At 50.0% G+C, this 141,867-nt stretch overlaps 3 protein-coding genes, 2 long non-coding RNA genes and 1 pseudogene across 5 annotated transcripts in view; 3 read left to right on the top strand and 3 right to left on the bottom strand.

The window, feature by feature from the left end:
* LOC137467609 (uncharacterized) overlaps positions 1-1,923 on the top strand; it is a 13,429-nt gene extending 11,506 nt beyond the window's left edge. The window contains exon 2 of the long non-coding RNA XR_010995562.1: positions 1,865-1,923. This is a non-coding gene — a long non-coding RNA (uncharacterized lncRNA). The remainder of the gene's footprint in view (positions 1-1,864) is intronic.
* A 19,727-nt stretch (positions 1,924-21,650) lies between these two features.
* Positions 21,651-25,070, top strand: LOC137467611 (zinc finger protein 551-like; annotated as a pseudogene).
* Positions 25,071-27,830: 2,760 nt separating this feature from the next.
* On the bottom strand, positions 27,831-70,225 carry LOC137467612 (inositol 1,4,5-trisphosphate receptor-interacting protein-like 1). The gene is made up of 2 exons (XM_068179086.1): positions 70,156-70,225; positions 27,831-29,959 (listed from the first exon to the last, which is right to left on the bottom strand). The coding sequence occupies exons 1-2, from the start codon at positions 70,223-70,225 to the stop codon at positions 28,083-28,085; spliced, it is 1,947 nt and encodes a 648-aa protein (XP_068035187.1). The 3' UTR covers positions 27,831-28,082.
* LOC137467613 (TOG array regulator of axonemal microtubules protein 2-like) lies at positions 69,369-86,379 on the bottom strand. The gene is made up of 12 exons (XM_068179088.1): positions 86,367-86,379; positions 85,999-86,229; positions 83,731-83,863; positions 81,967-82,072; positions 80,988-81,223; positions 79,316-79,468; positions 77,962-78,079; positions 76,916-77,019; positions 75,340-75,544; positions 73,947-74,163; positions 72,775-72,861; positions 69,369-70,605 (listed from the first exon to the last, which is right to left on the bottom strand). The coding sequence occupies exons 1-12, from the start codon at positions 86,377-86,379 to the stop codon at positions 70,304-70,306; spliced, it is 1,905 nt and encodes a 634-aa protein (XP_068035189.1). The 3' UTR covers positions 69,369-70,303.
* Positions 86,380-92,983: 6,604 nt separating this feature from the next.
* On the bottom strand, positions 92,984-95,272 carry LOC137467610 (uncharacterized). The gene is made up of 3 exons (XR_010995563.1): positions 95,093-95,272; positions 93,745-93,791; positions 92,984-93,542 (listed from the first exon to the last, which is right to left on the bottom strand). It is a non-coding gene; the product is annotated as an uncharacterized lncRNA (long non-coding RNA).
* Positions 95,273-107,598: 12,326 nt separating this feature from the next.
* On the top strand, positions 107,599-117,887 carry LOC137467614 (inositol 1,4,5-trisphosphate receptor-interacting protein-like 1). Its single transcript, XM_068179089.1, has 2 exons — positions 107,599-107,620; positions 116,011-117,887. Exons 1-2 carry the CDS (start codon positions 107,599-107,601, stop codon positions 117,885-117,887), a joined length of 1,899 nt encoding a protein of 632 aa, XP_068035190.1.
* Positions 117,888-141,867: the final 23,980 nt, after the last annotated feature.

The following is a 141,867-nucleotide window of genomic DNA, read 5'->3' on the forward strand; positions in this document are numbered from 1 at the left end:
GCAGCTGCTGAGGAGGTGGCACATGTCCTGCTCTCCTGCTCTCCTCCAAAACAGGGAATTGATGGGGACGTTTAGGCCCAGCTGTGAGCACATCCAGCATGGCCTGGGCACGGGAATAGTGGGGCAAAGCCAACAGGAGCCTTCTCCAACTGACCGGCGGTTTCTGGTTTCTCTGCCCAGAGTGCCAAGATCTGATCAGGCGGTGTTTATCCATGCTGGACTTGGACAGGCCCTCTTTAGAAGAGCTGTTCTGTGATCCCTGGCTGCAGGATATTGATCTGCCCTAGAAGAAGGGAGAGAGCCACAGGCACGCTTTGATGCAAGGCCCTGGTAAGTTACAGCTCCACACATGCCTTGGCAATGAGAAGCAAAGGAACCCAGACATTTTGTCCTGCCTGTGTCACTGCCCAGGGGTCATCAGATGGGAACACGCAGCCCTTGTGCTGGAGCTCAGCTGCTCTGCCTAGCACTGGTGGCCACCATCCGAGCTGGTTTTGCTTGTCCTGGTTCCCTGACAGCTGGGGCCCTGGGCAGAACCCTGACAGCCTGGGCTCACCCCAGGGAAGGAGAAGGAGCCCCTGGAGAAGCTGTACCAGGTGGGGCTGCTGCTGCTGGGGACACGGAGGATGACATCAAGGATGACAACCTCTTCCTCCACCTGGTCACCGGCAGCTGAGGATGATGGACTTTGATTCTGGCACCTTCTCCAAAGCCAGGCTGCACAGGGAATGTGCAGATGAGTCCACACGCAGGGGGATGCTCCCAGATTTGGGCATTGCACAGCCTGGCCGGGAACCAAAGGTTCCCCCCTTTGCTGGGGCGGATGCAGCTGATCCTTCAGTCGGCTGCCAGGCTGCTTTTGGCAGGGCTGGGGGGATGGGCTGGGGTGCTGATGAAATGGGAGTGGGCTCCTGGCCCTGCCAACAGCCCCAGCACCCACCCTGCCCCGGGCTGGGGCTGGGGCAGCCAGCCCGACACAAACAAACCCCCATGGTGGGAGCAGAGGTGGGACTCCAAAACCTGTGCAGGGGCTGCTTTGCTTTGCAGGTAAGGAAGGGCTTGGGCTGCTCCACTGCCCCTGTTTGCTTGGGATCACGGTTATTTTGGGGGGCAGTGCAGGGGGGAAGGGAGAAAAGCCTGGGCTTCCCTCACCTGTGGGTGGGTTTTTCCCTGGCATGCAGGGGTTGGGCCTTCCTCAAGCCCCTGACAGAGATAGGATTTTTGACCTTTTTTCTTGTTCCCCTTTTTGTCTGTAATCTATTTTCAATCATTTGTTGTGTGTTTTTCTAGAGGAAGCTTTCCAGGTGGGGTCCAGTCTGGATGGGGAAGTGCTTGGGAGCAGCTGTGGCGTGGATGGGCCGTGCCCTTGGAGAAGGCTGAGGACATCGTTTGGGACCAGCTTTTCTTCCAGCGTGATGTGGGTCTTGTCTGCTTGGCATGGTGGGATCAGAGCTTTGGGGAGATGGCAGCGAGCACAGGAGCATCCTGCTCTGGGCAGCTGCTGAGGGCTGGATGTGCCGTGGCTGGCTGCAGGCTGGGCACATGTCCTGCCCTCCTGCTCTGCTCCCAAAGGCAGCAGGGATGGGCAGCTCTGGGCACAGCTCTGGGCACGGCCAGCATGGCCTGGGCACCGCGGGCGGCTGGGACAAGGGGACAGGAGCCTTCAGCTGACGGGCGCTTTCTGGTTTCTCTCCTTGCAGCCGGGCTCTGCGGGTGCTGAGGCTGCTCTGGGCTCTGCCAGGGCTCTGCTGGAGCTCAGCACCGGGCCGCAATCGGCCAAAGAAGAAATGGGGTGACCTGCAGCACAGACCTGCTGGAGCATTTCAGCAACACAGCTCAAGTGTGCAGAGTGTACACCTCCAAGGGCAAACATGACACCACCCAAAAATTAAACTTGTTCAATAACTTCTGAAATGAAATCAATCTGGGATGACCCCAAATGACATTTTGCAGCTTGCTCAAGCTGTAGCTCAGCCCTTCTCTGAACTGTTCTCTCCCCCACCTGCCTTTTACTTCCCAACTGCTCCCTCTTGTCCCCCAGTGAGTTCCCAGCCCATGGCAGTCTCCATCACACTGTCGCCTTCCTTGGTGCCCCTCACCATGAGGAAGGCCGAGCCCCAGGCTTAGGGACTCATCCTGTCACTGGCTGAGGAGCAGCAATGTCTCAGAGCTCCAGTGGGATTTTAGTGTCATTCAGAGCTGCTCTCCAGCCCTCAGCTCTCCTCACTGCTGAGTTCCCACTCCCTTTTCCTCGTCCTTGCAGGAGGATGAGCTCAGTGAATCCCCTTGAGCCTCCCCACTCTTCCCAGCCCACGCACCCACCTCAGTTATGCTGAAGCTGCAGCTTCTCTGTCTCCTGTGGCACACCAGTCCAGTCCCCTGTGCGGGGAGCCCCAGCCCCAGAGCACAGCACTCAGCAGTGCACTCCGGGCTGGAGCAGCTCCCTGCCAGCCCCAGCCCAGGGACCCCTCCAGCCCCGGGGCTTGGGGCACCGTCAGCACCCGCTGCTCCAGCCACCGCTTCTGCTGGCCCTGACAGCAACACCCAAAGTGGGGCTGATCCCGAGGGAGCAGCAGCAGGGCCTGGATCTGATCCCTGGATCTTCGGCTCGGCTTTGGAGCCCTGCCAGCTCCAAACATCCCCCCCAAAAAAATCCCAAACTCAGGCACCCCCCAGGATATTTGGGCCGAGCTCCCCCTCCCCGGGCACCTGCGGGATGGGGGCGATGCTCCCGGGGTGCTGCGAGCTCAGGCAGCGCCAGGGCCACGCGATTCCTTCCCTCCTCTCCTCCGGCTGCTCCCTGCTGCCGCTGCGCCTCTTCCTCCCTCCCTCCTCCTCCTCCCCCGCTCCCAGATCCTGAACCGTGAGGGGAAAGGAGCGAGGAAAGGGCGGAACCGTGAGGGGAAATGAGCGAGGAAAGGGCGGAACCGTGAAGGGAAAGGGCCGGGGCCAAGGGGACGCGCTGTCCTAAAAAAGCCCGGTTTGACCCAAAATCACCCAAAAGGGCATCAAATGCAGCCTACATCCACATGGTTCGGCCTGACATCAACCAAATGGGATTAAAAGTATCCAAAGGGCTCTAAAATCCAACCAAAGGGGCTTAAAACTGCCCCAGGTGTTTTATAACCCTCAAGAAATGGCTTAACATCACCCGTAAATCTTTCAAATGTGACTAAAATCCAGCCTGAAAGTATCTGGTCCAGCCTAAAATCATCCAAAGGTATCTAAAATCACCAAAATGTCCTTGACACCAACACAAGAAGACCTAAAATCACCCTAAAAAGGCTTGGTTCAAACTAAAATTGCCCAAAGAAGCAAAAAACCCTACTTAAACGGGCCCAAAACACCCAAAAAAGGGACCTAAAATCACCCACACAGGATTAGGATTCACCCATATGGGCCCAGTTTTTCCTAAACTCACCCAAATGGGCCCCAGCCCCACCCCCATGGGCCTAAAATCATCCAAAGGGGTCTGAAATCCCCCCTAAACCCCACCAGATTCGGCCTCAAATCAGCCACAGGGGCTGAAAATCCACCCGAAAAGGCTCGGGATCCCCGCAAGGGATCTGAAGCCCACCCTAAACCTGCCCGGTTCGGCCCAAAATCCCCCAAAGGGGCCGAGCCCGAGGCCGAGCCCGGGATCGGCTCTGGGGTCGCTCCGGGACCTCCGCTCTCGCTCCGGGCAGTTTTGGCCGCGGCCCCGGACGGGCCTGGGCGGGACCGGGAGGGACCAGGGAGGGCTCGGGAGGGGTTTGGGCATCTGGGGCTTTTTTGGGCTTTGGGGAATTGTGTTGGGAGTTTACAGGGAATTGTTGGGGTTTTTGGGGAGAGTTATTGGGTTTGGAGGCAGTTGGGGGATTTTGGGGAGTTTGGATTTTGAGGGGTTTTATTGGTGCTTTGAGTGAGAAGTTGTTTTCCTGGGGGTATTTGGGGGTTAATTGAAATTTTTTGTGTTTTCTTTTGAAGTTCGGAAGGTTTTACTGGGATTTTGTGGGGATTTTGTGGGATCCTCTGGAATTATTTCTGGGGTTTATTGGGATTTTTAGGGGATTTGGAGGCATTTTATTGGAATTGTGGGGGCATTTAGTGGGATTCTTTGGGGATTTGTGTTTTTTAGGAATTTTAGTGGGGATTTGGGGGGGGTTTGTGGGTTTTTTTGGGTGTTGCCAAGATTTCTTTGGGTCTCGTGAGGATTTTGTGGGGCTTCTTGTGGTTTTGGAGACATTTTTGGGGGGGGATTTGTGGGGTTTAATTGGGATTTTGTGAGCTTTTATTGGGATTCGAGGGTGTTCTAATGGGAATTTGTAAAATTTAATTGCGATTTCATGGGGTTTATTGGGACTTTCAGGGGTTTAAAGCAGATTTTGGTGCCTCTCGGCCCTTCCCCAAACCCTGGGACAACTCCAAAGCCCCCCAGAATTCCTCTGAAACCCCCCCAAAATCCCCCAAAAATCCCAATAAAAAACTCCTAAACACCAAAGAATCCCACAAAATCCCAGTGGAACACACCAAAATTAAAAAAAAAAAAAAAAAAAAAACCTCCCGAAAATTTCAATAAACCCCCCAAGAAATAACCACCCCAAAACCCTAAAAAAATCCCCAAAATCCAAAATCATCAAATCCCACAAAACCCCCATAACCCCACAAACCCAGTAATTCTCTCCAAAATCCAATAATTCCCCCTAATCTCCCAACAAAATCCCCCAAAGCCCATAAATGCCGCCAAAATCCCCCCAAAATCCCCCCTGAGCCCCCCAGACTCACCGGGGGCCGTCCTGGATCAGGGGCCACCAGCCGGTGGAACAGGAGCCACTTCAGGGGGCCCGCAGAGCTTTTTTGGGAGGGGGCACCATGGGAGACCCCCCAAAAACGGGGGAGGGGAACCCCTGTGGTACCCCCTCCCCAGAAAGCCCCCTCCCCCGGTTCAGGAATAGCCAAACTCAAGAAAATGTAAACCAGGCTTGACTTTCCAGAAATTATTTTTGGCCGGGTTTAGCTGCATCCTCCAGGCTCAGGATCACCGGTGTATTTGCAGGTTTTGCTCTGCATCATCAGCCTGCCCAGACTCTGCTCGGTGTTTCACAAATGGAGAAGACAATGGACATTGTGCCAAGCTTCCTTGCAAACAGCAACACCTGCATCAGCATGACAGAAAAGAAGGAAAAAAAAAAAAAAAGAAAATATTCAGCGGTTAGAACAGAGCCAGTGTCCCACCATCTTCCCCTCCACTGTTATTATAGAGGCAAACCTGGGCCTAAAGCTTCCACCTCTCAGTTCCTGATGCTGTTTGACTTCAGCCTTGACTCCCCCTGATCTACCTGACTGCCGTCCAAGTGGGGCTGGGGATGCTCAGCCTGGAAAGAGGAGACACTGGGGAGGCCTCACTGCAGCTCTGCAGGACTGGAAGGGTCCCACAGGAAAGATGGGGACAGTGTTCAGCCGGGCCCGTGGCAACAGGACAAGGGGGGATGGCTTTCAACTGCAGGAGGCTGACTGAAGTTGGATCTGAGGAAGCTGCTCTTTTACACTGAGGCTGCTGAGGCACTGGCCCAGGCTGTGGATGCTCCATCCTTGGCAACAGGGCTGTGAGCAGCATGGGCTGGGGAAGATTGCTCAGCTCGGAACAAGATGCTCTTGAGATCCACTGTGATGTCACAGATGTGATGTTCCAGATGGAACCTCCAGCGTCCAGCAAAGAGCACAACACAACCACTGGCCCTTGTGTCAGCCCACCCTGTGCCAGCCCTCGTGCCAGCTCACCCTTCACCATGCTCCCTGTCACCCTTCTCGTCACCTGCGCCCTGATGCTCCCATCAGTCCTGAAAGCTCTCTGTTGCCTGGATTTTGTCATCCGTCCCTGCAGGATGCTCACATTTGTCCTGAGGAAGGTACGGTGCCATTCCATGGAGGTGGACACCCCCCAGCTGCCCGGCTGGGCTGGAGTTCTGTGGGGATGGGGTGGGACAGGGACCCCACTCTGAGGTGTTGCTATCTCTGCAGGCTGTCACAGACAGAGAGGACGAGATGGAGGTGGACATGCAGGCTGATAGAGAGGAGGACATGGAAGTGGATGGGGAAGAGAGTGGAGACGAAGAGATGGAGGTGGACATGGAGATTGATACCGAGGAGGAGATGGAAGTGGATGGGGAAGAGAGTGGAGACAAAGAGATGGAGGTGGATATGGAGATTGATACCGAGGAGGAGATGGAAGTGGATGGAGAAGAGAGTGGAGAGGAAGAGATGGAGGTGGACATGCAGATGGATACAGAGGAGGAGATGGAAGTGGATGGAGAAGAGAGTGGTGAAGAAGAGATGGAGGTAGATGTGGAAGAGGAGATGGACGTGGAAATGGAAGAGTACCTTGAGGACATGGACATTGATGAGAAAGATGAGGAAGAGGCCATGATCTTGGGATGAAGACCAATACCAGCAGCAGGACAGGCATGTGGTCCCCACAGGCAGAGCGGGTCCCCTGCTGCCAGGCTGGGACTGGGCTGGGTGGTCCCTGCTCAGGGATGTGGGACCCGGTGCATTGGGTTCTGGTGGCCATCCCCAGCCTGTGCTGCGCTTGCTGGGCCAGCCTGGGGGCACATGGAAGAGCCCTCTCTGCCTGATTGGAGTGACTGTGCCTCTTGCTTTTCCTCAAGGATGATGGAGATCTTGGACAGAGATGCCACCCTTTTGTACATACGTTGTGGAGTTTGTTGTTGTCTTTAGGCTATAGGTTTTAGGGCTTCTTTTTGGCTTCTGTAAATATGTTTCATAGACTTTTGTTAGATATGTTCTTGGGTATATATACGTTCCATAGATAGTTGTTGTTTCAAATATTCTTACAATGTAAATGTGTTCTGTGTTTTCTTTGCTGTTTTTCTGAAAATAAACAAGCTTTATTTTTCACACCCCAGTTCTCTTTCCATTTGCTAAAGGCACAGGTAGCATTTGCAAAGTTGTGGTTTCCGCTTGCTCCAGGTTCCCAGGGCTGGAGGTCGGTGGGGGCGCTGGCACAGCCACAACCATGTGCTGCTACCCAAACCAGGGTAAGCTGGACCACATGGTGTCGCTTAACGAGGTTTCTATAGCAGCACACAAAAATTAGGTTCCTCAAGAACTGTTATTCCCTTTTCCTCTCGATGCCCTCGGGCTGCAGGTTGGGCACCAAAATCTGTCTTGGTTTGAAAAGACAGGTGTCTGCTAAGGAAGGCAGGAGCCTTCCTGGAAATGGAAAATGTAAACCCCCTCCCTCCAAATTATTATAATTTTGAAAGTAAAAGGCTCTCAGGCAAAGATATGGGAATAGGAATAACAGTTCTTTACTAGAAAAACTTAAAAGATAACTGCAATAATACAAACAAACAAAAAAACCAAACTGCTGACAGAGTCAGAACACGACCTGACACGCTGTGGGTCAGGGTGTTGGTAGCAGCACCCCAAACCCAGCTGGGGGAGCGGAGGTTTGGGGGGAACAATTGGAAGGGGGTGGGAGAGGGGGCACAGGGGGAGGTGGGACCCACTGAGGCTCCCCCAGGTCACCCCAGGACCCCCAGGCCCTGTCCCAGGCCCCCCAGTTCCCTCCGCAGCCCCGGCTGAGGGGGGCTCAGCCCAGGAGCCGCCGTCGTTCGGGGCTCCCCCAAGGGCAGCCAACGGGAGAGCTCCCGGCTCAGAGAGGCCCCAGCAGAGGAGGGGATCTTGTCCCTCCTCGAGGGCCCTGAAGGGTCTTCAGGCCCCTCTGAAGAGGAGTTTTTCTCTTTTTAAGGATTTTTGGGGGGACCTCACCATTTCAAGGGTGTTTTTTCCTCCCCATTTTCAGGTGTTTGTGGGGCCACAGCCCCACAAGCCCCTTTTCAGGGGTGATCATGACGGCTTTAAGTGACATTTTTCTGGGGGACTCACTCCAAGCCGCTGTAGGGGATGTTTTGCCCCCCAGGGTGGATTTTTGGGGTTTAAGGGCCCCCGCTCTGGTCGGGTCCCACTCTAACTCCCCTGAAGAGGCGAACACCACTCCTGCTGATTCCGGCAGCGGAGCCCGGGGAGGGTTGGGAGTCCTGGGAGGATTTAGGGGTACCTGGGAGGGTTTGGGGGTCCCAGGAGGGTTTGGGAGTCCCGAGAGGATCTGGGGGTACCCGGGTGATGCCAATGATGGTGATGGGGACCCCGTGCTGAGTATAAACTTCCCTGAAGAATTCCTGGGGGGGTTTTGTCTATCTCCAGGGTTTTTCGGGTCCTGGTGGATTTTGGGGGGATTCCCAGGGGGGTTTTAGGGATTCCCAAAGGGGGGGATTGGGCAATCCCAGGGCGAACCCAAGGCTGGTTTGGGGTACCTGCTGGTGACAGAGATGGGGAACCCCTGCCAGGACCAAACCTTCTCAGGGGGGTCTGGGGCGTGCTGGGAGGTCTTGTGGGAATTTTGATGTCCTGGGAGGGTTTGGGGGGTGTCTGTGTGGGGTTTTTGCGGTCGTGGGGAGTTTTTGGACGGCCCAGGGATGGTTTTGGGGTCCCGGGGAGGTCGAGGTGTCCCGGGGGGTTTGGGGGTCCCAGGAGGGTTTGGGGGTTCCTGGGCGATGCCGGTGACTGAGCTGGGACCCCGTGCCGGGTATTAACCTTCTCACTGCGCATGGGCAGTGTCAGCGTGTTCAGGGAGATCCTGGGGGGCCCGGGGGTCACCCCAAAACCCAGGGGACCCCAAATGCTCAGGGATCCCCCCAAACTCCCCTCACCGTTGGATCTGCTGCAGGCAGGGGGGCACCAGCACTCGGCCCCCACCCCCACCATCACAGGGGGCTGTGGAAGAAATCTGGGGGTGCACGGACAGGTCAGGGGGACCCCCAAAGTCCTGGGGGGCCCCTGAACAACTGAAGTGTTTAAGGCTGAGAGGTCCAGCTTGTTCTGGTGCTTTCCATGAACTGACTGAACTCTTGATTTATGAACCAATGCACTAGATGTGGAATCCTCTACACTGAACTCAGAAACAAATGCCCTCTGTCAGAGCATTTTCATCTTCTAGATCACTTTCAAGATGCCCATGGGGATGTTGCAATGATTATCACACAGCTCTCCATTTCTGGCTGCAGGCTCTGCAGATTCTTTCTCTGCATTCAGTCCGGCTTGCATTCCCTGACAATTCCTGGTACCCCCTCATGGTTTCTTAGGGTAAAACAGTAACAATGAAAACCTTACCAATGGCACAACTGCCCAGCCCACAAGGAAAAGAAAGAACAAGCTGTCAAATCCTTCAAACATTTGCCCTGCTATGCTGCAAGAGTTGAGCTGCACACACGTTGTGGAAAGCCAAGAGAAAGTGCAGCTGGTGGCACATCTTGTGACAGAAGCTGCACCTCGTTCTCCAGGAAAGGTTCTTGGAAAGAGCAAACAGGAGTGTGGAGAAGATTCTGGGAAAACTGAAACAGCTTTTAAGGAATGAAATGAAAATGGCAAGAAACAACTGAAGATGTTTTTCTCTGTTTTTTTTATGCTCCTCTTTTCCATCTTGAACTACTGCTCCATCCCCTTAATCCAAATAGATCTCACCTCTAAGATTCATTACTTGGCGAATTTTAGACCCTGTAAAATACCATGAGCTACACACAGTTTCACAGTTTGCCTTCCCCATTTTCGTTTTGGTTTTTTTGGGGTTTTTTTCGGGGTTTTTTTTGGTTTTTTTTTTGTTTTCTTTTCTTTTGGTTTTTTTTTTTTTTTTCATTGCTGGAGAGGTAAGTGCAGTGCTTGGGTAAGGTACAAATTCTGCATTCAGGGAATGTGCTCCGATAGGGTTTGATCCTCAGCGGGGACAAGGCACAGCAGCGCTCAAGGGGATACCTATGCCCCTGTGCAGGAGTCCAGACTCTGGGTCTGGGCTGAACAGGGCAAAGTTCCCGTGTTTGGACAGGCTCAGGGGCTGCCCCTGGGGAGCGGGGGGCTGGGCGCGGGGGCGAGCGGGCAACGGAAAACGGACACGGGGACAAACGGCCCCGGAGCTTCAGTTGCAGCGGCAGCAGCAGTGGCAGCAGCAGCGGCAGCAGCGGCAGCAGCGAAAGCAGATAGTCTATCGACCCCCTCGCACTCCTCTCCCTCTCCCGCTGTCCCGCACCCTCTCCTGCTCTCCCTTTCACGGTGTCCCCTCCTCTCCCAGTCTCCCTCTCCCCTGCTGGCCTGGGCCATGTCCCCAGCCCGTCACCGGCCCCGTCCCCGCCCCGGTTCCCGTCCCCGTCCCTGGCCGTCCCGCCGGGGTCTCGCCTCTGCCCAGCTCTGGGCGTGCTGGCGGTGGCGCTGCTGGGCGGGCATCAGTGCCTGGGGCTGGGGCGGCATCGCCGCCCTCTGGCTCCGCCTGGCCCGAGCCCGGCCCCGGCCCCGACGTGGGCTCCTCCCGGGCCCCGCGGAGGACACACGCGGCGCGGCCGCTCCCGCCGCCCCCGCTGCGGCTTCCCCGGCCCGAGCTCCGCCGCTCGGCACCGCGGCCGCCGGCCCCGAGCCGCAGCTGTCCCGTTCCAGGGACAGAACGCCTGGGGAGGGCCGGCCCGGGGCGCTCGGGGGGTGCTCGGGGGCCGCTCCTGGCCCCGGGCCGAGCGCTGACAGCCGCGTCCCGCCCGCAGGGAAGGCGCAGCAGGGCCTGAAGGAGCGGTACCGGCTGGGTTCGCTGCTGGGCAGAGGCGGCTTCGGCAGCGTCTTCGCAGCCACGCGGCTCTCGGACGGCGCCCCGGTGAGCGGCGGGGCCGGCGGCGGGCACAGGAGGAGGGGGCGGAGGAGGAGGAGGAGAAGGTGGAGGAGGAAGGGAAGGAGGGGGAGGAGGAGGAGAAGGAGGAAGGAAAGGAGGAGGAGGAGGAGGGGTAGGAGGGGAAGAAGGAGGAGGAGGAGGAGGAGGTGGAGGAGGAGGGAAGGAGGGGGAGGATGGGGCTGGGCAGGGCAGGTGGCGAGCTCAGCCCGCTGCTGCTCTTGGCTTGCAGGTGGCCATCAAAAGGGTGCCAAGGAACCGCGTCCGGCACTGGGGCGAGCTGGTGAGTGAGCGGGGCCAGCGGCAGAAGCTGGGCGGGGATGAGCCGAGGCCCGGCAGGGTGGAAGCCACCAGGACACCTCGAGGGAGAGCAGGCGTGGGGCCAGCGCAAGGCGCAGAGCATCCCGGGCCGGGTGAGGGGTTCCCGACCCCCGGCACGGCATCAGCCCCACTGACAGCATCGCGCTCCTCCTGCAGCCCGACGGCACCAGCGCACCCCTGGAGGTCGTGCTGCTGGCCAAGGTGTCCACTGGCTTCCCCGGTTTCGTCCAGCTGCTGGAGTGGAAGGAGCTCCCCAGTGACGTCTTGATGGTGCTGGAACGCCCAGAGAGCTGCCAGGACCTGCATCATTTCATTCAGGAACGGGGGTTCCTGTCTGAGGAGTTGGCGCGGGAGCTGTTCCGCCAGGTGCTGGAGGCCGTGCGGCACTGCACCAGCTGCGGGGTCCTGCACAGAGACATCAAACCAGAGAACATCCTGGTTGACCTGGCCACCGGGCAGGCCAAACTGATTGACTTTGGCTGCGGCACCTACCTGCAAGACACAGCCTACACTCGTTTTGCAGGTGAGCCCACGCAGGGGTGTGCTCTCAGTCCCGTCATCTCATGGCCCAACACCTCACAGCCCAAGCTGGGTGTGGCAGCGGGGATTCTCCCTTTTGCTGCCCTTCATGGCACTGAGATTTCAGCTGAGTTGCTTTTGAGCAGGGCTGGGTGGGGAGCCAGCTTCCAGCCCTGCTGGCAGCCTTTGCCCACCACTCTGCCCAGGACTGGGGCTGGGGCTGGGGCAGCCAGCCTGACAAAACACCCGTGGGTGGGGGTAGCAGAGAGGGGGGCCGGAACCTGTGTCCCAGCCGGTTTGGTGTGCAGGTGACAAAGGGCTTGGACTGCTCCACTCACCTGGTTTGGTTTGGATTCATAATGTTTTTGGGGAAGTGCAGGGCAGGGAGGATGAGGGCATGGTTTTCCCAAGCAATGAGTGGGTTTTTTCCCGTCATGGTCGGGCCTTGACAGGACTTCTGCTGCCCTCTTCCAGCACCAGTGGCTTCTTTTCCATCCCCGAGTCTGTACACAAGTCCCAGGTGCTGGCGAGAGGGCAGCGGTCACCCCGTGTGCCACTGGGGCAGCCCCCACACACCCAGGGATGCTGGGGCCAGGCTCAGGGAGCAGCAGCGTCCCCCTGATGAACCCCATCTGTATTCCATAGGAACACGGTCATACAGCCCACCAGAATGGACCCAATTTGGCTGGTACTACGGCAAGCCAGCTACCATCTGGTCCCTGGGCATCCTGCTGCACCAGATGGTCTGCGGGGAGCACCCTTTCAGGAGGAGCCAGAACATCAGCTAGGACCATCAACTCTCGCTGCCACAACGGCTCTCTCAAGGTGGATCCTCATCTCTGGCCACGGGGGCAATACCAGTGCTGGGAGACAGCAGCAGCTCGTGAGCATCCCGCTCTGGCAGCTGCTGAGGAGGTGGCACATGTCCTGCTCTCCTGCTCTCCTCCAAAACAGGGAATTGATGGGGACGTTTCGGCCCAGCTGTGAGCACATCCAACATGGCCTGGGCACGGGAATAGTGGGGCAAAGCCAACAGGAGCCTTCTCCAGCTGACCGGCGGTTTCTGGTTTCTCTGCCCAGAGTGCCAAGATCTGATCAGGCGGTGCTTATCCATGCTGGACTTGGACAGGCCCTCTTTAGAAGAGCTGTTCTGTGATCCCTGGCTGCAGGATATTGATCTGCCCTAGAAGAAGGGAGAGAGCCACAGGCACGCTTTGATGCAAGGCCCTGGTAAGTTACAGCTCCACACATGCCTTGGCAATGAGAAGCAAAGGAACCCAGACATTTTGTCCTGCCTGTGTCACTGCCCAGGGGTCATCAGATGGGAACACGCAGCCCTTGTGCTGGAGCTCAGCTGCTCTGCCTAGCACTGGTGGCCACCATCCGAGCTGGTTTTGCTTGTCCTGGTTCCCTGACAGCTGGGGCCCTGGGCAGAACCCTGACAGCCTGGGCTCACCCCAGGGAAGGAGAAGGAGCCCCTGGAGAAGCTGTACCAGGTGGGGCTGCTGCTGCTGGGGACACGGAGGATGACATCAAGGATGACAACCTCTTCCTCCACCTGGTCACCGGCAGCTGAGGATGATGGACTTTGATTCTGGCACCTTCTCCAAAGCCAGGCTGCACAGGGAATGTGCAGATGAGTCCACACGCAGGGGGATGCTCCCAGATTTGGGCATTGCACAGCCTGGCCAGGAACCAAAGGTTCCCCCCTTTGCTGGGGCGGATGCAGCTGATCCTTCAGTCGGCTGCCAGGCTGCTTTTGGCAGGGCTGGGGGGATGGGCTGGGGTGCTGATGAAATGGGAGTGGGCTCCTGGCCCTGCCAACAGCCCCAGCACCCACCGTGCCCCGGGCTGGGGCTGGGGCAGCCAGCCCGACACAAACAAACCCCCATGGTGGGAGCAGAGGTGGGACTCCAGAACCTGTGCAGGGGCTGCTTTGCTTTGCAGGCAAGGAAGGGCTTGGGCTGCTCCACTGCCCCTGTTTGCTTGGGATCACCGTTATTTTGGGGGGCAGTGCAGGGGGGAAGGGAGAAAGGCCTGGGCTTCCCTCACCTGTGGGTGGGTTTTTCCCTGGCATGCAGGGGTTGGGCCTTCCTCAAGCCCCTGACAGAGATAGGATTTTTGACCTTTTTTCTTGTTCCTCTTTTTGTCTGTAATCTATTTTCAATAATTTGTTGTGTGTTTTTCTAGAGGAAGCTTTCCAGGTGGGGTCCAGTCTGGATGGGGAAGTGCTTGGGAGCAGCTGTGGCGTGGATGGGCCGTGCCCTTGGAGAAGGCTGAGGACATCGTTTGGGACCAGCTTTTCTTCCAGCGTGATGTGGGTCTTGTCTGCTTGGCATGGTGGGATCAGAGCTTTGGGGAGATGGCAGCGAGCACAGGAGCATCCTGCTCTGGGCAGCTGCTGAGGGCTGGATGTGCCGTGGCTGGCTGCAGGCTGGGCACATGTCCTGCCCTCCTGCTCTGCTCCCAAAGGCAGCAGGGATGGGCAGCTCTGGGCACAGCTCTGGGCACGGCCAGCATGGCCTGGGCACCGCGGGCGGCTGGGACAAGGGGACAGGAGCCTTCAGCTGACGGGCGCTTTCTGGTTTCTCTCCTTGCAGCCGGGCTCTGCGGGTGCTGAGGCTGCTCTGGGCTCTGCCAGGGCTCTGCTGGAGCTCAGCACCGGGCCGCAATCGGCCAAAGAAGAAATGGGGTGACCTGCAGCACAGACCTGCTGGAGCATTTCAGCAACACAGCTCAAGTGTGCAGAGTGTACACCTCCAAGGGCAAACATGACACCACCCAAAAATTAAACTTGTTCAATAACTTCTGAAATGAAATCAATCTGGGATGACCCCAAATGACATTTTGCAGCTTGCTCAAGCTGTAGCTCAGCCCTTCTCTGAACTGTTCTCTCCCCCACCTGCCTTTTACTTCCCAACTGCTCCCTCTTGTCCCCCAGTGAGTTCCCAGCCCATGGCAGTCTCCATCACACTGTCGCCTTCCTTGGTGCCCCTCACCATGAGGAAGGCCGAGCCCCAGGCTTAGGGACTCATCCTGTCACTGGCTGAGGAGCAGCAATGTCTCAGAGCTCCAGTGGGATTTTAGTGTCATTCAGAGCTGCTCTCCAGCCCTCAGCTCTCCTCACTGCTGAGTTCCCACTCCCTTTTCCTCGTCCTTGCAGGAGGATGAGCTCAGTGAATCCCCTTGAGCCTCCCCACTCTTCCCAGCCCACGCACCCACCTCAGTTATGCTGAAGCTGCAGCTTCTCTGTCTCCTGTGGCACACCAGTCCAGTCCCCTGTGCGGGGAGCCCCAGCCCCAGAGCACAGCACTCAGCAGTGCACTCCGGGCTGGAGCAGCTCCCTGCCAGCCCCAGCCCAGGGACCCCTCCAGCCCCGGGGCTTGGGGCACCGTCAGCACCCGCTGCTCCAGCCACCGCTTCTGCTGGCCCTGACAGCAACACCCAAAGTGGGGCTGATCCCGAGGGAGCAGCAGCAGGGCCTGGATCTGATCCCTGGATCTTCGGCTCGGCTTTGGAGCCCTGCCAGCTCCAAACATCCCCCCCAAAAAAATCCCAAACTCAGGCACCCCCCAGGATATTTGGGCCGAGCTCCCCCTCCCCGGGCACCTGCGGGATGGGGGCGATGCTCCCGGGGTGCTGCGAGCTCAGGCAGCGCCAGGGCCACGCGATTCCTTCCCTCCTCTCCTCCGGCTGCTCCCTGCTGCCGCTGCGCCTCTTCCTCCCTCCCTCCTCCTCCTCCCCCGCTCCCAGATCCTGAACCGTGAGGGGAAAGGAGCGAGGAAAGGGCGGAACCGTGAGGGGAAATGAGCGAGGAAAGGGCGGAACCGTGAAGGGAAAGGGCCGGGGCCAAGGGGACGCACTGTCCTAAAAAAGCCCGGTTTGACCCAAAATCACCCAAAAGGGCATCAAATGCAGCCTACATCCACATGGTTCGGCCTGACATCAGCCAAATGGGATTAAAAGTATCCAAAGGGCTCTAAAATCCAACCAAAGGGGCTTAAAACTGCCCCAGGTTTTTTATAGCCCTCAAGAAATGGCTTAACATCACCCGTAAATCTTTCAAATGTGACTAAAATCCACCCTGAAAGTATCTGGTCCAGCCTAAAATCATCCAAAGGTATCTAAAATCACCAAAATGTCCCTGACACCAACACAAGAAGACCTAAAATCACCCTAAAAAGGCTTGGTTCAAACTAAAATTGCCCAAAGAAGCAAAAAACCCTACTTAAACGGGCCCAAAACACCCAAAAAAGGGACCTAAAATCACCCACACAGGATTAGGATTCACCCATATGGGCCCAGTTTTTCCTAAACTCACCCAAATGGGCCCCAGCCCCACCCCCATGGGCCTAAAATCACCCAAAGGGGTCTGAAATCCCCCCTAAACCCCACCAGATTCGGCCTCAAATCAGCCACAGGGGCTGAAAATCCACCCGAAAAGGCTCGGGATCCCCGCAAGGGATCTGAAGCCCACCCTAAACCTGCCCGGTTCGGCCCAAAATCCCCCAAAGGGGCCGAGCCCGAGGCCGAGCCCGGGATCGGCTCCGGGGTCGCTCCGGGACCTCCGCTCTCGCTCCGGGCAGTTTTGGCCGCGGCCCCGGACGGGCCTGGGCGGGACCGGGAGGGACCAGGGAGGGCTCGGGAGGGGTTTGGGCATTTGGGGCTTTTTTGGGCTTTGGGGAATCGTGTTGGGGGTTTACGGAGAATTGTTGGGGTTTTTGGGGAGAGTTATTGGGTTTGGAGGCAGTTGGGGGATTTTGGGGAGTTTGGATTTTGAGGGGCTTTATTGGTGCTTTGAGTGGGAAGTTGTTTTCCTGGGGGTATTTGGGGGTTAATTGAAATTTTTTGTGTTTTCTTTTGAAGTTCGGAAGGTTTTACTGGGATTTTGTGGGGATTTTGTGGGATCCTCTGGAATTATTTCTGGGGTTTATTGGGATTTTTAGGGGATTTGGAGGCATTTTATTGGAATTGTGGGGGCATTTAGTGGGATTCTTTGGGGATTTGGGTTTTTTAGGAATTTTAGTGGGGATTTGGGGGGGGTTTGTGGGTTTTTTTGGGTGTTGCCAAGATTTCTTTGGGTCTCGTGAGGATTTTGTGGGGCTTCTTGTGGTTTTGGAGACATTTTTGGGGGGGGATTTGTGGGGTTTAATTGGGATTTTGTGAGCTTTTATTGGGATTCGAGGGTGTTCTAATGGGAATTTGTGAAATTTAATTGCGATTTCATGGGGTTTATTGGGACTTTCAGGGGTTTAAAGCAGATTTTGGTGCCTCTCGGCCCTTCCCCACACCCTGGGACAACTCCAAAGCCCCCCAGAATTCCTCTGAAACCCCCCCAAAATCCCCCAAAAATCCCAATAAAAAACTCCTAAACACCAAAGAATCCCACAAAATCCCAGTGGAACACACCAAAATTAAAAAAAAAAAAAAAAAAATACAACCTCCCAAAAATTTCAATAAACCCCCCAAGAAATAACCACCCCAAAACCCTAAAAAAATCCCCAAAATCCAAAATCATCAAATCCCACAAAACCCCCATAACCCCACAAACCCAGTAATTCTCTCCAAAATCCAATAATTCCCCCTAATCTCCCAACAAAATCCCCCAAAGCCCATAAATGCCGCCAAAATCCCCCCAAAATCCCCCCAGAGCCCCCCAGACTCACCGGGGGCCGTCCTGGATCAGGGGCCACCAGCCGGTGGAACAGGAGCCACTTCAGGGGGCCCGCGGAGCTTTTTGGGGAGGGGGCACCATGGGAGACCCCCCAAAAACGGGGGAGGGGAACCCCGGTGGTACCCCCTCCCCAGAAAGCCCCCTCCCCCGGTTCAGGAATAGCCAAACTCAAGAAAATGTAAACCAGGCTTGACTTTCCAGAAATTATTTTTGGCCGGGTTTAGCTGCATCCTCCAGGCTCAGGATCACCGGTGTATTTGCAGGTTTTGCTCTGCATCATCAGCCTGCCCAGACTCTGCTCGGTGTTTCACAAATGGAGAAGACAATGGACATTGTGCCAAGCTTCCTTGCAAACAGCAACACCTGCATCAGCATGACAGAAAAGAAGGAAAAAAAAAAAAAAGAAAATATTCACCGGTTAGCACAGAGCCAGTGTCCCACCATCTTCCCCTCCACTGTTATTATAGAGGCAAACCTGGGCCTAAAGCTTCCACCTCTCAGTTCCTGATGCTGTTTGACTTCAGCCTTGACTCCCCCTGATCTACCTGACTGCTGTCCAAGTGGGGCTGGGGATGCTCAGCCTGGAAAGAGGAGACACTGGGGAGGCCTCACTGCAGCTCTGCAGGACTGGAAGGGTCCCACAGGAAAGACGGGGACAGTGTTCAGCCGGGCCCGTGGCAACAGGACAAGGGGGGATGGCTTTCAACTGCAGGAGGCTGACTGAAGTTGGATCTGAGGAAGCTGCTCTTTTACACTGAGGCTGCTGAGGCACTGGCCCAGGCTGTGGATGCCCCATCCTTGGCAACAGGGCTGTGAGCAGCATGGGCTGGGGAAGATTGCTCAGCTCGGAACAAGATGCTCTTTAGATCCACTGTGATGTCACAGATGTGATGTTCCAGCAGGAACCTCCAGCGTCCAGCAAAGAGCACAACACAACCACTGGCCCTTGTGTCAGCCCACCCTGTGCCAGCCCTCGTGCCAGCTCACCCTTCACCATGCTCCCTGTCACCCTTCTCGTCACCTGCGCCCTGATGCTCCCATCAGTCCTGAAAGCTCTCTGTTGCCTGGATTTTGTCATCCGTCCCTGCAGGATGCTCACATTTGTCCTGAGGAAGGTACGGTGCCATTCCATGGAGGTGGACACCCCCCAGCTGCCCGGCTGGGCTGGAGTTCTGTGGGGATGGGGTGGGACAGGGACCCCACTCTGAGGTGTTGCTACCTCTGCAGGCTGTCACAGACAGAGAGGACGAGATGGAGGTGGACATGCAGGCTGATAGAGAGGAGGAGATGGAAGTGGATGGGGAAGAGAGTGGAGACGAAGAGATGGAGGTGGACATGGAGATTGATACCGAGGAGGAGATGGAAGTGGATGGGGAAGAGACTGGAGACGAAGAGATGGAGGTGGACATGGAGATTGATACTGAGGAGGAGATGGAAGTGGATGGAGAAGAGAGTGGAGAGGAAGAGATGGAGGTGGACATGCAGATGGATACAGAGGAGGAGATGGAAGTGGATGGAGAAGAGAGTGGAGAGGAAGAGATGGAGGTGGACATGGAGATGGATACAGAGGAGGAGATGGAAGTGGATGGAGAAGAGACTGGAGAGGAAGAGATGGAGGTAGATGTGGAAGAGGAGATGGACGTGGAAATGGAAGAGTACCTTGAGGACATGGACATTGATGAGAAAGATGAGGAAGAGGCCATGATCTTGGGATGAAGACCAATCCCAGCAGCAGGACAGGCATGTGGTCCCCACAGGCAGAGCGGGTCCCCTGCTGCCAGGCTGGGACTGGGCTGGGTGGTCCCTGCTCAGGGATGTGGGACCCGGTGCCTTGGGTTCTGGTGGCCATCCCCAGCCTGTGCTGCGCTTGCTGGGCCAGCCTGGGGGCACATGGAAGAGCCCTCTCTGCCTGATTGGAGTGACTGTGCCTCTTGCTTTTCCTCAAGGACCGATGGAGATCCCGGACAGAGATGCCACCCTTTTGTACATACGTTGTAGAGTTTGTTGTTGTCTTTAGGCTATATGTTTTAGGGCTTCTTTTTGGCTTCTGTAAATACGTTTCATAGACTTTTGTTAGATATGTTCTTGGGTATATACGATCCATAGATAGTTGTTGTTACAAATATTCTTACAATGTAAATGTGTTCTGTGTTTTCTTTGCTGTTTTTCTGAAAATAAACAAGCTTTATTTTTCACACCCCAGTTCTCTTTCCATTTGTTTCAGGCACAGGTAGCATTTGCAAAGTTGTGGTTTCCGCTTGCTCCAGGTTCCCAGGGCTGGAGGTCGGTGGGGGCGCTGGCACAGCCACAACCATGTGCTGCTACCCAAACCAGGGTAAGCTGGACCACATGGTGTCGCTTAACGAGGTTTCTATAGCAGCACACAAAAATTAGGTTCCTCAAGAACTGTTATTCCCTTTTCCTCTCGATGCCCTCGGGCTGCAGGTTGGGCACCAAAATCTGTCTTGGTTTGAAAAGACAGGTGTCTGCTAAGGAAGGCAGGAGCCTTCCTGGAAATGGAAAATGTAAACCCCCTCCCTCCAAATTATTATAATTTTGAAAGTAAAAGGCTCTCAGGCAAAGATATGGGAATAGGAATAACAGTTCTTTACTAGAAAAACTTAAAAGATAACTGCAATAATACAAACAAACAAAACAACCAAACTGCTGACAGAGTCAGAACACGACCTGACATGCTGTGGGTCAGGGTGTTGGTAGCAGCACCCCAAACCCAGCTGGGGGAGCGGAGGTTTGGGGGGAACAATTGGAAGGGGGTGGGAGAGGGGGCACAGGGGGAGGTGGGACCCACTGAGGCTCCCCCAGGTCACCCCAGGACCCCCAGGCCCTGTCCCAGGCCCCCCAGTTCCCTCCGCAGCCCCGGCTGAGGGGGGCTCAGCCCAGGAGCCGCCGTCGTTCGGGGCTCCCCCAAGGGCAGCCAACGGGAGAGCTCCCGGCTCAGAGAGGCCCCAGCAGAGGAGGGGATCTTGTCCCTCCTCGAGGGCCCTGAAGGGTCTTCAGGCCCCTCTGAAGAGGAGTTTTTCTCTTTTTAAGGATTTTTGGGGGGACCTCACCATTTCAAGGGTGTTTTTTCCTCCCCATTTTCAGGTGTTTGTGGGGCCACAGCCCCACAAGCCCCTTTTCAGGGGTGATCATGACGGCTTTAAGTGACATTTTTCTGGGGGACTCACTCCAAGCCGCTGTAGGGGATGTTTTGCCCCCCAGGGTGGATTTTTGGGGTTTAAGGGCCCCCGCTCTGGTCGGGTCCCACTCCCACTCTAACTCCCCTGAAGAGGCGAACACCACTCCTGCTGATTCCGGCAGCGGAGCCCGGGGAGGGTTGGGAGTCCTGGGAGGATTTAGGGGTACCTGGGAGGGTTTGGGTGTCCCAGGAGGGTTTGGGAGACCCGAGAGGATCTGGGGGTACCCGGGTGATGCCGATGATGGTGATGGGGACCCCGTGCTGAGTATAAACTTCCCTGAAGAATTCCTGGGGGGGTTTTGTCTATCTCCAGGGTTTTTCGGGTCCTGGTGGATTTTTGTGGGTTCCCAGGGGGTTTTTCAGGATTCCCAAATGGGGGGATTGGGCAATCCCAGGGGGAACCCAAGGCTGGTTTGGGGTACCGGCCGGTGACAGAGATGGGGACCCCCTGCCAGGTATGAACCTTCTCAGGGGGGTTTGGGGCGTGCTGGGAGGTCTTGTGGGAATTTTGATGTCCTGGGAGGGTTTGGGGGGTGTCTGGGTGGGGTTTTTGCGGTCTTGGGGAGTTTTTGGAGGGCCCAGGGATGGTTTTGGGGTCCCGGGGAGGTCGGGGTTTCCCGGGGGGTTTGGGGTTCCCAGGAGGGTTTGGGGGTTCCTGGGGGATGCCAGTGACAGAGCTGGGACCCCGTGCCGGGTATGAACCTTCTCACTGCGCACGGGCAGTGTCAGCGTGTTCAGGGAGATCCTGGGGGGCCCGGGGGTCACCCCAAAACCTAGGGGACCCCAAATGCTCAGGGACCCCCCCAAACTCCCCTCACCGTTGGATCTGCTGCAGGCAAGGGGGCACCAGCACTCGGCCCCCACCCCCACCATCACAGGGGGCTGTGGAAGAAATCTGGGGGTGCACGGACAGGTCGGGGGGACCCCCAAAGTCCTGGGAAAGGGGGAACACAGGGGAACTCCCAGGAATCCCCACTGGGGGCTTAGGGGAGATCCAGGAGGAGTTTGGCGAGCTTAATTGTGTCACTATCGTCAGGAAACGGGACTCCAAGGGTCCCCGGTGACCCCATTCCCTGCAAAAGGTGGGAAAACCCGGGCTGGCTGGGAATAGGGGTCCCGGGTGTCCTCGGTGTTGAGGAAAGGAGGGTCTGGGCACTGGGAAAGGCAGAAATAGGGGTCCAGGGGGTCTCTGGGTGAAGGAAAAGGGGGCTCTGGGTGCTGGGTGAGGCGGCATGGCCGGGAAAGGGGTGCGGGGGTTGCCAGTGCCAGATAAAGGGGGTGCGGGGTGGAACTCAGGCTGGGAATGGGGGTGTGTGGGGGGATGGTGGTGCCCGGGAATGGGGGTTCAGGGGCCCCTTGGTGCTCCGGAATGGGCGACCAAAGAGTCCCGGTGCCGGGGGTCCCCCTCACCTCTCGCTGCCCCCCCCCGGGGCCCCAGGAGCGCCCCCAGCCCCAGCGCTGGAGCCATTGCGCTGCTCCTCCTCACTCCCAGTACGATCCCAGTATGATCCCAGTAGAAGTTGGTCACCCAGGAGCCGCTCCCAGTATGATTCCAGTACAGCCCAGGCACTGCCACTCCTGGCATCCGCCCCAGCCCTCTCTGCGTTCCGACCTGTCCCGGCTCCATCCCCGCCCCTCCCGCGGCTGCGGGGGCTTCGGGAGCGGAGGAGGAGGAGGAGGGAGGGAGGAAGAGGCGCATCGGCAGCAGGGAGCAGCCGGAGGAGAGGAGAGAAGGAATCGCGTGGCCCTGGCGCTGCCTGAGCTCGCAGCACCCCGGGAGCATCGCCCCCCTCCCGCAGGTGCCCGGGGAGGGGGAGCTCGGCCCAAATATCCCGGGGCTCCCTGGGTTTGGGGTTTTCGGGGGGATGTTTGGAGCTGATAGGGCTCCAAAGCCGAGCCGCAGCTGGTCCTCGGGGGAACATCGGGGGGTTCCCGGGAGATGTTTTTCGGGGGTCCCGGTGGGCGGTGAGGGCAGCAGAGCCCCGGCAGGGGGGACACCGGTTTTGGGGAGCCCCGGGAGAGCCGCGGCTGCCCTGAGCGGGAGCCCAGAGAGAGAAGAGCCCCAGAAGCCCCAGCGGGGACCCCGAGAGGGGGGGACCCCTGGCAGTGCCGGCACCCCGGCAATGGGGGGTGCTGGGGCTGGAGGGGCGGCATGGCCGGGAAAGGGGTGCGGGGCTCCCGGGGCCGCCAGGGGCTGCTCCCAGCAGGAGCCCAGTTGCTCCCAGTCATTCCCCGTTATGATACAATTTGCACGAGCACAGTCCCTGTTGCTCCCACTTTCATCCAGTGTGTTCCCAGTTGCTCCCAGTCACACCCAGTATGGGGGATGATGTGCCTGGTGTGTTCCCAGTCAGTCTCAGACACTCCCAGTATTAGTCCAGTCCTTCTCAGTATGGGCTAGAGATGAGACCAGTGTGCTCCCAGTCACTGCCAGTATGAACCAGTTGTGCCCCACATGGTTCCACTTGCTCCCTTTCACCCTCACTTTTGTTCCAGTCACTCCCAGTCTCTCCCAGTGTACCCCAGTTCCTTCCAGCATACTCCCAGTCACTCCCAGTTCCTTCCAGCATTATCCCATTTGTTCACAACCACTCCCAGCCAGCCTCAGTGTCGTTGCACTCACTGCCAATATGATCCCAGTCACCTCCAGCATGATCCCAGTTGATCCCAGTAGAAGCCCAGTTGTTTCCAGTCACCCCCAGCATGCACCCAGTGACTCCCAGTTCCTCCCACTTGCTCATAGCATGATCCCGGTTTCTCACAGTTGCTCCCAGTCAAACTCAGAATGATCCCAGTCACTCCCAGTGTATCCTATTTGTGCCAGCATGGTCTCAATGGCCCGCTGCAGGCTCCTACTCTGTCCCAGTGTGATCCCAGTATGATCCCAATATGATCCCAGTCTCCCTCGGTGTGACCGCAGTCTGCCCCCGCATGGGCCCAGCTGCTCCCAGTATGATCCCAGTACGATCCCAGTATAAAAAAGTCACTCCCAGTGCTGCCATTCCTGGGATCCCCCAGCCCTCTCTGCGTTCCCCCCTCCCGGATCTCCCGAGAGGAGCCCCAATGGCTGGCAGTCCCCTGGCAGGGTCCCCAGCAAGGCCCAGTTTGGATGTGCAGCCCCCAGTTCTCCCAGTTTGCCTCTCCTTTTGCCCGGGCCGGGTTCCCCCCGCCCCCAGCGGGTGGGAGCAGCCGAGAGCCCGGCGCTGCCCATCCCGACCTGTCCTGGCTCCATCCCCGCTCCTGCCGCGGGCTGCCAGGGCTGCGGGAACGGGGCACCGAGGGTGTTGCTGCTCCTGGGGGAGGAGGAGGAGGGAGGGAAGAGGAGGCATGGGAGGAAGAGGAAGAGAAGGGACAAAGGAGGATCAGGGAAAGAAAAAGGAATCATGAGGTCGAGCCCTCCCTGAATTCGCAGCCCCCCTGGGACCATCACCCCCCATCCCATGGGTGACCAGGGATGGGGAGCTCGGCCCAGATATCCTGGGGGGGTCCCTGGGTTGGGTTTTTGGGGGGGATGTTTGGAGAATGAAGAACTGCAAAGCTGAGCGGAAAAGGCCCCTTGGGGGGACACTGGGGGGTCCCGGTGGCAGCTGACAGCAGAGGCAGCCTGGAGGAGCAGAGCCCTGTGTCCCCCAGGAGCCCAAAGTGGGGAGCCCAGAGAGGGGGGAGCGCCGTCATTGGCGGGACCCTCAACAGCCTGGAGAGGGGCAGGGGGGACTCCTTGGAGCCCCTGCAGCCCAAAGCAGAGAAGGAGGGGAGAAGGGACCCTGGGAGCCCAAAAAGCCCTGGCATCCTGTGCCAGGAAGGTGGACAGAGCTTCAGCCAGAGCTCGGAGCTGGTGGGCCATGAGCAGGTTCACCATGGGGAGAAGCCCTACAAGTGCTTGGAGTGTGGGAAGAGCTTCAGGCAGAGCTCCCACCTGATCCAGCACCAGATGATCCACACCGGGGAATGGCCCTACGAGTGTGGGAAGTGTGGGAAGGGCTTCAGCTGCAGCTCCCACCTCGTCACCCACGAAGGCATGCACACTGGGGAGAGGCCCTACGAGTGTCCCCAGTGTCAGAAGAGGTTTCAGACCAGCTCCAGTCTCCTCAGGCACCAGCGGATTCACATGGAGGAGAGGCCTTTCCGCTGCCCTAACTGTGGGAAGGGCTTCAAACAAAAGTCCCACCTTGTCACCCACCGGCGCATCCACACCTGGGAGAGGCCCTACGAGTGTGGGGAATGTGGGATGAGCTTCAGCTGCAGATCCCACTTGATCTGCCACCAGAGGATCCACACTGGGGAACAGCCCTATGAGTGTGGGGAATGTGGGAAGAGCTTCAGCCAGAGGTCCCCCTTGATCAGCCACCAGAGGATCCACACTGGGGAAGACAATACAAGTGTGGGGAATGTGGGATGACCTTCAGCCAAAAGTCCCAGCTGATCATCCACCAAATGATCCACACTGGGGAGCGGCCCTATGAGTGTGCCCAGTGTCAGAAGAGGTTTCAGACCAGCTCCCATCTCCTTGTACATCTGCGGATTCACACGAGGAGAGGCCCTTCCGCTGCCCCAGCTGTGGGAAGGGCTTCAAATAAAAGTCCCACCTCGTCACCCACCGGCGCGTCCACACTGGGGAGAGGCCCTACGAGTGTCCCCAGTGTGGGAAGAGCTTCTCCAGGAGCTCTACCTTGACCCAACACCAACGGAGGCACCGGTAAGGGAAGCCCTGCAAATGCCTCAGCTGTGGGAAGAGCTTCGTGCCCTGCTCCAACTCCATCCCCCATGGGAGGACCCACTTTGGTCAGAGCCCTGGTGACCCACATTCCCAGTGATCCCTGCTGAGAAGACACCCGGAAGGTGGTCTCCACGTCCTCCTGGGTCCCCATAGGCACCTGTATGAACACAGGGGCAGGAACATCCATCAGGACTCTGATCTAAACTGGAAATTCACTGGCAGAAAGTGATTTCTTGACTTTACACCCCAAATAAATCTCACCCGCTCTGTCCAGTTATTTCTTCTGATGGCATCAAGCAGTGCTGCATGATCTTGGAGGTCTTTTCCATTTCAATAATTTCTTTCTTCACCCTGTCTAAACAACCAGAACTGGGGTGAAAATAAAGAAATTGAGCAAAGAGATCTAAAGCTGCACCATCTACCTGGATTTGGGAGTGAATTTGGGGTTGGTTCAATAGAATATTTGGGAGGATTTGGGTGTTCTGAAGCTATCAAAGGCAGGGGAAATGTCCACAATCTCATAGGTGTGCCGGCAAAAGGTGTCCACCTGAGCCCGCCTGTTCTCCAAGAATTCTAATTGTCTGTCCCAGTGCCTGGCCTGGGTCTCCCTATCCGGGATGTTCCCCCAAAGTGCCCAAATCACGGCTGAAGTGTCCGAGCTGATCCTGGCTGTAAATGTTCCTGTCCACCAAGCTCTCCTGGTCAGTGCCATGGGAGGTGGGAGTTTAGGGGCTCCTGGGGGGACTGGGAAGGGCTTCTGTCAATCCTGTGGGCATTTGTGGTGCTGGGAGGGGGCTTGGCAGGGTCTATGAGGGAGATTTGGGTCCCTGACAGGGCTGTGTGGCTTGCAGAGAATTTGGGTGGGTCCTGGGGAAGATGGAAACGGGTTTTGGTGGTTCTTGGGGTCATTTATCTTGCAGAGAGTAGTTGGGGGGGGGGGGTCCTGGCTGGGAGCTGTGGGGTGGTTTGAAGAGTCTGGGAGTGGCTGTGGGGCTGGGAGGGCATTTTTGGGTGGTTGTGACTCCCCCAGACTCCCAAAGCTTCCACCAGACCCCACCCTCAAGATACTGCCAGAGGTCAGTGGCTCCATGTTGGGGTTCATCGTCCTGGCTCTGCAGAAGATATGGGGGGGTCCCCGGTGCCGTGTGTGTCCCCCCAGAGCGTGTGTGACACCCCCCCATCCCATCGTTTCCTTGGTGTGCCTGAAGTGTCCAGTCAGGAGCAGAGTGACTCTTGCCAAGGAACTTTGTGGTGCTGTTGCTCAATATTAAATCGGGTTTTTGCTGCTCCCTTGCCGGGGATTTTTTCAGCGCTCTCAAGCCCTCGTTGGTAACAGGGTGAAGGAGCCCTGGGCCAGGCTCTGGCCCTGGAGGACACGGGGACGCTGCCGGGGATCCCTGTCCCCTGTCCCACCCACCATGGTCCTGTGTCAGGCTCTGGGCTCGATCTCGTGGAACATCCTCTGGGGGAGGCTGCGGCGCCGGGGGCGGGGGGACCCGGGGGGACAGGGGACCCCGCTGTGCACGAGCAGCGTTGGACTTCTCTGGGGGAACTGGGAGGGGGGTCTGGGGCAGAGTCACCTCCCCAGTGACCTCACACAGCCCCTGTGATGTCACACAGACCCTGTGATGTCATACAACCTCCTGTGATATCACACAGCCCCTGCGATGTCACAGAGACAACTCTGAGATGTCGCCCTGTGATGTCAGACAGCTGCTCGGTGATGTCACAGAAGACTCTGAGATGTCACCCTGCAATGTCACTGTTTGTTCTTTGATGTGTTGGTACAAAGGCAAAGAGAATAAATGCTTCCAAACTACCATGAATCTCTACTATGTATGGCAAGAAGTAAATCATATTTTGTTTAGCTGCATCTCACCATGGATAAAGCTGTGCATGGAAAGTGTCTCTCACTGCTAGACAATATTATATAGGCCTGGTGGAAAAGGTTATATTAATAGACCAGCAGGGCCTCTCCGAAAGGACACAAATAACCAGGAATAGAGAAAAAAGAAAAACAGAAAAATTACTTTCTACTGTCACAATTTTGTGCCAAAACCTTGGTTATGAGAAGACAAAAAAAGATGTATTGAACCACATGTTTTGCAGTTAGGAACTTCTCTGACTTCAACTCTTCAGACTGAATTGTTCCCCAGGAGCGTATAGAAGTGACTGTGTGAAGAAAACTTTTCCAAATATTCCTAAAAATTCAGGAGTACTCTGCTGCAAAATTTCAGGCACTTCAGGGCATTTTCACTTCAAGCTTCAAGCATTTCTATGGAAATTCTTGAGAGACAGCATACTTCATATATCCAACATCTCTGTTTGCAAAAAGTTTTTATTTCACATAGGGGTATAGGAAGGACATTCTCTAAATACAGAGGGTTAAATGCAAAGAATGACACATTTCAGGCAATTTGAGAAACTTATTTTCTTTTATTAATTTCTCAAACATAGATATTCAAATATTATTTAAAAGCAGACAAGCAACTACAGTAGGGTATTTCTCTACACTAAGGGTAACTTTGCAGAATAGTTATACACTCACGAGACTAAAGGGCATCTGGAAGGAATGCTAAGAAACAAGTCTAATTAAAGCTACAGCTCATTAAATGACTACACTAAGTCCCTTACAGACTAGGTTGCTGTCTTCGAGATATTTCAAGCAACCTCCATCAACTGCACTGTCCTTCTGTGAGGATGTGCAGGTGGAGCCAGTTTCTGCCTCATAGACTTAGGCAACAGCACCGTTGTAACTGGAAGGTGAAGGGCAAGGCCACTCAGAGATGTGTCTGCACAATGAATCCATGTGCTGCAGCATCTTCCTTCCGCAGGAGCAGGAAAGCAGCTTCAGGATTGCCAGTGACAAATGCAACAATTATGCAGCGTTCACGTGGCTGCCATCGGGTGTGACCCCCCCAGCACAGCTCTGTGCAGGGAACTCCTCTCAGTGGCTGGAGAGCAGCGTCCGGAGGCGAAATCGCAGCCGACCATAAGCTTTCAGCGCCTCTAGGTGGGCAGCAGGATCTCGGGCCAGGTGCTCAAAGAGGTTGAGTGGCTGAAGCCTTCGCATTGCTGGCGGCAAGCTGATCTCTGCAGGAAGCCTCCCGTTGCCGAGCACAAAGTGCTCCAGGTGTTTCAAGTGCAGGCAGCGGCGCAGGTACGCCATGATGTCCCACAGCCGCTGTGCAAATTCCCTCCTGCGCCACCAGGACAGCGGTACAGTGGTCAGCACGTGCATGACCACAGTCTTCCAGGTAGAGCTGGAAAAACCTGTGCCCCTCAGGATGCAGGTGAAGACCTGCAGGCATTTCAGGTGCAAGCTCTGGCACGGCATCTGCCTGGCGATGTGCTGCAAGAATTTTGCCTCTGCCACAGCATATGTCTCAGGCCACGCTGTGCTTGCGATGATGTTGGCCTCGGCGGGCTGACTGCTCACAAAGATGCTGGAGTTGCCTTTCTGGGCCTCTGTGGGATGGCTGACCACAAAGATGTCAGAGTCCCCTTGGCGCACCCCAAAGAGCATCTCCACCGTCAGGCTCTTCTTGCCTTTGCTCAGCTGGAATTGGCAGGACCGGCTGCAGGGCTGAAACACCAAGTGCCATGAGTATGACTGAGGCACGTGCAGCCACGAGCATCTCACCAACTGGTAGAACCAGCGGGAGGTTTTCTCCACATCCAGGTAGGAGCCGGTGCAGAGTGTCTCTAGGAGGCTGCGCTTCTGCTCCCGCCACAGCTCCTCCTGCGAGTGGTGCAGGAAGCACAACAGCTTCTCGCCCAGCCGCTCCCTCTCGCACAAGCACGCAAGCTCCACACGGACGCTGAAGGTCCTTGTTGCCATCTGCCCTGCACTGTTCAGCTCTAGGTGGAAGACGTGCCCTGGCGGGGGATTCAGTGGGACCAGCACGTGGTACACACCATCCCACCCACGGGGACTCCAGCCCTCAAAGGCACTGCCCACCCCGATGGCTTCTTGAGGCACCGGGTAGAAGCTATTGCTCACGCTGTCCACAAAGACACGCGTGAAGCTCTCCATCAGCTCAGCTACCACTGAGCAACCTCTCTCCAGGTCCTCCGCAGGCCACTGTATGCCATCCACTAAAAGGATGCCTTGCTCATTCCCAGCATCCTGAGTGTCTTCTCTGTCTTCGGGTCCACCATTGCCGCTCTCTTCCTTGCCACCATCACTGCCAACTTTTTCACTGGCAGCCACGTTACCTTGTTTGTCTTCTTTTCTATCCTTGTTCTTGTTTCCCTCCACGTTCACATCACCCTGTTCTTCAACCTTGCTTCTATCATTGCCATCTTCTTCTGTAACATCCTTGTTTTCTTTCTCAGGTCCAGTAAAACCATTATGGGCACTTTCATTCCCGCATTTATTACTATCTTCCTGCTCAGTCACATCTCTGCTTCTCTGTTCACTGGTATCACAGCTTTCCTGCACCTTCACATCCATGTATTTTTCCTGTCCATCTATGTTGTCTTCACCTTCATTTACGTCATTGTTGTCCCCCACCTTTATAGCCACACTATTGTTTTTTTCTTCATTTCCATCTCCTTCTTCTTCCTTTCCAGTGTCCTTGTCTTGCTCCACCCGCACATCCTTGTGTTCTCCTTCATTTGCTTCATCTAGGTCTTCTTTATTTCCAACAACATGGCCAGGTTCTTCTTCATTTTTGTCACCACGACTGTCTCCTGGCACATCCCCATTACTCCGTCCCTCATCTTTCTTTAAATCATGTCCATTGTCTCTGTGAACATCGCTGTCTTCCTTCACCTTCACATTGTCATTGCCTTCAATGGCATCATCACTGTCTCCTTCATCTACAGCCACAGGACTGCCTCCTCTGTCATTTTCAGTGCTGCTGTCATCTGCCTCCACAGTCACATCAGTGTTTTCTCCACCTTCCTCTGGATCAGTGCTGTTTTCTTTCTGTTCTGTTCCTTTCTCATCTCCCAGGTTCTTGCAGGAGCTCTGGTCCTTGCTGCTGCTGCTGCTGGTGTCACAGCTCCTTCTCCTGCAGCTAAACCACAGGCCCAAGAAGAGCAGGACGCCAGCAAGAACCCAGACCGGCCACTGCTGCAGGGCACCAAAGAGCACGGCTCCCCAGCCCTCGTCCTGCTGCTCCAGGGGCCCCCGCTCCAGCTCCTGCAGCAGCTGAGCCATCTCACGGTCCAGCAGCTCCTGACGCTCCTTCATTCGCTGGTGCGTGGCCTCATCCAGCCCATCCCCAGCCGGCTGGGGGTACTGGATCAGGCTTTGCACGAGCACGAAGAGCAGTGACAGTAAAGCCATGGTCTGCAGGAGGACACACAGAAGGGGTTCAGTGGGGCCGGAATGGAGACGGACAATGAGGGGCAGGAGCAGCAGGGATGTGGCGGCAGGAAGGAGAGGGCCCCCGGCAGCTGGCAAGGCCTGCACCGCTGCCCCAGTAAGCAGCGCGCCCTCAGCGAGGCGCTCCCGCCGGGGCTGGGCCCTGGATGCGGGGGCAGCCCCAGGTACCGGCGCTTCTCCCCCAGCCCTCCTCCAGCCCCCAGCCCCGTCTCCTCACTGCTGTGCACTCACCGCTTGCCCAGGCTCTACTGGGGCAGCGGCACCCACTGGGGCCTTTTCTAGCTGCCCCCATTGTTACACGGCGCCTGCGATGTCACAGAACCCAGAGCGCGGCACAGGCCAGCCCCGCCCGCCGTCCCCAGCCCGGTCAGGGAACTCATCGTGGCCCTGGGCACCCCGAGCCCCAACAGACACCAAGTGCAGATCCATCCCTCGGGAACCTGGGAACACCAGAGCTTCCCTTGACAGAGCAGGCACAAGCACCCTCACACACAACCCTTGTCAAATTCAAATCTGGGTGACATGACCCAGGGATGTTCTCAGTGTACAAGTGTAGGCTTTTATTTAATACTGGTGGGGGACATTTTTTATTAGTAGTATTTATACTTATTACTTTGGCGTAGGATGTCATATAAGCTAATGCTCTGTTACAGATTTAGTGAGATTTCTTTCTTTCTGGAAGAAATCCAGGCTGCTTGGATGATGCACAGGAAGAGTTAATACCATCCTAAAAAGGCCAAATAATTTAATTACAAAATTTTGATGCCTTCAATAACCTCTTAGCTCTCAAACTCTGTGGTTCAACACTGTGCAAAATTCTGGTATAGCCAGGATTTTGTTCTGAAAGTAGAATGTCTGTGTTTGCAAATTGGTGCAAAGATGTTCCTCTGTCACTCCCACCATCTTCAAAATTGTCTCCCTTAAACAGTCTTAGCCAATCTCTTTGACTGATAAAGGAACTTCTGTCTCTTTCTGCTATCTCTTTGTGTATTTTTCTCCAAAGGACTGTGAGTACAGGAGAGATTATACTCCTCGACCTTTCTTTGGAGAACTCATCTCTAAATGGAACTGCAGAAATGGGGAGGGAGGAAAGGGAAGCAGGATGTGACTTGAGTACCTGCATCGTGACCACAGATGGCCACTGCTAGACAGACACTGACCTCAGGCTGATCACGCTCTCCCCTTGGTGTGTAGCAGAATAATGTTGGGATTGCTAAAACTGCTCTGAATTGGATTTGATTAACAGATGTCATTAGTAAAAGTATACCAATAAAGAGTTTTAAACTCTCTTCCGAGCTGATGCCACTTATCATGTATCTTCCCCGCATTCTTCTAGGGAAGCTGTTTTTGATGTTGTCCCTTCCTTCTTTTTACAAGGGAGCAAAAATTATTTGCCAAGTATCACTCTTCCAGATTTGTTTCCTCTCATTTTCCAAGATTTAATAAAGTGAACACTCAGCAGAATAGTTCCGTATTTTTTGAACACAATTCTTCTATTACCCAACTGAGGCCCTTCTGTGACCATGAAAACACAAAAACTGTTGTGAGCTACAGTTTACACTTAAGAGGTTGATATGGGTCAGTTCTCCCAGGTTATTCATAGTTCATCTGCTATGTAAACTGTTGATGTCAGTGACTGGAAGCTGCTCTCCAGGACATTATATATATGATAATTATATGACAGAAAATGCAACATATAGTTGGATCTGACCTTCAAGTTCACTAGCTTAAAAAAGGAAAAAAAAAAAAGTCTGTAAGAAATTTACTGGTTTTTCTATTTATAAATGCCTTCACATTTATATTTAGTTTATGCACATACAAGAGCCTTTCCTTGCATGGACAGCAGTGCCCATCCATCATCAATCTCGGGTATATTATAAGTCTCAATGATAACTGCCTCCAGAAAGCATTTTTGAGACAAAACAGGCAAATTCTTTTGCGCAACTATACAATCTTCCAGTAGTAGGATCTTCACTCTCACATAAACACTTCATGTTTTTCCGCAAAGGAATCTGAGATAGATTTTTCTGAGAGATAACAAACCACCAAAAATTAATTAAATAACAAACAAGAGGAAAACACTATTTCTTCACTCAACACACTTTCCTTGTTTTTCATAAGCATTCAGATTTACAGCTGCTGATGCTACCACAGGAGCAGGGCTTTGTCTGGTTTTGCTTCCTTCTTCCAGCAGATCAAGCACAGCTGCAAAATGCAAATGTTTTTTTTTTCCTGAGACGGCAATCAATCTTCTGGTTTGGCTATAGTCTACTTTTCCCTATAAAGTAGAACCTAGAGATACACTCAGAAAATATGTATGAAAGTACCTCTCAATTAATTAAAAAATATTATTACCCAGAAGATAGAGACACGACTGTCTACACTGTATGAATTAAACATATATGAATTAGGACACAGACTCTTCCATTCTTTAGTACCAAAACTGATGCTGTCCTGAAAATGACATTAATGAATGAGACTGGTATATGAAAACCTTCTGCATCTGCTCTAGACATTGGAATGAGCATGCTAAATGATGCAGCAGACAAGGAGGATGCACTTCTTAGGGAAGCTGAATGTCACTTCTGTGCTTAAGGAGTTCTGCAGTTTGGATGAAGGTCACAGGCTATGTCCAGGTGCACGAAAATGAATGATAAATACACACAGTTCTCTTAGAATGAAAGCAGAGCTAGACAAAGAGTATGAAAATAAGGAATAATTCATCCCCTGGTTTTCTAAAGATGTCAGTCTTCTATTAGAAGACAGTTTGTTAGCTCCTCCATGTATTAAAGCTATAACATAATAATAGAAGCACCTCAAACTTGTAGAAGTATCTAAGATGCATAGATTAAGTAAGGTCTATGCAGAGCGAGCACCCTAAAAACATCACAAGAGCAAGCAGTGACAATTTCTGGGATAGTAATGACATGAATCAGTATCTAAAAGTTAAGTATAAGTGAAGAAGAGAATTTTTCAACTAATGGATCAGGGAAAATGTGGGAACAAAGGATATGTGATTAAAGATCATAGTGTATTATATTAGCAGAGGTGGAGAATATATGACTTTGATTCTGTATTACAACATATTTCAATTGAGTTGTGTGTAGCTTTAGTTTTATACATGCACAATTTTTTAGAACACATTTTTAGAGTAGGGCATGCAATAAAGGAAATGCATTGTATTGCATTGATCCCCACATGACTCCCTGGAATATCTTAACATTTCCAGCGCAGATTCCCACTTCTGAAGATGAAAACCCAGAGAAGATGAAAACCTGTAACTGCCATTAAGAGAAGGTCTAAAATTTTAATTGCTGTCTGAACACAAAGGAGCTGTGACATGCTGTGGTTTCTTGAAGCACTCCTGCAGTCACAGACACATCTTTAACTACCCCACCCTCTCCCTCTTCCCCATCCACCATTGACTGATGCAGCTGGGAGATTCAGTAACTGTGGAGCAAAATCTTGCTTACTTTCAGCTCTCCTGCCCCAGCAAATGCTCAGCTCCTCTGGGAAGATGGACCTATGCCATAAACACACTGCACCTGGAAGAGAATGAAAACTTCCCTTCAAACACACACATGTGACCAGGTTTCTGGAACTGCCTGATGTTGCCAGTTTTCGTCTGTTTTCCACAAAGAAGGGAAAGAACCTTGTATTCTCCTCCTCATGATATTTCAAGTCTTAATTCCAAAGAACAGAGATGCCAGGACTTGTCAGTGACATGACTAACAATCTTATGAGAACTGGCAAGACAGCTCATTTCTCCTACATCTTACAGAAACCTTGGAATTATTTTGTCTGAAACACTTGGGGGAAGGAAGATGGACTTAATTCTGACAACTTTATTGAATATTCAGTACATCTGACATCCTGATATCAACAACAAAAATATGGTTTAATTATGATAAGCCATACTGGTATCATTTACAATACCTAAGTGTGAAAAAACTGCAATGAATTTTTTCTTGATCCATGTGGAAAAATACACACCTTCCACCCCCCCAAAAGGGTAAGACAAGGCACAATAAATTCTCGTAATTCTCTTTCTTCTGGTTTTTGAGTTCCATCACAGCTCTCCAAATTAAGATTTATGTGCAATTTTGCATCTGTATCTGTTGTTGCTTTCCCCCCTACAGGGATATAGGTGGATAAGTTTGGACAGGAAACGGTATCCCTCAAGCCAAACTGAAAGGTTTATAAAGTTGCTAATAAAAGTTTGGGTCAGGGCCTAAATATCAATCATCTGCTCATTGTCTTTTTAAACGAGCTCAGGCATTTTCCCAACCACTCCCAGCAGGTCTCTGCCACTATTCTAAACTAAGATTTCAGACATTTCTTTTTTTCCTGTGTTGACCTCAATATTTTTTTTCTCCCCCTCTCTACCTGCCAGATGCATCCATCAGGATTTTGCCAAAGGCTATCTGCTTTTGAAGTTGAGAGGAATTCACTAATCGTGAGTGTCAAATCCACAATAAATGCCACTGCCATATGGTATGTGCTGCTTTTGGGAATTATCTCAAAAGGCCTAGCTGTGAGAAGGCTGGCTGTATGTTAGGAGGGTTTTACTGCTAACTTTCATAACTCATGTCAGGTTTTCAGTTTCGGTATTCATTGGCTTCAGTGAGTGCAACTGTTTCCTGAATTTATGAAAATGTTGTCAAGATCCCTTCATCTTGCTTCCTCCGTCTCTCTCACACAAACACATCCAAACACATCTCTACACAGTGGAATAGCATGCACAGTGGCATGCAAATCTAGCAAAAGAGAAGCTTGTAAATAAATAGCATGTCATTCTGCTTACTCATTAAATTCATCTGGGTGTTAAACTCATGACAAACGTATCATAAGCCCCGATGAAGGGTTTACAGCCTGTCCCATCACACCATCCTGAGTGCAATTCTGCCATGCATAGGAAGACATAAGTTTGAAAAACAGAGCAGAAACAGCTCCCGTAAGGGCAGGGTGCTGACATAGATGAAACGTAACTAACTGGAGAGCATTTGTTGTAGCTGAAGAAGACAGCATCAGTGTCACATCTCTGTGCCTGTGGAGGTGTAATCTACATTCAAAGCAGAAAGAAATCTATCTCCTTTAAAAAGTTGTCCATTAATACATAAATGTGTCTGTGTTGAAACTCCTCAGATACCATTCCCAACAAGAACTACACACAAGACTAAGAAATTCCACAGAGAAACACGATTTGGAGATCCAAAGAGGCAAGGGGAAAGAAAACCACATATGTGGAGTTTAACATACCAATGTAGTGATAGGAAAAAAATTACAAAAATAAATGTCAGTCCCCTTGAAACACTTGAGGCAGCGCTCTCAACCTTCTCTGATGCTCTGGGAAGATGTGAATGTCCTCCATGTCTCACATCATCCCCACCAGCCACATGGAAATATCTCCAATGCTGCTCGGAGTGTTTCAAGTATAACTCCCCTCGAATTTATGTAGTCTGTTAACATCCTCTTGGAGCAAACAGAAATAATAGTTTAAAAAGACAGCTCTATTTCAGAAACATGTGCCTCTACACGACAAAAAAAACCCAGAATTTAATACCGTCCCTCAGCACCGATACCCCGTGACCCCCCAGACCCCCACCGAGGGCCGAAGACCTGTGCGGGCCGTCAAAGAACCCGCCCAAAAGCGGCCGGCCGCTTGCCGCCGGCGTTGCGGCGGGGCAGGGCGGGCCGAGTCGCATCGGGGGCCGGCGGCTGCTGCTGATTTCTGCCGCTGCACGTACGTGCTTCTCTTCCCCGCTGGCCCCGCTGAGATGCTGTTTTGCAGGGGAGGGTTTGTAGGGTTCTGGGCGAGGGGCGGTGGGGAGGCCGTTTCGACAGTTCGGCGTGCCAGCAGGCCAAGCACAGGGCACGGGCTGCCCGTCAGCTCGGTCTGGGAGTGCTCTGGATACTAAAGGAAACGAAATAAAATTTGCCAAGAAAATTTCTTTTCCGGACAAGTTTCTTGTTCCAAGCAAATAGAAGAGCCATTCCTTCAAGAGAACAGAAAAGAAAAAGGGGGGGGAATAAAACCCAAAAACCCAAAACCAAACCAAATCAAACCAAAGCACAAAATCAAAACAAAATGAAAAAAAAAACCCAAAGCAAAAACAAAAAAGCCGAACCAAAACCTGTCGGGATCTGTGATATGTAGATGCTCCCAAGATTGTAGAAAGTCTCTGTCTTTCAGCCCCGCTGCCAAAGAAGGAGTCGTAATTCATCTCTGCTGGTTTTCAAGGTTGTTTATTTCTTCTTCTCTAAAATATTTTCTTTCTGACCTGCAGCAGGTCTGTCTTGCAGGACAGTGTGCAGGGCTCTGCCCCTCAGTGGGATGTTACAAACATTATATACCAAAAACTACGTGTGCTATATTTACAATAATGAGCCAATACCTATCACCCATGTTGAACAGTGTGTCCCCAGCCTAAACCCATAGAAAAATGCCAACACCACAGTGAAACATGGAGGGCATGAAGAAGAAAAAGGACAAGGCACGCCCAGTTTCCTCCATCTTGCCCCCTTGCCCCCTTTGAACCCCTTATCTAGAATGCTAAAATTCTACTTTTGCACCCGTGCCACACTAATTACTACTTAAATCAAACTGTCAGAGCTTGTAATTCATCCTGAAAGATTGAAAAATTGTTTGCATGGACAGAGAACAGAGCCTGTCTCTTGGGGCTCTGTACAGGGGGGTTCCTGACCCCCTGCCAGGGTCCCAGACCTTCCAGGGCAGCCAGAGGGATGCCCTGGATTCCCACATCTCCCCCTCCTTCTTGAACCAAGAACACTGCTTTGACAGCTCTGTCCGTGGTCTGCCGCATGCGCTAAAGCATGCACGGCACAAGCATCAGAAGAATTACAATACCCTGTAAAGATATACAACTGTTTTCAAAATTTCCTTCTACAACTGTGAAAGGTTAAACAAATTGAACACAGCATCCATCTAAGATTTAGTTTCCCTCCAGGTGTGTTTTCTCTCATGATACCTCTTCACATTTATCACTCTTGTGTCCATGTGCCCACAAGAGATGTTCAATTGCTGCTTTGTTCTCATTTCACACTCCTAGCTAACAAATCATTCAATGCAAAAGAAACGGCATGGGCATCTTTACTCTGCCCACAACCTCTTTTGATCCAGCTGTGCCAAGGCTCTTTTTGATGCCACCTGCTGTGAAAGCAGAACCATCCCAGTTTTCTGAGCCTTTTTTCCATGTGTTAACATTATCATTGTCACAATCTGGATCACTTCACTCATTCGATTTTTTCCTTCTTGCTCTTTTATCAAAGTCATGCTGCGTGTTAACAAAAGATTTGCCAATGCTGCATGGACTGTCCCTGATATCTGTAGGGATAGCAAATCAAACTGTCTTCTTACAAATGAAAAAGATCTCTCGTGGCAATTATTTTGAAACCTGGTTGGATGGTTTGTTCGACATCTTAGTGTAGATACACCAAGATGATGCTTCTTTGCAAATTCTGTGGTTTGGAGTGACTTCTATTATTTTATCTTTGTTTTGTGCCACTCCAAAAAGCCAAAATGTTATATAAAAATTCATTTTTGCCACAACTTTCCAGTTCTCAAGGCTCATAAGGAGCTGCAGAAAGAAACCCCATCCAAACACCACCTCCATTCTCCAAATTGCAAAATTGTTGGAGGGATATCTTTTGGAATCAGCCATTTGTTCCCTGTTTCAAACATGTTGAAAAGGGCTTTTCTGGCCTTGAGTGTTTCAGACTGATAGTGTCAACCCTGATGTGTTGCCCCGAGTTTTCCAAACATTTCCCTTGGTTGAAACATGAACAAAACCACCCCATTGCCCAAGGCAATCAGTGAGAAGATGAGGCACAAGTATAACACTTGATTAAACTGCAGGCCTCATTCCCCATGGGAATCTGGAATGCAACACCATCATCTCCCTTTCCTAAAATGGAAAGACGACAACTCAAGTCCCAAAAGAAACCCAAGTCCCAGAGTCCTCTTTCTGCATGTAGAATGAAGAGATGTCCGCTGTCTTGACACCTGCTTACGTCTGCATGCTGACTTCTCTGCTTCTGGAGTCAGGATCTGCTCTCCTCTGAACTCAACAAGATCTCACGCGTACTTTCAACCCCTGTGAAAACACAAACACAATTCTTTCCCAAAGTTATTAATTTGAGTGGTTTTTTCAATTTGATCTGTCCAGTGTCTGGAACTCTCCTCACGTTTCACTCGATGATCAGTGAAGTGCACTTTACAAAAGAATTATTTCAAAAGATTAAAATACACAACGTCTCCAACCTCATTCCAGCCTTATTTCAGGCACTTCTTCACCTTTCTCTCCTTCTTTTTTTTTTTTTTTTTAACAGGAAGGTTGAAAAATATAAAACATAATATAAAATAAGACAAAATACCTCAATGATAAAATGCATAAAACTTATCAAAACTGACAAAAAATCAAGAAGATTCAAAAGAAAGAGATTCTAAATAACATATATAAAATTGAACAAAGCATAATCATTAGAAACATTGTGCCAGCACTTCAGAGTCTGCAAACAGCTGCAACATTTGTTTCCAGTGAAAATCCTCGGCATCCTTTCCCTGGCAAGGCTGACAAGTTTCACCTCAAAGCTGCCTCAGCTGTTCCATCTGTAGGATCGAACTGGTAGGTCAAAATGACCTGCATATTATTCATTTTTTGTGCAGAAACCTCTGGATTTTGCTGGCAAACTCATCTGTCCAAGTTAAAATCAGAGCCTGGCCAGGGCCCAAACTTTAAACTGGAGTGATGTCCCCTAACATATTATCTAAAACCAAGCTTGCACCAACAACACATATATGATACTTAAAACATAACAACCTATCATAACATTGTCACATAAAATAAACACTTGAAGTTCAAGAGGGTAAATCGATCAGATGACACAAGGATTCATTTTCCTTAAAACTTCTTTGAGGGAAAAAGGATGTCAATTGGACAAAATCATAAGATCAACAGTTGACAAAAGGCTGACAAAATGTTTCAGACATCTCCCTTTGAGATCTTCTGAAAAACATTTGAGAATGATAAAAAATAGAAATGCAATGATTCCACTCACAAGAGATATAAAAACAAACCAGAAGGTCCACCTAGAAAAATGCACAATACAGTTAGAAACTAAAATGAGACTTCAAAATGGCATGCGACCTGGATAAGATTGCATACAGGACATTAAAACATATGAAAATTTGCTATGAAAGAACAAAGCACAAGGCTTCAGCTAGTAATAAGATAAAATTTCTTAACACTAATATTTATAAAACACTTAAATAGTTAAAAAATAAAAGAAAGGATTTGAAAACAACAAACACCCTTTGTATCATTATATAAAGAAATAACAGACTATAAAAACTGACTATTAAATGATGAAATCAATCTCAGAAAACCCAAAACAAATTCCTTTAAGACTCTTATATATTGATAAACTTATAATAAAACACAGAAGACTGAAACAAAACCAAGGATTCAACAAACTGTGTCTCCTCCTTAAATACATGTTCATCAATGTCTCATGACTTCCTTTTCAGTTGAAATCCTCCCATCATTAAAGAAAAACAACTAAACTTTGTTAGCTAAATAAACTTGATCTTTGAAAAACTTAAAATAATTTTTGAATCAAACAGTACTGAAACTCAATATAAAAAATATCTTGGTAAAAAATTCCTAAATTATATTAACTTTATAAAATCCATATATATCAAATTAATAATATATAAATTCATTATCAATTAAACTTTTATAAAACTTAACTTCTTCAGGGCCCAAACCTAAAATAAAACTTCAAGTGATATACTCTAATTAAACAATACCTAAACTCAAACCAAACTATATAAAAAACAAGCCCATCATCAATAAAATATTAAAATACGACCTAACTTAAACCTTAATATAATAAATTACTAAAAATTTATGCTATTTAATTTTCTATTTCAATTTTCATTATGATAAGATGTCCCTTTCTCACAGTGTGTATCCCACACAATGATAACCTGTCCCACAACAAAGAAACAAGTAATTGTGATTCTTTCTTCTGGTCCTCTTCCACAATCTTCATGTGTCATCTGTAAAGTTGTTTCATTGAAACAGTAATTGAAGTGCTCTGAGAAATCTTCCATCCCGAACTTGGAGGATCCTTTCAAGTTGCTCTCCCCAGATGTTTGCCTGAATGGATGCAGTGTGTTGAGGTGTATCATTCCTGCTGCAGGCCCTCACCATTTCTTCCAACGAGGATTGACCAGGCAGCGTGTTGATGATTTGTCTGCATTTTGTGTTGGCATTTGCAAATGCAAGACCCCAAATCAGGAGTGGTTTTGCTGTTTCTTCATTCACTTGCCTGTTCACTGCTTGTGTGAGGCACTCAAGGAATGAAGTAAAAGGTTCTGAAGGTCCTCGCCTGATCCCTGTGTAGATGTTTTCAGGTGTTCCTGCTGATGGAGTTTGTAAAATTACATTGCATGCTGCATTCTTGATGTCAATCAACACATCCCGTGGTAGCTCTTTAATCTGTTGTCCTGTATTATCATTTGGTCCCAGGGGTTCCACAGTGGTTTGAGTGTCATTACTCCGGCCGGCTCTCCGTGGGACCCTCTTCATACTGATGCCATGAACAGGGACACCTTTGCTTAAATGCAGATTGCTTAAATGCAGAAGACTCTGAAGCATCAGGCAAGCACCTGATTTGGGAGCCAGAGAGCTGGAGGCAGGAGAGGCCTGGTGAAGAAGGAGACCAGAGTCCAGAGCTTAAGCGGCTGATCAAGTCCCTGCTGAGGTAAGACCACGATGGAATTAGACACGGCAATTAAATTACTGACAACTATCCTCTCTAAGAGAGGTGAGGACACCAAAGAAGCAGATGTCATAGCCCTAATAAAATGGGCACATAAAAAAGGAAAGTTTCTGACCCTGCTGTGCTGTTTAGTGAATCTGAGTGGCAAGAGGTAGGAAACTACCTCAGGGGCATTATGATAGAAGGTGGAAAAAATGGAAAAGAAGCCAGAGAGTTAGGAGTTACTTGGAAATCCATCATCAAAACTTTAGAGACTATGAAAGCTGAGAAAAAGGTGGCTGCCACAGCCATTGAGGCTTTGGGAGGCGATGTAAAACCAGTTCCTTCCAAACTGTCACGTCTTGCTAACTTTTTTGGAGTTGGAAATGTCCCCATGAAAGGAATCTCTGCCCCTGTTTGCTCTAATTTGCAAGAGTTGCTAAATAATCCATCACAAAAAGAGGAGGCTGCCCCATCAGAGTCTGCTGCAGCTGATCCAAAATTAGAAAAAGTAACCAATCCCCCTTCAGGAGAAGCAATAGATATGGAAGCAGTGCCTGAAGCAAAAGAAATAGAAGAATTTCCTCAGGTGGAGGGCGATTCAAGGCTGAAAAAGGGAGTTTCGGCTTGTGGGCAGAAAGGAAAAAGAAAAGAATGCCGCCCTTCCCTGTACCCTCCTTTGCCTCACACAGCGTCAGATGAATCTATGCCGTCGGCTGAGTCCGAGGGAGAGGAAAAAGATACAGTTAGAAGGTCAAAACGCTCTGAATCTAAGAACAAAGTTAAAAAATCAAATTCTAATGACTCCATTCAAGAAGTCTTAAAGAAATTAGCAGAATTATCCATACCGCAGGAACAGTTAGAAAAACAGAGACTGTGCCAGTGCTAAAAACTATTCCTACACCCCTTTCTGTCCCAGTCCCAGTGACACCCCCTGTGGAGCCTACTGCTCCACCGATGCCCAGATGCCTTGCAACACCCCTGCAGGCACCAAGGCCAGAAAAAATCCAATTCAACAATGATGGTCGGGTGTGATTCGAGATGCTGTCATAGAAAGTGAGTGGCAGGCTGCCAGTTCTCTTGCTTGCCCTGTAATAATCAGTAATAATCAAGCAAATTGGGAACCTCATGATTGGAAAATACTGCAACAAGCAAAACAAACAGTTACTACCCATGGTATTCGATCAGAAGCTGCCCGACAAATTACTCAGTTGATTTTTACAGCAGATGTCCTTGCCCCTGCTGACTGTGCAAGAGTTGCTTCCCTTCTCCTCACTCCGTCTCAGTATTTGTTGTTTGAAAGAGAATGGAAAAGATTAGCAGTTGAAGAAGCAAATAAACATTTAATAGTAGGAGACCCTCTGTATGGTATACAAGCAGATATGCTAACTGGGCAAGGACCCTATTCTAACACACAAGTTCAGCTACAATATCCTATTCAAATGCACCAAATTGTACAGACTTTAGCCCACCGAGCTCTTTTGTCTGTACCTGATAAGAAGAAAACTGCACCCTATACCACTGTCCTCAGGGAAGCACAGAGCCCTGTGGACAATTCCCAGACCGTTTCTCAGCAGCAATAAAAGACAATGCAGATTTGCCACCTGAACTCCAGGAACATATGTTCCGCACTCTGGCTTTTGAAGGAGCAAATCCTAAAACAAGAGCAATCCTGGCAACATTACCACAAGGGAGCCCAGTTGACTAAATGCTTATGAGAGCCACTCGGGCAGAACAGAATAATCAGACAGCCGCCTCCACGGCAGCGATGAAAGAAACATTAAAGGAACAAGGTCATGTAATTGCAGCTGCTCTGTCTGGAAGCGGAGGCAAGCAAACTAAAATAAAAGGTCAAAGTAACAAAAAGATTGAAACTGGTACCCGCTTCTGATGCGCTGAATTTGGTCACAGGCGGCGAACCTGTTCCAAAACTGTTTGGTGTCGTGTGTGTAACTCTGATGCTCGTGCTACTGCTGCCTGTACTCGCAGACCATGGGGAAACACGCAGAGCAGCACGAGGGGTCTCTGTGTGAAGACACAAGTACAGACCCCTTTGACCCAGCACACCCCTTTGACACAGATGAAAAATACGGTTTCCTATACCAGCACATCCCAGCCACCCGAGGGAGTCTCGGAGTGGACGTGGCAACCACAGTAGAGGCAACCCTGAGCAACAAAGAGGTAACATTGATTCCAGCTGAAGTAAAAGGCCCTGTGCTCAGTGCTGAGTCTCGAGTCGGAGGACTTTTACGTGGCAGGTCATCAACAAGTAAAAAGGAGTAATTGTATTACCCGGTGTGACAGATGCAGAGTTCATAGGGCAAGTACAAATCACAGCCTATGCTTTACAACCACCTGTAACAATTCCCAGAGGCAGCAAGATTGCACAAATACTTCCCTATGAAAACTTTCTTACACATCGAGAGTATTATGAAAAACTCAAAAAACAAGGCCAATTTGCTAAAATAAGGGGAAATGAGGTTCAGCTTTGCACAGGATGTGCAGAAAAACATCACCTGCCTCATGGGAATTGTGTAGCTAACGCTCCACCCAAAAACACTTATAATTTGAACACAACATGACAACTTGCTTTTCATCACTTCCCACGAGCCTTCTGGCTGATGAGACTCTCCAGGATTTGCAGCAGAGACTGATGGCAATAGCTGGCCATGGCTTAAGGTTGGCATTGGAGAGACACGTTGTAGTTTAACTTCTGTTTTAGAAAGAACATCCAAAGCTGGACTAGAGCTACTAGAACCTAACTTCTTAAACCAAAGCAGGACAAAGCTCTACTCATGGTGCTCACACTCTGTCTGTGTTTCCACAGCAGGGACATTAATTTCAGCAGTTGGTTCTGGTGAATGTTGGGTATAAGGTCACAATTCAAGATTCAGCCCATAGGTTGCTGTTCTCCTTCCCCTTCATCCTCACCAAAACTAGTTCATCCAGGTCTTAGACATGGTCTCCCAGTTCAGAGAAAAATTTAGGAAAGAAACTGTCAGGAAAAAAATTTCCTCCTATCCCAACAAACTGGTACTAACACCTGAGGGATATAAAACCCATGACCACACATTAGTGATAACCGGCACATCTACAAATTCAAGATTGCAAATATTTACTATCTCATTTCAAAATAAGGAGAGCACCCAAACAATGCCAAGGGAAAAGGGAAAGAAAACCCTTCCACAAGCTCCTGAGAGCAGTTGGTGTCACAAGGACTAAAATGTTGGGAAAACAACATCAGAGGTCAGAGATGCTCTGTATGCATGTCACTACCTGCAGCACCATTTCACTGCAGCTGACATGTCTACAGAAAGGATTTCCAGCTGCCGATGTTTACTGAGCTGAAAAAGGTCAAAGAAATAGAAGTGACCTTTTCATGTGGGCCTGCTGGGTAAACTATGAGGCATTGCTAGGCTTGAAAATGGATTAAAGGGGGCAGAAGGGGAGAAAAGCTCTTGAAAGAGCCTCCATGGATAACATCCAGCAGTGCTTCCCTGCTCCATCTAGTGAGATCTCAGCAGTCATATGGGCTTCAGTTTGTTGCATTTTCAGAGTAGGGGCTTTTGGCCAAATGTCACATCTGACAGCATATAAAGACTGGAAAGCTCTCCTGCTCAGTCACCTAGGAAGGCAGACCCAAATGAGGCTGCAGGTGCACCCTGTGCTTTACTGCTATCACCACTTGAGAGACACAGAAACAATTGCATGAAACCTTGATTGCCCCATGGTCCTTCATCTAGGGAAAAGGCAGCACTTTGTCTCTTTAGGCCAGGGAAAGAAGCTGCCTTAGCTTTGCACAGCCAGGTTTTCAGCAGTGGTCTCCTCTCACACCCCAGCTCCTCAGCAGTAAGAGCTAGCCAGGCCCTCGCTCTCACTTCAACACACAGCACCACCTTATCTCTTCTGCCACTGCTACTAAGACCTCTTTAAAAAGTGTCAGTAGAACAGGATTGCAAAGAGCTCTATTTACCAGACACACTGAACATGCATGATCCAACATCAGCATGCTGCTTCAGCAGCATGCACAGGAAACACTGAGCAACTCCAAAAAGCTCAAATTACATGAAGGCAAGCTTAGTCCAACCCTCAGTATTTTTTAAAAAAATCTCAGACCAAGAGCTGACATCCAGTTTTCAAGAAACAAGTATTCACAATGTTAAAGACTGCATGCAGGATGAGAGCAACTGCAGGGCTTTGTCCTCCTTTGGAGATCCTGACAGCAGTGAGATACTGGGGAAAAGCACAGCACCAGGACAGCCTGGCTTTTGGATACAAGACAGTGTTCCTCTGTGGTGTCAGATCTTGTCTCACTGCTTCCAGACTGTGGAGGACATGCACAGAGTAGAACTAAGGTCCTTATAGAAACCCAGAAACAGCAATAACTCCTGTGAAGGGGCAGGTTCAGCGCTGAGCAAACACAAACCCTGCACTTTTGAAACCATAGTGAAATTTGTAGAAGTACAACTACTCAACTTGCTCTGGTCATATCAGCACGAAGCTGCTCTTGTGAAGTCATGAATAAAAATGGACAGCAGCCAACAATATGAAAGCTTCATAATTCCTTGGTTTTTAATATAGCAAAGCATTATCTCAAAAAGTATATTTGTCCTAACTGTACCATTCTTCCATATCATGTTGAAATTCAACATTTTGGTGACTTAAAACCCTGCTGAGGCAAGTGACTATCACCATGTGAAATGGACATGAAAAGAAACAAGCCGGAAAAGAAATACAGTCTGACCAGTAACACATTTAGAACAGTCCTGCCATTTGAAGAGAACGTGTCATTTCACAATCCAGAGCAGTATTTCCCTTTGTGTGCATTCTTTTTTTTGTATTTTACTTTTGTCCTAGAACATTCAAGTGCCTCTTGAATGTATTATTCAAACAGAAGCCATGATTAATTAATCAAAACTCCGTTGTATAGGGAGAAGAAAACTGGGCTCTTGTGCAACACTCGGCCAGATGCTCCACCTTAAAGGGAATCATAAGGGAGGATGTGTCAGCAAAAGTGCTTAATTATGCAGTAAAAAACGATGGAATTTCAGAGACAGCTTTTAGGGTTTTCGCAGCATCTCTTTTCAGTGCTTCTCTTCACCATATATAAACCATGTGGCCCTGTGCATATCCCATCTACCAGAGACACTGCAAAGAGTCTTGATCCAATCTCACGGAAACCGGCTCACACGGAATCACGAGCAGCTGGATTCAAAACTGACCAATGTCTCTAAATTATGCTGCTTTAAATGACAAGTGTCCCTGGTGAGAAGCTCAGTACTTCTTAGGTAAGGAAGATGGTCTGTGTAACAAACCAGGAATCAAATCTGGAGTTAAGAAGGCTCTTCTGTGCTTTTGGCTTTGTTGAGCTGTATAAGCCTGCTCAGTTCTTGGTGCTTCTCTTTCCTTTCCCACACTGCATCTTCTTAAAGCTGAGTATTCAGCCTGCAAAGAAAAAAGGAATTTAGAATTGTTTCAAATGCTTTAAATCATCCTAATATATTATCCTAATCCCATCTTGGACGGGTTTGAGCAGGGCTGTTTCAAAAAGGGAACAAATTTCTTTTCAGGTTTGTCATGGGCAGGAGAGGAATCAAAACCTGCAGTCCCTACAAAGAAAATGCAAACTGAGTATTAAGAGAAAAGTTCCTGACAGCAATAGCAATGATGTGTGAGAACAGGTTCCTGAAATTTTCTATTCTCAGTAGTCCAGACCTTCTAAAGCATAGGCTGGATACATTTCTGTCCCAAATAGTTCAGGTTGAGTTGCTCTTGCCACAGGGAAGAAATCAGCAGTATAAGCTCTCATGATGTCTTCCAGCTCTACTTTTCTATAATTCCACATTTTTTTTAATATCGGAAATTTAAAAGTTTCAAATCAGCATATCTTTTCCAAAGAACTGAGCTCTTCACTGTTTCCGTTCATCAAAATATTTCTATTTGTCCTAATTCAACTATACAGAAGAAATAGCTTCATCTTTTTTGTTTTTTTAGTGTTTTGCACAACATAACATTTTTGCCTCTGGTTAATACACCAAATCAGAAGCTACAGGAAAACATCAGCCCAAATAACTGATTTTTTCCCCTGTCATTTAAAGCACAAAGTAAGGTTTTAAGAGATTAAAAATAATGTAACAAAAACATGGAATGAAACAACTATTCACTACTCATCAGTCCTGGAGCTCAAAGACCACCAATTTTGTTTCCAACTGTGTTATTTCTCTTGAGAATCACTATCTGAAGCCCATAAGACAGAAAAAAAAACCAAAACAAAACAAAAAAAAAAAACCCCACCCAAAAAACCATAAAACAACACCAAAAAAATGCACCCAAAAAAACCAAAACCAAAACAAGACCAGCTAGATGTACATGGACGGTGCACATGCATACATAATCTCAAGGCAGAAAATGTGTCGTTTTGAAGATTCATATTTACTCACAATTCTTTATTGTCCCCTCAACTCCGTATTTCTTTCCCTATCCTACTGCATCCTTCTCAAGGTCACACTTGTCCACTTTCACAATCACATGCATTATCAAACTGCAATGTCATGACATGGTAAGGATGCAGACAGCAATGGCAGCAGACTCAAGAAGAGTTATCCACGAGGAAGAGTCCACCACAGCAATTCTTCCTCAGCCACACAGTTAAACTTTCTGATTTAACTACCTAAACAGGCAATATGGGTTTTGCTTTTCCCAAGAAAACACATACCAGTATGCAGAACACAACCACCAAAAATTTAATGCAAAATTAATTATTCAAAAATATGCAATATGAGCAAAGACAAGTGCTTGCTGGATACTTCTCCTAGGTGAGAAGTAACTGGCAGATGCACCTGTCCATCCTGAATTTAAAGAAACCGCTCTGCTTAGGCCCCTTAGAACAATCAGTCTGTAAAAAAGTGAAGCCAATTACTCGTTGTTTGTTCTTTTTCTGAAAGCTGACAATTGCTAGGGGCAAAGCTCCATGATACACATGTATCTGAATCCACTCTGCTTCAATTAGCCATTATGTCCAAATGGCCTCAGGTGAAACCAAGGGGCCTGAGGAGGCCCCTGGAAGGCAGGTAGCCCTTCTGCACAACTCTTGAGCTAATTAGCCCTTTCAAGAAACAGGAATAATTAGTGTAATTTGAGTCCCTTGCTACAAAGGGCACATTCCCTGCAGGTCCCTCTGCCTGGTGCTGCAGCAGGCAGACCTTGAAAGCTGGACAGCTGTGCTTCTGCCAGAGCTGTGTCTATAACATATTGATGCTAGCAAATCCTTCTCAAAAAATTCATTTCCATGCTTACTTCTACTCCTTCTCCATTTTGTTGTTAAAGATTAATTTTTTTCAGACCTATGTCCCTGGGGCTGTGGCTAGTTTCATTTTTAGCACTTACATTCACATGGATGATAAAAAATGGGTTGTTAATGGGTATACTATGGTGCAAAATGGGTTTCTTACATCATCTTTCTTTTGATCAGTAATAGTCAATACTAGTTATGACAAAAGCTAACCTACAGGTTTCCCTATCACCTGATTTTTTTTCATCTCACTGAATCAGAAATAACTGGGGAGCAGGTGCCAGCAAGACTGGTCCTTTCATTGGTTGGGAACACTAATGTATCTTAATCCAGCTGGCCTAAACGCTTCCCAAAACATTGTGCACCATTAGCATCAGAGTCCAGACAACCCTCAAACTAATAAGGACAGTCCCAAGAAGCAGCTTGAGCTGATTTTCTTTGCCCTAGTCAGTATGTACAGCTCTTTTTACATTTGCTCAACCATTCTGTGAGGTGTATGACCAGAAGGTATCTGTCTCACTCCACTTTGTGAGCAGCTCAGGAAGGAAAAAAAAGCAACTCACACACTTGTTTTCCCTTTTCCAATAGAGCAGAGCAGTTAAAAAGAATCAGCAATTAGCCATTATAAACCCAAGCCTTGCTTTCCACATTTGCACATCAAATGTGGTGATGAAGATGGTCACAGTAACAAGAAGACAGAGTGGCAGTGCTACAGATGCCCTGAGGAATTCAGTCCATGTTTGGCATCCTTTAAGGGAGATGAAAAAAATGAACTCTTGCTTTTTTCTTCACTGGCAATGGAACAAAGCTATTTAATTTTAGAACAAGAATCATCTCTTGTCTTTCTTCTAAGGACAAGCAAAGGAAGGTTGGAAAGCCACAAATCCACAGGCAAAGCCATGGCTGTGTCACTGCTCATCACCAAGGAGTGGGGACAGGTGACAGGTCTGGAGTTGAATCCACCTCCACCATGCCAGATATATCCCCAGCGTGATGGCACCCTCAGGCTTGCTCCCTTGGCCAACATGATCCTAAAACTGCCAGAACAGGCAGCCAGGGGGGAGCTTTGCTCTGGTGCACCCTTGACTTACTGCACACACATCAATCAGTGAGGAATGACTTTGCACTTGAGTTCAGATTCCTGTTGAAACTCCTGCTTTGGACACAAACCCATGTAACTGTCTCCAGATGCAAGGGTCACAGCTGTACAGTCATGCTGCCAGATGTCTACCATGGCCAGTTACCAACCACTGATTGATTCTCTTCATTCAAGTGCCAGATCCCTCCTATTACAGCTCCTCTTCCCCTTGATGCCTTGCATCACAGCCAGCAGACTATCCTTCATCCTGAGGATCTAGGGTGCTCTTTGCCAGCTGCATCCAATCTTGCATCTATTCTTCATCTCCATTGCCACTACCAAATTACTGTGAGATAGCTCTTCATGCAGATGAAGGCTGAATGTTAATTAACAGTGTTAATATCTGCCAATGTGTTTCCTTATCATCTCCACCAAGCTCTTTTACCACGACATAATCAGGCTGTTTTACTTCTATCCTGGCTCTGATCCTCTGTCTGCATCTCTTGTTACCAGCCAGTGCTTCTACATCAGGTAAGTCCAAAATCCCCAATAGAACAAAACCAACACTCTTTCTCAAAAAGATCATGTTTCTCTCTTTGCATGAAATCAATCCAGCTATTTGCATCTAAAAGAGTGAAATGTTCTTTTTCTTCTAGAGTGACTTTTTAGCCAGTCCTGGATCTTAAACCACTATTAAAACCTATTATTTGGATTGTACTGCCCCAATGCACAAACCTCACCTTCTCCCACATTTCCCCCTGCCTGCTCTTTCATTTCTCTAGGCCATGTCCCAAAAACTTAGCTTTCTAACACAATCATATTATTCTTCTCCAACAGCAACTTCCATTTGCTGCCCCATCCCTGTATTTTCCAATCAACATCTCAGCACACAGTTTTCCAGCCTTATCCTCCCCCAGTTTTACTAGGTCTTCTCTCATTCTCCACTTCACATTGCCCCACAAAGAGAAAAGCTTCCTACCTGGTTAGAACACATTTCTACCCCAGTACTGGTTCTTCAGTGGTAGAAAACATTGCAGACCACAGCAGATTTTCTTTCAATTGAGATAGCTCAACATCAGCTTCTCAAAGCTTACCAACAACCAAGGCTCAGCTTCTCTGCTGCAAGAAACTCAGCAGACTACTTAAAGCTTCACAAACTTCTGCAAAAGACCCTCAGCTCTCTACACATCCCTCATATCCCTTCCTGGTCATTAATCACTCCTTCCACCAGAGAGGGCAGGAAATTGCAGAGAGATGGGTCCCTTTCAAGGGCCTCTTGACACCCTGAGAGCTTCCCTCATCTTCCTTCAAACTGCCTTCTTCTGCTTCTCCCCATACCCTAAAATCAATGCTCATCTCCTGTGTTTGTGCCCATCTGTATCTTCTTCATCCTTTTTTCCTTCCTTTCAAAAGTTAATTGTCTAAATCACAAAAACCTTTACTTGGCTGAATGGAGTGATCCCATAATAAATGGATCTGTAAACCCCTGCTGTTTCTGCTGCTCCTTATCGCCTGTTCACACATTTAAAACAGCAGCAAACATCCACCCTACCTCCTCCCTGGGCGGGGCCACTGCAATCCCGTTATCTGACTCCTACATAAAGCACTCCAGAGCATTCCTTGAGGCACCTTCTGCCTCCCAGGTCATGGCTGAAACAGTTCTTTAAACCAGGAATCAAACACTTCTCTTTAAAGCATTTCAGTGCTTGACAGAGAAACATGGTACATCGATTGCAATTAACAGGGAGGAGACATCTCCTTGCTCCACACGAAAACGTTGTCAGCCATTAACACCTTCGGGAGGCTCTGCTTGAGTGGAAATAGTGCACCTTGGGATCTGGGCTATCAATCTGCTCAGCAGGGGAAGGGGTCAGAGTGGTGAAAAAACAGCTATTTGGGCCTTCAAAACAGTTTCTCTTGCAATTCATTCTCCCCTTGACTTTCTGTTCTAGTTAACAAATGGTGAAGCTGCCACACTTCTGATTTTCCACAGAGCTATCCTCAGTAAAAGCTGTCATGTCAATGTTTCCACGACATAGCCCTGGGGGCGGCGGGAGCGGGCTCGCCCGCTCCGACCCCGGGCTCGTCCTGCGGGGCAGCGGCGTCTCCCGTTCCCGAGCCTGCGCAGCCTGCTGGGCGTGCGGCGGCAGTGGGAGCCGCCGGAGCCGGGGCGCTGGCCGCTGTTCCGTCGGGCCCCGGCCCAGCAGGCGGGCAGCCCGCCCCGCTCCGCCCGGCGGGGGCGGTGCCCGCTGCGCGGCTCCGCGGCACGGCTCCGCCGCTCCTTGGGCCGTGCCGGGCTCCCTCGTGTCGGCCCGCGGTGCCGCGGCTCCGCACACCGCGTCTCTCTCTGCGCCCCATCCCTGCCCCGCGCCGGGGGCGGGGGGCGCCGCGCCGGGTCTGCGTTCCGCGCCGGCGCCTGTGTCCGCCGCGGTGCCCTCTGCCAGCGCTGCGGCGGGCGGCACCGCCGAGCTGCCGGCTGCTTCGGCCCCGCTCCCCCGCCTGCCGCGGGGGCTGAGGCTGCGGCGGGGCGCGGGGCTGTTCACCTTGAGCGCGGCTGCTGACGCCGCCGGCGGGAGACCGGTGGGTTCCCGTGGCCGCGGACCCTCCCCGTCGGCTTTGTGGACCCTCCCCGCCTGCCAGGTGACCGTGCGTCCCAGGGACCGCGGGCGGTTTTGGCAGGAGGTCCTGGGTAAGGCTGAGGAGATGCGCGACTCTGCCTCCTCGCAGCGCCTGCAGGATCGCGGAGGAGGCTCCTCTGGCTCTGCTGATGCTGCGGGGAGCGTGGTGTCAAGTGATGCTGCGCTGCCTCGCAGTCAGGCGGCTGCTGCTGTCCCTGTGGAGCCCACGGGACTGGACACGGCAGGTGATGCGACCTTGCCAGGGGGTCCCCAGGCTTTCCCTGTGCTTAGGGGCGTTACTCGCAGCACCCATCAGCCTTTATCGTTAAAGATGGTGAAAGAAATCCGTGACACCGTTGCCCAGCATGGTGTCGGGTCTGCTGAAGTTATGCGGACGATCGGAATGCTCGTTGCTGAGATGCTGACACCTTCCGGCATCCGTTCTGTGGCACATGCTCTTTTTGACTCTGTGCAGTTTGAGGTTTTTGAGGCCAAGTGGGCTCGTTTGGCGGCCAGCGCAGTGCAAAGGAATGCTATGCTCGGGCCGCAGGATCCCCTCGTGAGGATGACCTCATGCAACAAACTCTGTGATGTCACAGCCCAATCTGTGACCTCACACAACCCATGCTGTGCTGTCACACAGCCCCTCTCTGACGTCACAGCTGCTCTGTGCCTCCATGACACAGCCACAGAGGTGCTGCTGTCACAGATTGGGCTATGGCATCACAGTTTGTTGTGTGAGGTCATCAAGCAGCTAAGGCGTGATAGAGGGGACAGTGTGACATCACAGAGCAGGCTGTGACATCATGGCATGGCTGTATGACATCATAGAGCGGGCAGTGAGGTCAAAGTGTGTGCTGTGACATCACAGAGTGGCAGTATGACATCACAGGGAGAGTTTTGTGACATCAGAGAGTGGACTGTGACATCATAGAGTCGGGTATGAGGCCATAGAGCAGATTCTGCTGTCATGGAGGGTGGCTCTGTGACATCAGAGTGTGGGTTGTGACATCACCGGGTGGCTGTGTAACTTCATAGAGCAGGCTGTGACATCAAAGAACAAACAGTGAGATTGCAGGGTGACATGTCAGAGTCTTCTGTGAGATCACAGAGCAGCTGTCTGACATCACAGGGTGACATCTCAGAGTTGTCTCTGTGACATCACAAGGGCTGTGTGACATCACAGGAGGTTGTATGACATCACAGGGGCTGTGTGACATCACAGGGGCTGTGTGAGGTCACTGGGGAGGTGACTCTGCCCCAGCCCCCCCTCCCAGTTCCCCCAGAGAAGTCCAACGCTGCTCGTGCACAGCGGGGTCCCCTGTCCCCCCGGGTCCCCCCGCCCCCGGCGCCGCAGCCTCCCCCAGAGGATGTTCCACGAGATCGAGCCCAGAGCCTGACACAGGACCATGGGGGGCGGGACAGGGGACAGGGACCCCCGGCAGCGTGCTCATATTCCCCAGGGCCACAGCCTGGCCCAGGGCTCCTTCACCCTGTTGCCAACGAGGGCTTGAGAGCGCTGAAAAAATCCCCGGCAAGGGAGCAGCAAAAACCCGATTTAATATTGAGCAACAGCACCACAAAGTTCCTTGGCAAGAGTCACTCTGCTCCTGACTGGACACTTCAGGCACACCAAGGAAACAAAGCAACAACAAAACCAAACAGAATCCAGGCAATCAAACCAGAAATGAACCAAGAACTGTCCCTGTGTGAGTGTGAGACACAAGGAAATGAGGGCAAGGATAAAAGGAATACAGGCCCAAGAGCTTACAGAGCTCAAACTTAACAGAACTTGACTTATACCTTAACCTTAACTTCCACCTTCAACTTCACAATTTAGCAAAAGAGCAGAACTCTACAGTATTTAACCGAACTTATAACCTATGACTTTGCAATTTAACTGAGAAATAACATTTAACAATATTCACCTTGACTTATATATTAAATGTAAAAACTTAGCAAAGAACAACTCTTAGCACAAATTAACTTAGCTTAGACCTTGTATTTAACCCTACTGACAGGCCTGACTGGCTCAGCTATCCAAGGCACTCAGACCCCTCAGAGAGCAGCATTTCTGCCACATTTCCCGAGCACAGGCACTCCTGTGTGCACATAGACATAAAGAGTCAGTGCAAGGCACCTGTGAGAAATTCCCCTGAGGGCAGGGAAATGCTCCCTGCCGATGCTTTGGCATCTCCCTAGCGGGGGAAGGGTTGAGCCCGGAGGAGTGGGGGGATCAGCCCAGGCTCCCTCGTTGTTGGGGATCCCCGAGTGCAGCAAACGGGAGAGTTCCCGGCTTGGAGAGGCTCCACTCCGAGGGAGTCGCTGGCCCAGGAGAGCTCCAAGGGGCTCCTTTTGGAGCGCTGTCTGTAGGGCCCCAAGAGAGGGGCTTCAGTGCCAGCAATGTTTCATCCTGGCCGCACTTGGCATCCACAGCTTTCTTTGGCAGGGTGAGAACAGGGCTGTTGTGCCACCGAGGGAACAAAAACACTTCCCAGGGCTGCTCCTAAAGCAGCCAGGAGCTGGTTGGGCAGCAGCAGTGCCTGGAGCAGACAGTGTTTGTGATGAGCTCCAAGGAGCTGAGCCCAGGGGCTGTTGGCCAAGGCCGAGGCCCAGCGAGCATTTCTCAGCTGGCAGGGCGGCCGGAGAAGGTGGAGGCGGGGGAATAATTCACGCCCTCAGTGTGCTCCCAGTCACTCCCAGTATTCCATGTCCGTGCCCCAAGTGCTGCTCCCAGCCCTGATCCCTGGGGATGGGAATGTCCCGCTCCCTTGCCGGGGCAGGGTCACTCCTGAGCCAGGTGTGCAGGGCAGGCCCTTGCCCTGACCCCCAGCACTGTCCCAGCTGCAGGATCTGCTTCCCACCGGCCTCTTCCTCCTGCGGCCCCGAGCCCAGCTTGGTGCTGAACAAAGGGGCTGTGCCGGGGCCATCCCCCGGCGGGGGCTGCACACCCCCCTGCCCCCTCCCCAAATTCCCTCTGGGGGAGCAGGAGCTGGGGCTGGAGCCCTGTGGGGAGGGACAAGGGGGTGACAATGGGATGGGGGGTGTCACACACGCTCTGGGGGGACACACACGGCCCCGGGGACCCCCCCATATCTTCTGCAGAGCCAGGACGATGAACCCCAACATGGAGCCACTGAGCTCTGGCAGTATCTTGAGGGTGGGGTCTGGTGGCAGCTTTGGGAGTCTGGGGGAGTCACAACCACCCAAAAACGCCCTCCCAGCCCCACAGCCACTCCCAGACTCCTCAAACCACCCCACAGCTCCCAGCCAGGACCCCCCCCCAACTACTCCCTGTAAGATAAATGACCCCAAGAACCACCAAAACCCGTTTCCATCTTCCCCAGGACCCACCCAAATTCTCTGCAAGCCACACAGCCCTGTCAGGGACCCAAATCTCCCTCATAGACCCTTCCAAGCCCCCTCCCAGCACCACAAATGCCCACAGGATTGACAGAAGCCCTTCCGAGTCCGCCCAGGAGCCCCTAAACTCCCACCTCCCATGGCACTGACCAGGAGAGCTTGGTGGACAGGAACATTTACAGCCAGGATCAGCTCGGGCACTTCAGCAGTGATTTGGGCACTTTGGGGGAACATCCTGGGTAGGGAGACCCAGGCCAGGGACTGGGACAGACAATTAGAATTCTTGGAGAACAGGCGGGCTCAGGTGGACACCTTTTGCCGGCACACCTATGAGATTGTGGACATGTCCCCTGCCTTTGATAGCTTCAGAACACCCAAATCCTCCCAAATATTCTATTGAACCAACCCCAAATTCACCCCCAAATCCTGGTAAATGGTGCAGCTTTAGATCTCTTTGCTCAATTTTTTATTTTCACCCCAGTTTTGGTTGTTTAGACAGGGTGAAGAAAAAAAATATTGAAATGGAAAAGACCTCCAAGATCATGCAGCACTGCTTGATGCCACCAGAAGAAATAAGTGGACAGAGCAGGTGAGATTTTTTTGGGGTGTAAAGTCAACAAATCACTTTCTGCCAGTGAATTTCCAGTTTAGATCAGAGTCCTGATGGATGTTCCTGCCCCTGTGTTCATCCAGGTGCCTATGGGGATCCAAGAGGACATGGAGACCACCTTCCAGGTGTCTTCTCAGCAGGGATCACTGGGAATGTGGGTCACCAGGGCTCTGACCAAAGTGGGTCCTCCCATGGGGGATGGAGTTGGAGCAGGGCACGAAGCTCTTCCCACAGCTGAGGCATTTGCAGGATTTCCCTTACCGGTGCCTCCGTTGGTGTTGGGTCAAGGTAGAGCTCCTGGAGAAGCTCTTCCCACACTGGGGACACTCGTAGGGCCTCTCCCCAGTGTGGATGCGCTGGTGGGTGACGAGGTGGGACTTTTGTTTGAAGCCCTTCCCACAGTTGGGGCAGCGGAAAGGCCTCTCCTCCGTGTGAATCCGCTGGTACCTGAGGAGACTGGAGCTGGTCTGAAACCTCTTCTGACACTCGGGACACTCGTAGGGCCTCTCCCCAGTGTGCATGCCTTGGTGGGTGACGAGGTGGGAGCTGCAGCTGAAGCCCTTCCCACACTCCCCACACTCCTAGGGCCATTCCCCGGTGTGGATCATCTGGTGCTGGATCAGCTGGGAGCTCTGCCTGAAGCTCTTCCCACACTCCAAGCACTTTTAGGGCTTCTCCCCATGGTGAACCTGCTCATGGCCCACCAGCTCCGAGCTCTGGCTGAAGCTCTGTCCACCTTCCTGGCACAGGATGCCAGGGCTTTTTGGGCTCCTGGGGTCCCTTCTCCCCTCCCTCTCTGCTTTGGGCTGCAGTGGCTCCAAGGAGTCCCCCCTGCCCCTCTCCAGGCTGTTGAGGGTCCCGACAATGACGGTGCTCCCCCCTCTCTGGGCTCCCCACTTTGGGCTCCTGGGGGACACAGGGCTCTGCTCCTCCAGGCTGCCTCTGCTGTCAGCTGCCACCAGGACCCCCCAGTGTCCCCCCAAGGGGTCTTTTCCACTCAGCTTTGCAGTTCTTCATTCTCCAAACATCCCCCCCAAAAAACCCAACCCAGGGACCCCCCCAGGATATCTGGGCCGAGCTCCCCATCCCTGGTCACCCATGGGATGGGGGGTGATGGTCCCAGGGGGGCTGCGAATTCAGGGAGGGCTCGACCTCATGATTCCTTTTTCTTTCCCTGATCCTCCTTTGTCCCTCCTCTTCCTCTTCCTCCCATGCCTCCTCTTCCCTTCCCCCTCCTCCTCCCCCAGGAGCAGCGACATCCTCGGTGCCCCGTTCCCGCAGCCCTGGCAGCCCGCGGTAGGAGCGGGGATGGAGCCGGGACAGGTCAGGATGGGCAGCGTGGGGCTCACGGCTGCTCCCACCCGCTGGGGGCGGGGGGAACCCGGCCCGGGCAAAAGGAGAGGCAAACTGGGGAAACTGGGGGCTGCACATCCAAACTGGGCCTTGCTGGGGACCCTGCCAGGGGACTGCCAGCCCTTGGGGCTCCTCTCGGGAGATCCGAGAGGGGGGAACGCAGAGAGGGCTGGGGGATCCCAGGAATGGCAGCACTGGGAGTGACATTTTTATACTGGGATCGTACTGGGATCATACTGGGAGCAGCTGGGCCCATGTGGGCGCAGACTGCGGTCACACCGAGGGAGACTGGGATCATATTGGGATCATACTGGGATCACATTGGGACAGAGTAGGAGCCTGCAGCGGGCAATTGAGACCATGCTGGCGCAAATAGGATACACTGGGAGTGACTGGGATAATTCTGAGTTGGACTGGGAGCAACTGTGAGCAACCGGGATCATGCTATGAGCAAGTGGGAGGAACTGGGAGTCACTGGGTACATGTTGGGGGTGACTGGAAACAACTGGGCTTCTACTGAGATCAACTGGGATCATGCTGGAGGTGACAGGGATCATATTGGCAGTGAGTGCAACTACACTGAGGCTGACTGGGAGTGGTTGTGAACAAATGGGATCATGCTGGAAGGAACTGGGAGTGACTGGGAGTATGCTGGAAGGAACTGGGGTACACTGGGAGAGACTGGGAGTGACTGGAACAAAAGTGAGGGTGAAAGGGAGCAACTGGAACCATGTGGGGCACAACTGGTTCATGCTGGCAGTGACTGGGAGCACACTGGTCTCATCTCTAGACCATACTGAGAAGGACTGGACTAATACTGGGAGTGTCTGAGACTGACTGGGAAAACACCAGGCACATCATCCCCCATACTGGCTGTGACTGGGAGCACCTGGGAACACACTGGATGAAAGTGGGAGCAACAGGGACTGTGCTCGTGCAAATTGTATCATAACGGGGAGTGACTGGCAGCAACTGGGCTCCTGCTGGGAGCAGCCCCTGGCGGCCCCGGGAGCCCCGCACCCCTTTCCCGGCCATGCCGCCCCTCCAGCCCCAGCAGCCCCCATTGCCGGGGTGCCGGCACTGCCAGGGGTCCCCCCCTCTCGGGGTCCCCACTGGGGCTTCTGGGGCTCTTCTCTCTCTGGGCTCCCGCTCAGGGCAGCCACGGCTCTCCCGGGGCTCCCCAAAACCGGTGTCCCCCTGCCGGGGCTCTGCTGCCCTCACCGCCCATCGGGACCCCCGGAAAACACCTCCCGGGGACCCCCCAATGTCCCCCCGAGGACCATCTCCGGCTCGGCTTTGGAGCCCTGCCAGCTCCAAACATCCCCCCAGAAAACCCCAAACCCAGGGAGCCCCCAGGATATTTGGGCTGAGCTCCCACTCCCCGGGCACCTGCAGGTATTACCGCGGGCCGTGAGGGAAGACAAGCACGCAACCAATATGATTGATAAGCAAGCTCCAGTTTATTCAAAGATCCAGTCAGTTTATATAGTCTTTTGCAAGCAATATTAGCAACAAGCTCTCCTTGGTCAATTCATAAAGGTTCATTGTTTTATGTTCTTCTACATGCAGTTTCAGCTGTAGCTAAGTTTTTCATCTGCTAGCTTTTTACTTTGCTAAGTACATCTTGTTTTGCATCCTGTTCTTGTACAACTCATATCTCAAGGATATTCTGCCTTTTGCTATCTGTACATGCACAGTGTACTGTTCACAGGCCAGTGCTGTTTCCCAGGCCAGTTTCCCAGGCCAGAGCTCCTCCTGGGCACAGAGCTCAGGTCTGGGGTCTCAAACAGAGGATTGATGGAATAACTGTTCCATCAATCCATGACCCTGTTCCTGCAACCATTCCTCAACAATTCCCCCGTTTTTCTTTTGTGCAAGCATTGTTTGATTGGTAACTGATGAAGCAATATGATGCATAACCCTCTGTAAGCAAACGCAAATACATGGCAATAAACATACAAACAACAAAATCACTAAACCGACCATAATCAAATATTGATTGATAGAAAGAAACCATGGTCCCCGGCCCAATGATTTAAGCTAGTCATCTAATCCAAATCCATCTGCTTGTTGTAACTGAGTAGTAAGCCTATGCAATTCACTGATTTGTTTATGTATTGACTTTGAATGATCAGACAAATTCATGCAACACATACCTTCAAAATCTTCACAACCATGTCTCTGGGCCAATAGTAAAAAATCAATAGTAGCACGATTTTGTAAAGTAGCATGCCTAACAGAATCAACATCCAGCAAAAGATTAGACAATGCAGCAGATGTAGCATTAGTCTGTTTGGCAAGCCAGCAACCTAATCTGTTCAGTGTAGCTTGTGCCTTAGCTGCTGCAGCACCAGGAACAAAAATAGAAGCAGTTATAATTGCTCCTGGGGACTAAAACTTTATATCATCTCTGCAGTCGCTCTGAAATGCATGGGTCAACCTTTTTTGTCTATGATGTTGGGATACTTTTAATATCATAGACATATTTGGTGTCAATAAAGACAGTCGTCCAATAGTGCAGGGACCTCCTTTAAGTCTAGAAGGTATACCAGACCAAGCACGATCTCCACAAATGAGAAAATACCCAGTAGGTAGCTGCAGTGGAGATGTAGAGGAAACTGAGACATGTGCTGAAGTGTAGTTACACCAATAAGAGGAATTTCTATGTATTGGAAGGCTGGAATTTGCTGAAATTGAATACCTGCTGTTGAGATTCTGTTGCTGTACACTAGCCCAATTAAAAATAATGCATGCATCAGCCTTCACTGATCCCAAAAGCTCTAACTCTTGTGGCTCAAGAGAAGCAAGAGGAAGGTAAGGAACCCAAGAATCCCAGTTATCCACATTATATTGAGGCTGTGTTACCTTACAGGTTGATATCTTCTGAGGGCAAGGCCAATTTTCGACAGGTACCCCTACTAAACAGGTAGAAAATGGATTTCCAGGTGAAGATAAAGACAGACAGATAGTACTCTGATTTGTCAAATTAGCCAAAGTGACCCATATGTTTGTTTTTGGTTGTGTAGGAGCCCAAGCATCAGCATACAGCAAAATTGACAATAGCAAAATCAAAGGTATTATTCTGTCTAGAAATAGTGTCCTCCTTCTAGGTTATATTTAGTCCAAAGAATATTAGTCTTTAAAACATTATTTAGTTCTTGACAAATAGGCTCAAGCCGTAGTCGTCTTCGGTGGAGCCTTCGTTCATCGGCGGAGGTGTCAGTGGTGGCTGTGGAGGTGCTGGCGGTGGCCGTGTTGTAGCTGGACGTGTCCACTTGCTAGGAACCCACAAGGGACCTGTAGGTGTGGATACACACATATGACCTCTACCCATGTAATTTACAGGTGCTGGTCCTGACCAAATCCTTGTAGCAGGATGCCTATACATTACAGTTATTGATTTTTCTGTATCATTTTGTTTTGCAAGTGTTCCATGTACAAATGCAGGGGGCATATCATGAACACCAAATATACAAAGATGATTTAAAGTGAATAATGCTTTTGCCAATCTCTCCTGTGGATCAGTAATTGTTTTAAATTCTGCAAGGTATTGTTTTAAAATTTGATTTGCCCTTTCTACAATGGCTTGACCTGTAGGGGAGTGTGGTATACCTGTAACATGCTTAACACCCCATAATTGCAAAAAGCAATTAACTTTCTTCTCTACATATGCAGGTCCATTATCTGTTTTGATAACTTCAGGTACCCCTAAAATAGCAAAACACAGTGTTAAATGTCGAATGACATGAACTGCTTTTTCTCCAGCTTGTGGCGAAGCCCAAATGAAATGACTGTAAGTATCAATAACTACATGGACATAACTAAGCGCCCAAATTCAGTTACATGAGTCACATCCATTTGCCACAATTCATTCGGGCCTAAACCTCGAGGATTTACCCCCAGGCCGAGACCCGGTCCATTGTGATGACTGCAGTCTGGACATGCTCTGACAATTCCTCGAGCTGCTTCTATTGTAATATCAAAGCAACGCTGTAGCCCTTTTGCATTTTGATGAAACGAGGCATGGGCATTGCATGCTTTTGTGAAATTGTCCATAGGTACAGTTATTGACACCAGTCTATCAGCACGAGCATTACCTTCTCCTAATCCTTCCACCCACTTAGGACTCCTGATGTGAAAAATAGCATATGGAGCAGATCTTTGTCGTATTGCAGACTGCAACTGTGCGAAAAGTGCATTCAAGCGCTGATTTTGCACTTCTCGCAACAGTGCATCCTCAATACGCTGCGTTACCCCAACTGCATACAAAGAATCAGACACAACATTTATAGGATCATGCATCCATCGACAAAATGCACACACAATTGCTGAAAGTTCCAATGTCTGTAGAGTATCTGATTCCTGACCCTCTGTTATGACATGATTCCATTGTCCCTGTTCATTCCAGGTAAGAGCAGCTTTTCGAGATTTGTGACCTGCATCTGTAAACACAGTAACAGCATTAATCAATGGTGTTTCACAATATTTTGGCCGTAACAGCCAATTTTGTGAGGAGACCCAACGTAAAACAGGTGAAGACAGCGGTGACAATTGAACTTCAGCATTAGAGTCTAAAATGCTAGTTTGTAATTCAGAAGAATGTTGTAAAAACCAGTCTAAATCAGCCTGTTTTATCGGAACAAAAATTCTTTGTGGCTCTTCCCCTGTAATCTGTACCACCCTTTTCCGGCTTTTTCGAATCAAGAGTGCAAGTGCCTCCACACGTGGTTGAATAGAATTACAAGGCTGTAAAGGTCCAAACACCCGTTCTAACACCTTTGTATCCTGCTGTTTTCCTCTTTTGTTTTTTAGCTGTTGAGTGAGAGCACCCATAAGGTGTTTTGGATGAGACAGAATAGTAATGTCTATAGGTAAGTCAGGATTTCTACGATCAACAGCTCTTTGGGCCACAGTATCAGCAATATTTGCCACAACTGCATGCTGCCTATCAGTCAATTGAATAGGTGCAGCGGGATCTGTACCTTTTAGCAATGGTTTTAATTCATCAAGTTCATAATTTGAAATACCAACAACTGGACGGAGCCACTGAATGTCACCTATGAATCGCTGCATATCATGCAGAGTGTGCAAATCAAGTTGCAGAGCAAACTTTTGTGGCTGAATGTGCATATCAGAAATTACCCAGCCCAAATATTTCCAGGGTGCAGAATGCTGAATTTTTTCTGGGGCAACACATAAATTGTGATTATGTAGCTGTGTGAAAATAAAGGCCTCTTGCTGAGTAGTAAATGGAGCTTCCTGTGCAAACAAAATGTCATCCATATAATGATATATCATCATATTAGGACAAGCAGTTCGAATGGGCAGTAAGGCGGCATCCACAAACAACTGACACAATGTAGGACTGTTGTGCATCCCTTGAGGAAGGGTCACCCATTCATACCGACTTGCAGGTGCCTCACGATTCAGGGAAGGTAATGTAAATGCAAATAGTTTAGTATCATTTGGATGGATGTTAATTGTAAAGAAACAGTCCTTTAAATCAACGATAAGGAGGTTCCAACCTCAGGTAACATGGCTGGATTGGGGAGGCCTGGCTGTAGTGCCCCCATTGCCTCCATTTGGGCATTGACTGCACATAAATCATGAAGCAAACGAAATTTACCAGATTTCTTTTTGATTACAAATATTGGAGTGTTCCATGGACTAGTAGAAGGTTTAGTATGCCCCTGATTCAGTTGTTCATTAACCAGAACATGTGCTTGTTGCAGGCTTTCTCTTTTTAGCGGCCACTGCTCGATCCATACTGGATCATCAGATTTCCAGGTTAAGGGGATCGGGAAAGCCCAAGTAGTGACCGCTACTAAAAACGATCTTTTGTCACCAGGCGAGCTCCTAATTGCATAAGGATATCTCTGCCAAATAATGTTTCAACTTTAGGTGGTAATGGCATAACAGTAACAAATTGCACACAAGTGCGACCATCTAGTAATAAACAATTTTTGTCCTTACTGCGGCAAACTGAAGCAGATCCCCCTACCCCCTCAACTCCAGCAATCATAGGAGAAAGTGACCAAGAGGTAGGCAAACAGTCCTTGCTGATGATAGTGATAGCTGCTCCAGTATCGAGGAGTGCCATTAGCTGCAGCTTTTGATGACCATTCTCCAAAAAATAACAGGAGCTTTGGGCTGCTCCTCCATGGGAAGACAAAGAAGTGCCATACCTCCTGTAGATCCAAATCCTGCCGACCCCCGTTGTTGCTGTATCGTGGTCGAGGCAGCTTCTGTCAACTGTAATGTAGGCATTAGCGGAGCGATTTTACTGCCCTTAGAAATAAACAAAGGAGGATAAAATATCATAGCAACAATAAGAATTTCACCTGTAAAATCAGCATCAATAACACCAGGTAACACAAAAAGACCCTTCAAACCAGTAGATGATCGACCGAAAAGAAGAGCACCACAAGGTTTATCTTTGTGCATTACCAGTCCCTTGACCCCAGTAGGGATTTTTACAGGCTTTTGATCAATCAGGGTAATGTTTATTGTGGTTGCCAGGTCCAGGCCGAAGCTCCCTCTTGTATCTGGCTGGAGAGAGCTGGCTGACTGTAGTTGTCTGGAGCACACCATACGGGAGCCGCCGTTGGGATCTTCGCGCCGCGGCCCTTCGCGCTCCGATTCGCGTTTCCCGATCGCCTACAAGCTTCAGTAGAATGAGAGTTCACAGAACATTTGTTACACCATACTGTCCCTTCTCTGCAGTTGCGACAAAAATGTCCCATTTTTCCACACCGGTAACATCTTATACGAGGTTGTTGCTTAAACTTATTTGCTGATTGTAATGGAGTCAGAGAAGCAAAGGCTTGTGTTTGGGCTTGCACCAAATCATTCCCTATATCCCTGAGTGCTTCTACTAACATTGCCTGAGAACCTGCAGGAACCCTCGACATTCTTTCTAACATTTCCTCCGCTGTTGCATCAGTGCTCATTGTGTTAAGAATACTTCTAGTGGAGGCATTACAATTTTCTAAAACAAACTGTCTTAATAGGGCTCCCTTCATAAAGTCCTGTACATCAGCTAAATTGATAGCCTCAGTCACCCGATCCACAAAGGAAGTAAAAAACTCATCTCTGCCTTGCTTAATAGACATATAAGAAGGAGATACTGGTTTTATCTTAACCCTGGAGAGTGCTTCTTTAGCTAATCGCATAGCAGCCTTTAATACTTCAGCCCCTACCTGTGCCTGCATTTCAATTGTAGTGAACTGCCCAATACCCATTAATTGCTCAACAGTTACCCCAAATAAAGGGTCATTCCGTTGTCGTGGAGTTTCAGCAAAACGATTACATAATTCATGCAAATGAGCCTGCCACAGCATCAACTGAGACTGCATCATAATCATTCTCATGATACCCTTAATATCTTCTGGAAGAAGCAAACCTGAGCTCCATATGTAATTAAGCATTTGCTTTGCAGGTTCCCCGTGTATTCCACATTCATTAACTGTGGCTCTCAATTGTGAAAGCAATTTCCAATCCACAGGATGATAATTGCCTGTCTGACCCCCTCCTGCATTTGGTGTATAAACAACAGGAAGAGCTTGGCAATCTATGTCAGAAATAGCAGAACACATGTGATAATCCTTATTATTTATTGCTTCTTTTTCGATACTTAACCAATCTATTCTGTGTATTACTGGTAAATTTTTAGGATGTTCTTGCTTAAAAGAATCACCAGCAGATGTCATTAAAACTTTTTGTGATTGTTCTGAACAGTTTCATCCTGTAGCTGCTCTCTGTCACCCTCTGGGATTTTTTCATTATTTATTATTGTTCATTTCCAGGGAGAGGATCTGTGGATGACTGAGCAGCATTAAAGACAGGATTAAGAGCAGGAGGAGCAGTAGGTTGTTTATCACTCTGTCTGCTCTTAATTTCAATAATATTTCTTACTGGAGGAATAGGATTGTAATCAACCCCTAAAGAATGCATTCCTGGTTTAACCCCTTCTAGAGTGGCAGTAGCAACAGCAGCAACTTTCTTTTCTGCCTGATACCTCTGCAAACAATTTAAGACCGAGCGCCATGACCTCATTAACTTTCGAGCAACTTTGTCATCATCAATCACTTTAAACCAAAGAATATTCCCTAATTCACGCCACTCATTTACATCAAAGAGATCCCCCGAGGCTTTAAATAAGCCCTGAGCCCGACCATAGGTGTACAAAGCCGGCGGATCTTTCTCTAAATCTATATCAGCTAAATCATGTTTCTTTAAGAAACTATTAAGTAATTGAAGAGCTACTTCACTTTCCATAATCTGACCCTTAAGTGCAGCCTTTGTACCTCACCAGCTCCTCCAAGACAGCGAGTCTTGTCCTGACTCCTCGGACGGCGAGTCTTGCTCTGACCAAGGCTCGAGACGACTCCTTATGCCAGCATCGAGTCGAACTTTTAGCCCTCCGAACGCTGCTTATTCGGTGCTACCGGTCCCACCGTCCTGGTCCACGAGGCACCGAGACCCCTGAGGGTCGCAAGGGTCCCTGTTCCGGGCGCCAAATATTGCCGCGGGCGGTGAGGGAAGACAAGCACGCAACCAATATGATTGATAAGCAAGCTCCAGTTTATTCAAAGATCCAGTCAGTTTATATAGTCTTTTGCAAGCAATATGAGCAACAAGCTCTCCTTGGTCAATTCATAAAGGTTCATTGTTCTATGTTCTTCTACGTGCAGTTTCAGCTGTAGCTAAGTTTTTCATCTGCTAGCTTTTTACTTTGCTAAATACATCTTGTTTTACATCCTGTTCTTGTACAACTCATATCTCAAGGATATTCTGCCTTTTGCTATCTGTACATGCACAGTGTACTGTTCACAGGCCAGTGCTGTTTCCCAGGCCAGTTTCCCAGGCCAGAGCTCCTCCTGGGCACAGAGCTCAGGTCTGGGGTCTCAAACAGAGGATTGATGGAATAACTGTTCCATCAATCCATGACCCTGTTCCTGCAACCATTCCTCAGCAGGATGGGGGCGATGCTCCCCGGGGTGCTGCGAGCTCAGGCAGCGCCAGGGCCACGCGATTCCTTCTCTCCTCTCCTCCGGCTGCTCCCTGCTGCCGCTGCGCCTCTTCCTCCCTCCCTCCTCCTCCTCCCCCGTTCCCAAAGCCCCCACAGCCACGGGAGGGGCGGGGATGGAGGCCGGACAGGTCGGAACGCAGAGAGGGCTGGGGGGGATGCCAGGAGTGGCAGTGCCTGGGCTGTACTGGGATCATACTGGGAGCGGCTCCTGGGTGACCGAGTTCTACTGGGATCATACTGGGATCGTACTGGGAGTGAGGAGGAGCAGCGCGATGGCTCCAGCGCTGGGGCTGGGGGCGCTCCTGGGGCCCCGTGGGGGCAGCGAGAGGTGAGGGGGACCCCCGGCACCGGGACTCTTTGGTCGCCCATTCCGGAGCACCGAGGGGCCTCTGAATCCCCATTCCCGGGCGCCACCATCCCCCCGCACCCCCATTCCCAGCGTGGGTTCCACCCCGCACCCCCTTATCCGGCACCGGCAACCCCCGCACCCCTTTCCCGGCCATGCCGCCTCTCCCAGCCCCCAGAGCCCCATTTTCCTTCACCCAGAGACCCCCTGGACCCCTATTCCTGCCTTTCCCAGTGCCCAGCCCCTCCTTTCCTCAACACCGAGGACACCCGGGACCCCTATTCCCAGCCAGCCCGGGTTTTCCCACCTTTTGCTGGGAATGGGGACACTGGGGCCCCTTGGAGCTCCCTTTCCTGGATACAGGAACCCCCTTAACCCCGCCCCTCCCACCTCTACCCACCCCAGCCTCCCCTTTTCTCAGTCCTGGAACCCCCAAACCCCATTCCCAGCTCTCCTGTTCCCCTATTCTCTCCCCCGTGCCCCGCCAGCCCCCAAATCTCCTTGTCCCCCCAGTTCTCCTGTCGCCGTGTTCCCTGCCCGTGGCGCTGTTGGAGCCCGGCCTGGGGTTCCCCCAGTTCGTGTCCATGGGGTCCCTGGATGGGATCCCCTTCCAGCGGGGCCGGGCAGAGCTGCAGCTGCCGGGGCTAGCGGCCGGAGCCGAGCCGGGATCTCGGCACCGCCAGAGCCGGCACAACGAGCGGCACCGGCACCGGGGAGCTGCAGGTGCTGCAGCATGCATCCTGTCATTCCCAGTTGCTCCCAGTTGCTCCCAGTGTGTGCGCAGTTGGCTCCCAGCATGCGCCTGGTACCTCCCAGTAACCCCAGTCAGGGTCCACTGACAGCCACTGCAATCCCAGTACAATTGTAGCTACTTTTGGTATGATCCCAGTCACTCCAAGTATGATGCCAGTCAGTTGTGGTCTAACTCCAGTTGCTCCCAGTCACTCCCAGTATGATGCCAGTGGCCCCCCGTGTGATTCCAGTTGCTCCCTGTCGATGCCAGCATGACCCCAGGAGCCTCCAGTATGATCCCTGTGATTCCCAGTCTCTCTCAGTATATCCCAGTCATCCCCAGTATGTTCCTGCTCCAGAAGCTTGAAGTGTATTCAAACCAAATATATAATCTTTAAAAAGACAGTGAGAAAACATGTTTTAGGTCCTTTTTAGGTTTTTTCTTCCTGTTAATACATGGCTATGTGCAATCTCCAAGTGACACTGAATCCAAGTACCTCCTCATGCAGTTGGAATCGATAGGAACATCGAGACCCTTCATGGCTGACAATCAATCAGTCTCTGTCCCTACTCCCACCCCAGCATTTCCCCCATCCAAGCCCTGCATATCTAAGCAATAATTTTGTCTCCAGAGAAATCCCCAAAAGACACATTCACTCCTCTGGTGATGGCAACCCCATAAGCTCACGGACTAGTTTTCCCTGCAACATGCCACTCTGCCTGGGCTTTACTAGGCCAGGACTAGACCCAGAGCTAAGCAAACACATGCAGCAGGTGACACATGCATCAAGTTTTGCTTTCAGACAACCTAATTAACACATTCACATGCCCTTCTGTGACATCAGAAGCTGGCAAGCATGAGGACTTTGCTGTCAAAGGTTACAGTTTGCACTGGGCCCAGAAGTGGTTTTCCCTAAGGCAAAGCAAATTGAAATGCGAAGTTTAAAAGCTTCAAGTGACTATGAAAGGAACTGCCGAATAATTTCTGGAAAGGCAGCATTGTCAATGATCATGCAGCCCACCAACAGTGGGAGCTGAATCCAGAATTGCTTCTTCCAGATCTGCAGAAATTCATGACACTGGCAAGCACTGGTCCATGGGAACAAATGTCTCCCTGGCTCTGGGCTGAATGGCACCCAGGCTGCGGTATAGATTTGAGGAACCCTTGGCACTTGTTACTGGCCTCACAATGCACTCATCCTTCTGCAAATAAGGTGCAAACAACACAGTTGGACTGCTGTCCCAGGTAAATGTACCTACAGATGACTTTTCCAAAGCAGTGCATCTTTTCCCAGTGAAATACATGACCTCTTCTTACCTGTGAAATTGTGATTGAAGACCCCTGTGAGCCAGATCTGTGTGAGATTGCAAAGGGGCAAAGCTTTGGGATTTGAGCACACTTCTCTTTGTTTCCTTGCTCGGGCCTTTTGTGAGCACAGAACACATCTAGGTAGAAAACTTTGGACTATACAAGAACTTTTGGATCCATTGTCCCCCAAAGTGGTCAACAGGTGGCGCCGCTGTAATGCCAAGTAACAAAGAGCAGCACAAATGACACAAAGAAAACATGGCAAAAGAGGAAGAGGAGAGGCCCAATGAGGAAAGGATGTGGTGAAACAATGGCTCATGGAGTGAGCTGCACTGCCATAATCACTAGGCTAGCAGGTCCTGGTCTCACATTCTCCTCTTGGTTTATTTAAATTTTATTTATTTATTTACCTTTTTTTTTTTTAGTCATCAAAATAAAAGATATACAATTAAAAATATGTCATCAAAATTTAAAGATACAATCAAAACATATTTATTCAAAACTACATCTAAAGATCAGAACATATGTACATCTATAACTATGAAGCCTAACACATAAATCCTATTCTTCAAACACTCTGCAGAAATGTGGCAGCTTCCTCCTGAGCTTGGAGGAAAGAGAGCTCTTCTGGATGGGAGGCAATGGCTTGGAGGGAAGGAGCATAGAGGGACTGGCCAGGGAAAACCTCTTGGCAAGAGGGTAGCCAGTCAGGCCTGCAAAGTGGAGACACAAAATATAACAGAGGCCACAATGCAAACCTAAAGCATCTGAAGCTCCGTATTTCATGGGACGCATTTCCTGCCAACTTCTAAACAGCTGCCCAGGGAAACATGCTCCTGCTGGCAGACACTGGAGGCAGGCCAGGGGAAAACCCTGACCCACTTCCACAGAGCTACCACAGGAACAGCCTGGCCTCTGGGCTGCCCTGGGACAGCAGGGAGCCCAGAGGCCTGTGCTTTCCAGGAATGGCTCAGCTGCACATGCACCCTCCTGCTCCTCTCCCTGCCCCACAGCTGAGCAGCCCTACAGCTACACGGGGCACTGGGAGAGCACAGCTCCATGCAGGGGGCACACGCAGGGCACAGCTGTTCCCTGGGAATGTGCACAGGCTCTCTGGGCTGCCACAAGACCCTTCCTCCCACCAGAGATGGGCCCAGCTCCCCCCTCACCTCTGTGTGAGGCTGAGCCATGCTCAGCCTTCACCTTGTCCTCAATCTGGCGTTGCTTCAGGCCCCCCATGCCATGACTAGGAAGGGCGATGGAGAGAGCAGGGGCAGATGCACAGCCTTCCTTAATATTTTGCCATTTTTGGCACAGCTAAAAAGGCAAATCTCGAGGTGTCCAACTCAGCATGTCCTCAGCTTCCTGGAGAACATCACACCTTGACCAGCCCAAAATTTTGGACAGGTTGTCCCGCACATGTGGAGGCTTGCTGGCAGCACACTTCTTCAGCTTGTTGCCCATCACCTTGTAGAGGGCAGAGGCGAGCTTGGTGGCCACAGTGCGGACATTGGCACTTCGGACAGGCAGAGCCTTGTTCTCCAGGAAGGACCAGAGCACGGGCAGGGTGTCGCACTGGACGACTTCAGGGCTCCTGGCATAAACCCACTCCACAAGCACTGCCGGGAGAGAGACACAGCTTCTTAACCACCAACCTTAATGCACACAAGGATCTACCTCTGCTTTTGCTTCTTGGAAGCCTCTCTTGCTAAGATCAGCAAAATAGCACACAGAGCCCCAGCATCCAGAAACGGGCAAAGCAGCTGATCATCCTTGAAAATGAACCACCAACCCCTCAGGAGTAATTTCTCCAACCGGAGCCTTGTCCCTGTCGCAGACTCCGTACCTTTACGAAATGATTTCACAATCTCTTTCTGCATGAACAATGAATGAAATGTCAAATTGCCTTTTAGTTCCATTAAGAAGTTGTCTAAACCCACACTGAAGATTTGGAAATGCACCATAGAGAGGAAATGGAGAGATTTCTAATAAAAGGGATGATTCCATTGTAGTAACTTTGATGTCAAGTGCCAAATGTCTAATCTGGCTCTTCCCTTTGCTCAGTGGCACACAGCAAAGGGCAGTATTAGAACACACTTCAAAGCTCCAGCCCACCAGAGATGGCTGCTGCTTGACAGCTGGATTAAAAACATCAGTGACTAGCTGGTGTCTTTGGCAAAATACTTTTGTGACTTCCAACAAAGAGCTGTTTCAAACCTCAGGCTGTCTTAGATAATTACCCAGACCCCATTGCCAAGGCATTTGGGCATCTCCACATTTCAATGCCATTTCCCCTCCCAATGTTAATGGCATTTTTTCTCATAATGTCCACTGCAATAGGGGCATAGAGAGAGAACAATGCTACACAGGGGACTGCAATGTAACCAAAACATGAGTGTTTTCTCCTATTGTCTCTGAAATCTGCTCCCCGCTCATTTTCTGAATTGAACTATATCATATACAGACAAAAATTTACTATCAACAGGGCTCCTTGCACAGCTAATTGGGCTGAGAGATCAAAACCTGAAATGCTCTGGAGACCATTCTTCTTTTCTAATCAGGCAAAATGTTATCTAGTAGCCATTTCTTATTCTGTGGTGGAAGAGACTTCATTTTCCCTATGCTGTTAATCCACCAGCAGTCATCAACATTGAAACAGCTCCTGAAAGTACCCAAAACCAACTCTGCTAAGCAGGAAAAGGGTTATGGTACCCACTTTAAAATGGGAATTCATTTGAGTTTAAATGTAATTAAAGACATCGGTGTCTATTGAACGTGAGGAACAGCTGTCTGTTCCTAAAAATCTCAGAGAGAACATCTGCTTTTTCTAAAGTAGTACTAATTTATGGTTAATTCCTTTATTTGAAAAGGAGATCAAAATAACTGCCAAACTAAATCCCCTATTGCTGGAGATCTACTTTTTTCAAATGCTCTTGAAAGGGCCTTTGACATTCCCAATCACTGAACATGCCCTTTTGAGATTCCTAATGAAGACACAAAGTGTATTAAACCTTGCATTTAAAGATGTTGGCATAATTAGCAGTGCCATTAGCCCCAGTTAAAGCAAGGTTATCAATCGTCTTCTCTACTATATATTGAGATTATCATTTTTCCATTCATTGCCTATTGCTGACATAGCAAGTTCTTCTGAGGAATCAATTATCAGCTGCATTTGTAGCATTTTGGACAGCGCTGTCACAGGAAGACACTGTTTGCACACCCTGAAATGCTCAGTCCAATGTCACCTTGACAGCACAGCCAGGGAGCCTCAGCACTCTGCTTCTGCCCCTCTGCCCCCAAAGGCTGCCTTGCACTGAATCCATGCCTCTAATATGTCTGTTGAGTTTTGACCTAAGCTGTGACCCCCAGGCTCTGCACGGTTCAGCCTCAAAACTTTCCAAGAGAAAAACAAGAATTCTGTGAGGACAAAACAAACTGATCCCCTGAAACAGCATTTGCCACCATCCTCCCTAAAGGATCACAGATGTCCCTGAGCCTCCAAGAAAGGAGCCAGCTGGGGTATTTTTAGCCCCTTCCTTTCCTGGAGGTGGGTTCTGAGATGCCCCAGTGAGAGCTCAGCCCCGAGGCCGAGCGCCGTCCCCATCTCAGATGCTGCACAGCTCTGCAGCAGCCAGGGAAAACCTGCCAAATACACCTGCCATGGGTTTTGGGCAGCAGGGACAAGCTCAGCACCTCCTGATTTAGAGGAGCTACTCTACTGTCTATTCACAGGCATTCCTGTAAACAGTGCCTGGGAAGACCTCTTGGCTTAGAAGGGGAGGCCATACCTGTGATACGCTCCGCGACATCCAGCAGAGCTTGGCCACTCAGTTGATTCCATTGGTAGCTGAACTCTTTCAGCAGTGATACTTTATCTACAAGTGAAACACATGTTTCTGCTGACTTTTCTGAGGTGATAGGAGAAAGGACAGTGGGGAGGGAAAGGGCAGGGGCAACCCCATTTTATAAAATAAAGTACATTTCTGCTGACTTTTGAATCCTTTTCTTCTTTCCTTCCAGCCTACTTGGCAGGCTTTTAAATTCCAAAAGAAAAGCTCTCCTTTCACATTTGTAAACCCAAAGTTGTCTGCTGTACCAGAAGCTATGTTAAAACATTTCACATCAGGCACCTCAAGAGTCCAGTCACATGTAAGCAGTGAAAAGGTTTTGCATCCCAGAGCAAAAAGGAAGAACCCCATCCTTGGGACACAGAAAGGCACTGAGTCAGGCAGTTTGTGAGTTCACAGAGCAGATGAGGAGGGGAAAGTGGAAAGTCCCTTTGCAGAGCTGCCTCTTCAACACTCCTTTATTCAGACATATTTCCCCAGTGCGGCATTTTCAGAGCTGACATAAATCTGCATGGCAAAGGAATTTAGAGCAGCCCTTGCCTAGGTAGTTATTCGCTCCAGCCATCTTGCCCCATGCAAAACAACATGTGGAACAAGGCATCATTGACAGCTGGGTTTATACCTGTGTGTTATAAAGAAATGAACTTGGTGAATCTTAAGTTTCCCTCTGAAAATAGAAGACAAAGAAGAAAAGTGGAAAATAGGCAGCTAATGCCTATAATGTAGAGCTTCCCAGGTGGCTGTTCTGCAGAAGCTCTGATGGGTCAGTGTCCCTTCATGCCAACAGCAAAGCTATTCACTTGGGAAGTCAAACGGGGCCCATGCAAACTCCAAAACCCCCTTTGCCTCTGAACTGTAGCAAAGCTGTGGTCCGGGACGTGCTCTTCAGACAAGCAGCACAGAGCCACGGGCTCCTGGGACTTTTGGGAAATGCTGATCACATTCAAGCCTGTTGGGGGACTGGTGCATAAGGACTGCACCTCCACAGCTTCTGGTGGATGTCAGCTGGAGCGTTCCACAGACAACAGCAACTATAAAGGCACTCAGCGTTCTCTTGTGCAGGAGAGACAGAGATGCAGTTGAGGAGAGTCCATGCCAGGGGTCAGCCTTACCTAAATGAGCAATGGATTCTTCCAGTGCTTTCACGGCTGCAGCACGAACCCTGGGATCCTTTGAGTTTAGGCTCTTTGTTATGCCTTTCACCAAACCAGTGATCACCGGGTTCAAGGCATCCTCCAGGACGCCTGTGATTTCAGCCAGTACGTCCAGCGCCTTCTGCTTCACTTTCTTGTGGCTGTCAGATATTCTCAGGACAAAATAATCAAAAATCTGTGAAGAGAATGAACAATGTGAAAGCTGGATTAAAATGTCCTTGTTTGAAGAGTGGATGGAGCACTCAGCAATATAAAAGATGAAAGTGATCCTTTCTGTCAGGTCAGCACCTGCTTGCATAATTTCACTGTTTTCCTCTGGGCCACTCACTGGAATGGTGGCGCAACCTCATGCTGGTTGAAAGATTTTCTTCTGTTTTTAAGAAGTTTGGTTGGGGACAGAATCGTTCCTATGGTATTTCTCTCCATCTATAAATCATTAAATCAATTCCATTTCCTAATGCAAAAGATTACCTTTGCTTTAGAAGCATGGAAGCAGAAGTTTACAATGCCTGGTTTTCTACACAGTTGCCTCAAGTACTGAAGGCAATTAGGATTTTGCCAAACTATGGCTGGAGGAGATCTAAGTTTTCTTTTGTTTGTCTCAGAACCAGGGTCTGGAGAAGTGCAGGGCTCTGATCAACTCTTCCAGGATCTAGACCATTTCTCTAAGTAAAAGGTAGACTTCTGAAATTCCATCTGCTCTACAGCTCTCATTAGAGCAGGTTCAGTCCCTTGACAGCCACATTATCAGGCACCTTTTCCTGGAAAAAGGGAAAAAGCAGCTACTGGGAGGAGAAGGCAGAGATGTGTCCTTAGCTGTTTTTCTCCTTTTCCAAAGAGAAAAAAAGACCCCTCCCAGAAGGGTGAGCACTGTCTTTACCAAAAAGAACAGGAACTGGGATAGAAAGGAGTAGCCAGAGTTGTGCTTGTGCAAGACAAGATGGAGTATATAGAAGTATTCTTTGAAAAAACAATGGGTTTAAACCAACCCAGCCTGATACTTCTCTTCCCTATGCAAACCCATTTTTGGTCTAGAGAATAATTGCCATGCTTTCAATGGCTGCATTCCCTTCACTTAACCCAACTGGGAGTAGGAGAGAGCAGCAGTTAGACCAGCAGAAAATTCTGTCATCATCTGATGAACAGTATCAATAGGCACCTGCCAGACAAATACAGCTGGACTGAAATAACTTGTCCTGAAGCCTGGACCTGAATTAAATATGTCTGGGTAAGAGGGACCAGCGTGTCCCAAACAGCCAGGATGGAGTGCCAAGACACACTGAATTAACTTGACTGCTACAGGCTTAGGAACGGAGGTAAAGGAAAGGAAGGATGAAGATACCCTACATACTTGGACAATGTTAGTGGAGATGAGCTGGGGGCTGGTTTTGCACAGGTCTTGGAGGAGTGCCACTCCTTCCATCCGTGTCTGAAAGCCCTTGGCTTCCAGGAGATTGTAAAGCCTCTGGAGCAGCTCCCTTTCTTCCACAGCTGGAGGTAACGTGACCTGGGCTTTTGCACAGTGTAGGAGGCGTCCATCAGAGGTAGATTTCACCCTGGAAAATAAATCCAAATGAGGAACCTGTTGGTGATAACACCTTCAGTTAATTGTGAGCAAAACATCTTGAGGAGCTTTCCTAATTATGTGATTTCAAGCTCAAAAATCATGAGGCTCTGAAGAACAACGTGGGCCGCATGCCAATCATTATGGGAGACAACCTGCAAGTAACATTCCCGCCAGCGCTCTCAGGAAGACCAAGGATGAGATGCATCTGATCTATCTTCAGATGGCTTCCAAGGCACACAGGTCACATTGCTTTGTGGAGAAAGAGAGATGCTACTTCCAAGTTTAAATGCCTCCTCATATGGGACGTGTGTGTCTTATAATAAGGAAATTCATCATTCTGGAGAAGTGTCTCCACAACCAGGCATGACAATCTGGAAAAGCAGCTCAGATGCATCTGAACAGAGGAACAGGGCCATATTTGAATGATTCAGAAAATCAGTAACAGAGATAAAAACAGAAGCCAGACATCCCAGAACTACGCTCACATTTCATTTGCTTCCCTAGAGACTAGATCCACAGGTTAACAACCCCACTGGGAACAATTCTCCTGGATCAGCCTGTCTCTTCCATGAGCACAGGAAGATGCTAGCTATGCTGCTGAGGCATGTGGTCACTTTGCTGCCACCGCTGAGCATGACAGAGCTAAAAAAATCCCCTCTGTTATCAGAGAAGAACAGGTACAAGTAGCTCTGCCACTGCCATCAAGAGACAGCAAGGACCAAATTCCTGTCTTAAATGCTGATTGTGGCACAGGATGAAATAAACCAAACATGCTGTCCATCAAGCCAATTATCTGAAGGACAGGACTATCAAGACAAAAAGTCCACATTGAGACACCTGTTGACCAAAGTTGCTCAGGAATTGCCTTGCTACTTACTACACAAACTTGATACTGTTTGAGGGTGAGAAAACCATGATACAGCCAGGCCAACCCACATGGATGAGAACTGCATCTTTGTGGAATGGCATCTTGCTTCTAGACTGGGACTCCTCATCAAAACACCCATCTGAAAAAGACTCCATTCAGATGAAAAAAAAAAACCCTGGCTGAATTTACTTGTCCCAAGTCAGGCAGCAGAAACTTGGCCCTGTCATAGCCTCGACAACACTGCCCTTGCCTCTGCACTGGATCCTCTGAGCTGCAACCAATGGGTGTCTTTTTGTCTCTCAATTTCTGTGGAAACCCCGCCAGAGAAGTTGTGTTCAGTGTAATGCAGAGGTAGGCATTTTTTATCGTAGAGCATTTGTAGGGAAAGGAAACAATCCGTGGCACTGGTCATCTCGACCAGAAAGATTTTCCTGAGGAAGAGACGTAAAGCTTGTCATGTGCTTTGTCACATCTAACTAACGTGCTCAGCACCGTTTACTAGAAGACAATGTGGCCTGGGGCTTCTTCGAGCCATCGTTCCTCTTCTTCACTGGCTCCTTGAAAGATGGGCGTTCCCCCTTCTGGTTTTCCATCCCCTACAAAGACATAGAGAAACCCCATCAATCTTTAGAATATAAAATAGGAAATTCCCTGTTTAAAACACAAGTTAGAACCAGCATCACTGCCACCAAGGCTTAGGGAAACATTTCCTAACTGACAGATGGAAACAGAGCAGAGATTCAGTGATGCTAACTCTTTGTTTTCAATAGCCCAAGGAGAGTTATGGGTGCTACCATACGGAGCAGGAGTCTAAAATCCCAAATCCATTGGTCTTGAGCATAAATGGGAATAATGCAAACTGGTAGGCAACAAGTGTTCTTAAAGGAAGCAACAGAAAAAACTGGACTCTTTGGGGGTTGGCCCATTGTGTTGGAAGTTGATTTGGTTCAACACTCACTCTCCCTGAGCCTGCACAAAGGCAAGCTCCCTTCTCTAATGCCAATAAAAGAAATAAAATCCTCCCCCAAACAAACAAAGGTTTTCCCACTGGATGCTGCTGAATTCACCAAGCTTCTTCCAGCTCCACAGGCTTGACAGCAGGGCAGTATTCCCAAAAGACAGACAGTAATTGTAGTAACTAGGATTGACTTGGACATCTTTTGTAGATGTGGAAATTTTCTTGGTACTACTACTTCCAGTGACTTTTGCAAAGACTCTGTTATCTTCAGAAGCACTATTCTCACTTAATTGCTTCAATGGAGGCAGAGTAGGGTTTATGCTTAAATGTAAACCCATTTTCTCCTCTTTCCCTTTCCTCTTTGTGTCTGATATTCAAAATATTCAACCCCCCACTTTTTCCCTAATATCAGTTCCTTTGTGGTCTGCAGATGAACAGGCTGAGGATTAACAGCTCATTGCCTGGAGCAACCTAATTCAGCAGAAGAGGAATGAGATGAAGACAGATTGGGTATGTTTGATCTCACATTAGCAGTGGCAATACTTACACAAAGGAGACATTTCTCCTGCCAAGCACTTACTTTCTTCTTCATTCTTGTCAGAATATCTTCCAGGCCATGGGTGGAAAGAGATCGTTCCAAAAGCGTTTTAAATTTTTGATGATTGAGCAACATCTTCACCATCTCCTGTCCATAATGCCTAAGGAAGGACAGAAGAAAGGAAGGGAGGGAGGGAAAGAAGGAGAAAGATAGGAAAGAAAGAGGGAAGGTGGGAAGGCAGGAAGGCAGGAAGGAAATGAAGGAAAAGTGAATAAACAAAGGAAGAGTGTTGACAGAAGAGGCTGATACCTTAAACTCATCAGGTGCAATCCTTGCATGAGAAGGCATTACCTACTCAGCAAAGAGGGAGATTTACTTCCTCTTGACACTCCTCAGTGCTGTCAGCTGAACACAAGAGGCAAGAGGAGAATGTGGGGCAACAGAATAATATCATTTCCCTCTGAAACTGTGGGTGTGCTTCTGTGGGATCAAAGGAACCCAGGGAACAAGCAAAACACATCTGCTTTGTTGTCAGAGCCTATTAGCAGAGTCCTGCTGCCATTGCACAAAAATTTGCCTTTCTTTAACTGGCAGGGAAGTCAGGACAAAACACCTCATGCATCCTACTGATTATTCTATACTATAAGTATGCAGAGGGGCAGCTAGTTGCTCTGGTGTTCTTGGCAGCTATTAATGGGAATTTCATCATCAAAGGAAGAGAATTTTGGTGGTTTGGGTTGATTTTGCCACTAGGAAACCACAGTTTTCTTCAAGAAGAAATTTGGAGGTCACTGAGCCACAGACAACAGCATTCTAGAAATCTGCAGAACAGGTTTAGAACAACTGAATATGTTGGCTAAAAACCCCTGAAATCTTTCTAGGAAAAGTCTTAAGTTAATGAGAAATGGATGTTTGGGATCCTTCAGTGATGAACATTAGTCAACATTCTGGCTTTGTGTTGTGCACCTAAGGCCAAACAAAACTTTTGGACTGGCTAATCTGAGCTCCTTTGATCTCAGTAAAGAATCCTTCAAGCCACAGGAAGCTGGCAATGCTCCTTTTTGCTGGCCAACCTCAGGTTACCCAGTACAGTCATTTGCCCAGGCAACGCAGAGCAGTGGTCACAGCACCAAGGCTGACAGAGCTCAAGAAGCATTTGGACAATGCTCTCAAACACATGGAGTGACTCTTGGGGTGTCCTGCACATGGCCAGGAGATGGACTCGATGACCCTAATGGGTCCCTTCCAACTCAGCATATTCCATGATTCTATGACCCTTATTCACACAATGATGTAACTTCGTATTTCCTTTAGTTCCCACTCTTTTGTGGTTTTACCTTTATAGCCAGACAGAAAACAGTTTTCCTGTTTTAGGAGGTGAAAGGAAGATCATTACCTTGCGTCCTTGTGACAGTCCTGAGCAAGCTTCCCTGCCACGTGTGCCAGCCTCTCAGCCCTGGGTGTGCCTGCCAGCCTTGTGACTCCAATTCTCTCCATCAAGGACAGGAGGAGTTCGGCTGCACACTTCCGCACCTGGGCGTGGCGGCTCCTGGGAAGAAGAGAGCAAACACTGGGGCACAGGGAGAAGGAGCAAGAGCAGCACAGGCCTTGGCCAGAGCCTGCTCCCTGTCCTTGCTGGGGGAAGGAGGCCTGGGTTCTCCCTGCAACTTTAGACACCTGTAGAAGGTTCTGTCCTCAAGTAAACACAAAGTTAGCATTGTACAGAAGGACTGCCTGCAAGGAAGAGGGAGGAATTCAGTCTCCCTGCACTACCTGATGCTCAATTTCTTTCACAGTATTTACTCTGAGAAAGACTAAAGAAACCGATTACATATGAATTATTTAGAAATGAAGGACAATTCATGCTGACCCATCAGAGGGCACCCACTACACAGAGCTGCAGCAGGACTGAGGCTCTTTCAACCCATTTATCCCCAAATCTGCAGACCTTTGGAAACAAACAAATGCAGGGAAAACACGTTGTGGGCTGTGAAGTTGCAGAATATCCAGCAATGCAGCCTGTTTTTTCTGTGAGGCTTGGCAAGGGAAACATCTGAATATTTTACACTATTCCAAAGCTGAGGAAAGGGTGGCAGGCAGTTTAGCCAGGTTGTCCTGTTCTAGAGAGTGTCTCTTGGGAACTATCCGCCCAGCACCAACATTAAAGGCAGCTTTGCTTCAACTGACCCACAGCAGTCGGCCTGTGGAGGTGCCTTTAAAGTGATTCAACATGTCAAGGCTAACAAGACACATCAGTTTAAATAGAAAATAGAGTTCTTGGCCAGGACAGTCATACAAGTCTCCTTTTGGCAGGAGCTGCACCTGCTGTGCAGGCTGTGCCACACTCAGCAGATTCTCCCCCATGTGCTCCATGCCCCAGCAAGTGCCCTCCTTGTTTCTCGAGGTAATGGCATCATGAGGAGACATGGTTTTCCCAGGGCCTCTGTGGTTAGCGCTGTGAGATATCAAACACCGCTCACAGCTGCAATTGCAATTGTCCCTCTTCCCACAAAAGCAGAAGGCTCTATCCTTAGTCTTTGCAGGCGCTTTCACTTCCCCAGCAGCCACCACGTCTAGGAAAACCTGACAGACTGGGAGAACTCCTGCAGGCAGCAGGAAGCTGAGTCAGAGGAGCTTTAGTTTGGATATCAGGAGAAAGGTTTTTCACCCAGAGGGTGCTTGGGCACTGGAACAGGCTCCCCAGGGCAGTGGTCGCAGCACCAAGCCTGACAGAGTTGAAGAAGCATTTGGGCAACAATCTCAGGACTTGGTGTGACCCTTGGGCTGTTCTGGGCAAGGCCAGGAGATGGTCTCGATGGTCCTGATGGGCCCCTTCCAACTGCCCATATTCTACAGTTCTGTGATTCTGAGAACTAATAGGCTGCAGGAGGGCAAAAACAGGCGACAAGAGGAAAGAAATGAGGTTGATCAGAGAATCAAGTCACTGAGTCCACAGAAGATGCAGGATAAAGGACCCTTCCCTCCCACCATTCCTATTCTCTCTGTCATCCCTTCCCCCTCCCACACACTAGAAGGTGAAGAATATCACTAAAAGAAGAAGAACCTACTTGACTCCCATGTCCATGAGAGTAGTCATTGCTCGTGCAGGAGTCACATTCTCCACCATGATCCCCAGGGTCTGACTGGCTGCTTTCTGAACAAATTCTGGGGAGTTCCACACCATCTGGAGAAGGGCCCGAGCAACCTCATCCACCTCAGAGTCCATGTCCTTCTTCAAGGTCACAAAGAGCTCTCCCAGAGTGACGATTGCAGAGTAGGACACCTTGGAATGGAGGCTGGTCACCTGGGGAAGTCATGAGGGGAAACATAAGAATCACATTGAAAAGAAAACCAGTTGCCTTCAACAGAAGTCCCAGGAAATGACAACACATCCCACTGTGTTGTCACTCTGGGGAACATAAAAGTACAAGAAGAGCAGAGGAGCACAAACATAGAAAGGCACTTAATCTGGCACCTATTTCTGGCCTCAGACCTGCTTACTGCAGGCCTAAAAAAAAATGTCACTAAAGTGTTCTACTTAACTCTTCTAAAATGTCCATGGCTTTGATTTTAGGCCCTTTTACTAGAAAATTAAAGCAAGGGCTGCTTTCAAATCATAAGGGCACAAGTCATAAAGAGAGAAGAGTCAGGTGCTCCTGTTGAAAAAAGCAATGCCAGCAGCTGAAGCACTCAGACAGGAAACAGAAAACACAGGCTCAGGCCTACAGACTAATTTGCAGTGTGGAATTACAGCTTGAGCAGAGATTGGGGCTCTGGCAAATAACATCATTAGTGCCTCAGTTTCTGCATTTGCACATTGCATTGTAAAGGCACCACACTCAAAGACGAGTGCCAGATACCTGGCCTACCAGTAAATACAGCTACATGTACACACAGATCCTACAGACAGCTGACAGACATTAGAAGTAGAAGGTCTAAAACCAGAAATCAAGGCAGTCCCTGAGCACATATGGAGATGAACAAGCACATGCCTACTCTACACACCGTGGCTGAAGTATGGGGGACAATTCAGAAGAATGTTCTCACCTCGCTGGTAACCGCCAAGCAAACGTCACGAAGTCTACAAAGCAGGACCTCTGAATGGGACCCAGCAAGGTGTCTGATGTTGAAGAGTCCCTTCTCCTTCAGCTCCCTGAAAGGCAGAATAATGATTTTTCTCTCCACTAAGGCAGCACCCTCGGAAATGACCAGTCTGGCAGCTCAGTCAAACAATGAGAGGTGCTTTTCAAGGAGTACTTCATGAAATCGTGGAATGCCTTGCCACAGGATGCTGTGGCTGTCAAAAGCATACACAAATCCAAGAGGCAAATAGAGGGGTTCCAGAGTCCTCATCTGTGGCCGTTTAAGAAGACAGCCTTTCTGAAATCTCTGGCACATGATGCCCCTCTGTCACTGCTTCCTAGAAGCTGTGAGACCGGGCCATGCTGCTGTTTCTTGTCACCTTCCTGTACCTGTCCCTGAGACACAGTCCCACTGGGCTGTTCTTGGGGCATTTTCCTTCTTTGTCAGCCCCAGCAGGCAGTTCAGCAGGGACAGTCTGCACTGGCACTCTAGAGCTGAGTTTCCACTCTGCAATCTAGGCCTCTCTGTCACCCCCTCCACTCCACCTCACACATTCCCCAGAAAAGCAGCAGGATGTCCCAGAAGATTCCACTCCTGGGCAAGAACTGTTGAAACTCTGGCTTTTCCCAAAACCCCCTACCTAAAACAACCCCCACAACAGCAACATGTTATTTAAACGGTGCAAACAACTCTCAGCACTCACTTTGCACAGGCCCTCAGCTACAGAAAGGTCTGTGAGGCATCAGGGCTGCAGCACAGGGCTGGTGACCGATCCCACAGGCACTTCTGAGTGCCATCCAGACCCCCCAGACCTGCAGAAGGTCTCTGCACCTCACAGGGCACCAAAGAGAAATGGGGAAGAGAAAGCAGAAGAGAAAGGGCAAAACAAAGGTGAGTGCACAAGGAGATGCATCGTGGCAGATTTTTCATGCTTATCCCAGTGTGAATGGAGTCCTTACCCCTGTGTGAATGAAGCATCCACCAGGGAGTGATCAAAAAGACATCAAAAAGAAAACCAGTATCACCTAACATTTGCAGGCTTATCAGCTCTGGACCTCCTTCTGCCTGTGTATAATGTTGGGACACATGGTGAGTATTGACAAAAGATCTCAGGCCCATATGAAGCAGTGAGAAGGAAAAAGTTGAATTCCCAAAGTGCAAGATTCCTAGAGCATTTTCTTTTTCCTTCTCTTCTGCCATCAGCCCTTCAGCAGTAATGACAGGCTGAGGGGCTTGAAAGCACAACTCCCTGGAAGAACTCCCTGGAGCTGCTTCTGGCACTCCCATGCAGGAGGTCACGGGGGGACCCTGTCACCTGCCATTGCTGGCAGCAGTGGGAGCAGAGAGGAATCTTACTCAGTCCCACTGGGCCAGTGGCCCAAGGCACCCAAATCTCTACACGCCAAATTTATGCCATCCTGCTTCTGCTCTCAGCCAGCAGTTGATCTTGTTCCAGAGCTTTCTCTCTTCCCTCAAGATTTCCTTTGCAGCCCCACGGAGCAGCAGGCAAAGCGAGGAAATAGCACGGACCTGCTGCAGCTGGAGCACTGCTGCAGACCAAGTCCGATAAAAGGGTGCTGTCCAGTATTTATCCTCTCACTGCTCTGCAGTGGTTTCACCAGTGCCCTTTGGCCCTCTGGGCTCTCGGGGCTCAGAGGCACTAGCAAGACACGCTTCTAAGCTACCTTCATGCTAAGAGGGACACAGAGTGAACAGGGCCTTTCTTACCAGTCCTTGCTGCCGAGCAAGGAGAGTGCCTCCAGCAAGGACTGCTGTGGGTCTGAAGAGGCGGTGTCCTTCTGCCCCTTCCCACGGAGCGGCTCCTCTCGGCGCTCGGCACCAGTGGCCGTCTGCGAGGTCACTGTAAGGAGAGGGTCAGCCATGGGCGCTGCGGCCCCGGGCAAGGCACCCCGCCATGGAGCGGCCTGCAGCCCCATCTCCCAGCCAGGGCTCCATGTGCTACAGACTGGCACTGGGTCCGAGGCTTCCCTGCTGTCTGGTGCCTTGGGCTCCTTGCTTTCTCCCAGCCTCCCCCGGCTGGGCACAGCTCCAGGCTAAACCTGACAATTGCCCACGCAGCACCAGCTCCCAAGTGCCACAGGTGCCACAGCCAGCGGCAGGTTCTTGCGGCCGCAGAGCTCCCGCTCCCTGCGAGACAGTGCCGACCAGCAGGACTGGCTACCCAGGAGGGAACCCCTCAGGTGCCTCTCTTGTCTCAGCACCCTGATTTCCCCCAGCCCTGAGCACAGGGGCACTCTGCAACTCCCTCAGGAGAGACCTGCAGCTGCCTGGCGCCAGCACCAAGCCAAGCCTGACCAACCCAGCCCTGCTGGGCCCGGCTGAATCCCCACGGAGCAGCTACCAGGGAACAGCCATACCTGACCCTCCCCACCTGACAGCGCCTCTGTTTCCATTGACTGCAAATATTCTAGACAGCAGGCAGCTGAGTGCACATACATTTTAGCCTACTTTTGGGAAGGGAGTACTTTATGGGTTTTGTTCTTTCCAAGCACCATCCATCTTTACTCTTTCAGAGCTACACATTGGCTATATTTCAAAGATGATGAGGTGAAATTTGTTTGGCATCTAATGGACATGTTTGAAAACTCAGCAGTTTCTAAGCTTTCTCTTGTGGAAAAATGCAATTTCCAAACTAGACGGTTGAAAAAAAGCCTTCCAAATGCACTCTGAGGATAAAAATATGCAAATACAGACCCACATTCTTGGAAGATGCACTCTCTTGTTAATCAGTTGACCTGGTTTTGCCTTAATTGAAGTTTTTGGTAAGGAAAAAAAATTACAAGGTATGAGAAAAATCAGATGATAAATGCATTTTCTATGAAACCCATTTGTCATCAAAAGCACTGTCAATTAAAACTTTCATGTCGTGCACTCAAAAGCTCATTTTCTAATGTGTAGATGAAAACATTTGCGCTGTCTAAAATGATGGAGTGTAAATACTGCACAGAATCCAGATGACCTGCTCTAGACTCTGTAGGGTTTTTGTGCTCCCTTGCATGTTCCCACAAAATATAGAGGAATGATAATATCAAAAATATCCAGACGGGAGCTAATCTGCATGTCACTGAGGTACCCCAGGCACTGACACCAGAGATGTCACTGCAGAAGTATGTAGACATACACGTCTAGATTCAGTATGGATGGAGAGCCACGTCAGGCTAGTTCTGGTCAACTCTGAACACTGAAGCAGCATCACTAGAAAAGAGCATTCAAAGTATCATTCCCAGCTCCCTTCTTCTTATCTCACCCTACCTGGGATCACAGCACAGGCGGGCTACCCACAAAGGAGAGACAAGAGCCACTAGGGACTATCTGCTGCCTATTTACTGCAGGCAGCAAACAGCCTGGGAGCAGCAGGCAGCCCCTCCTGCCTGTCATCTGCTGCACACGGCCGCTGGATTTGCTGGGTGACACAGGAGGCACTGCTTGTTCCCTCTTGGCATTGCAGGCCCTGGGATGGTGGCAGCGAGGAGCCATCGGGCACTTCTGGGAGCAGCAGCACGACTGCACCAAGGCGCTGACTGCCATGCAGAGACAACCCTTGCTGGGATAGCAGAAAAGCTGGGTGCAAAACTAGACAGCAGCACAGGCAGAGGGCCCAGATGGTGAGTGGACAGCTGATCGTGGTGGTTCTCAAAGGTGCACGGTGAGCACAGCCTGGTAGACTGCCCTGCAGCTCATCCCTGCAGGCACAGCTGCTTCCTGGCACCAGTGCTGTAGTTTGGACTATCAGGATGGGCAAAAGCCAGAGCTCAGGCCTTTACCACTACTTTATCCAACTTTCCAATGGATCTCTAAGAACCAACTGCTCCAGTCCTACCAAGCTGGAGTAACTCAAAAGTAGATTTGCTGTTCATTCTCAGGACAGGCTATGGACCCAAGATCCCAGCTGTGCTGGCTGAGGCAGGAGGCAGTTTGTGCTCCTTGTGCAAGGAAAAACCCGTGCGGGAACAAGCTGCCATGGAGCAGGCTTACCTGAGGAGTTGCGTGGGAAGCTGCCATCCCCATGGATGATGGGCGTATTGGGCAGTAAGGACACGTTGTCCTGCTTCCTCAAGACCTTCTTCTTCAAGCCACTACCAGGGTGTTTCCTCTGCACTCTAGAAGCTGTGCCATCGACAGGTGGTAGGCTAAAGCCTGCAGGGACCAAAGAGGAGCTTGTAGGTGGAGGGTGCTGCACAGGTGATGATGGAAAGCGCCAGAAAACTTGCCAGAGCTGGAGAACATGTCTTTATTACCCAAAGAACTTCAAGTATAACAATGGTATTCCACTCTATACCAAGTATAACAGTAACTTGGGACAATGATCACAGAATCCTAGAAGAGTTTGGGTTGGAAGGCACCTTTAAGCACCATCTAGTCCAATCCCTGTGAGCAGGGACATCTTCATCTGGATCAGGTTCCTCAGAGCCCCATGTAAACTGGCCTTGAACACCTTCAAGGATGGACCAACAACAGCTTCTCTGGGCAAACCCTTCCAGCTTTTCATCCCTTTCATTATAAAAAAAATTCTCCCTAAGATCTAATCTAAATCTACCCTCTTCTAGCTTAAAACCAAACTGCAGTGATGCTTCCTCTAAGAAACAAGGAAAACCAGTATTGCTTTGCTTTTGTTTTCCTGTTTCAGAGGCTGGCAGGGGAAGTTACCAAAAGAAAGTGCAGATAACCTTGCGTGATGCCCTTGGGCTGAGTGCTGCCTCCTAAAGGCCCTGCTGCCGCCCTTGGGGCAGCGCTCACAGCCCTGCAGGCAGAGCCCCTACAATGCCTAGACCCTCTCCCAAGGGATGGGCTACTGGCAGCCGACATGACATTACTCTGTTGGCCAGCAGACTGAAATGTGCTGCATGACAAAGGCCTCAGCACCTGGATGCTGGAAAGCCTCTGTGTCTGATAGAGAAGGGCAGAGATGGAGATTGCTCTTGACAGAGATTCTTATCTGCCCTTATTCATGCAGATTTTAGTAAACACCTTCTTTCCAGTTCCTAAAAGTCCTGGGTTCTAATACCTGTATGCATTTAGATCAACATTTTCTTCTCTTTGTTGGAATATTTTAGAAGACATCCAAAGAAAAGCCTAGGGTTGCAGGAGTGATACCCAAACGTGAACTGTGTTCTTGACACTAGATAATTTGTTTCCCCCAAGGATTTTCATTCCAAACTGTATGAGATTGGGCCACTTTCCAGCCAGCCTGGTTAAAGGCTGATTTTCTTAATGCAAGTAGAACAGTGGAGCTCATTCTGGAATACTCTCCAACAGAGCTGTTAAAATTTGGAGAACTAATCATTCTATACAACAGCTTCACAGAGGATAAAATCAAGTGGCAGCACAGTAGAAAAAAACAATGTCTTAAATCAGGATTTTTGCCCTTGGAGAATGGTCAGCTAAATAATAAAGGAGAGTTAGAAATGGGCTTTGAGGAAGGAGGGCAATTCTGGATGGAAGGCAAGGCCTTGAAAGGTAGGAGCATTTGGGAAGTTGGCAGGGAAATTACTGATCCCAGGGTAACCTCCTTGGGACCATGGCAGTCAGTCAGGTCTGCAAAATGGACACACGAAATATAACAGAGGCCGCAATGCAAACCTAAAGCATCTGAAGCTCCGTATTTCATGGGACGCATTTCCTGCCAACTTCTAAACAGCTGCCCAGGGAAACATGCTCCTGCTGGCAGACACTGGAGGCAGGCCACGGGAAAACCCTGACCCACTTCCACAGAGCTACCACAGGAACAGCCTGGCCTCTGGGCTGCCCTGGGACAGCAGGGAGCCCAGAGGCCTGTGCTTTCCAGGAATGGCTCAGCTGCACATGCACCCTCCTGCTCCTCTCCCTGCCCCACAGCTGAGCAGCCCTACAGCTACACGGGGCACTGGGAGAGCACAGCTCCATGCAGGGGGCACACGCAGGGCACGGCTGTTCCCTGGCAATGTGCACAGGCTCTCTGGGCTGCCACAAGACCCTTCCTCCCACCAGAGATGGGCCCAGCTCCCCCCTCACCTCTGTGTGAGGCTGAGCCATGCTCAGCCTTCACCTTGTCCTCCCTGGCAGTGGCCCTGGGGCCAGCGCTGCTCCACTGACTCTGCTGGGGCTCCTGGGCCAAGTCCCCCTGAGCCGGCCGGGGGCCGAGGCCTCCATTGCCAAGGCCGAGGTTCGGCACATGAGTCTCCAATCCCAACAGGTCAGCGAGTTTCCTTGGGAGCAGAGGCATCCCAGCTCCTATCTTACAGCATGAGCTCTTTCCCTTCTTCCTCTGTGTTTTTGTTGTAGACTCAGAAGAAGCTGTAATTCAGGTACAAGAGAAGAAGTGAATTCATTGAACTCATCCCTTTACCATCAACCCATCTAATGGGTAAGGATTCAAAGTGTATTTGAGTTCCCAAAAAGATTGGTTGGTTTTTTATTTTTCATGAAACTAGCATCAGTTTAATTTCTCTGAACAATATGGAGCTGGCAAGCCAGGAGAGGAGGGTTCTACTACTTCATGTGTTGCCCGTTACCTCCCATCTACTACAGGAGCCCTTTTCTTCCAAACAATCGGAAATTCACAGTGGTCTCTAGAATCTGACACTGTCAAGGAAGTAATTGTTTTCAAAAGTAGTTTTCAAGGCCTTTGTTTCTGTATGTCCCACTCAATTCTAGGTTGGGTTTTGCACTTTTGGGATTTTTATACTACTCTTTGCAACAAAGAAGTGCTGGGACACAAACAATGGCACCAGGTGTGTGACACAAAAGAAGCTCTTCTTTCTCCATCAGATCTGCCCAGGATGCTGTGAGCCTGTATTTGTAGGGAACACAGCGGTCCTCAGAAAGTTCCACTTTTGCTCTCCTTACTTGTTCAAGGGGTTTATTCTCTGCTTGCTTTTCAGCAGAGACACGCAAACCCAAAGTAAAGATGATCTGCCTCAAAATATTTCTATCTTGGCTAATACTGAAAATTCAAAATTTCCTTAAGAGAAGTAGCAGGGGGCAGGTCATTCTGAAATACTCTCCAACAGAGTTGTTTGAACTAAGAGAAGTAATTTTTTACATGGCTTCACAGAGGATAAATTTATATGGCAGCCAAGCATGCCTGAGAGGAATACCTGTCTTAAAACTGGATTCCTTCACTCTGTAGAATGCTCGGATCAGTAATAAAAGGGAGAAAGGTAAGGTTTAATGAGATGCAGCATATCTAGTCAGAACTAACCCAGAAAAAAATGTCACCTTACTTACTGAGCAATACTTCTCCCTAGCTGCACTAAGCATTCCAGCTGCATATCAGCAATTAAGGAGTCATTCCAAAGGGCTCGTACCCAGGATTTGGCAGAACTAACCCTGAGCAAAGGGACCAGGGGATCTGATCCCTTTTTCTGCATCAGCAGAATTATTTCTTCAAGTCTCATCTCTCCTATCATTACACACCCAGAGATGGCAAAGGAACAACAACAGACTTTGATTGAGGCTTTCAACTTGAAAGCACTGGCTGACCCAGATGCACCAGAGACCGCATTTTGTCTGGCACTATTCCACTTGTCAGGGATCAGGCAAGGCAGGGAGGGGGGACAAGGCAGAAGGCATTTCCTCCCCCAGCCTCAGCCTGCAACACTGACACAGGCAGAGAGAGCCTGGGAAGAGATTTGTCATCATGAACCTGCCATAGGTGGCTTTGGGCTTGTGCTCTCAGAGGATGACAAACTCAGACCTTGCACAGGCTGCAGCCATTTGGAAGGCCCTTTCTCTCTAACTGGAAAATTGAGAAGGACATTCTGTCAGAGGAGGTTTTCCTATTTCTGCCAATACAAAACCAGGCAATGTCCATGAATCTCCTTCAGATCTCAAAGGGTTCAGCTCAGAAATTGCCCCAAGGAAATGTTTTTGGCTTCAAAAGCAGGAGGATGGAATGGGAACATTGCCCATTTCATGCAAAATGCCTTCTTTTTCCTTACTAATTGTGACGCTAGAAAGGCTGCAGGGAGATAAAAGGCATGTGCAGGATGGAGAGCAATGTTTCCTTTTCCTGCACTGCATTTCCAGGGCCCCAAGGTACCACTCCAGCTCCTGCCACTCAACACTTCACACTGGAGGAATTTCCACAGCACCACCAGAGAACACTCCCAGTGCCTGGGCTCTGGGAGAGTCCACTGAGCCCATCAAGGAATTGAAATGAATTTAAAGAAATTTTAAAAAGAATGGGTTTCAACCAAGCTTTCCAAATGTCACCTCTGAGTCAAGAGTACAATGGTCATTTTAGGACAGACATGCCCTGTACCTACCTGCATGTTCACAGTTCTCCTCCTTGCTTCTGCTGCTGGATGTTGGCCTGGAGAAGACAGAGGCCAAAAAAAACATATGAGGAGGTAGAAAGAGAATGGAGGGAATGGGTGTATCATGAAAGGAGGCAAACCTTCTCAGCATGGTCACTCTGATGAAGGAGGAAATGCAACACATAAACCTAACAGGATGCAGAGCTAATTCATTGTCCTTAAGCTTTCCATTGCTGGAGTCACACAGAGCTGGCCAGGCTCGGTGTGAAACAATAGCCAAGTCCAGCAGAGGACCCATCTTGAGCTGCTTTGAATCCCTGCCTCCTCTTGCCCACCACCAGCAGTCATTCTTCAACTTGCATCATAACTCCCCAATTCTGCTGTCTCTCCTTTTGGAGCCAAGTGGCTCCTACAGCCTCTCTGAAGCAGCAAGAGCTGCTGAGCTGACACCAGTCTGAGTGGAGGGCAGGTACTTTTATACAACTGCCAAAGCTTGACTTTGCCTGCTCGTCCCTGCCTGCTGCTTACCCTGGCGACAGTCTCATGCTGCATGTGGTCAGAGCCCTGCTGTCTCCTGAGAATGATATTACACCTCCTGACTCTTTCAAGAACAAAAAGCCTTTTTCCAACTCAGCTGCTAGGGGAGGATATTCGGATTGCACTTGAAAAACCCTACCAAAGATTTTCTACATAAATTTTACTTCTGTGTCTATTTCTTTATTTTTATCACTCGGATATGCTTGACAGCTACATTTTCTAAGGCATATCCAAGCCAATATCTTTCCATCTGATACAGTCCTATAACTCTTCTCTAGCACCTTGCTCTTTTTGATCTTAAGCGCAGATCAAAATATTAAATGTTGATTGCATTATACATCCTTGAAACTTATCTGGGATCTCATTTCACAGTGCAGGCCCAGGCACAATGAAGTTATACCTGATGATTACAGAAGCAGCATCTGAATTTGCAGACACCTCTCCAGTAGCCTCTATTGGCCCATACATATCCTCAGGGGTGCAAAAGCTGACAGACAAGGATCAGAGAATGCAAAGATCTGCAGGATCCAGACCCATGCAATTCAGTTGGCAAATGACACCACAACCATTACAGAGGGAATCAACAGCCAAGTCCAGCAGAGGACCCATCTTGAGGTGCTTTGAAGCCCTGCTTCCTCTTCCTCACCACCACCTCTGCTCTTGGGACATCGGTGTTGCCTTTTTATTGTGCTGGATCATCATAGATGGGCATAATGGGGAATACACAGAGGTTTGCCTAAATACATGGGACACCTGACTGTGCAAAATTACCACACGAGATGGGAAGAGAGAGGTGATCAGCACACTGCAGCAGCAGACTCCTTGGCTTACCTCATCTCCTGGGACTCCTGGAATGCCAGCTGCAGAGAGCTTTGCAGAGATCCGTCAGCACTGCCGAGAGGGGGACTTATTGCCTTGCGAATGGGGGGGATCAAGGGTGGTCCCAATGAGCCCTTCTTCATGACCCCTTCAGTGAAATAGGGCGAGGATGTCTGGAAAGAGTAGAACACAGTGCTCAGATCAAGCCTCCAGCCTTGCCTCCACTCATGCCTCAAGACATTTAGCCATGCATTTAACTGGGACCTGGCAGGAAAAGTCAAACTGCTGGAGCAGTTTGGCCTAGGATGGGGAAAGGTGACCTAGGAAAGGGAAGTGGTGAGGGACAGCCCCTGTCACATATTTGCCACCTCTCCCCTTCTGCCCAGTTTTCTCCAAGAGTTGCTACATGCCCAGCTGGCATTCCCATGTTTGACATCAAGATGTTTCTGAGGTGCCACTGGCCTTTTGGATGGCATGGGGGTGGCTTTAGATCACTATTCTCTCCCCGCCCCTAAGGTACCTAACAGCCAGTGCTGATCTCCAGCCAAGTCCCCACAAAGCCATTCTGCAGGATGTCCAAACCTGCTTTTCTCAAGCCCCTTGTTTCTCCTGCTGCTGCCCTTCCCTCCTGCAGTTCCTCAGCAGCCTTTGAGCCCAGATGCTGCTGAGCTCTCAGGATGCTCACTGCCCTCCAGCCCCCACACATCCATCATCTCAGGCTCACTGGCATTTAGGAAATTCAGCAGAGCTCCCTGCCCTGCTGCTCTCTGGAAGGTCTCTGCCTGCCCAAGTTCCTCCAGGGCCCCCATGCCATGGCCAGGAATGGGGCTGGAGGCAGTAGGGGCAAATGCACACCCTTCCTTCATATCCCATCCCATTTCTGGCCCAGCTAAAGAGGCAAATCAGGACCTGTTCTACCTTCAGTGAGAAGGTCACTTCCTTTCAGGGATACACTGGGCCCTTTCTCAGCAATGCTGAAATCAAGCACCCAAGCCTTTGATTGGACATTTTGTTTACAAAAGCTGTTGTTCATCTGCCTCCTCCTGCACCTCATGGCAAACCCAAAACACGTGCAGTTCCTGGCCCTGCTGCAAAGGCAATCATGGGGCTGGGCTCTGGGCTGCTCTCCCCATGGCCACCTCCCATCCCTTCCCTCTGGACAAAGCCATAACAGAGCACACAGCTGCCCAGAAGCTGATGAAGTCTAGAAATAGCAGCAGAGACAACTGTGCAGAGGGCATGGCTGTACAACTCAAAAGCTGAGACAAGCTGGAACTGACTTTTCAGGACTGCCTGTTCCAGAAAACACCTTTTTCCATCCAAACCAGACACAGCTGACAGAAAACACCACCAGGACACAGAGATGGTTCAAAGAAACCCATTGTTTACTAAATCTAGAAAGATTGCTTGTCCAGATGGGACAACTTTAGCTGCTCTGATTGCTTGTTGGTGTTTTCTCAGCCATAAGACAGAGGAGGAACCGCGACAGGGCCCAGAAACCATTCAAAGACCTCTCCTGGTCTTGATACATGCTGAGGATGTGAAGTCTGCACTACACACCCATGCAGAGACAGCCTGAAGTGCAGTGTCCAGCTGAGCTCTTCTTTGGCTCAGCGGCTTCCCTGGGCTCACATCACAGGAAAAGGTCTCCAAGCTCTGCCACCAGCACATAAACTGAAAATTTACCACACAGAACTTAGTTTGGTCTCCTTACCTTATAACTTTTTTCTTCTGAGCTCTGCTCCCGGCTTTTTCTACTGTCATTATCATAGCCAGTGCCAGTTTCCTTGTTCTCTTTCTCCATGCTGCACATTTCATTAGTGTCAGAAGAAGGAGAGCTCTTCAGGATGGGTGGCAATGGCTTGGAGGGAAGGAGTGAAGAGGGACATGGCCGAAAAGACTTGGAAAAAACGAATCTAGTCACGCCTGTGAAGAGGAGGAATTTTCATTGCACCACCAGAGAACACTCCCAGTGCCTGGGCTCTGGGAGAGTCCACTGAGCCCATCAAGGAATTGAAATGAATTTAAAGAAATTTTAAAAAGAATGGGTTTCAACCAAGCTTTCCAAATGTCACCTCTGAGTCAAGAGTACAATGGTCATTTTAGGACAGACATGCCCTGTACCTACCTGCATGTTCACAGTTCTCCTCCTTGCTTCTGCTGCTGGATGTTGGCCTGGAGAAGACAGAGGCCAAAAAAACATATGAGGAGGTAGAAAGAGAATGGAGGGAATGGGTGTATCATGAAAGGAGGCAAACCTTCTCAGCATGGTCACTCTGATGAAGGAGGAAATGCAACACATAAACCTAACAGGATGCAGAGCTAATTCATTGTCCTTAAGCTTTCCATTGCTGGAGTCACACAGAGCTGGCCAGGCTCGGTGTGAAACAATAGCCAAGTCCAGCAGAGGACCCATCTTGAGCTGCTTTGAATCCCTGCCTCCTCTTGCCCACCACCAGCAGTCATTCTTCAACTTGCATCATAACTCCCCAATTCTGCTGTCTCTCCTTTTGGAGCCAAGTGGCTCCTACAGCCTCTCTGAAGCAGCAAGAGCTGCTGAGCTGACACCAGTCTGAGTGGAGGGCAGGTACTTTTATACAACTGCCAAAGCTTGACTTTGCCTGCTCGTGCCTTACCCTGGCGACAGTCTCATGCTGCATGTGGTCAGAGCCCTGCTGTCTCCTGAGAATGATATTACACCTCCTGACTCTTTCAAGAACAAAAAGCCTTTTTCCAACTCAGCTGCTAGGGGAGGATATTCGGATTGCACTTGAAAAACCCTACCAAAGATTTTCTACATAAATTTTACTTCTGTGTCTATTTCTTTATTTTTATCACTCGGATATGCTTGACAGCTACATTTTCTAAGGCATATCCAAGCCAATATCTTTCCATCTGATACAGTCCTATAACTCTTCTCTAGCACCTTGCTCTTTTTGATCTTAAGCGCAGATCAAAATATTAAATGTTGATTGCATTATACATCCTTGAAACTTATCTGGGATCTCATTTCACAGTGCAGGCCCAGGCACAATGAAGTTATACCTGATGATTACAGAAGCAGCATCTGAATTTGCAGACACCTCTCCAGTAGCCTCTATTGGCCCATACATATCCTCAGGGGTGCAAAAGCTGACAGACAAGGATCAGAGAATGCAAAGATCTGCAGGATCCAGACCCATGCAATTCAGTTGGCAAATGACGCCACAACCATTACAGAGGGAATCAACAGCCAAGTCCAGCAGAGGACCCATCTTGAGGTGCTTTGAAGCCCTGCTTCCTCTTCCTCACCACCACCTCTGCTCTTGGGACATCGGTGTTGCCTTTTTATTGTGCTGGATCATCATAGATGGGCATAATGGGGAATACACAGAGGTTTGCCTAAATACATGGGACACCTGACTGTGCAAAATTACCACACGAGATGGGAAGAGAGAGGTGATCAGCACACTGCAGCAGCAGACTCCTTGGCTTACCTCATCTCCTGGGACTCCTGGAATGCCAGCTGCAGAGAGCTTTGCAGAGATCCGTCAGCACTGCCGAGAGGGGGACTTATTGCCTTGCGAATGGGGGGGATCAAGGGTGGTCCCAATGAGCCCTTCTTCATGACCCCTTCAGTGAAATAGGGCGAGGATGTCTGGAAAGAGTAGAACACAGTGCTCAGATCAAGCCTCCAGCCTTGCCTCCACTCATGCCTCAAGACATTTAGCCATGCATTTAACTGGGACCTGGCAGGAAAAGTCAAACTGCTGGAGCAGTTTGGCCTAGGATGGGGAAAGGTGACCTAGGAAAGGGAAGTGGTGAGGGACAGCCCCTGTCACATATTTGCCACCTCTCCCCTTCTGCCCAGTTTTCTCCAAGAGTTGCTACATGCCCAGCTGGCATTCCCATGTTTGACATCAAGATGTTTCTGAGGTGCCACTGGCCTTTTGGATGGCATGGGGGTGGCTTTAGATCACTATTCTCTCCCCGCCCCTAAGGTACCTAACAGCCAGTGCTGATCTCCAGCCAAGTCCCCACAAAGCCATTCTGCAGGATGTCCAAACCTGCTTTTCTCAAGCCCCTTGTTTCTCCTGCTGCTGCCCTTCCCTCCTGCAGTTCCTCAGCAGCCTTTGAGCCCAGATGCTGCTGAGCTCTCAGGATGCTCACTGCCCTCCAGCCCCCACACATCCATCATCTCAGGCTCACTGGCATTTAGGAAATTCAGCAGAGCTCCCTGCCCTGCTGCTCTCTGGAAGGTCTCTGCCTGCCCAAGTTCCTCCAGGGCCCCCATGCCATGGCCAGGAATGGGGCTGGAGGCAGTAGGGGCAAATGCACACCCTTCCTTCATATCCCATCCCATTTCTGGCCCAGCTAAAGAGGCAAATCAGGACCTGTTCTACCTTCAGTGAAGGGGTCAGTTCCTGTCAGGGAAAAGCTCTCAGAGCTCTGCTGACCGCATACATACTGAAAATTTTCCACACTGGCCTTAGCTTGGCCTTCTTACCTTACATCCTGTTCCTTCTGAACTCAGCTCCTGTTTTTTTCTATGGTCCTCATCATAGCTGCTGCCATTTTTCCCATTTTCCTGCTCTCTGCTGCATATCTGGACTGGCATGGTAGAAGGAGAGCTCTTCTGGATGGGAGGCAATGGCTTGGAGGGAAGGAGCATAGAGGGACTGGCCAGGGAAAACCTCTTGGCAAGAGGGTAGCCAGTCAGGCCTGCAAAGTGGAGACACAAAATATAACAGAGGCCGCAATGCAAACCTAAAGCATCTGAAGCTCCGTATTTCATGGGACGCATTTCCTGCCAACTTCTAAACAGCTGCCCAGGGAAACATGCTCCTGCTGGCAGACACTGGAGGCAGGCCAGGGGAAAACCCTGACCCACTTCCACAGAGCTACCACAGGAACAGCCTGGCCTCTGGGCTGCCCTGGGACAGCAGGGAGCCCAGAGGCCTGTGCTTTCCAGGAATGGCTCAGCTGCACATGCACCCTCCTGCTCCTCTCCCTGCCCCACAGCTGAGCAGCCCTACAGCTACACGGGGCACTGGGAGAGCACAGCTCCATGCAGGGGGCACACGCAGGGCACAGCTGTTCCCTGGCAATGTGCACAGGCTCTCTGGGCTGCCACAAGACCCTTCCTCCCACCAGAGATGGGCCCAGCTCCCCCCTCACCTCTGTGTGAGCCTGAGCCATGCTCACAAGGGAAGAAGTGACTTAGGTGAACTCCCACCTTTATCATCAGCACATCTAATGGGTGTGGCACTCAAGGGGAATAATTGTTAGTTATTGAGACAATTTCTTTGGTTTTATTATTCATGGAACTAGCCTGCATTTAATTCCTCTGAGCAGTATTGAGTTAGCAAGTCTGAAGGGAAAGGTTGAAGGCTCCAATGATAAGAGGGGAAAAAAGATTCCTTCTTTAAGCCGCCTCATGAATCCATGGGAAAAACCCACACAGCTGTGACTGCTAGCTCTGCAAACCACAAAGACCTGTCAGCAAGCAGGCAGGCCTTAGTGGTGTTTCTGTAGCACCGTAATACCATCCTCAGGGTTGGCCCCGATCAGCAAGCAGAGGAAGAATGGGAAATTTATCTGTAGTGAGACCCAACATTAATGGGAATGAAAGCAACAGGATTGCATCTCATGACCACATCCAATCTGTGGTCAGCTTTGGCCACAGTCCCTGTCCTGGCTGACAGTACGAATGATTTGGCTACTGTCAAAAGGGGAAAGCAGAGTAAACTCATGATAGAATATTGTGATTCCATGGGCGTCCCTGCAGGATCCTTTCTATCTGTCAGCCACCTACTCTGACACAGAGCCAGCACTGACCCCCATGGACCAGTTTTCCCTGAAATCTGGTGGGATTTTTTTCCATTTGGCTCCGGCCGTTCAGCTTCTTTCTATCCTCACCTTTTCCTTCAGTGGTCTTTCCTTTTCTGGTAAAATCCATGTTTGAACCCGTGCTTCTGCCTCGCAGAAGTATCTGGGTTTGAATCTGGGAAGGCTCTCAGAGTAGACAGCGACGGGAGCTTGGTGCCCAGCCTTAGAACAAGGTCGGGTGACTCCAATCGCCAGCGGTCGGCACAGAGAGGCAGAGCCAGACGCGTCTCCTGCCGCTGTGGTCATGTCAACCAAAACCTTCACAACCCCAGCGTGGGGCTGCCCCTTTGTGACACGTTCGCCAGTGGTTCTCTGGTTTCCATGGCTGCAAAACCCCACCCCAACTCCATCCCTTTCCCTTCCCTACTCCACAGCAGGCAGCCTTAAGCCCAGCCAGGCCAGGCCTGGGGGCTTCACACTGTCTAGGAAGTAGACCCTTTCCAAAGCTCCTTTTCAAGGCCTTTTTTTCTGTAATTCCCACTCAGTTCTGGGTTGCAGCTTGTTGGTGTGGGATGTTGTTTATTTCTCTTCACATCAAACAAAGTGGTGGGACACAAACAATGGCACCAGGCGGTGGAAGTAAAAGAAGCTTTGCACTCCCCAGTAGATGACCCCACAATTCAGCTGGCCGATAGCTGTAGGGAACAAATTGACCATCCAAACGTTCCACTTTTGCTCTGCTTCATTGTTCCAGGGCTTTATTCCCTGCTTTCTTTATTGCAGAGACACCCAAACCCAACATAAACATGATCTGCCTCAAAACATTTTTGATCTTGGCCGTTCCTGACAATTCAAAATTTTCTTTATGGAAATAGCACAATAGGCAGGTCATTCTGAATACTCTCCAACAGAGCGGATAAAACTAATCATGCTTGATTTGGCACAACTAAGCCTGAGCCATGGGACCCATGGGTCTGATCCTTTTTTTTTGCATCCGCAAAATCATTTCTTCAAGTCTCATCTCTCCTATCTATTCAAAGAAGCTTTGCACTCTGCATTAGATGCCCCCAGTATTCAGTGGGCCAGTATGATCAGTGGATCTGTAGGGTGTAAATTGGCCATGCAAAATTCTCCTTCGTTGTGGCAGGGGTTTAGCCCCACTTTCTTTCCTGCAGACACACCCCAACCCAACATTACAACTTCTGCCTTCTGCCTCAAAACAATTCTCATTTGGACTGTCCCTGAAAATTCAGAACTATACTCAGAGCGTTTCCCTGTCCCTAGGGAAAGGCTCCAAGGCTGGGCTCTCACCTGCATGGAATGAAGAAGAGCCGCTGCACTTGCCAGCGGCTCCGGAGTCTCGCGATCCGCGCTTTGAATGCAGCTTTTGTACACACTCTGCCTCTCTGGGCCGAGCAGCATTCCTGGGCATCGGCAGCACCGCTGCAGGCCAACATCCTCCAGGCACAGCTGCAGCAACGAGATTGCAACAAGTCCTGGCTGAAGGAGTCTCCAGTCATGCTGCAGCCCTTCACCTGCGGCAGAATCATCTTGTGCTGCCATGGGGGCAGCAAAGGGGGTGACGGGCTCTTTGCAGATGAGGGTCTCCTCCATGTGCTGCTGCTTGCTGGGCTGACACAGCTGCTGGTGCCCTTCCCCACAGCTGTACCAGGAACCTGTCTGGAAAAATAACACTGCCAGTGACAGTGCCAGCCACCGATCCCTGCCATGGCCCTGCCCACAGGGCGTCCTGCCTACCAAACTGCTCCAGTCAGGTGATGTCAGACACCATCAAAATACATTCAAACGATGCATTTTCCACATTCTGCCAAAATCATGGCCATACAGTCCACATGCTGGAGGCAGACTGCTGTTGGCAGAATGGGGGAAGCCCCAGCAGCTGCTCTCCCCATGGCTGGATGGCCATGGCAGCAAAGGCAAGTCGCTCACCATATCCACTGCTGTGAGACCCAGTGCTTTGGACATGTTCCCACTGAATTCAGGCTGCTGCTACAGCAGCATCCTGCCTACACACTTTTGATAAGAAAGAATTGGAATGGCATACAGGACTCGCCCCAAGAGCTACAAAAAAAAAAAGAAAACCCACCAAAAACCACAAAAAAAACCCAAAAAAACCCACTAAAGTGGGAGGGGGAGTGGGCAAGTGAGTTAGAATAGTTCACTCCTTTCTAGTACAAGCATACCTGGATTTAAGCAGGGACACTGGGCTAATCATAGAGGAGATTGGTTTGTAAGCCTTGTCTCTAGCAATTCTCACCAGTCTGCAAGCATTTTTCAGTAGATAGGGGTAATTAAGATTTTACAGCACATCCATCAGCAAGTCTGAGCTGGAACTCAAAGTACAAGACAAATACTGCCAAATCGGCCACCCATGGGGAAAGGAAGAAGAAAAGCAGATGAAACAAGTGCCATTGCAGCTGAATTTCCTGCATTCATCCCATGCTCAAACCTTTCTGTACAAAAGCACCTCAGCTCAAATACACAGCTTAACAGCAAGGAATTAAAGTGTTTTGAGAGCATTTAAAGCCTGATTTCTATTACTTTCAAGGAAAGGCAGATGCTAAATTCCTTAAAAACACAAATGGGGGTCTATTTGGGACTGTATTGTTCAAAAGCAGGAATGGAGGTTTAAAATTGCAGAACCGTTTCCATTGGAAAAGACCTTTAAGATCGTAGAGTCCTCCCAACAACCTGAGACCACTGACACTGCCAAGGCCACCACGGAAGCATATCCCAGGCAATGTCGTGAGATGGGACACCCTTCTGGTCTCCTTTGTCTCCCCAGGAGCCCCTTGGAAAGAGAAATGCCCACACGGGTTTATCTGACTCCTTCCCAGACAGCCTTTTCCTTCACTCCCAGGTCTCATTTGCTCCGCAAGCTTCACAGCTTGCTCAACTCAGAGGAGCCCAGGTGGGAGAAAACGCTGCCTGGCGTGGGGCTGTCTGATCCCTGTCTCACCTTGATTCCATTTGCCCCGTTCCCTCGCCCATCAAAGAGACCGAAGGATCCCCCGCAGCCTCACGGTCCTGCAGCAGATCCCAGGCACGTTCCCTCCTCCGCTCCTTGGTGGCTCTGGGAGGCTCCAGAGCCCTCCCTGTGTGCGGGACAGCTGCTGCAGCACCGCTGCGCCTGCGCGCGAGCAGCGCCCGAGGAGCAGCTGCACAAGTTCAGAGTCTGAAGCAGAATCCTCAGCGCGCACAAATGACAACTGGCATTTCAGGGGCTGGCAGGAGAAGCTAAATCCATCTGCTCACTGCCCTTTCTAGCCATGGCCACGCTGATGCAATTGGAAGAATCGCCCCCGCCTAGGAAGCTCTCAGGTGGAAGATAGGAGCAAAAGCTGCACATTTCTGAGGTGCTAGCTGCCAGTGACTCATGTTTTCCTTCCAATATCGAAAGTGTTTGGACTATTTTTACCATTTCGACTCTTTCTGTGTGTCCCTGTGAGCAAGTAAGCACCACAAACCCTCTCCCTCAAAGCCCTGAGGTACTGCCAAAGCAGAACTTGTTCATGCTCTTTTCTCCTGGTGATTTTATAATCCCACCCAGACTCTGATAGCAAACCCGTGCTGTAGACAAAAGACTGACCTTGGAATCCTAAGATTCCACAAGTGGGATTTTTTATCAAGGCTCTGCTGATTCTCTGTCACATATACTCCAAATTTAAATGAAATCAAATGTTTAAAAAACACGGGAAGAAAGCAAATGTGTTCAGTCTAACAATAAAATAACTGGGTTATTGAGCCAACAGATAATCACTGTTCTGCAGTGTACATGTTCATATGTGTATCACTTTACATTTTAGCTGCACAAAATGTTGATCCAAAATTAGGTGGACAATGCATTAAAAAAACCCTTCTCCAGTAGACTTCAAGAATATAGTAATGAATTATTAAATCAATTTGTTGGAAGTGGAAATTAAAATCTTTCTGGCATGTCTTTCCCTATAGTGTAGTTTATACATGAAATCCTGCAGACTGTGCTGCACAGAGTTCACTGACAGTGCATCAAATAATGAGGCCATACGTTGATGAAAGGAATTTTAGTAAAATATGCCATTGGATATACAGCAAACAGATTTGATCAAAGCCCAGCTGCCATATGAAGTACACATTTTTTAACCATTGCTAAACTGCATTAGCCTGAATATTTTGAAAGTTATGATTTGACTTCTACACAGCTGACAATAAACTAAATAGTACTGGCAGTTAAGGAAACATGCTTTCAGGATTTGTAAAATAGAAATAATAAAAAAATGTTTTATTATATTAAGATGCCAACTACAGCATGCAGTTGCCTCTACTTAACATTTGTAACATTTTGTTTTTATCGGAGAGTCTCACAGACTTTAGATACAGCTGTGAGTGCCTGCAAGCATTTACACAAAATTACAAACTGTTAGGCAATACATTAATGCTTACATGAGATAATACAGCTACAAATTTTAGTACAATAAAGCATTAGCTGTGAAATGAAATTTACATTTGAAATAGTTATGTAAATGTAAATCTTTGTTCCTTTATTTCTTTCTGCTTTGGGGAGGGTTTGTTTTAGGGTTGTTTTGGTTGAGTTTTTGATTTAGTAGGGTCTGCTGAGTTGTGATGGTGTGCATGGTCTGAAGGTTGTGCCTGCACACAGAGTTGGCTGTCTGGTGGTGCCTCAGATGTGTGTATGGCTGAAATGTGTAATCTATTGCTGTATAGTGTGCAATTAATGGAGCCATACAGCACTAGGATCTGGCTGAGGTCTGGATTGCTTGGATCAAGGACAGGAGAGCCCCCCCTACTTGCATCTGTAGATGTATCCATGCAGAAACTCACAGGCTGTTCCCTTTCAGAGTATGCACTGCTGTCCACCTTGCTGCTGTATCCTGCAGAGCTGTAAGTCTGGATTTGATATATCACAGATTTCACCAGAGTGCTGCACTACTGTCCCTTCAAACTGGGTTTTTCACAAATGTACAAAAGTCATGACAGGGCAAGTTCAAGTAACTAATCTGTAGAATACCCCATTGCCACTAGTTACTGTAATGCCCAAAAATATCAGCCAGTTCAGACTTCTGGTCCCTGCTAGAGGACCGATGCTTCACTCCTGCATATTTTGGAAGGTCTCCTATGAAAGGAAATAGCAGAGAACGGTTTTTCCACAGCAAAACACTGGCAAGAACTCCTGGAGGCGAAAATGAGACTGTAATCCTTCCTTTGTGTTGGCCAAGGTAGGTTTATGTTTCTTCCAGCAGAAGAATGGTGGTTGCAGGGTCAGTGGTTTAGGTGGCTTGACAGTGCTGCCTGAGGGTAATTCAGGCTGCAGCAGGACAAATGCCATCTGCTAGAGTTTAAAAGCTCAGGCAGATCTCCCCAAAATGAGCATTTGTTTTCTCTGATGGCCATTGTGACATTTTTTCTGGCTTTCCAGTATTTTCTCAAGAGCAGGCCAAGGCTGTTCCACAGGCAGAGCTTCCTGCAAGTGTTGTCTCCTTCACTCAGAGCTGAGCCAAACCACCCCAAGTGCTGCAGGTGGTGACAGACATTTCAGAGGAAAATTCTCTGTCTCTCTTTGAAACGCTTCAGATGTCACAGTACCTGGTTTTCCATCTAGTCTACGTTTTCATTAATGTCTCTGGGAATTTTCATGCTACTGCTTTTTTTCTTTTCTTTGATACCAGAATTACAAAACTCATCTTAGAATCACTTTTCATAGCATTAGTGGTTTTTTTGGTCTGCTGGGGAAACATGCTGTACTTAAAATAATGTAACACTGAGGTTTGGCTTAGGGCTCCTTTGATTCTTATGTGTTTCTGAATCGTGCCTTACACTGCCTTCTTCTTTGGCTTGTGTTCGGGTTTTGTTGTTTGGGTTTTTTTTGGTTTTGTTTTTTTTTTTTTTTTTTTTTAATGATTAGACTTGTAGGGCATTCTCATGTCTTTCTAAATAAAGAGCAGATAGAAAACTGTTATGATGGACGTTATGATGGATGTTTTGTTATGACCTGAAGTCATAGTTCCTTCCCCAAAGGAGGAAAAAGAATCCATAAGAGATACATATGCATCTAACTATAGAGTGAAAGGCATGTTGATATTTCTGTGCAAAGATCCCAGCTTCACATCTGACTGGTGGGACATTTTATGTCCCTACCTCCTCTTGGAAATACAATTTTCAGATGACAAATTGCTTTCCATCCTATCCTTTTTCTTGAACAATAGATACTGTGTTTGAGAAACAGCCTATAGAATGTAGAAAGCAGTGAGTCTGGTTGTTTTTTGGGTTTTTTTTTTTGGTTTTTTTTTTTTTTTTTTTCTTTTTGAGGAGACACAATATACAAATAATTAGGGTTAGAGAATAGCATTTGCTTTATCATCAGTCTTGGATTTATGTGTTACATGTCCAAAATATAGAATGCCACAGATAAAATTTCTCAGAATCACCGTTTGTAATGATACATAACATGTCTGTGTGCATGGCTGTCTATCTGCCACTTTCTGAAAAGATTACTTCTGTGTCTGTATGAAATTTTTGAGTGCAATCCTGACCTCACTGACATTGACCTGAAAAAGATCCTGATATCTTTTGAGGATGTAGTGCTCGTTTCCTATGTGTGTAATTTTAGGTGCCCAACAGTAAATTTCATGGTCAGATGAGCTCTTCAGAGCAATGTGACACAGACCATTCTGTAAGGTTTCTACCATTTCAACCAGTGTTTATCTCCAAACAGACGACATGCCTGTTAGAAATGCTTCCACCATCAGATTCCCTTCAGAAAGATGCTGAAAAGTATGAAAAAGTAAACAAAGTAAGGGAGTTCCTTCCTCCTTCTTCTCTCATTTCACTTCCTTAGTCACCATTTTTTACTTGAGCTTGAGTTCATCTCAACAAAAAATCCAATGTAATCCTCAAATGTATTTTCTCTCTCTATTGGAGAGCTTTATTTATTATCAGATGGTTCTCTGCAAGAAGATTTTTTTGCTGATTCTGTTCCCTCAATTGTGTCCTCATTGTCTCTCAGACCCTTCATTTTTCTTTGCTCGATTTGGTTTTTCTCAAGTGGGAATCACAGCAGTGATTTTTCTTGCCAAGTTATTGGTGTTGAATGGATGGTGTGTAAATCCTGTGAGGAGCTCAGTAAAAGTTAAAGCCTTTATAGTTTTGCAAAACTCAATGTAAGCTGGGTTATGCTTCTTAGGAGTCTCTGCTAATTGTTTGGGTATTTAACAATAGCGAAGACTGCTGCATGGCAAAACCTCATCTAAACCAGGTAGACTAAACCCAGTGATTTATGCAGCATAAAATGAAAAGAAAATCACTTACTGCAGGCTCACATAATGCTTTTTGATTGTACCGTTGTATTTTTATTCATCAATTTCTCCTGGTGTTAGGAAGTGAGGTAATGCTGATCTGGGATTTGTGTAAAAAGCAGTATTTTTCTGAATCCTGAAAGGGAACATTTTCTGGACTATAAACAGCACAAAACCTACTTAATAAGTAGGAGAATAGTGATGAATAATACTGCTTACCAGTTCTTGGATGGAGTTAGCTTTAACTGAGATTCCACAATGAAGAGAAAAGCATCTTCTGCCAAATAATAAACAGACCATCTATCTAAGGGGTACAAGAACATAGTTTCATTATGCTCTGGATCAATGTCATCTTTGTTATTGCAGAACTAAGTTAAGATTGTTAAGTAAGTCTGAAGGTGTAATTTTATTTTTAGTCTATTTGACTTTCTAAGTTACTAATCTAAGCCATGTATGCTTACAGTTTTCCCTCTTACTAACAAAGGCAATTCAATATCCAGTTCATGATTATAGTACAGTTTTGAACCACACAGTAGGCAACCACAGTAATTTTTCTTTTGGAATTTGTATGATAATTTCAAGGTGAGATATCTGCATAATGCATTGGACACACATATCTGTATACTTGTAGTTAAAATAATGTGCTTTAAATTTGTGTGCATATAGATTTTCTACTTGTAATAGTAGAAAATATTCTATCTAAATAAACAGATATTGATCTCTTAATAAAGAGATGATAAAGGGATAATGTACCTTTCAATAAATATGAATCGTAGGTGGGGTAATTTTTGTTTATATTGTAGCTGGTTAGTTTTAACCCTTTTAAAGCAATATATTTGTCTGAAAGGCCACTCATGCTATTTTGCTGATGTCTGGAAGGGACATTTTTTGCTCTCTTCTGACTCCATTGACCAAAATAAAATAAAACCACAAGATGTCAAACAAGGATAGATGAGGAGAAGAAAGAAAAACTCTTGCATCAGTGATAGAAAATTACGTATTGAAGCTATGTGGCTTAGGCAACTTACTTATTAGGTTTATAATTAACTTATAAGCTTATAGTGACTAGATTTTATAAGCTATAGTGGCTAGATTTATAAGCTTAAAGTGATTAGATTTTATCTAGAGCTTGTAGCTCTAGATTTTCAGTTGTCACAATTTGCAGCATTGCTATTAGATTCACTAAAACTGAGTCACAACTCTTTATTGGAAAATAAAATTCTGAATTTTAAAATGACCTTGGAAAAATAGTGCTGGAAACAGGTTTTAAATTATCCGCCAATTCCATAAAGGCTTTTTTCACAGAATTAACCGAGAGTTTCCTGAATATAGTTTAAAAAGTGTGTGTTTGCAGATGGGTCACAGTCGTTTCAGCTCTGGACGTCTTGACACCAGGAGAAGTCGGAAACTACACTATATTTGTGAATGCAAGATTTTGCATTTAGATAGGTTTGGGCTGAACGATCTGAAAAAGCTCCCATAAGCACAGAGCTCCTTACTGTCTGTGTGTTTGAGAAGGCTGAAGAGCTCTGTTTATTGCCACAAAGGGCCTGGAATAAATTATGTTTAGTAAATTGGCCCCAGGTTTTCTTGTTTCAGACAGTAGCTTCGGAGCAATCTGTTTTATAGGCTCCACTAGATGTGACCGATTGCGGGGAGGTGACACCTCGTTTCAGGATGTGCCATGGCACATGCGCCAGTCAGGTCTGGCCCCTCTCTCTGTCAGGATGGCAACCCACCCGCAGCTCCACTTTCTGTCTTCTGGCAGCGTTACCCACAGCCCGGTCTGAATTTATGGGCCCCGCTGGGAGGTCCAAGCAGGATGGAGCCAGGCTGCTCAGCCCCTCTCAGCCTTGTGCCTCCCGCCCCTACATGGGGCAAATAAAAGCTCCTTTATTCCACTGGAAATGCCCCCGTTTCAGCGAGGTGTGTGCATGGCTTCCTTCCCTGGTCGGTCTTGCAGGTGATAATTAACACAGTGCAGTGCTATTTCCTAGCTGAAGCCAAGGTGGGGAAGCAGCTTTAGCCTCGGCATTTTTCTTTTCAGACTCTTTTTCCTCATTTATTTTGGATCTGTTCATGGTGAGGAAGTTTTAGAAGGTGTTGGTCCTTAGCTCAAGTATCAAAGAACTGAACAAACCAGTAATTTTTCCTTCTCTGACCAAATTCTTCTTACTTTTGAGGGGAGGAAGGAACGGGGTAGTAGAATTTGCTTTTAGGATTCATGTTTTATTTCTGCTCATGGGACTGTTTGCTTCTGATCAGTGTGACTGTGGGTCTTTTCAGCACAGGACACTGATTGACATTGCTTATGTTAGAGAGAGGAAGGATATTTCCTGAAGATTAATGGCAAGTTAGTTGGCCTGAAGTTCATTAACCTGAGCTAGACTGTTGGAAGGACTCTGTGTGGAAGCTGGAATTGTATTAGAGGATCATCATAAACTAAAAATATATGTGACAATCTGGCCAGATTGCAATGAATCTAAAGACAGGGTTGGCTCGAGCCCACAGAGCAGCTGCCTCCAGTGTAAACTAACCAACCGCCTTGTGAAGGCAAATGGTTTTTCAGAGACATTATTCAAATAAATGGGAAAAGAGGAAAAAAAAAAAAAAAACACCAAAGAAAACCTGAAGGTTCCCATTAGCAAAAAATGCCTAAATGAAAAAGTGAGGTTGTGAGCTATGGCCGAAGGCCTGAGTTTGGTGCTGATTCTCAATCAATTCAGCAAATGACAATGCATTGACAAAATTGGTTTTTTAGTCAAATTTAGTCTTGATTCTTCACAGTAATTTGCCTCAAGAAAATGAACCCCAAATCCTTTGGTGAATTCCCTGTTGTCTGAGGCCCAGACCTTCAGGCCATGACGTCTCAACATGCTTGCAGTGAGACTGGCTTCCACTTAATTGCTTCTTTTTGAAGTATGGTTTGTCACTGTCATCCTGCTGAAGATGGACAGGGCTGGTGTCTCACCTTCATATATTCTTCCCCCTCCTCCCCTCCCCTCTGTTCCCCTTCTTCCGCCTAAATAGTTTTTTAAAGGCAGTTTAACCCTACGATAGTCCAATCCACATCAGTCTTTTGTGGTGCACCCTCAAATAGATGTGTTGGCACAGAAGAAGTAAGGGCCTTCTCTTCAGATCTCATTCTGTAATAAAGGGAAGGGAAAGATGAAACAGGCATTTCATGTTTGTCTGTTTTCTCGCCGTGTCATCTCATGAACATGCACTCCCCTTGGCCAAGAGTAGTACATTCAGACACTGAATGTCAGTGTTGAAGAGGGGACTGAGAAGAAAGAAGCTCAGTGTTCTGCAATAGGAGCTACGCTTTGGGCATTTTACAAATTATTTCCCTCTTTCTCTTTCACCACCGTGCTCTTCTTGCACACTTCTCTGTCTTTTACTATTAACAGAAGTTCTGGAGGCTCTGAAAGCCCAAGTTTCATCTGAGAGAGATTTCCTCTGTTGGAGAAAACTGTTTCCATCCTTTCATGCCATGGTTCTGGGTGCTGCTGTAGCTCAGAGTTGCCTGACCCAGGGCTGCAGGAGCTCAAATGCTAGACCAGGGGCCACGAGCTGTGCTGCATCCCTCATGGGCTTGTAAGGAGCCTCTCCTTTGATGTCTGTGCAAGTGCTGGCTGACGTGGGCGCTAGGATTGCTCTTTTAATCAGGCAGTTCCAGTACCTTTCAGAAAATAATTTTCATGGCAAGTCATGAGCCATTAATCTCTCAACTAACCATAACATTTCTTTACTCCTTGATTTTACAGCATTACTCAAACATTGATATTTTTAATTTCACCAGCTGTCTCCCTTGACCTCTAGCATCATGCACTTGCAGGAGGAAGGATCTGGTCTTACAAGTATTTTCATACTCTGATCTCTGTGATTTATTAACCATCAAGTTTTGCCTTCAGAACTCAAGACGCCATTTAAAATAATTTCTTGTGCAAAAGTGGAGTTATTGGGCAAAAGAGATCCTTGATAGCTGGGTACAAAGGACACCAGGATTGCTGTTGCTGTTTTCTTTTCAACTACTGTGCTGTGTGACCTCGAGGAAATAGGTTCACTGCAGCTTTATGGTTCTGTTTTTGCATAGGGAAAATAAGGACAGTGATAATTGCTTTCATTTGTAAAACACTTCAAGATTTATGGACTATGAATGACACTTATTAAGTGAAAAGTGCTGCAAAGCTGGCTTAGTTGCACACTGTGCTAACAAAATCTCATATCAGCCTATTGACCCCAGCCTGAAACACTCATTAAAGTTTATAGGACGTTTTGGTGGATGAGTTGCAGTTATTCTGCCGGAAATATCATACTGAAAGCACTTTTAAATCCATCATCTGCACTGACTTTTTTTCTATTAAAACTAAACACAACTGCTTGTTCTATCCAGTTTTCTTAGATTATTTATGAAAGTTTTGATGGGTATGTACTCATTGTTAACGCTGCTTGTACCCCCATGGCATCTGAGACCTTACAGTTCATTCTAGTCATAGCATAAACATAAAATAGCTTTTGTACTGAGATAAAAAGTTATAAAACATTAAGATATCCAGTCGACTGGTATGAACTAACAAGTTGTGTGGTAACTTTTGAATGGCAAATATTCTTTGTGTGGATACTGTATTAATTTAATTTGTGCTTGAACTTTAGCTATGCTAGACACTGGTGTTGAAAAGTTTACATATTTTTCCAATGTCAAAATGTGTAAATTTAGTATTAAAGAAACAAAACATTTTTACTTGTACTGGAGAAAAAATACTTTTGTAGCAAAGAAATTAAATGAGCTGCTCTTTAAAGATAGGTCTGGCTTGCTTACAGAATTATTATTTATGCAGTAATGCAGGTCTACAGATGTTTTCCTTTTTTTCTTCCAGATAAAACTTGGGTTGTTTGAAAAGTGGGGAGATAGTGCAAAAGAAGATGCAGAAGAAGAGAGCAGAATGAGAACTTTGCAAGTGCCACATGCCTATAGCCTGCTGTCTTTAGTGATGCTGTTCCTTCCAGTCACTGGAATGTCAAAACAAAATATCCCAAGACTGAAGCTTTCCTAGAAAGGTAAACTTTTCAGTGTTTTTTTCTGATTCTGCAGCTTTTGTTTTGATGTGATGTTGCCAGCAGTTCATTTGTATTACTTACCAGGAAAACAAATCAGACATACAAAATAGAAGCCTTAAAGATGGATGAATTCTGCCTAGGGACGGTATTAAATTCTGGGTTTTTTTTGTCATGTAGAGGCACATGTATCTGAAATAGAGCTGTCTTTTTAAACTATTATTTCTGTTTGCTCCAAGACGATGTTAACAGACTACATAAATTAGAGGGGAGTTATACTTGAAACACTCCAAGCTGCATTGGAGATATTTCCATGTGGCTGGTGGGGATGATGTGAGACATGGAGGACATTCACATCTTCCTAGAGCATCAGAGAAGGTTGAGAGCGCTGCCTCAAGTGTTTCAAGGGGACTGACATTTATTTTTGTAATTCTTTTTCTATCACTACGTTGGTATGTTAAACTCCACATATGTGGTTTTCTTTCCCCTTGCCTCTTTGGATCTCCAAATCGTGTTTCTCTGTGGAATTTCTTAGTCTTGTGTGTAGTTCTTGTTGGGAATGGTATCTGAGGAGTTTCAACACAGACACATTTATGTATTAATGGACAATTTTTTAAAGGAGATAGATTTCTTGTTGCTTTGAATGTAGATTACACCTCCACAGGCACAGAGATGTGACACTGATGCTGTCTTCTTCAGCTACAACAAATGCTCTCCAGTTAGTTACGTTTCATCTATGTCAGCACCCTGCCCTTACGGGAGCTATTTCTGCTCTGTTTTTCAAACTTATGTCTTCCTATGCATGGCAGAATTGCACTCAGGATGGTGTGATGGGACAGGCTGTAAACCCTTCATCGGGGCTTATGATACGTTTGTCATGAGTTTAGCACCCAGATGAATTTAATGAGTAAGCAGAATGTCATGCTATTTATTTACAAGCTTCTCTTTTGCTAGATTTGCATGCCACTGTGCATGCTATTCCACTGTGTAGAGATGTGTCTGGATGTGTTTGTGTGAGAGAGACGGAGGAAGTAAATGAAGGGATCTTGACAACATTTTCATAAATTCAGGAAACAGTTGCACTCACTGAAGCCAATGAATACAGAAACTGAAAACCTGACATGAGTTATGAAAGTTAGCAGTAAAACCCTCCTAACATACAGCCAGCCTTCTCACAGCTAGGCCTTTTGAGATAATTCCCAAAAGCAGCACATACCATATGGCAATGGCATTTATTGTGGATTTGACACTCACGATTAGTGAATTCCTCTCAACTTCAAAAGCAGATAGCCTTTGGCAAAATCCTGATGGATGCATCTGGCAGGTAGAGAGGGGGAGAAAAAAAATATTGAGGTCAACACAGGAAAAAAAGAAATGTCTGAAATCTTAGTTTAGAATAGTGGCAGAGACCTGCTGGGAGTGGTTGGGAAAATGCCTGAGCTCGTTTAAAAAGACAATGAGCAGATGATTGATATTTAGGCCCTGACCCAAACTTTTATTAGCAACTTTATAAACCTTTCAGTTTGGCTTGAGGGATACTGTTTCCTGTCTAAACTTATCCACCTATATCCCTGTAGGGGGGAAAGCAACAACAGATACAGATGCAAAATAGCACATAAATCTTAATTTGGAGAGCTGTGATGGAACTCAAAAACCAGAAGAAAGAGAATTATGAGAATTTATTGTGCCTTTTCTTACTTTTCTTGAGGGGGTGGAAGGTGTGTATTTTTCCACATGGATCAAGAAAAAATTCATTGCAGTTTTTTCACACTTAGGTATTGTAAATGATACCAGTATGGCTTATCATAATTAAACCATATTTTTGTTGTTGATATCGGGATGTCAGATGTACTGAATATTCAATAAAGTTATCAGAATTAAGTCCATCTTCTTTACCCCAAGTGTTTCAGACAAAATAATTCCAAGGTTTCTGTAAGATGTAGGAGAAATGAACTGTCTTGCCAGTTCTCATAAGATTGTTAGTCATGTCACTGACAAGTCCTGGCATCTCTGTTCTTTGGAATTAAGACTTGAAATATCATGAGGAGGAGAATACAAAGTTCTTTCCCTTCTTTGTGGAAAACAGACGAAAACTGGCAACATCAGGCAGTTCCAGAAAGCTGGTCACATGTGTGTGTTTGAAGGGAAGTTTTCATTCTCTTCCAGGTGCAGTGTGTTTATGGCATAGGTCCATCTTCCCAGAAGAGCTGAGCATTTGCTGGGGCAGGAGAGCTGAAAGTAAGCAAGATTTTGCTCCACAGTTACTGAATCTCCCAGCTGCATCAGTCAATGGTGGATGGGGAAGAGGGAGAGGGTGGGGTAGTTAAAGATGTGTCTGTAACTGCAGGAGTGCTTCAAGAAACCACAGCATGTCACAGCTCCTTTGTGTTCAGACAGCAATTAAAATTTCAGACCTTCTCTTAATGGCAGTTACAGGTTTTCATCTTCTCTGGGTTTTCATCTTCAGAAGTGGGAATCTGTGCTGGAAATGTTAAGATATTCCAGGGAGTCATGTGGGGATCAATGCAATACAATGCATTTCCTTTATTGCATGCCCTACTCTAAAAATGTGTTCTAAAAAATTGTGCATGTATAAAACTAAAGCTACACACAACTCAATTGAAATATGTTGTAATACAGAATCAAAGTCATATATTCTCCACCTCTGTTTATATAATACACTGTGATCTTTAATCACATATCCTTTGTTCCCACATTTTCCCTGATCCATTAGTTGAAAAATTCTCTTCTTCACTTATACTTAACTTTTAGATACTGATTCATGTCATTACTATCCCAGAAATTGTCACTGCTTGCTCTTGTGATGTTTTTAGGGTGCTCGCTCTGCATAGACCTTACTTAATCTATGCATCTTAGATACTTCTACAAGTTTGAGGTGCTTCTATTATTATGTTATAGCTTTAATATACGGAGGAGCTAACAAACTGTCTTCTAATAGAAGATTGACATCTTTAGAAAACCAGGGGATGAATTATTCCTTATTTTCATACTCTTTGTCTAGCTCTGCTTTCAGTCTAAGAGAACTGTGTGTGTTTATCATTCATTTTCGTGCACCTGGACATAGCCTGTGACCTTCATCCAAACTGCAGAACTCCTTAAGCACAGAAGTGACATTCAGCTTCCCTAAGAAGTGCATCCTCCTTGTCTGCTGCATCATTTAACATGCTCATTCCAATGTCTAGAGCAGATGCAGAAGGTTTTCATATACCAGTCTCATTCATTAATGTCATTTTCAGGACAGCATCAGTTTTGTTACTAAAGAATGGAAGAGTCTGTGTCCTAATTCATATAAGTTCAATTCATACAGTGTAGACAGTCATGTCTCTATCTTCTGGGTAATAATATTTTTTAATTAATTGAGAGGTACTTCCATACATATTTTCTGAGTGTATCTCTAGGTTCTACTTTATAGGGAAAAGTAGACTATAGCCAAACCAGAAGATTGATTGCCGTCTCAGGAAAAAAAAAACATTTGCATTTTGCAGCTGTGCTTGCTCTGCTGGAACAAGGAAGCAAAACCAGACAAAGCCCTGCTCCTGTGGTAGCATCAGCAGCTGTAAATCTGAATGCTTATGAAAAACAAGGAAAGTGTGTTGAGTGAAGAAATGGTGTTTTCCTCTTGTTTGTTATTTAATTAATTTTTGGTGGTTTGTTATCTCTCAGAAAAATCTATCTCAGATTCCTTTGCGGAAAAGCATGAAGTGTTTATGTGAGAGTGAAGATCCTACTACTGGAAGATTGTATAGTTACGCAAAAGAATTTGCCTGTTTTGTCTCAAAAATGCTTTCTGGAGGCAGTTATCATTGAGACTTATACCCGAGATTGATGATGGATGGGCACTGCTGTCCATGCAAGGAAAGGCTCTCGTATGTGCATAAACTAAATATAAATGTGAAGGCATTTATAAATAGAAAAACCATCAAATTTCTTACAGACTTTTTTTTTTCTTTTTTTAAGCTAGTGAACTTGAAGGTCAGATCCAACTATATGTTGCATTTTCTGTCATATAATTATCATATATATAATGTCCTGGAGAGCAGCTTCCAGTCACTGACATCAACAGTTTACATAGCAGATGAACTAAGAATAACCTGGGAGAACTGACCCACATCAACCTCTTAAGTGTAAACTGTAGCTCACAACAGTTTTTGTGTTTTCATGGTCACAGAAGGGCCTCAGTTGGGTAAAGGAAGAATTGTGTTCAAAAAATACGGAACTATTCTGCTGAGTGTTCACTTTATTAAATCTTGGAAAATGAGAGGAAACAAATCTGGAAGAGTGATACTTGGCAAATAATTTTTGCTCCCTTGTAAAAAGAAGGAAGGGACAACATTAAAAACAGCTTCCTTAGAAGAATGCGGGGAAGATACATGATAAGTGGCATCAGCTCGGAAGAGAGTTTAAAACTCTTTATTGGAATACTTCTACTAATGACATCTGTTAAGCAAATCCAATTCAGAGCAGTTTTAGCAATCCCAACATTATTCTGCTACACACCAATGGGTGAGCGTGATCAGCCTGACGTCAGTGTCTGTCTAGCAGTGGCCATCTGTGGTCACGATGCAGGTACTCAAGTCACATCCTGCTTCCCTTTCCTCCCTCCCCATTTCTGCAGTTCCACTTATAGATGAGTTCCCCAAAGAAAGGTCGAGGAGTATAATCTCTCCTGTACTCACAGTCCTTTGGAGAAAAATACACAAAGAGATAGCAGAAAGAGACAGAAGTTCCTTTATCAGTCAAAGAGATTGGCTAACACTGTTTAAGGGAGACAATTTTGAAGATGGTGGGAGTGACAGAGGTACATCTTTGCAGAAATTTGAAAACACAGACATTCTGCTTTCTGAACAAAATCCTGGCTATACCAGAATTTTGCACGGTGTTGAACCACAGAGTTTGAGAGCTAAGAGGTTATTGAAGGCATCAAAATTTTGTAATTAAATTATTTGGCCTTTTTAGGATGGTATTAACTCTTCCTGTGCATTATCCAAGCAGCCTGGATTTCTTCCAGAAAGAAAGAAATCTCACTAAATCTGTAACAGAGCATTAGCTTACATGACATCCTACCCCACAGTAATAAGTATAAATACTACTAATAAAAAATGTCCCCCACCAGTATTAAATAAAAGCCTGCACTTGTACACTGAGAACATCCCTGGGTCATGTCACCCAAATTTGAATTTAACAAGGGTTGTGTGTGAGGGTGCTTGTGCCTGCTCTGTCAAGGGAAGCTCTGGTGTTCCCAGGTTCCCGAGGGATGGATCTGCACTTGGTGTCTGTTGGGGCTCGGGGTGCCCAGGGCCACGATGAGTTCCCTGACCGGGCTGGGGACGGCGGGCGGGGCTGGCCTGTGCCGCGCTCTGGGTTCTGTGACATCGCAGGCGCCGTGTCACAATGGGGGCAGCTAGAAAAGGCCCCAGCGGGTGCCGCTGCCCCAGTAGAGCCTGGGCAAGCGGTGAGTGCACAGCAGTGAGGAGACGGGGCTGGGGGCTGGAGGAGGGCTGGGGGAGAAGCGCCGGTACCTGGGGCTGCCCCCGCATCCAGGGCCCAGCCCCGGCGGGAGCGCCTCGCTGAGGGCGCGCTGCTTGCTGGGGCAGCGGTGCAGGCCTTGCCAGCTGCCGGGGGCCCTCTCCTTCCTGCCGCCACATCCCTGCTGCTCCTGCCCCTCATTGTCCGTCTCCATTCCGGCCCCACTGAACCCCTTCTGTGTGTCCTCCTGCAGACCATGGCTTTACTGTCACTGCTCTTCGTGCTCGTGCAAAGCCTGATCCAGTACCCCCAGCTGGCTGGGGATGGGCTGGATGAGGCCACGCACCAGCGAATGAAGGAGCGTCAGGAGCTGCTGGACCGTGAGATGGCTCAGCTGCTGCAGGAGCTGGAGCGGGGGCCCCTGGAGCAGCAGGACGAGGGCTGGGGAGCCGTGCTCTTTGGTGCCCTGCAGCAGTGGCCGGTCTGGGTTCTTGCTGGCGTCCTGCTCTTCTTGGGCCTGTGGTTTAGCTGCAGGAGAAGGAGCTGTGACACCAGCAGCAGCAGCAGCAAGGACCAGAGCTCCTGCAACACCTTGGGAGATGAGAAAGGAACAGAACAGAAAGAAAACAGCACTGATCCAGAGGAAGGTGGAGAAAACACTGATGTGACTGTGGAGGCAGATGACAGCAGCACTGAAAATGACAGAGGAGGCAGTCCTGTGGCTGTAGATGAAGGAGACAGTGATGATGCCATTGAAGGCAATGACGATGTGAAGGTGAAGGAAGACAGCGATGTTCACAGAGACAATGGACATGATTTAAAGAAAGATGAGGGACGGAGTGATGGGGATGTGCCAGGAGACAGTTGTGGTGACGAAAATGAAGAAGAACCTGGCCATGTTGTTGGAAATAAAGAAGACCTAGATGAAGCAAATGAAGGAGAACACAAGGATGTGCGGGTGGAGCAAGACAAGGACACTGGAAAGGAAGAAGAAGGAGATGGAAATGAAGAAAAAAACAATAGTGTGACTATAAAGGTGGGCGACAACAATGACATAAATGAAGGTGAAGACAACATAGATGGACAGGAAAAATACATGGATGTGAAGGTGCAGGAAAGCAGTGATGCCAGTGAACAGAGAAGCAGAGATGTGACTGAGCAGGAAGATAGCAGTAAATGCGGGAATGAAAGTGCCCTTAATGGTTTTGCTGGACCTGAGAAAGAAAATAAGGATGTTACAGAAGAAGATGGCAATGATAGAAACAAGGTTGAAGAACAGGGTGATGTGAACGTGGAGGGAAACAAGAACAAGGATAGAAAAGAAGACAAACAAGGTAACGTGGCTGCCAGTGAAAAAGTTGGCAGTGATGGTGGCAAGGAAGAGAGCGGCAATGGTGGACCCGAAGAGAGAGAAGACACTCAGGATGCTGGGAATGAGCAAGGCATCCTTTTAGTGGATGGCATACAGTGGCCTGTGGAGGACCTGGAGAGAGGTTGCTCAGTGGTAGCTGAGCTGATGGAGAGCTTCACGCGTGTCTTTGTGGACAGCGTGAGCAATAGCTTCTACCCGGTGCCTCAAGAAGCCATCGGGGTGGGCAGTGCCTTTGAGGGCTGGAGTCCCCGTGGGTGGGATGGTGTGTACCACGTGCTGGTCCCACTGAATCCCCCGCCAGGGCACGTCTTCCACCTAGAGCTGAACAGTGCAGGGCAGATGGCAACAAGGACCTTCAGCGTCCGTGTGGAGCTTGCGTGCTTGTGCGAGAGGGAGCGGCTGGGCGAGAAGCTGTTGTGCTTCCTGCACCACTCGCAGGAGGAGCTGTGGCGGGAGCAGAAGCGCAGCCTCCTAGAGACACTCTGCACCGGCTCCTACCTGGATGTGGAGAAAACCTCCCGCTGGTTCTACCAGTTGGTGAGATGCTCGTGGCTGCACGTGCCTCAGTCATACTCATGGCACTTGGTGTTTCAGCCCTGCAGCCGGTCCTGCCAATTCCAGCTGAGCAAAGGCAAGAAGAGCCTGACGGTGGAGATGCTCTTTGGGGTGCGCCAAGGGGACTCTGACATCTTTGTGGTCAGCCATCCCACAGAGGCCCAGAAAGGCAACTCCAGCATCTTTGTGAGCAGTCAGCCCGCCGAGGCCAACATCATCGCAAGCACAGCATGGCCTGAGACATATGCTGTGGCAGAGGCAAAATTCTTGCAGCACATCGCCAGGCAGATGCCGTGCCAGAGCTTGCACCTGAAATGCCTGCAGGTCTTCACCTGCATCCTGAGGGGCACAGGTTTTTCCAGCTCTACCTGGAAGACTGTGGTCATGCACGTGCTGACCACCGTACCGCTGTCCCGGTGGCGCAGGAGGGAATTTGCACAGCGGCTGTGGGACATCATGGCGTACCTGCGCCGCTGCCTGCACTTGAAACACCTGGAGCACTTTGTGCTAGGCAACGGGAGGCTTCCTGCAGAGATCAGCTTGCCGCCAGCAATGCGAAGGCTTCAGCCACTCAACCTCTTTGAGCACCTGGCCCGAGATCCTGCTGCCCACCTAGAGGCGCTGCAAGCTTATGGTCGGCTGCGATTTCGCCTCCGGACGCTGCTCTCCAGCTACTGAGAGGAGTTCCCTGCACAGAGCTGTGCTGGGGGGGTCACACCCGATGGCAGCCACGTGAACGCTGCATAATTGTTGCATTTGTCACTGGCAATCCTGAAGCCGCTTTCCTGCTCCTGCGGAAGGAAGATTCTGCAGCACATGGATTCGTTGTGCAGACACATCTCTGAGTGGCCTTGCCCTTCACCTTCCAGTTACGACGGTGCTGTTGCCTAAGTCTATGAGGCAGAAACTGGCTCCACCTGCACATCCTCACAGAAGAACAGTGAAGTTGATGGAGGTTGCTTGAAATATCTCGAAGACAGCAACCTAGTCTGTTAGGGACTTAATGTATTCATTTAATGAGCTGTAGCTTTAATTAGACTAGTTTCTTAGCATTCCTTCCAGATGCCCTTTAGTCTCGTGAGTGTATAACTATTCTGCAAAGTTACCCTTAGTGTAGAGAAATACCCTACTGTAGTTGCTTGTCTGCTTTTAAATAATATTTGAATATCTATGTTTGAGAAATTAATAAAAGAAGATAAGTTTCTCAAATTGCCTGAAATGTGTCATTCTTTGCATTTAACCCTCTGTATTTAGAGAATGTCCTTCCTATACCCCTATCTGAAATAAAAACTTTTTTCAAACAGAGATGTTGGATATATGAAGTATGCTGTCTCTCAAGCATTTCCATAGAAACACTTGAAGCTTGAAGTGAAAATGCCCTGAAGTGCCTGAAATTTTGCAGCAGAGTACTCCTGAATTTTTAGGAATATTTGGAAAAGTTTTCTTCACACAGTCACTTCTATACGCTCCTGGGGAACAATTCAGTCCTAAGAGTTGAAGTCAGAGAAGTCCCTAACTGCAAAACATGTGGTTCAATACATCTTTTTTTGTCTTCTCATAACCAAGGTTTTGGCACAAAATTGTGACAGTAGAAAGTAATTTTTCTGTTTTTCTCATTTCTCTATTCCTGGTCATCTGTGTCCTTTCGGAGAGGCCCTGCTGGTCTATTAATATAACCTTTTCCACCAGGCCTATATAATATTGTCTAGCAGTGAGAGCCACTTTCCATGCACAGCTTTACCCATGGTGAGATGCAGCTAAACAAAATATGATTTACTTCTTGCCATACATAGTAGAGATTCATGGTAGTTTGGAAGCATTTATTCTCTTTGCCTTTGTACCAACACATCAAAGAACAAATAGTGGCATTGCAGGGTGACATCTCAGAGTCTTCTGTGACATCACAGAGCAGCTGTCTGACATCACAGGGTGACATCTCAGAGTTGTCTCTGTGACATCACAGGGTCTGTGTGACATCACAGGGGCTGTGTGAGGTCACTGGGGAGGTGACTCTGCCCCAGCCCCCCCTCCCAGTTCCCCCAGAGAAGTCCAACGCTGCTCGTGCACAGCGGGGTCCCCTGTCCCCCCGGGTCCCGCCGCCCCCGGCGCCGCAGCCTCCCCCAGAGGATGTTCCACGAGATCGAGCCCAGAGCCTGACACAGGACCATGGGGGGTGGGACAGGGGACAGGGACCCCCCGGCAGTGTCCCCGTGTCCCCCAGGGCCAGAGCCTGGCCCAGGGCTCCTTCACCCTGTTACCAACGAGGGCTTGAGAGCGCTGAAAAAATCCCCGGCAAGGGAGCAGCACAAACCAGATTTAATATTGAGCAACAGCACCACAAAGTTCCTTGGCAAGAGTCACTCTGCTCCTGACTGGACACTTCAGGCACACCAAGGAAACAAAGCAACAACAAAACCAAACAGAATCCAGGCAATCAAACCAGAAATGAACCAAGAACTGTCCCTGTGAGAGTGTGAGACACAAGGAAATGAGGGCAAGGATAAAAGGAATACAGGCCCAAGAGCTTACAGAGCTCAAACTTAACAGAACCTAACTTATACCTTAACCTTAACTTCCACCTTCAACTTCACAATTTAGCAAAAGAGCAGCACTTTACAGTATTTAACTGAACTTATAACCTATGACTTTGCAATTTCACTGAGAAATAACATTTAACAATATTCAACTTGGCTTATATTTTAAACCTAACAACTTAGCAAAGAACAACTCTTAGCACAATTTAACTTAGCTTAGACCTTGTGATTTAACCCTACTGACAGGCCTGACTGGCTCAGCTATCCAAGGCACTCAGACCCCTCAGAGAGCAGCATTTCTGCCACATTTCCCAAGCACAGGCACTCCTGTGTGCACACAGACACAGAGAGTCAGTGCAAGGCACCTGTGAGAAATTCCCCTGAGGGCAGGGAAATGCTCCCTGCCGATGCTTTGGCATCTCCCCAGCGGGGGAAGGGTTGAGCCTGGAGGAGTGGGGGGAACGGCCCAGGCTCCCTCGTTGTTGGGGATCCCCGAGTGCAGCAAACGGGAGAGTTCCTGGCTCGGAGAGGCCCCACTCCGAGGGAGTCGCTGGCCCAGGAGAGCTCCAAGGGGCTCCTTTTGGAGCGCTGTCTGTAGGGCCCCAAGAGAGGGGCTTCAGTGCCAGCAATGTTTCATCCTGGCCGCACTTGGCATCCACAGCTTTCTTTGGCAGGGTGAGAACAGGGCTGTTGTGCCACCGAGGGAACAAAAACACTTCCCAGGGCTGCTCCTAAAGCAGCCAGGAGCTGGTTGGGCAGCAGCGGTGCCTGGAGCAGACAGTGTTTGTGATGAGCTCCAAGGAGCTGAGCCCAGGGGCTGTTGGCCAAGGCCGAGGCCCAGCGAGCATTTCTCAGCTGGCAGGGCGGCCGGAGAAGGTGGAGGCGGGAGAATAATTCACGCCCTCAGTGTGCTCCCAGTCGCTCCCAGTGTTTCCATGTCCGTGCCCCAAGTGCTGCTCCCAGCCCTGATCCCTGGGGATGGGAATGTCCCGCTCCCTTGCCGGGGCAGGGTCACACCTGAGCCAGGTGTGCAGGGCAGGCCCTTGCCCTGAGCCCCAGCACTGTCCCAGCTGCAGGATCTGCTTCCCACCGGCCTCTTCCTCCTGCGGCCCCAAGCCCAGCTTGGTGCTGAACAAAGGGGCTGGGCCGGGGCCATCCCCCGGCAGGGGCTGCACACCCCCCTGCCCCCTCCCCAAATTCCCTCTGGGGGAGACGGAGCTGGGGCTGGAGCCCTGTGGGGAGGGACAAGGGGGTGACAATGGGATGGGGGGTGTCACACACGCTCTGGGGGGACACGCACGGCCCCGGGGACCCCCCCATATCTTCTGCAGAGCCAGAACGATGAACCCCACCATGGAGCCACTGAGCTCTGGCAGTATCTTGGGGGGTGGAGTCTGGTGGCAGCTTTGGGAGTCTGGGGGAGTCACAACCACCCAAAAACGCCCTCCCAGCCCCACAGCCACTCCCAGACTCCTCCAACCACCCCACAGCTCCCAGCCAGGACCACCCCCCAACTACTCCCTGCAAGATAAATGACCCCAAGAACCACCAAAACCCGTTTCCATCTCCCCCAGGACCCACCCAAATTCTCTGCAAGCCACACAGCCCTGTCAGGGACCCAAATCTCCCTCATAGACCCTGCCAAGCCCCCTCCCAGCACCACAAATGCCCACAGGATTGACAGAAGCCCTTCCCAGTCCCCCCAGGAGCCCCTAAACTCCCACCTCCCATGGCACTGACCAGGAGAGCTTGGTGGACAGGAACATTTACAGCCAGGATCAGCTCGGGCGCTTCAGCAGTGATTTGGGCACTTTGGGGGAACATCCGGATAGGGAGACCCAGGCCAGGGACTGGGACAGACAATTAGAATTCTTGGAGAACAGGCGGGCTCAGGTGGACACCTTTTGCCGGCACACCTATGAGATTGTGGACATGTCCCCTGCCTTTGATAGCTTCAGAACACCCAAATCCTCCCAAATATTCTATTGAACCAACCCCAAATTCACCCCCAAATCCTGGTAAATGGTGCAGCTTTAGATCTCTTTGCTCAATTTTTTATTTTCACCCCAGTTTTGGTTGTTTAGACAGGGTGAAGAAAGAAATTATTGAAATGGAAAAGACCTCCAAGATCATGCAGCACTGCTTGATGCCACCAGAAGAAATAACTGGACAGAGCGGGTGAGATTTTTTGGGGTGTAAAGTCAACAAATCACTTTCTGCCAGTGAATTTCCAGTTTAGATCAGAGTCCTGATGGATGTTCCTGCCCCTGTGTTCATCCAGGTGCCTATGGGGATCCAGGAGGACGTGGAGACCACCTTCCAGGAGTCTTCTCAGCAGGGATCACTGGGAATGTGGGTCACCAGGGCTCTGACCAAAGTGGGTCCTCCCATGGGGGATGGAGTTGGAGCAGGGCACGAAGCTCTTCCCACAGCTGAGGCATTTGCAGAGCTTCCCTTACCGGTGCCTCCGTTGGTGTTGGGTCAAGGTAGAGCTTCTGGAGCTCTTCCCACACTGGGGACACTCGTAGGGCCTCTCCCCAGTGTGGATGCGCTGGTGGGTGACGAGGTGGGACTTTTGTTTGAAGCCCTTCCCACAGTTAGGGCAGCGGAAAGGCCTCTCCTTCGTGTGAATCTGCTGGTACCTGAGGAGACTGGAGCAGGTCTGAAACCTCTTCTGACACTGGGAACACTCGTAGAGCCTCTCCCCAGTGTGCATGCCTTGGTGGGTGACGAGGTGGGAGCTGCAGCTGAAGCCCTTCCCACACTCCCCACACTCCTAGGGCCATTCCCTGGTGTGGATCATCTGGTGCTGGATCAGGTGGGAGCTCTGCCTGAAGCTCTTCCCACACTCCAAGCACTTGTAGGGCTTCTCCCCATGGTGAACCTGCTCATGGCCCACCAGCTCCGAGCTCTGGCTGAAGCTCTGTCCACCTTCCTGGCACAGGATGCCAGGGCTTTTTGGGCTCCCGGGGTCCCTTCTCCCCTCCCTCTCTGCTTTGGGCTGCAGTGGCTCCAAGGAGTCCCCCCTGCCCCTCTCCAGGCTGATGAGGGTCCCGCCAATGACGGCGCTCCCCCCTCTCTGGGCTCTCCACTTTGGGCTCCTGGGGGACACAGGGCTCTGCTCCTCCAGGCTGCCTCTGCCGGCAGCTGCCACCGGGACCCCCCAGTGTCCCCCCAAGGGGCCTTTTCCACTCAGCTTTGCAGTTCTTCATTCTCCAAACATCCCCCCAAAAAACCCAACCCAGGGACCCCCCCAGGATATCTGGGCCAAGCTCCCCATCCCTGGTCACCCATGGGATGGGGGCTGATGGTCCCAGCAGGGCTGTGAATTCAGGAAGGGCTCGACCTCGTGGTTCCTTTTTCTTTTCCTGATCCTCCTTTGTCCCTCCTCTTCCTCTTCGTCCCACTCCTCCTCTTCCATCCCTCCTCCTCCTCCCTAAGCCCACCTCCTTCTCCTACTTCCATCCCTTCTGGCTCTCCTCCTCCATCCCTCTTCTTCCCTCCCTCCTCCTCCTCCCCAAGGAGCAGCGACACCCTTGGTGCCCCGTTCCCGCAGCCCTGGCAGCCCGCGGCAGGAGCGGGGATGGAGCCGGGACAGGTCGGGATGGGCAGCACGGGGCTCTCGGCTGGTTCCCAACCGCTGGGGGCGGGGGGAACCCGGCCTGGGCAAAAGGAGAGGCAAACTGGGGAAACTGGGGGCTGCACATCCAAACTGGGCCTTGCTGGGGACCCTGCCAGGGGACTGCCAGCCCTTGGGGCTCCTCTCGGGAGATCCAGGAGGGGGGAACGCAGAGAGGGCTGGGAGATCCCAGGAATGGCAGCACTGGGAGAGACTTTATTATACTGGGATTGTACTGGGATCATACTGGGAGCAGCTGGGCCCATGTGGGGGCAGACTGCGGTCACACTGAGGGAGACTGGGATCATATTGGGATCATACTGGGATCACACTGGGACAGAGTAGGAGCCTGCAGCGGGCAATTGAGACCATGCTGGCGCAAATAGGATACACTGGGAGTGACTGGGATCATTCTGAGTTTGACTGGGAGCAACTGTGAGCAACCGGGATCATGCTATGAGCAAGTGGGAGGAACTGGGCGTCACTGGGTGCATGCTGGGGGTGACTGGAAACAACTGGGCTTTTACTGGGATCAACTGGGATCATGCTGGAGGTGACAGGGATCATATTGGCAGTGAGTGCAACTACACTGAGGCTGAGTGGGAGTGGTGGTGAACAAATGGGATCATGCTGGAAGGAACTGGGAGTGACTGGGAGTATGCTGGAAGGAACTGGGGTACACTGGGAGAGACTGGGAGTGGCTGGAACAAAAGTGAGGGTGAAAGGGAGCAACTGGAACCATGTGGGGCACAACTGGTTCATACTGGGAGTGACTGCGAGTAGACTGGGCTCATCTCTGGACCATACTGAGAAGGACTGGACTAATATTGGGAGTGTCTGAGACTGACTGGGAAAACACCAGGCACATCATCCCCCATACTGGGTGTGACTGGGAGCAACTAGGAACACACTGGATGAAAGTGGGAGCAACAGGGACTGTGCTCGTGCAAATTGTATCATAACGGGGAATGACTGGCAGCAACTGGGCTCCTGCTGGGAGCAGCCCCTGGCGGCCCCGGGAGCCCCGCACCCCTTTCCCGGCCATGCCGCCCCTCCAGCCCCAGCACCCCCCATTGCCGGGGTGCCGGCACTGCCAGGGGTCCCCCCCTCTCGGGGTCCCCGCTGGGGCTTCTGGGGCTCTTCTCTCTCTGGGCTCCCGCTCAGGGCAGCCGCGGCTCTCCCAGGGCTCCCCAAAACCGGTGTCCCCCTGCCGGGGCTCTGCTGCCCTCACCGCCCACCGGGACCCCCGAAAAACACCTCCCGGGGACCCCCCGATGTCCCCCCGAGGACCAGCTGCGGCTCGGCTTTGGAGCCCTGCCAGCTCCAAACATCCCCCCAAAAAAGTCCCAAACCCAGGGAGCCCCGGGATATTTGGGCCGAGCTCCCCCTCCCCGGGCACCTGCGGGATGGGGGCGATGCTCCCGGGGTGCTGCGAGCTCAGGCAGCGCCAGGGCCACGCGATTCCTTCTCTCCTCTCCTCCGGCTGCTCCCTGCTGCCGCTGTGCCTCTTCCTCCCTCCCTCCTCCTCCTCCTCCGCTCCCGAAGCCCCCGCAGCCGCGGGAGGGGCGGGGATGGAGCCGGGACAGGTCGGAACGCAGAGAGGGCTGGGGGGATGCCAGGAGTGGCAGTGCCTGGGCTGTCCTGGGATCATACTGGGAGCGGCTCCTGGGTGACCGAGTTCTACTGGGATCATACTGGGATCGTACTGGGAGTGAGGAGGAGCAGCGCGATGGCTCCAGCGCTGGGGCTGGGGGTGCTCCTGGGGCCCCGGGGGGGCAGCGAGAGGTGAGGGGGACCCCCGGCACCGGGACTCTTTGGTCGCCCATTCCGGAGCACCGAGGGGCCCCTGAACCCCCATTCCCGGGCGCCGCCATCCCCCCGCACCCCCATTCCCGGCCTGGGTTCCACCCCGCACCCCCTTATCCGGCACCGGCAACCCCCGCTCCCCTTTCCCGGCCATGCCGCCTCTCCCAGCACCCCGAGCCCCCTTTTCCTTCACCCAGAGACCCCCTGGACCCCTATTCCTGCCTTTACCAGTGCCCAGCCCCTCCTTTCCTCAACACCGAGGACACCCGGGACCCCTATTTCCAGCCAGCCTGGGTTTTCCCACCTTTGCAGGGAATGGGGACACCGGGGACCCTTGCAGTCCTCTTTCCTGACGATAGTGACACAATTAGGCTCGCCCAAACGCCTCCTGGATCTCCCCTAAGCCCCCAGTGGGGATTCCTGGGAGTTCCCCTGTGTTCCCCCTTTCCCAGGACTTTGGGGGTCCCCCCGACCTGTCCGTGCACCCCCAGAATTCTTCCACAGCCCCCTGTGATGGTGGGGGTGGGGGCCGAGTGCTGGCGCCCCCCTGCCTGCAGCAGATCCAGCAGGGAGGGGAGTTTGGGGGGGGTCCCTGAGCATTTGGGGTCCCCTGGGTTTTGGGGTGACCCCCGGGCCCCCCAGGATCTCCCTGAACACGCTGACGCTGCCCGTGCGCAGTGGGAAGGTTCATACCCGGCACGGGGTCCCAGCTCTGTTACCGGCATTGCCCAGGAACCCCCAAACCCTCCCGGGAACCCCCAAATCCCCCGGGACACCCAGACCTCCCCGGGACCCCAAAATCATCCCTGGGCCCTCCAAAAACTCCCCAAGACCACAAAAACCCCACACAGACACCCCCAAACCATCCCAGGACATCAAAATTCCCACAAGACCTCCCAGCACCCCAGACACCCCTGAGAAGGTTCTTACATGGCAGAGGGTCCTTATCTCTGTCACCGGCAGGTACCCCAAACCAGCCTTGGGTTCCCCCTGGGATTGCCCAATCCCCCCCTTTGGGAATCCCTAAAACCCCCCTGGGAATCCCCAAAAATCCACCGGGACCCCAAAAACCCTGGATATAGACAAAACCCCCGTCAGGAATTCATCATGAAATTTATACCCAGCATGGGATCCCCATCACCATCATCGGCATCACCCGGGTACCCCCAGATCCTCTCGGGATCCTGTGCCTGATGCAAATGAAAAGAGAACTGGGGTGTGAAAAATAAAGCTTGTTTCTTTTCAGAAAAACAGCAATGAAAACACAGAACACATTTACATTGTAAGAATATTTGTAACAACAACTATCTATAGAACGTATATACCTAAGCACATATGTTATGGTTTGACGCTGGCGCGATGCCAGCACTCCCATGAAAATGCACTTTTTAAAATAATTGCTGTGAGATGTGATCAGGAACAGAGCAGAGCAGGCTCAAGCTTAATAACAAAGAAAAGAACTTTATTAAACTACTACTACTATAAAAACACAGACACTCAATCCTGGACAAAGACCTTCCAAAACACTCTTCCTCCTCCCAACTAATTCCCACCTAATTTCCAAATGGAACCACAGTGAGACACCACCCGGGATCCTGATCAAGTTGCCACCCTTCAGATATTCAAATACTCAATCTTTCAAGGGAGACAGGAGTCTCTCCTGTGCCACAGACCCCCCAGGAAACACAATTGCCACCCTTGTGTTTCCATGTCACACACGGCAACCGCCCAGAGAAAATCTGCCGTGGTGAAACTCTCCTCTCCATGTCACAGTGCTCTCACCACCGTGCATGGACAGACTGCTCATAGGGCTCCTTTAAGGATGCTTTGCCATGGACCAAAAGAGACAACAGTTCAGTTTCTCATTGCGGGACTACAGTCCCCCCCATTTTCCCCTGGGGCTGAGGGTCCAAGAACAGAGGTCTTCTTCTCCTCTTCTTCTTCCTTGAAGATAGAGGGCTTCTCCACACTTTCTCCAACTCTCCTCTGTTCTCTCTAATCCTCTGCTGGTAATCACTAATACAAGTCTCTTGGCTCACCAAACCACCCCCCTAAGTGCAGCTTCTGTCAGGAGAATTTGGTTCAGTCTATGGCTAACAAGAAAAGTCCAGCCACAAGCCACTCCATCATCTCCTTCCAACTCAAGAATTTCTTCTTCCATCATCTCGGATCCCAGACTGTCTCTCTTCTACTTCAAATCAGGGAGGAGTAATATTTTACAAAGCCTTCATTTCTCAGGAAAGGGTTAAAAGCTCAGACTCCCTGGACGGCTGATATCTCTGCCCAGCAGCCGATTCCCAAGGCCAAGGCTGGGCACCTTCCCCCACCCCTTCTCCTCCGCGCCAGCAAAGTTACAGGTGCCGTCTGGACTCTCTGTCTCTTCCCTCTTGGCGGGGGGAACGACAAAGACATCTCCACTTCTCTCCACCCTTCTGTCCACAGGAGCTGGCTCGGTTCCAGTCCTTCAGCCCCCTCGGCTCACCTCGACCAGACCGCATGGCTTCCCCTCCCCCACCCAGCCCCATGGCTGGGCAGGGGAGATCTGCACTGCACCCTGACCGGAACCAAAGAGAGCGAGCTCTTGGGAGTTCCTGCTTTTAACCCCCTGTGTTCTCAGAGGCGTATCCACACCTTTAGTGGCCACTTAAGGTGCCAATATCCAAACTTGACTACTGATTGGTTTGACCCAACTTCCTGAAAGAATTCACTTCCATGTCAAACCACAACAGCATATCCAACAAAAGTCAATGAAACGTATTTACAGAAGACAAAAAGAAGCCCTGAAACCTATGGCCTAAAGACAACAACAAACTCTACAACGTATGTACAAAAGGGTGGCGTCTCTGTCCGGGATCTCCATCGGTCCTTGAGGAAAAGCAAGAGGCACAGTCACTCCAATCAGGCAGAGAGGGCTCTTCCATGTGCCCCCAGGCTGGCCCAGCAAGCGCAGCACAGGCTGGGGATGGCCACCAGAACCCAATGCACCGGGTCCCACATCCCTGAGCAGGGACCACCCAGCCCAGTCCCAGCCTGGCAGCAGGGGACCCGCTCTGCCTGTGGGGACCACATGCCTGTCCTGCTGCTGGTATTGCTCTTCATCCCAAGATCATGGCCTCTTCCTCATCTTTCTCATCAATGTCCATGTCCTCAAGGTACTCTTCCATTTCCACGTCCATCTCCTCTTCCACATCTACCTCCATCTCTTCTTCACCAGTCTCTTCTCCATCCACTTCCATCTCCTCCTCCGTATCCATCTGCATGTCCACCTCCATCTCTTCCTCTCCAGTCTCTTCTTCATCCACTTCCATATCCTCCTCCGTATCCATCTGCATGTCCACCTCCATCTCTTCCTCTCCACTCTCTTCTCCATCCACTTCCATCTTCTCCTCTGTATCAATCTCCATGTCCACTTCCATTGCATCGTCTCCACTCTCTTCTCCATCCACTTCCATCTTCTCCTCTCTATCAGCCTGCATGTCCACCTCCATCTCGTCCTCTCTCTCTGTGACAGCCTGCAGAGATAGCAACACCTCAGAGTGGGGTCCCTGTCCCACCCCATCCCCACAGAACTCCAGCCCAGCCGGGCAGCTGGGGGGTGTCCACCTCCATGGAATGGCACCGTACCTTCCTCAGGACAAATGTGAGCATCCTGCAGGGACGGATGACAAAATCCAGGCAACAGAGAGCTTTCAGGACTGATGGGAGTATCAGGGCGCAGGTGACGAGAAGGGTGACAGGGAGCATGGTGAAGGGTGAGCTGGCACGAGGGCTGGCACAGGGTGGGCTGACACAAGGGCCAGTGGTTGTGTTGTGCTCTTTGCTGGACGCTGGAAGTTCCTGCTGGAACATCACATCTGTGACATCACAGTGGATCTAAAGAGCATCTTGTCCCAAGCTGAGCAATCTTCCCCAGACCATGCTGCTCACAGCCCTGTTGCCAAGGATGGGGCATCCACAGCCTGGGCCAGTGCCTCAGCAGCCTCAGTGTAAAAGAGCAGCTTCCTCAGATCCAACTTCAATCAGCCTCCTGCAGTTGAAAACCATCCCCCCTTGTCCTGTTGCCACGGGCCCGGCTGAACACTGTCCCCGTCTTTCCTGTGGGACCCTTCCAGTCCTGCAGAGCTGCAGGGAGGCCTCCCCAGTGTCTCCTCTTTCCAGGCTGAGCATCCCCAGCCCCACTTGGACAGCAGTCAGGTAGATCAGGGGGAGTCAAGGCTGAAGTCAAATAGCATCAGGAACTGAGAGGTGGAAGCTTTAGGCCCAGGTTTGCCTCTATAATAACAGTGGAGGGGAAGATGGTGGGACACTGGCTCTGTTCTAACTGGTGAATATTTTCTTTTTTTTTTTTTTTTCCTTCTTTTCTGTCATGCTGATGCAGGTGTTGCTGTTTGCAAGGAAGCTTGGCACAATGTCAATTGTCTTCTCCATTTGTGAAACACCGAGCAGAGTCTGGGCACGCTGATGATGCAGAGCAAAACCTGCAAATACACCGGTGATCCTGAGCCTGGAGGATGCAGCTAAACCCGGCCAAAAATAATTTCTGGAAAGTCAAGCCTGGTTTACATTTTCTTGAGTTTGGCTTTTCCTGAACCGGGGGAGGGGGCTTTCTGGGGATGGGGTGCCACAGGGGTTCCCCTCCCCCATTTTTGGGAGGTTTCCCATGGTGCCCCCTCCCCAAAAACTCCGCGGGCCCCCTGAAGTGGCTCCTGTTCCACCGGCTGGTGCCCCCTGATCCAGGACGGCCCCCGGTGAGTCTGGGGGGCTCTGGGGGGATTTTGGGGGGATTTTGGCGGCATGTATGCGCTTTGGGGGATTTTGTTGGGAGATTAGGGGGAATTATTGGATTTTGGAGAGAATTACTGGGTTTGTGGGGTTATGGGGGTTTTGTGGGTTTTGAGGATTTTGGATTTTAGGGATTTTTTTAGGGTTTTGCGGTGGTTAGTTTTTGGGGGGTTTATTGAAATTTTTGGGCGGGTTTTTTTTGGTTGTTTTTTTTTTTTTTTTTTTTTTGGTGGGTTCCATTGGGATTTTGTTGGATTCTTTGGTGTTTAGGAGTTTTTAATTGGGATGATTGGGGGATTTTGGGGGGTTTTAGTGGAATTCTGGGGGGCTTTGGAGTTGTCCCAGGGTGTGGGGAAGGGCTGAGAGGCACCAAAGTCTCCTTTAAACCCCTGAAAGTCCCAATAAACCCCATGAAATCACAATTAAATTTCACAAATTCCCATTAGAACACCCTCGAATCCCAATAAAAGCCCACAAAATCCCAATTAAACCCCACAAATCCCCGCCAAAAATGTCTCCAAAACCACAAGAAGCCCCACAAAATCCTCATGAGACCAAAGAAATTCCGTCAACAACCTAAAAAAAACCTACAAACCCCCCCCCAAATCCCCACTAAAATTCCTAACAAACCCAATTCCCCAAAGAATCCCACTAAATGCCCCCACAATTTCAATAAAATGCCTCCAAATCCCCTAAAAATCCCAATAAAACCCAGAAATAATTCCAGAGGATCCTACAAAATCCCCACAAAATCCCAGTAAAACCTTCCAAAATTCTAAAGAAAACACAAAAAATTTCAATTAACCCCCAAATACCCCCAGGAAAACAACTTCTCACTCAAAGCACCAATAAAACCCCTCAAAATCCAAACTCCCCAAAATCCCCCAACTGCCTCCAAACCCAATAACTCTCCCCAAAAACCCCAACAATTCCCCATAAACTCCCAACACAATTCCCCAAATCCCAAAAAAGCCCCAGATACCCAAACCCCTCCCGAGCCCTCCCTGGTCCCTCCCGGTCCCGCCCAGGCCCGTCCGGGGCCGTGGCCAAAACTGCCCGGAGCGAGAGCGGAGGTCCCGGAGCAACCCCGGAGCCGATCACGGGCTCGGCCTCGGGCTCGGCCCCTTTGGGGGATTTTGGGCCGAACCGGGCAGGTTTAGGGTGGGCTTCAGATCCCTTGCGGTGATCCCGAGCCTTTTCAGGTGGATTTTCAGCCCCTGTGGCTGATTTGAGGACGAATCTGGTGGGGTTTAGGGGGGATTTCAGATCCTTTTGGATGATTTTAGGCCCATGGGGGTGGGGCTGGGGCCCATTTGGGTGAGTTTAGGAAAAACTGGGCCCATATGGATGAATCCTAATCCTGTGTGGGTGATTTTAGGTCCCTTTTTTGGGTGTTTTGGGCCCGTTTAAGTAGGGTTTTTTGCTTCTTTGGGCAATTTTAGGTTGAACCAAGCCTTTTTAGGGTGATTTTAGGTCTTCTTGTGTTGGTGTCAGGGACATTTTGGTGATTTTAGATACCTTTGGATGATTTTAGGCTGGACCAGATACTTTCAGGGTGGATTTTAGTCACATTTGAAAGATTTACGGGTGATGTTAAGCCATTTCTGGAGGGCTATAAAACACTTGGGGCAGTTTTAAGCCCCTTTGGTTGGATTTTAGAGCCCTCTGGATACTTTTAATCCCATTTGGTTGATGTCAGGCTGAACCATGTGGATGTAGACTACATTTGATGTCCTTTTGGGTGATTTTGGGTCAAACCGGGCTTTTTTAGGACAGCGCGTCCCCTTGGCCCCGCTCCTTTCCCCTCACGGTTCTGTCCTTTCCTCGCCCCCTTTCCCCTCACGGTTCAGGATCCCGGAGCGGGGGAGGAGGAGGAGGGAGGGAGGAAGAGGCACAGCGGCAGCAGGGAGCAGCCGGAGGAGAGGAGAGAAGGAATCGCGTGGCCCTGGCGCTGCCTGAGCTCGCAGCACCCCGGGAGCATCGCCCCCATCCCGCAGGTGCCCGGGGAGGGGGAGCTCGGCCCAAATATCCCGGGGCTCCCTGGGTTTGGGGTTTTTTTTGGGTGGGATGTTTGGAGCTGGCAGGGCTCCAAAGCCGAGCCGCAGCTGGTCCTCGGGGGGACATCGGTGGATCCCCGGGAGGTGTTTTCCGGGGGTCCCGGTGCGCGGTGAGGGCAGCAGAGCCCCGGCGGGGGGGACACCGGTTTTGGGGAGCCCTGGGAGAGCCGCGGCTGCCCTGAGCGGGAGCCCAGAGAGAGGAGAGCCCCAGAAGCCCCAGCGGGGACCCCGAGAGGGGGGGACCCCTGGCAGTGCCGGCACCCCGGCAATGGGGGGTGCTGGGGCTGGAGGGGCGGCATGGCCGGGAAAGGGGTGCGGGGCTCCCGGGGCCGCCAGGGGCTGCTTCCAGCAGGAGCCCAGTTGCTGCCAGTCACTCCCCATTATGATACAATTTGCCCCCAGCACTGTTCCCATTGTTCCCAGTGCCATCCAGTGTTTTCCCAGTTCTCCCAGCTGCCCCTAGAATAGTCCCAGTCACTCCCAGTAAGATCCCAGTATGAGTCCAGTATGATCCCAGTCTCTCCCAGCAGGGCCCCAGTCACTCACCCTTGTCCCCAGTTGCCCCCAGCGTGGTCCCAGTTGGCCCCAGCACATTCCCAGTGGCTCCATATGTGTCCCAGTCCTAGTGCAATGATGGGGAATACCAAATGCACTTGAGGTATCACGTACGGTTAACACAAAAGCTGTGGCTATGTTTGTGATGGGGTCATAGGTAAAGTTCACTAGGTTCCACCGGGATTGGAATTCCTTTTCAAAATCAGCGGCACTGTCCCAAACTATTTTCCGAATCTCAGTAGGAAAAGTGCCTTCTTCACCTTCTCTTATAATCGAGGCAGCAACCGACTGCATCCATAATTGAGCCTGGATACAGCTGAGAGCTAAAGAAAGGTTCTTTTGTGTGGCACCGAGTGCATCAATTACCAATTTGTGATCATTTACGCTCGCTTCCTCCCAACTTGGTAATATGTTTGATAGCAAGCACTGATGTCTTCCCAAGGCCAGTAAGGACGACTGCAGTGGTTGTTGGAATTTGGTCAAATCTCTAGTGGTGGCAACCAATGTATTCATTAATACTTCTGAATCAATGCTATTTAGAATTCCCAATCCTGTTCCCACAGCACCGGTTATGTCTCTTAGCATCCGTCTTTTAGAAGGGTTCCGCTGTTGCAACCAGGTTGTCCAATCCTGAAAAGAAGTTTACAAAAAAGGTGAACAAGCTGGCTGAATTTCTGAGACATTTTTTTGCATCAGCAATTTTACTCGTTTGAGAGACCACGCTGGATTAACGAATATTTGTTGTTGACCTGTTTTCCTGATTATGTATGGTCCAATTCCAAAAATTTTCAGGCCAAGCGTAACTGGTGGTTGGGTGGTAGGTGTCACAACATTAACATCAAGTTCTCCCCAGGATTTAAATCAATACTTTAAACTTAAAAAAAAAAAAAAAAAAGCCATTCAGTATTTTTAGACCAAAGCCAAAATTCTTCTAGAGTTTGTGTTAATGTGAAATTGTGCCAGTCCTGTACGCTTGGGTGCGTACAAACCTTTTTGTGCTTCAAAAGATCCTTTTACTTTTTTTCTGCATGCTACCACAATTATTTCAGACCACTCAGCTGGTTTCTGGCCATGGGGTTGTGGCAGGATGCAGAAAACTATCACCAGTTTTATCATGGTTTAGGTGGTCTTCATGTCCCTCGGAGTTCTTCCGTAAAAGTAAACACAACAGAATCCTGCCCCTGAGAGGCAGAAAAGTTAGAATGATGGAATTATCCAGCATGTATTGATGTGATGCTCTTTCCCTAGAGCACCAGAGGCTTCCCATGCATATTTATTCAGAGGGGGTGTTAGCACAAGTGGTCCTAGCCCTAGAGTAAGGGAGGTCCAGCAGAACAGGTTGGCCAGGGTAATGTGCTGGATTGTTGGGATCATTTGGTGCACAGCAGAGGAGTCAGAGTAGATACAGACAAGAGAGGTATTCTGTGCCTCACGCTGGGAAACACTCCAAACAGCTATCAGCTCCCCAGCCTGAGCACTGCTTTCTCCCCCAGTAATAACTAGTTCACCAGAGGAAATGTGGGGGGCTGCTGCCCTGTATCTCCACACCTTCCCCTCTCGTTTTGCAGAGGCGTCAGTGAACCAAGAATTTGCTGATTGTTCAGGGGAGAAAGGAGGGGCTACTTTGATTCCAGAGGCAGGTTTGGCATTGCTGCTATCCAAGCTCTCAGTTGCATCATCAGGAGCACACAGCAGCCTGGAGGGTGGGGAATGCTGGATCTGTACCACTGTGTGCTCATCCTTCACCTTAATGTGGAGCTGCCCCCAAAGTGGCCATGTATCACTTTTACAGTTCTCCTGTTGGGTATATCTTGGAGCAGCTGTTATATGTGGCTTTTCATGGTGATCCTGTGGGAAGCAGCCATTTGCCTGCTGTGATATCCACACAACTAATACTAACTCCTCATTCTCTTTGGTTTTATTTGGTTTTTTTATCTATTTGTTTGATTGCTTAGTGTGGGTTTGTTTGTTTGGGTTTTGTCCGTTTTGGTTTGAGCTTTATGTTTGCTTTTTTATGAATGACTGGTGAAGTTGGCATAGCCAAACTCAAGAAAATGTAAACCAGGCTTGACTTTCCAGAAATTATTTTTGGCCGGGTTTAGCTGCATCCTCCAGTCTCAGGATCACCGGTGTATTTGCAGGTTTTGCTCTGCATCATCAGCCTGCCCAGACTCTGCTCGGTGTTTCACAAATGGAGAAGACAATGGATATTGTGCCAAGCTTCCTTGCAAACAGCAACACCTGCATCAGCATGACAGAAAAGAAGGAAAAAAAAAAAAAAAAAGAAAATATTCACCAGTTAGAACAGAGCCAGTGTCCCACCATCTTCCCCTCCACTGTTATTATAGAGGCAAACCTGGGCCTAAAGCTTCCACCTCTCAGTTCCTGATGCTATTTGACTTCAGCCTTGACTCCCCCTGATCTACCTGACTGCTGTCCAAGTGGGGCTGGGGATGCTCAGCCTGGAAAGGGGAGACACTGGGGAGGCCTCACTGCAGCTCTGCAGGACTGGAAGGGTCCCACAGGAAAGACGGGGACAGTGTTCAGCCGGGCCCGTGGCAACAGGACAAGGGGGGATGGTTTTCAACTGCAGGAGGCTGACTGAAGTTGGATCTGAGGAAGCTGCTCTTTTACACTGAGGCTGCTGAGGCACTGGCCCAGGCTGTGGATGCCCCATCCTTGGCAACAGGGCTGTGAGCAGCATGGGCTGGGGAAGATTGCTCAGCTTGGGACAAGATGCTCTTTAGATCCACTGTGATGTCACAGATGTGATGTTCCAGCAGGAACTTCCAGCGTCCAGCAAAGAGCACAACACAACCACTGGCCCTTGTGTCAGCCCACCCTGTGCCAGCCCTCGTGCCAGCTCACCCTTCACCATGCTCCCTGTCACCCTTCTCGTCACCTGCGCCCTGATGCTCCCATCAGTCCTGAAAGCTCTCTGTTGCCTGGATTTTGTCATCCGTCCCTGCAGGATGCTCACATTTGTCCTGAGGAAGGTACGGTGCCATTCCATGGAGGTGGACACCCCCCAGCTGCCCGGCTGGGCTGGAGTTCTGTGGGGATGGGGTGGGACAGGGACCCCACTCTGAGGTGTTGCTATCTCTGCAGGCTGTCACAGAGAGAGAGGACGAGATGGAGGTGGACATGCAGGCTGATAGAGAGGAGAAGATGGAAGTGGATGGAGAAGAGAGTGGAGACGATGCAATGGAAGTGGACATGGAGATTGATACAGAGGAGAAGATGGAAGTGGATGGAGAAGAGAGTGGAGAGGAAGAGATGGAGGTGGACATGCAGATGGATACGGAGGAGGATATGGAAGTGGATGAAGAAGAGACTGGAGAGGAAGAGATGGAGGTGGACATGCAGATGGATACGGAGGAGGAGATGGAAGTGGATGAAGAAGAGACTGGTGAAGAAGAGATGGAGGTAGATGTGGAAGAGGAGATGGACGTGGAAATGGAAGAGTACCTTGAGGACATGGACATTGATGAGAAAGATGAGGAAGAGGCCATGATCTTGGGATGAAGAGCAATACCAGCAGCAGGACAGGCATGTGGTCCCCACAGGCAGAGCGGGTCCCCTGCTGCCAGGCTGGGACTGGGCTGGGTGGTCCCTGCTCAGGGATGTGGGACCCGGTGCATTGGGTTCTGGTGGCCATCCCCAGCCTGTGCTGCGCTTGCTGGGCCAGCCTGGGGGCACATGGAAGAGCCCTCTCTGCCTGATTGGAGTGACTGTGCCTCTTGCTTTTCCTCAAGGACCGATGGAGATCCCGGACAGAGACGCCACCCTTTTGTACATACGTTGTAGAGTTTGTTGTTGTCTTTAGGCCATAGGTTTCAGGGCTTCTTTTTGTCTTCTGTAAATACGTTTCATTGACTTTTGTTGGATATGCTGTTGTGGTTTGACATGGAAGTGAATTCTTTCAGGAAGTTGGGTCAAACCAATCAGTAGTCAAGTTTGGATATTGGCACCTTAAGTGGCCACTAAAGGTGTGGATACGCCTCTGAGAACACAGGGGGTTAAAAGCAGGAACTCCCAAGAGCTCGCTCTCTTTGGTTCCGGTCAGGGTGCAGTGCAGATCTCCCCTGCCCAGCCATGGGGCTGGGTGGGGGAGGGGAAGCCATGCGGTCTGGTCGAGGTGAGCCGAGGGGGCTGAAGGACTGGAACCGAGCCAGCTCCTGTGGACAGAAGGGTGGAGAGAAGTGGAGATGTCTTTGTCGTTCCCCCCGCCAAGAGGGAAGAGACAGAGAGTCCAGACGGCACCTGTAACTTTGCTGGCGCGGAGGAGAAGGGGTGGGGGAAGGTGCCCAGCCTTGGCCTTGGGAATCGGCTGCTGGGCAGAGATATCAGCCATCCAGGGAGTCTGAGCTTTTAACCCTTTCCTGAGAAATGAAGGCTTTGTAAAATATTACTCCTCCCTGATTTGAAGTAGAAGAGAGACAGTCTGGGATCCGAGATGATGGAAGAAGAAATTCTTGAGTTGGAAGGAGATGATGGAGTGGCTTGTGGCTGGACTTTTCTTGTTAGCCATAGACTGAACCAAATTCTCCTGACAGAAGCTGCACTTAGGGGGGTGGTTTGGTGAGCCAAGAGACTTGTATTAGTGATTACCAGCAGAGGATTAGAGAGAACAGAGGAGAGTTGGAGAAAGTGTGGAGAAGCCCTCTATCTTCAAGGAAGAAGAAGAGGAGAAGAAGACCTCTGTTCTTGGACCCTCAGCCCCAGGGGAAAATGGGGGGGACTGTAGTCCCGCAATGAGAAACTGAACTGTTGTCTCTTTTGGTCCATGGCAAAGCATCCTTAAAGGAGCCCTATGAGCAGTCTGTCCATGCACGGTGGTGAGAGCACTGTGACATGGAGAGGAGAGTTTCACCACGGCAGATTTTCTCTGGGCGGTTGCCGTGTGTGACATGGAAACACAAGGGTGGCAATTGTGTTTCCTGGGGGGTCTGTGGCACAGGAGAGACTCCTGTCTCCCTTGAAAGATTGAGTATTTGAATATCTGAAGGGTGGCAACTTGATCAGGATCCCGGGTGGTGTCTCACTGTGGTTCCATTTGGAAATTAGGTGGGAATTAGTTGGGAGGAGGAAGAGTGTTTTGGAAGGTCTTTGTCCAGGATTGAGTGTCTGTGTTTTTATAGTAGTAGTAGTTTAATAAAGTTCTTTTCTTTGTTATTAAGCTTGAGCCTGCTCTGCTCTGTTCCTGATCACATCTCACAGCAATTATTTTAAAAAGTGCATTTTCATGGGAGTGCTGGCATCGCGCCAGCGTCAAACCATAACATATGTGCTTAGGTATATACGTTCTATAGATTGTTGTTGTTACAAATATTCTTACAATGTAAATGTGTTCTGTGTTTTCATTGCTGTTTTTCTGAAAAGAAACAAGCTTTATTTTTCACACCCCAGTTCTCTTTTCATTTGCATCAGGCACAGGATCCCGAGAGGATCTGGGGGTACCCGGGTGATGCCGATGATGGTGATGGGGATCCCATGCTGGGTATAAATTTCATGATGAATTCCTGACGGGGGTTTTGTCTATATCCAGGGTTTTTGGGGTCCCGGTGGATTTTTGGGGATTCCCAGGGGGGTTTTAGGGATTCCCAAAGGGGGGGATTGGGCAATCCCAGGGGGAACCCAAGGCTGGTTTGGGGTACCTGCCGGTGACAGAGATAAGGACCCTCTGCCATGTAAGAACCTTCTCAGGGGTGTCTGGGGGTGCTGGGAGGTCTTGTGGGAATTTTGATGTCCTGGGATGGTTTGGGGGTGTCTGTGTGGGGTTTTTGTGGTCTTGGGGAGTTTTTGGAGGGCCCAGGGATGATTTTGGGGTCCCGGGGAGGTCTGGGTGTCCCGGGGGATTTGGGGGTTCCCGGGAGGGTTTGGGGGTTCCTGAGCAATGCCGGTAACAGAGCTGGGACCCCGTGCCGGGTATGAACCTTCTCACTGCGCACGGGCAGCGTCAGCGTGTTCAGGGAGATCCTGGGAGGCCCGGGGGTCACCCCAAAACCCAGGGGACCCCAAATGCTCAGGGACCCCCCCCAAACTCCCCTCCCTGCTGGATCTGCTGCAGGCAGGGGGGCGCCAGCACTCGGCCCCCACCCCCACCATCACAGGGGGCTGTGGAAGAATTCTGGGGGTGCACGGACAGGTCGGGGGGACCCCCAAAGTCCTGGGAAAGGGGGAACACAGGGGAACTCCCAGGAATCCCCACTGGGGGCTTAGGGGAGATCCAGGAGGCGTTTGGGCGAGCCTAATTGTGTCACTATCGTCAGGAAAGAGGACTGCAAGGGTCCCCGGTGTCCCCATTCCCTGCAAAGGTGGGAAAACCCAGGCTGGCTGGAAATAGGGGTCCCGGGTGTCCTCGGTGTTGAGGAAAGGAGGGGCTGGGCACTGGTAAAGGCAGGAATAGGGGTCCAGGGGGTCTCTGGGTGAAGGAAAAGGGGGCTCGGGGTGCTGGGAGAGGTGGCATGGCCGGGAAAGGGGAGCGGGGGTTGCCGGTGCCGGATAAGGGGGTGCGGGGTGGAACCCAGGCCGGGAATGGGGGTGCGGGGGGATGGCGGCGCCCGGGAATGGGGGTTCAGGGGCCCCTCGGTGCTCCGGAATGGGCGACCAAAGAGTCCCGGTGCCGGGGGTCCCCCTCACCTCTCGCTGCCCCCCCGGGGCCCCAGGAGCACCCCCAGCCCCAGCGCTGGAGCCATCGCGCTGCTCCTCCTCACTCCCAGTACGATCCCAGTATGATCCCAGTAGAACTCGGTCACCCAGGAGCCGCTCCCAGTATGATCCCAGGACAGCCCAGGCACTGCCACTCCTGGCATCCCCCCAGCCCTCTCTGCGTTCCGACCTGTCCCGGCTCCATCCCCGCCCCTCCCGCGGCTGCGGGGGCTTCGGGAGCGGAGGAGGAGGAGGAAGGAGGGAGGAAGAGGCACAGCGGCAGCAGGGAGCAGCCGGAGGAGAGGAGAGAAGGAATCGCGTGGCCCTGGCGCTGCCTGAGCTCGCAGCACCCCGGGAGCATCGCCCCCATCCCGCAGGTGCCCGGGGAGGGGGAGCTCGGCCCAAATATCCCGGGGCTCCCTGGGTTTGGGACTTTTTTGGGGGGATGTTTGGAGCTGGCAGGGCTCCAAAGCCGAGCCGCAGCTGGTCCTCGGGGGGACATCGGGGGGTCCCCGGGAGGTGTTTTTCGGGGGTCCCGGTGGGCGGTGAGGGCAGCAGAGCCCCGGCAGGGGGACACCGGTTTTGGGGAGCCCTGGGAGAGCCGCGGCTGCCCTGAGCGGGAGCCCAGAGAGAGAAGAGCCCCAGAAGCCCCAGCGGGGACCCCGAGAGGGGGGGACCCCTGGCAGTGCCGGCACCCCGGCAATGGGGGTGCTGGGGCTGGAGGGGCGGCATGGCCGGGAAAGGGGTGCGGGGCTCCCGGGGCCGCCAGGGGCTGCTCCCAGCAGGAGCCCAGTTGCTGCCAGTCATTCCCCGTTATGATACAATTTGCACGAGCACAGTCCCTGTTGCTCCCACTTTCATCCAGTGTGTTCCTAGTTGCTCCCAGTCACACCCAGTATGGGGGATGATGTGCCTGGTGTTTTCCCAGTCAGTCTCAGACACTCCCAATATTAGTCCAGTCCTTCTCAGTATGGTCCAGAGATGAGCCCAGTCTACTCGCAGTCACTCCCAGTATGAACCAGTTGTGCCCCACATGGTTCCAGTTGCTCCCTTTCACCCTCACTTTTGTTCCAGCCACTCCCAGTCTCTCCCAGTGTACCCCAGTTCCTTCCAGCATACTCCCAGTCACTCCCAGTTCCTTCCAGCATGATCCCATTTGTTCACCACCACTCCCACTCAGCCTCAGTGTAGTTGCACTCACTGCCAATATGATCCCTGTCACCTCCAGCATGATCCCAGTTGATCCCAGTAAAAGCCCAGTTGTTTCCAGTCACCCCCAGCATGCACCCAGTGACGCCCAGTTCCTCCCACTTGCTCATAGCATGATCCCGGTTGCTCACAGTTGCTCCCAGTCAAACTCAGAATGATCCCAGTCACTCCCAGTGTATCCTATTTGCGCCAGCATGGTCTCAATTGCCCGCTGCAGGCTCCTACTCTGTCCCAGTGTGATCCCAGTATGATCCCAATATGATCCCAGTCTCCCTCAGTGTGACCGCAGTCTGCCCCCACATGGGCCCAGCTGCTCCCAGTATGATCCCAGTACAATCCCAGTATAATAAAGTCTCTCCCAGTGCTGCCATTCCTGGGATCTCCCAGCCCTCTCTGCGTTCCCCCCTCCTGGATCTCCCGAGAGGAGCCCCAAGGGCTGGCAGTCCCCTGGCAGGGTCCCCAGCAAGGCCCAGTTTGGATGTGCAGCCCCCAGTTTCCCCAGTTTGCCTCTCCTTTTGCCCAGGCCGGGTTCCCCCCGCCCCCAGCGGTTGGGAACCAGCCGAGAGCCCCGTGCTGCCCATCCCGACCTGTCCCGGCTCCATCCCCGCTCCTGCCGCGGGCTGCCAGGGCTGCGGGAACGGGGCACCAAGGGTGTCGCTGCTCCTTGGGGAGGAGGAGGAGGGAGGGAAGAAGAGGGATGGAGGAGGAGAGCCAGAAGGGATGGAAGTAGGAGAAGGAGGTGGGCTTAGGGAGGAGGAGGAGGGATGGAAGAGGAGGAGTGGGACGAAGAGGAAGAGGAGGGACAAAGGAGGATCAGGAAAAGAAAAAGGAACCACGAGGTCGAGCCCTTCCTGAATTCACAGCCCTGCTGGGACCATCAGCCCCCATCCCATGGGTGACCAGGGATGGGGAGCTTGGCCCAGATATCCTGGGGGGGTCCCTGGGTTGGGTTTTTTGGGGGGATGTTTGGAGAATGAAGAACTGCAAAGCTGAGTGGAAAAGGCCCCTTGGGGGGACACTGGGGGGTCCCGGTGGCAGCTGCCGGCAGAGGCAGCCTGGAGGAGCAGAGCCCTGTGTCCCCCAGGAGCCCAAAGTGGAGAGCCCAGAGAGGGGGGAGCGCCGTCATTGGCGGGACCCTCATCAGCCTGGAGAGGGGCAGGGGGGACTCCTTGGAGCCCCTGCAGCCCAAAGCAGAGAAGGAGGGGAGAAGGGACCCCGGGAGCCCAAAAAGCCCTGGCATCCTGTGCCAGGAAGGTGGACAGAGCTTCAGCCAGAGCTCGGAGCTGGTGGGCCATGAGCAGGTTCACCATGGGGAGAAGCCCTACAAGTGCTTGGAGTGTGGGAAGAGCTTCAGGCAGAGCTCCCACCTGATCCAGCACCAGATGATCCACACCAGGGAATGGCCCTAGGAGTGTGGGGAGTGTGGGAAGGGCTTCAGCTGCAGC

Source organism: Anomalospiza imberbis, unplaced genomic scaffold (assembly GCF_031753505.1).
Source record: "Anomalospiza imberbis isolate Cuckoo-Finch-1a 21T00152 unplaced genomic scaffold, ASM3175350v1 scaffold_70, whole genome shotgun sequence".
NCBI classification, from domain to species: domain Eukaryota; kingdom Metazoa; phylum Chordata; class Aves; order Passeriformes; family Viduidae; genus Anomalospiza; species Anomalospiza imberbis.

What these genes read in the sequence shown, in the direction of transcription:
- LOC137467614 (XM_068179089.1), top strand. Translation starts at nt 107,599, where the DNA reads ATGACGTCTCAACATGCTTGCA. An exon ending in GACGTCTCAACATGCTTGCA is followed by an intron (nt 107,621 to 116,010) that starts GTGAGACTGGCT and finishes CTGTGGCTGTAG; the next exon opens with ATGAAGGAGACAGTGATGAT.
- LOC137467613 (XM_068179088.1), bottom strand. An exon ending in TTGCTCGGCAGCAAGGACTG is followed by an intron (nt 82,073 to 83,730) that starts GTAAGAAAGGCC and finishes TCTGCCTTTCAG; the next exon opens with GGAGCTGAAGGAGAAGGGAC. An exon ending in ACATTGTCTTCTAGTAAACG is followed by an intron (nt 75,545 to 76,915) that starts GTGCTGAGCACG and finishes TTTATTTTCCAG; the next exon opens with GGTGAAATCTACCTCTGATG.
- LOC137467612 (XM_068179086.1), bottom strand. Translation starts at nt 70,225, where the DNA reads ATGGGGGGCCTGAAGCAACGCCAGATTGAGGACAAGGTGAAGGCTGAG. An exon ending in TGGCTCAGCCTCACACAGAG is followed by an intron (nt 29,960 to 70,155) that starts GTGAGGGGGGAG and finishes CTGTGGCTGTAG; the next exon opens with ATGAAGGAGACAGTGATGAT.